The 144,179-nt window shown below is 39.0% G+C and overlaps 1 long non-coding RNA gene across 1 annotated transcript; it reads right to left on the bottom strand.

Moving 5' to 3' along the window:
* Nucleotides 1-4,048: 4,048 nt before the first annotated feature.
* LOC309810096 lies at nt 4,049-119,717 on the bottom strand. Its single transcript, XR_014294938.1, has 3 exons — nt 119,587-119,717; nt 101,371-101,418; nt 4,049-4,170 (listed from the first exon to the last, which is right to left on the bottom strand). It is a non-coding gene; the product is annotated as an uncharacterized lncRNA (long non-coding RNA).
* Nucleotides 119,718-144,179: the final 24,462 nt, after the last annotated feature.

A 144,179-nucleotide genomic window follows, 5' to 3' on the forward strand; every position in this document is an offset into this window, starting at 1 on the left:
TCATATCCCAGCTGGAGCCATAATGAGTTTTCAATAGGCCATTCCATTGTTCTATGAAGCCAACTTTTTCTGGGTTACAGGGTAAATTATAACTAGAGGATTCTGTGGCCCACAGGCTCACTTCTGCCGTGAAATGATTTCCTTCGTCAGATATGCTCTTGTGTGGGATCATTTTAGGCTGAGTAAGTCATCCATGAGTCTACCAATGGTGTACTGTCAGAAGCTTTATTCACAGAGAAGCTGGGTGAAGTGTATGAGGAACTCTCTGTACTATTTTTGCAAGTTTTTGTAAGTCTGAAATTAATTCAGAATTAAAAGTTTTAAAAAGAGAGAAGGCTACGTAGGAGAGGAGGAGTTGTTCCTGCCGACGAGGAGACACAGAAGGAAACTGAGGGTTCAATGTTTCGCAGAGACAGGGAGAAACGTGTTATTTTAATCAAAATCACATCTCTTCCTTATGTTCAAAATAAGTAATTGTTAAACGCACTGATGTGATATAGCACTGATGTGATATTTTAACTTATTTGAAAATGTCATGAATTACAGAGGGTTTTTTCCCAATTAGGCTTTTTCAAAATATGTTTAAAATGTTTACATTTTTTTCTGTTATTTCCAGGGCAACAAAGTATTTCCATCTTTTCTATAGATTTTGTTCTACGTGCAGGTTTTTCTTAAATTTCTGAGAAGAATTTTTTTTTTTGAGGAGGAAGCATATATTTTCCAAAAAGGGTTTAAAATGTAAATACCAAAACAAACCCCCTCATTCTTAAGGATTAGTAATGTCTGAATTCCTTTGGAATTTCAGTTAACTGTGCATCTGGTTGTTCTCTGGGTTGGTGGCCTGCCCTAGCTCTTCAACTTGCAGCCTGAATCTGCTCTGCCCATTGGAAGAGTGCTCAGTGGATAAACCAGTGCAGGGCACCTGTGATGTGCTGCGCTTTTAGTTTCAATCAAGGGTGCAATCTCCTTCAGCAGGATAAGGGGCACTTTTTAATTTTGTCCAGTTATTAAAGGCATTGCACTTAGATACATGAGTTAACTGGTTCCATATTTCTCATTTGTTCCAATCACATTTCAGCATCTTCAAGTGACTGGTACCTGGAACAGCCACCCAAGGGACCTACTCCTTAATCTGGCATTAGCAGAGGGAAGAATATAATTGTGAGACTGAAACAGTCTAGTCTCTGACACCATTTTCTCAGTTTTAAAAAAAATAATACTCAACCTGTGCTCACCTGAGGTTTCTTGGCAATTCAGTTCTTAAGTCATAGACAGACAACTGTGAGAGATGAGGAAGGCGGAAGAGGAAAGCCAAGATGATCAGATGATGAAGGACCTGACAGGCAATGCTAAATGAACTGAGAACTTTAAACTTGAACTTGATGCACTGAGGGGGTTAGGAAATGGTAGCAGGCATGGGAGTGGTTAGAGCAGACTGACATCTTTAAAATCTAATTGGATTAAAAGCTTCATTTTCAATATGTAGATAAACCTGAGAGGTTAAGCCTTTGTCACTCAAAACTTGCTGTGCATTATTTTGATCAGCTCAACACAGGGCAACTGGAGAGGACTGGGTTTTGAGGAGGTGGAGGTGGTCATTGCTCAAAACAGATTGTGTCTAGAGCCTGCTGTCTACAGTATGTCACTCCTGAAAAGTGTCCCCTGTCACCTTCAGCAAATGTTGTAAATTGTATACATCTAAGGGTTTAAGGCCAGTATGCACAATTTTGCCCCAGGATATGGTCCTAAAACAACTATCTAGGCTCCATTTTAAAAAATTGAATCAATTATTTGTGGGATTAGACTAACTGGAATATTAGTGAATCAAAAATTCCTATATGTGGGGTCCTAAACATATAACCTGGCTCAGAACAATACCTAATCTAACCTGCTCACACCACCTCCTCAAAAGAGCAAATCTTTCCCTGATCAAAAACTACTAAATACAATACCAGTGCACTTTTAAAAGCAGGATTTCAAAGAACAAAACCAGGACTTGTCTGTAACCTGAATTGCCTTTTCAGTCTGTTACTTTGCTGAACTTTAAGAATATGTAACTTACGGGCTTCCCTGGTGGCGCAGTGGTTGAGAGTCCGCCTGCCGATGCAAGGGACACGGGTTCGTGCCCCGGTCCGAGAAGATCCCACATGCCGCGGAGCGGCTGGGCCCGTGAGCCATGGCCGCTGAGCCTGCACGTCTGGAGCCTGTACTCTGCAACGGGAGAGGCCATAACAGTGAGAGGCCCACGTACTGCAAAAAAAAAAAAAGAATATGTAACTTACTGTCATACAGAGTAAGTCAGAAAGAGAAAAACAAATATTGTATATTAACACATATATGTAGAACCTAGAAAAATGGTACCGATGAACCGGTTTGCAAGGCAGAAATAGAGACAAAGATGTAGAGAACACATGTATGGACACCAAGGGGGGAAAGCAGTGGGGAGGGGTGGGTGGTGGGATGAACTGGGAGATTGGGATTGATATATATACACTAATATGGATAAAATAGATAACTAATAAGAATGTGCTGTATAAAAATAAATAAAATAAAATTCAAGAAAGAAAATTTTTTTCTTATTTCCTATACATCATTTCCTGAAAAAAGCCAAATGTCTTCGTGATATCTTTATAAGCAACTCAAGTTTGGAAGTGGTAATTTGTGTATACAGATTATGCTCAACAAAGCATGAATCATATAGATCCCATTATGTGATTATGCAAATAAACATTAAATATACAATTACAAGCATACATGGGCAGTGAAATTTAATTAATTATTATGACAGCTCACTTGCCGAATGTAGTTTTATTAACTAACCATCCACAGATGTGTTTCCTCTCGATTCATTTACATTTTAATACCATGTAGAAATGATAAAGTATTGTAACAACAGATGATAAAAACAGATGGAATAAACATAATTGAACCCAAGATAATTTACATAGGTTTGAACTGAACAGTTTGTATATTTAAGCCAGTCTTAAATGCTTTATTCTTGTATTGTGGCTATTTAGGAAGAACTTCACACACACACACACACACAAAGACATTCAAACCAGCCAAGGACATTTACAAATGAATATTTAAAGGCTATTAAGTAGCTTTTTAAATTGATGAGCAATCACTAATTATATCTGAAGGTATAAATATTAAAAAAAGTGATCAAAAAGATCAGACATCGTAACCTAGAGACTATAAAAATTATCAATAAACATTCATGCTAAGTGAAGTGAACATCTGACCAATGACTAGGTATAATTGTTAATCTCAGCCACTTATAGATTACATTCTCCCCTGGAGGGCTGCATTCAAAACTTAAATAATTGATGATCTTTCTAAAGAAAAATCTAAAACCATCAGAATCACTTCATTCCGTTCCAAAAGAGTATTTGTACGTGTGTACGTGTATTTGCATCACCAAGTCTTTTAATGGGCATATATTCGAATTGACATCCAGGACTATTACTCCTATTTGTTCGAAATTCCATCAGATAAGATTGCAATTACATTAAAAAGTCAATATTGGGGACATCAGATTTCTCTCATGTCCAAAAGGTGAAGAAAACTTGTTCCTGTTTGTCAAAAAAGATTACAGGAATAGGATAGGACATGACCTGGTTACCAGAATATAAATGCTCAGCGGTCTTTGGAAAGCCTCCCTCCTCCCTGATTATATCATATGGTGTTCCTGGCAGAATACTCCTTTAGCGGGAAGCAGAGGGTTAGAACTGCGTGGGCTTCAAATCACCTTCGCTCTCCTTCAACAATTATTTTAACCATAATTCATTTCTCGGGTGGTATTTTCGCCGTTCATACTTTACTTCTACTATTATGTGCACGGTGCTAAAAGAAAGCGCCTAAGATTGTGTGAATAGGAAAAGAGCATTTTCTAAAATTGAGTTATTTTATAGTCAAGTAAGCACTTTTTAAAAGAAGTTAGAGTAGGTATTTCTGTGTAGGGCTTCATTCTGTCGTACTGCAGAAAAATGACTTTTCATCCCTGGCTTGCCTTTGGGACTCAGAGATATATGAGAACTGGGCTTACCAGAAAAGGCCAAGTGTATCTGATGGGAGGCAGCAAGGCTGATCAATATAGCAATGCCAGGAGAAATAGTCCGCTTAAGCTGCACCGTCTAGGGCCGAAGGCACTGGCTGGTGACTACTCAGCTGCAAAGATGTAATATAAGATATAATTTAATTAGAAGAAGCAGAACTGAAGTGGGTTTTTGGGGGGTTTTTTGTTTTATTTTTTGTTTTATTTTGAAACTTACAAGAAATTATACAGCTAAGCAGGTACAGTGAAATAGCCTCGCTAGAAAGAGAATGATAGTTAATATTTATACAATAAAATCACATCTTATCCCTGGGCCAGTTATCATTTGTGCTTGAGTTAAGTATAGTGGCTTATTTTTTAATTTCCAATTATATCTTTGAAATAGAAAGATACAGTGGAGTCTGGAAAATGGATCACGTCTCCCCACACCCGCACTACAAGTCCACATTCACTGCCTTTGCAACCCCTTCCTTTACCACTTTTATGCTCATCTCATGTCATCAAGAAGCTTCTTCAATGATTAAAAGTAAAGTAGAATGGTTGGGATGAATCAGATACACAAAATATCTAACTGACCTCATTAACAACTTAAAACTTGGGAATTCTTAAGCTTTATATTTAAAGTTCTTGGAAAATATGCATTGTTGCCTTACCTTTCCTCAAATCACCATAAAAAGGCCTTAAAATCTTGATAAAATTTTCTGGGGATTACAGTACTTTTCTGTATTATATACTATTAAGCCACTGTTATTATCAGCAATAAAAATTTTGCATCCTCATAAATTAAAAAAATATTTTTTGTAACACCAAGTCTGTATTCTCTAAAGTGTGATTTCTAATAACTTTGCTACCCATAATGAACTGAGTAAGTTACATTTGATGGTGACATCACACCACCTTTGTGCCAGTGTTCAAAAACTGGGCAGAAACCTCAAACCAGTGTCCTGTACGACAAGGTTGACAGATTTGAACAGGTTCTTTAGAGTCACATTCTGTCTCCATAGTCACGTATGCCTGCCTTTTCAGTAATAATTGTCATCCCCACTTTACCACCACAAATCAATGTGTTCAAAATGGTTTCAATGTCCTCCATGGAAAACATTACCTTGTAAATTCCTTGTTCATAGGTATATTTCCAAACATTAATAATGAAATAAGTGAATTCTCTCTATCATGGAATCCTATTTTTTTTCTTTCATTCATAGAAATTTAAAACACTGTTGTTATGGCACCTCTACAAATTCTGATTCAAACCTTTGGTTTGCTGTGCCAGGCTCCAGCAATCAGACTACAGACTAAGTGGCATATTCAGCTTCTTTGGGGCTCTAGAGAGTTAATAGATTTGTTCATTTGTTTTGATTTGTTTGTTGTTGTTTTACTTTCTAGTTCTTTAGCATTTTTGTTGATTTCTGTTCAGAGCAAATTGTGTCAGATATCCTAGCTCTACAGCTTCTGTGATTTGATATGCTCGTATCTCTTGGTCATCTGAGTCCTTCAATTTACCAGCATTCCAATTCACACATAGTCAGAGGTTTCTGGACAACCAGATCCCTCTGCTGCGTTCCGTATGAGACATTTCATTCTGAACTACTTGGTCTGTGATACCTTAAAGGAAACTGGGGACATGATTCTATAAACCTATTTTCTATTTCAATTGGATGCATGTCCATTCATGAAGGCTGATCCCTCACCTTCAACTCAGCCATAAACTAACAGTCCTGAGTCTTCAAAGTCAGTGATGTCACTTACGTCTACTGTATGCTAATATGAGATCCCTTCCTGGGTCTGTGCTTAACATGCCTTGTGTCATGATCTGACCATTGCCCGTCCTCAGAATTCACATTTCAGTGTCCTCCTGCTACATTATACTCCAAGCCCCTCTGGCCACCTTCCTTTCCTTTAACAAAGAAAGCTCATTCTTGCTTTAGAGCTTCTACAATTGCTGTTCCTAGAAATCTCTACTCCAAAACCTTCCTAACTTGCACCGTCCTACCACTTAAGTCTTAAATGAAATGTCAGTGGTGCTTTACCCAATTTCTCATTCAGAATTAGTATCCCCATCTCCAGACACCCATCATACACAAATAATGACGTTCCAGAGATGGTAAGGGGTTCCCAATAGCAGGTAAGAAAGACTAGCAGCTTAAGCTGGTAAACATGCCATTAATTTATAAAAACAAAGCTCTGAATGTTAATAAACTTTTTCAGAGTTTCAGACGTGGACATAAGGCTCGAGTCTTAACTTTTTCATAATATAGTTTTGTTTTGTTTTTTAAATTTATTTATTTATTTATTTTTGGCTGTGTTGGGTCTTCATTTCTGTGCGAGGGCTTTCTCTAGTTGCGGCAAGCGGGGGCCACTCTTCATCGTGGTGCACGGGCCTCTCACTGTCGCGGCCTTCTTGTTGCGGAGCACAGGCTCCAGACGCACAGGCTCAGTAGCTGTGGCTCACGGGCCCAGTTGCTCCACGGCATGTGGGATCTTCCCAGACCAGGACTCGAACCCGTGTCCCCTGCATCGGCAGGCAGATTCTCAACCACTGCGCCACCAGGGAAGCCCCATAATATAGTTTTGAAATGCCCTCTGTAACAGAATAATCCATACTATTTTCATGATAAGGTCATTTCATTTCATTTTAATTCTTCGTAAAACAGCATTTTGTGTGAGAACGTTCATGAGATGAAGAATAAATCTGAAATAGTTTGTGAAGGCACCTAGCAGTGTGCCTAAAACATAGCAGATGCTTGATAATGCTTGTTGACCAACTACACAAATAGCATCTTTTAAAATGACAAGTTATATTTTCTAACAGGCCTGGGGTTACACAAGTCAACATTGCAGTATGAATTAAGGGGTGCTGAAATGAGGTACGGCCACAATATCTCTCTCCCGCGCTGATTCTACCAACAGTGTGTTATTCTGAAGTCATTCCTTTCCTTTCCATTAGAGACCTCTTTTTGAAATGCAAGACTTCAGGAAATTGTAGCAAACCCCTGTTGTGTTGTATATTCAGGCTCTCTTCTGCAGGAACCACCCCTCTCTTGACCCCAACCAACAGGGGAACTCCTAGAAGCCAAGTGTCTATTACATCATGTGATTTTGCCCTAACTGGGCCAGTCAGACATTTTCTTCCAGGAAGTTAAAATTCTAATGTAAAAGACACAAAAACTGGAAATTTTGAATCTTGTTCAGATAAACAGCAGAGCTCTAGATCTGTCCAATACAATTGCTACTAGTCACAGGTGGCTCTTTAAAATCAGATTTCAATTTCAATGAATTAGAATTAAAAATTCAGCTCCTCAGTTGCATTAGCCACATTTCAAGTATTTGATATTATACAGCATTTCCATCATCACAAAATATTCTATTAAACAGAGGTGCTTTAAAGCAGGGCTCAACAAACTACAGCCCATAGTCCAAATTATTTTTGACAATCCATGAGATAAGGTTTTTTTCACTTTTAAATAGTTGTAAAAAATAAAAGAAGAAGATTCTAGGATGTGAAAATTATGTGGCATTCAAATTTCAGAGTCCACAAAGTTTTATTGGAACATAGCCATACTCATTTACTTACATATTATAGATGGCGTTGAGTATTTTTGACAAGTCGTATGACCAGCTAAGTCTAAAATATTGACTATCTGGCCCTTTATAGAAAAAGTTTGCTGACCTCTGCTCTAGAGGGTGGTGCTAAGGTCTCCAAACCTGTCTCAGATTCTGAAAGGTTATGAGGAGACCAGATAACACACTGAAATGCCAATAATGTGTCAGATACATCGAATGTCTTTTCATTTCTGTGTTGGAGGTTGGAAAGGAGAAGGACCAGTGCTAAGAGTATGTGTTGATATTGGGGGGATTAAAGGGGAAGAGTGTCTTCTTCCCCAATACCAATGGACAGATGTGAGAGCATCACATTTTACTGTGCTAACCGCAGTGTGCCCAGGTCCACCAGAGCCAAAATGCAGAGGTGAAAAAATGAATGCCCTAGCATTTCTCTAGTCTAAACAAGAGGCTTCTAGATTTCCTCTGTGAGAGTCCTGCTAAACTCCCTTTACACGTGAGCACAGTACCAACACCCTCTGCCGTTGTACAGCTAGACACACAGGCCAGAGCTGATGGGCCTCAAACCAAGTGTAAGCGTCATCCGAGTGGAAAATATGCAACAGCATCCTGGGGGAACTGTGAACTCCTCCCAACACTGAAAGTAGGCACACTTATTGTGTGTGTTTCTTGAAAAGATTTCATTACAGAAGGGTAATTGACACAAGTCAAGAAATGGCCAGGGTCACCCACACTATAGGAGTTACACTTTCCTGGGACTTGCCCACAAATTGACAGAAAAAGGAGATCCCAGGCAGAAGGATACAAAAGATCAAGATAGAATTCCTGAAATGGGTACAGAGATGAAAGTGTCTCGGGGCTCAGAAGAGAGGCTGTGCTTCGTGGAAATTCTGGGTCACTTGCTGTGACAAGAAACTCTCAGCTCAGGACTCGCATGTAGAAAACTCCGGAGTCTTCTCTCTAGTAATAAGTCTGCCAAATCATGTTTCATTTTCTCAGGAGGTGCCAGGTCATCACTTTGTCTCTAGCTCTAATATAATCACTATGGAAAAGTGGGTGAGAGCACCAGCATGACATCAGAGGGCCTGAGTTGGAATCATGTCCCCATCACCTACTAGCTTCCTCATTTTTCTCAACTACAAGATACCTACTTATAAATTTGTCTTGATCAATAATTAAGATATTTCAAATAAAAGTGCTTACCACTGAGACAGGCAAGAACAGTAAAATGGATGCTGATTTAGAAGACATTGCTAACGGCCCGGCCACTGCCCATCTTTGCCCCCCGCTTTCTTTCCAAACAGATTTCTGAGGATGCACAGAGTCAGTGTCTGATTCCAAGCAGTGAATCATGATCTGTTTAGACCTATTCTGACAACCATGTCCCCACTCTCCCAGCCTCCTTTGCAGTTAGAGATTGTGGGGTGCCCCGTTTCTAGCCAATGAGACCTTAGTAGAAAGTTCCTGGATATTAGGTAGGGTGGGGATGGAGGTAGTTCTGGGAAAGCTTTGGTTTTCTCAGGTGGGAGGGGACAGACAGTAAAGTAACAAATATGAAGACAAGGCCACAAGAATTAGTCACAACCATAAAAACCCTCAGCCACTGAGCAATGAATCAATACTCTAGACTTCTCGTGTCATGAGAAAAATAAATCTCCACCTGTTAGGTATTATCTTACTGTCACCCATTCCTAAAAATGGATTAGGTAGAATAAAGGTACCCAAATTGTACTAATAAAAAATGTGTAATTTCCCTAGAAATATGCTAGCCATCAATATAAAAATGGGAAAAGAAAGAAGCAAACTATGTCAACTAAAGTTTCCTTCCCTCACAGTTCCCTCCAGGGAAGTGTCTTTAAGCCCTGCTTCTCTCCTTCCCTGTTAGAATCTATAATGCTATGGAGAGGTAGCCATGGCTGCCACAAGAAGCCACGTCTTTCTCTGTTTGGGAACCATCTTAATGCTACAGGGAGACAGACACAAGGACAATAAAAACATTTTCCAAGTGCTTACTATATGCCAGGGACTGTTCTAAGAGTGTTACACATATCGACCTATTTAGTACAATTATATGCTGATACTGGTACTATTTTTTAAAATTAATTTATTATTTATTTATTTTTGGCTGCGTTGGTTCTTCGTTGCTGCACACGGGCCATGGGCTTTCTCTAGTTGCAGCGAGCGGGGGCTACTCTTTGTTGTGGTGTGGTGGCTTCTCTTGTTGCAGAGCACGGGCTCTAGGCACACAGGCTTCAGTAGTTGTGGCATGTGGGCTCAGTAGTTGTGGCTTCCAGGCTCTAGAGCAAGGCTCAGTAGTTGTGGCACACGGGCTCAGTTGCTTTGTGGTGTGTGGGATCCTCCCGGGACAGGGATCGAACCCATGTCCCCTGCATTAGTGGGCAGATTCTCAATCACTGCACCACCAGGGAAGTCCCCAATTATTATTATTATTTTTTAACATCTTTATTGGAGTATAATTGCTTTACAATGGTGTGTTAGTTTCTGCTTTATAACAAAGTGAATCAGTTATGTTCCCATATCTCCTCCCTCTTGCGTCTCCCTCCCTCCCACCCTCCCTATCCCACCCCTCTAGGTGGTCACAAAGCACCGAGCTGATCTCCCTGTGCTATGCGGCTGCTTCCCACTAGCTATCTATTTTACGTTTGGTAGTGTATATATGTCCATGCCACTCTCTCACTTTGTCACAGCTTACCCTTCCCCTTCCCCATATCCTCAAGTCCATTCTCTAGTAGGTCTGTGTCTTTATTCCCGTCTTTCCCCTAGGTTCCTCATGACCATTTTTTTTCTTAGATTCCATATATGTGTTAGCGTACGGTATTTGTTTTTCTCTTTCTGATTTACTTCACTCTGTATGACAGACTCTAGGTCCATCCACCTCACTACAAATAACTCAGTTTCATTTCTTTTTATGGCTGAGTAATATTCCATTGTATATATGTGCCCCATCTTCTTTATCCATTCATCTGTCAGTGGACACTTAGGTTGCTTCCATGTCCTGGCTATTGTAAATAGAGCTGCAATGAACATTGTGGTACATGACTCTTTTTGAATTATGGTTTTCTCAGGGTATATGCTTAGTAGTGGGATTCCTGGGTCATATGGTAGTTCTATTTTTAGTTTTTTAAGGAACCTCCATACTGTTCTCCATAGTGGCTGTATCAACTTACAGTCCCACCAACAGTGCAAGAGATTTTTTTTGTAGATTTTTTGATGATGGTCATTCTAACTGGTGTGAGATGATATCTCACTGTAGTTTTGATTTGCATTTCTCTAATGATTAATGATGTTGAGCATCCTTTCATGTGTTTGTTGGCAATCTGTATATCTTCTTTGGAGAAATGTCTATTTAGGTCTTCTGTCCATTTTTGGATTGGGTTGTTTGTTTTTTTGATATTGAGCTATTTTTTTTTAACTTTTTATTTTACATTGGAGTATAGCTGATTAACAATATTGTCCTAGTTTCAGGTGCACAGCAAAGGGACTCAGCCATACATATACACGTATCCATTCTCCCCCAAACTCCCCTCCTATACAGGCTGCCACATAACATTGAGCAGAGTTCCCTGTGCTATACAGTAGGTCCTTGTTGGTTATCCATTTTAAATATAGTACTATTAACCCCATTTTACAAATGGAGAAACTGATGCACAGAAGAGTTAAGTAACCTGCCTAAGGTCACACAGCTAGAAAGTGATGGAAGGAGGATCCAAACTCAAGCAAACTGAGTGTGAATTTAAGCAGTACGCGCTAGCACCTCTCCCTCTGCGATGGCAATAAGCATGATGGTCAGCAAGATAAGCAGTTGAAATTGACCTGATAAATTGACCTGGCAGGGACCTTTTAAAAACCCCAAATCTCGTATTTTGCCAAGCCATCTATTTATCAAGCTCTTCGAGGTATCCAGCTAATAAGGGAATAGGTCAGTCAGTTTAGAAAGTTAGACAATCTAAACATCTACCAACTACTAGAAAAGAATGGAAGGTGTTTAGCTTTGAAAACAATGATGAAGGGACCCATCAAAGGGGAGAGAAACTCTCCAGAAGAGAGATATGAAGGGAGCAAGGCAGAATTTAGAAGGTCGGGTAACATTTATCCCCATCTACATCAGCTCTCTTGGCTGTCAGATGTGGCTCTTACTCTCCTATTTTCCCCCCAAGATACTGAGTTGAAATCTGCCTACCATCAGTATTCTCATCTAACCTGGGTAACTGCTCCTCTGTATCCTTAAGCAACAGTCTAGAAGTAGAACAAGCTCGAGCCTATTGTTGGGGAACAGAGTCACTACATTAGTTTGGGCAAAGTTGTCCTGTTTGGGATGGATAACTCAGTTGAACAAGGTAACTGTAAAATTCTCTTTCGTATTGTACCTGAAGTAAATTATGTACAATTTCATTTCAAGAGAAAGGAATGGTTTAAGTGACCAGTAAGAGCACCTTTTGTTTCTATTGGTTCTTGGTAACCATATTAGCTTTTCTAATGGAGTCCAAATTCATCTTTGCTTGCATACTCATTCATTCAAGATACAAACTATTGCATCCCAGCAATGTGACAGGCATGGTGTAAAATCATATTAACAGAACAAGAGATGTGCCCCATATCCCTTCTATTTCTTTCTAGAGGTTTTAGGAGTGGAAACTAAATTTTATGCTGGTATATTAATGTATCTTATATTTACTGGTGCTCATGAAACAGAAACTTGAATTCTCTGATAAGCATGATAGTGGCAGAGTACAGATAGGCAGCTCTTCTGGAAAGGGTCTGTTTGGAAAGTAATTAGCAGTGGCATTGAGAAATGACTGATGACTGAGGACAATAAAGTGTTTAAGGCAGGGGTTCCAAAAAGGGAAGCCTGACCTAGAAAGCGTTTGATAAATGCCTGAAGGATTTCACCCCAGCAACCCACTGTTTCTTACTCTGAAACAGCTATTCCTTCCTTGAGTCCATGCCATCCCCCAGACTGTCTACTGCAGTCAGGGACACACACACCCCCCTCAACAAGGACTATCACCACCCACCTAACCCCTCCCCCCAAAACACAGATTTAGGGAATTAAAAACTGCTTTCTCCTTGCAAACACACACACAAAACAAGGCTGCTAGATTAATGTCATCCCTAAATTGTCTGTTCCGATGGGTGACCACTGTTCTGAAGGAATCTGTCTGCTTGTATTTTATTGATCATCTTTAAGAAACCCGGCAACCTCAGTACTTTTTAAAGAGCAGAAACAGGTTCTGCTACCTCAAAGCATAAGAAGCCACACTGGGGCTATTTTTAAGGGGAAAAAAACCTGCCTACTTAAAAAGAGAGAGAGAGAGAGAGAGGCCATCCAAATTTCTGTCAATAAACTAGATAAAAGCTGACAGAATAAATTCAGATCCCAACCCTTCCTTTTTTGACACCAAGAAAAAGAAAGGAGTCTAGGGCCATGAAGAGAAGGACTGCTGCTCCATTCTGGAAGAATGACACTGAATGAGATGTGAGGAGACAAGGTGGCAGGTCGGAACACAAGTTTATCTTCAACGTGGGATGTATGTTAATGCTTCCTTCATTGTGCCTCTGTGGCCATCACCTGGTCGAAAAGCCTTATGATCAGTAGAAGTCTCCACCATTCATGGAAATGAAAGGGGTGATTCAGGAAGAAAACTCCAGGTGGTGACATGGTCCACCTCTCCTCCACATTTGCAACAATTGCCCTGTTCAGGTTCTCACCGCCTTTGGCAGCACCACTTGCCAGAAACCTTAATAGAGATGAAGAAAAGCAAAACTGTCAGCTTCAATAGCAGCCCACAACAGATGAATATATTTCCAAATTAATCGAGTAAGAACATTTGGCCATGTCTGCCAGATTTATTTTATTGTATGATTTGCAGGCTAATAATGAAGACTGAGTTCTTAATTATAAGATTTGCATTTCTCCACTCCATCATAAAAGCTCATACAAAAGCTGGTTTTTTCCTTCACTGAAATAAGAGTTTAAATGCATGATGGAGAAAGGACAGATTAGCAAATCAAATGCCTTCCCAACTAGTATTTCTTAAGGACTAAAGGTCCTTCTCAAGTTACCAAAAGGTGTAAGTTATAAAATTCAGCTCCTGGTCTCACAATTTTGGAAGTTCCATTTCTTGTACTACAGGCAGGAAGAAAGGGTGGTGTACTTGTTCATACATGAAGAAGCCCATGTTAACTCCCCATCATCTGAGATGTGCACTGTGAGTCATTTTACAGGGTAGATTTTAGTTTTGAGTGAAACCCCAAGGGTAAATGATTTGGCGGGTGTGAGGAGAGAGACAGAGAACAGGGATACCGCCCCAAACTCCTGAAAAAGTGGGTGTAACAGGTTCAAAACTAAAGAAGACCCAGAGTGCTAACCTCAAAAGCCCTTTGATGCCACATGTTGAGCAACTGCGTGAAACCTCCACTTACTAGCACTGACTCACTGGAGGGCAAAGCTCTAGCTTTAGACAAGCTGTGTGGTGGACCAGTTGTGGGAGACCAAAGCACAGGACTGGCTGTTGTATTTTAGAACAATCCAAGAGAAGAGAAGCTTGTTCCTGGGAAGGGGGTTTCTTTGGGACGGAGAACTAGAGGGACCACCAGACAAGAAGGTTCTTGAGGGTGGAAGAAATTGGAGTCTGTGAAGGGTCTTGATTTCAGACTTAAGCTACTGGTCAAAGACAAAGGTTGAACAGAAAGCAAGAATTTTTTAAAGCACATTTTTTAAAGTGGCTGAAAAAGAAGAAGATGGAAATATACATTTCAGTGGCCCTTGAACATCAGCATGTATCAGAATCCCCCAGAGTGTTTGTTAAAGTACAGCTGCTGGACCCACTCTGAATAGGAGGCCCAAGGTGAGGCTTTGAGAGTGTACGTGTCTGACAAGTTCCCAGCTGATGCTGATACTGCTGGTCTGGGGACCACATTCTGAGAACCACTGATCCACATCAGGGTTTCTCACTCTCAGCATGATTGACATTTGGGGCCAGATAATTCTTGTTGTGAGGAACTGTACTGTGCATTATAGGATGTTTAGCAGTATCCCTGGCCTTTACCCACTAGATGCCAGTAGCAACCCACACACACGTGACAACCAAAAATGCCTCCAGACATTGTCAAATATCCCACAGAGGGGACTATTGCCCATTAAAAACTACTGATACACACACACACACACACACACACACACACACAAACACAACACACACACACATATATACCTTTTCAGATTCTTTTCCCTTATAGGTTATTACAAAATATTGAGTATAGTTCCCTGTGCTATACAGTAGATCCTTGTTGGTTATCTATTTTATATATAGTAGTGTGTATATCCAGCACCATTTTTACTTTGGAAACTAAGAATAATGATAGTGCATGCAGCATTCAGTAAATGTTAGCTCACATCCTCTTCTTTTGTCCACATAGGATTTCATCTCTGGCCTTATCCTGATACTCTTGGGAGTATAAGATTAGTGCTGACGAAAGTGAGAATTTTGTCTGTATAAGGTTTTCTGGATTGGACCCAGAGGTTTTGAACTGCTGTAGTGAATTACTTGTTCCTTAAAGCCTGGGGTATCACGCCAAAATTGTTTAATTGAGTTGAAAAAGGTTATTTACAGTATTTTCCACATAACTGACTTTTTCAGCCAACTGATTTGCCTACAGTAGAACATCGCCAATTTATGCTAGTGACTGAGAGAACACTGGATATTACAAATTTAAGAATTAGCAAGTACAGTAAGGGAAAGCATGAAATTAAAAGCAATTAGGGGGCTTCCCGGGTGGCGCAGTGGTTGAGAGTCCGCCTGCCGATGCAGGGGACACGGGTTCGTGCCCTGGTCCGGGAGGATCCCACATGCCGTGAAGCGGCTGGGCCCGTGAGCCATGGCCGCTGACCGTGTGCATCTGGAGCCTGTGCTCCGCAACGGGAGAGACCACAGCAGTGAGAGGCCAGAGTATGGAAAAAAAAAAAAAAAGCAATTAGGGCCGTCTCATCACAAAACGGACTTGATTAGTCCATGCTTATTATTTATGGTAGTGATTTATAACACGTCATCATCTATTTTGTAACAAAACCTTCATGATGTGACATTTTACTCTCATCCTACAAGAAAGATGGACAAAGCTGCCAGAGAATTGGTAAAGCTCATCAGCTTTCCTGATCAAGCCATTCATTCACTCAGCATTTACTGTTCTATGCCCCTGGCCCTGTGCAAAGTACATCTAAGGACAATTTTAATGGCTTTTTTCTACTACTATCAGACTCATAGATTTTCACTGGAACACAGAAAGCACTGAAAATACAAAGAAGAAAACAGAAGAACACCAGTAATCTCATCACCTAAAGATGACCACTGCTAACATTTGCCATGTCTACTTCCAATATTTTTCTATTGCATACATACATAAGAAAATGTGAAGTATATAAATATCTTTGCATAATTAAGATCATGTTTTATTTTCAATTTTGTGTTCTGGTTTTTCACCTAGCTGTTGATGAGGACATACCAAATTATATATGTAACTTAGTTATTGCTGCACATTTAAAATGTATCTTATAGCTAGTGGGAAGCAGCCACACAGCACAGGGAGATCAGCTCGGTGCTCTGTGACCACCTAGAGGGGTGGGATAGGGAGGGTGAGAGGGAGACACAAGAGGGAGGGGATATGGGGATATATGTATATGTATAGCTGATTCACTTTGTTATACAGCAGAAACTAACACACCATTGTAAAGCAATAAAGATGTTAAAAAATATTTTTAATTAAAAAAATAAAGTGTGTCTTAAAGTCATCGCTTATGTCAACCTAGTTAATACTTAGAAAGCAGCAGTTGTTTAGTTGCAATTATTTGAAAATAAATTAAAATTGTTCCAATAGTCCAAACTGGTTTTGCATCATTAGAAGTATGACATTTGTATATTTTTCTGAATGGCTGAAAATAACTCAGTATGGAAGACTAGACAAATTCAATTCAAAGCTGGTATTACTCGCACTGGCTACCAAAGTCTTATCTTCCTGGTGTAAGCAGCAACAACTTCAGGGAAACAGGAACAAGCACTGGTTCAATCTATACTTAGCCTTCTAATGAAACTGAGCTTCCTCAGTCATTACATTGCGTTATAATTTCCATAGCCATTTTCAGCCCACTTCAATTTTGGAGAACTTCGATTAGAAGTTCCAGAAAAATAATTCTTGTTTGCACTGTTACTATTTCTATTTCACAGGTGAATTAATTTTAGCACTAAATGGGTAGGTGATTTTTAGAGGACTACACAGGAATTGAATTTCTTACCATTCCTAAGGATTTTTTTTAAAATCCTTGATCTCCTACACACTCTCTCAAATGAAGACTAAAGTTGTGCCTGAAGGAGACAGATGCGGTGGAGTCATTTTCAATTGAAACTATGGCCACCACACGAGAATAATTGGCTTTAATTAATGTGTTTAACAGCTTTAAGCTGACTATGCATTTGCACAACTCCCCTAAAAGCTTCCTAACAGCATCCTCTAAAGTGTGCCTAACAATCTCTGAAAAAGTCCCTTAGAAGCACTTCAGTAGTCTTGATAGAAATATTTCACCCAGTGCTGTTAAAGCACATTAACATCTCTTCTATGTTCGGTTCTACAAGACACTTAATACTGCTCACAGTAGGTTCTCAATAAATGTTCACAATCACATATTCTTAGTGGAAATTTAAATGGCTACTGAGTTCTTTTATCTCCAGAATTGATGATTTGCAGTTTCTTCTTTGATATTCCCTGGAAAACTGCTGTAGTCTTGTAATTTCTATTGTAAATCTGAGGCATTTCAGAGTTAATAAAAGAGAAGCAAGAAGTCCTTTGCTCTGTTTCTTCCAGTTCATAAATTAATCTCTTTGGTGTATGTTCATATATTGAGGCAAGGTAAATTCCTTTGTGATGCCCAGAAAATAATATAACAGTAGTTAATGTAGAGAGTTCTTTTCCAGGGAAAGAAAATTCACCCTTAGTGGTCCTGCTCCATGCCTGCCCTGAGCTGGCAACATTACACCATCTCATTTGAACCTTGCTATGACTTTATAGTAAAGAAAAAGAGGTTTGGAGCGTTAAGTCTAGGATCTGACCTGATCCTACATCTGTCTGACTTCAAGCTTGCACTGTTTCCACCTCAGCATGAACTATTTAACAATCATTGCATAGTCCAATAGATTTCCAATGCTGCAGTATATGCCAAGTGGCCACGAGGTCGAAGGAGCTGGCCACAAAGGAGACCCAGCTGGTTCCCTGCTCTCCAGGAAGTATGTTCTAGAACTCATATTATTTTACAAGAATGCGAAGTCTAGATAAAGTCTGGAGCTTTTTTCCTTCATTTGCTAATGTACCAGACAATGTGCTAAACATGTGGAATACTTTTGTAAAATCTTAGGAAAAAAGAATTTTGGAGTCCTCCAAGTGAAATCCATACTGGGTCAGGGTTCCACAATAGTGCCCCACAGAATATCCTGACTCTTTCCAACAAAGAATAAAGTCAGCCCAGGAATAGAAAACCACGAACCTCAAAATATTACAATGCCAACCCTGTCTATAACTGCATGCCTAGGACAGCAGGGTTCCTAAAATCATTTATTCATTCAGCAAATGTGTTTCGAGCATCCACTTTTTGCCTGATACAACTTACTCGGGATATATCAGTGAAAAAAGCAGGAGATTCTAGCCCTTGGGGAGCTTGAATTCTGGCAGGATAAAGACAAGAAACAATAGAGATAATAAATAAGCAAATCATACAACAGATATCAGGAGGTGACTAGGACTATAGAAAAATATCCAGTATTGCAAAGGGACTCAGGAATGTGCAGATGGTATGCGTTGCAATTTTAAACCGGACAGTCAGGTTAGACTCCATGGAGAAGCTGATATTTGAGCAAAGGATTAAATGAAGTTAAGTGGTTAGCCATGTACACATCTGGGGAAGAAGGTTCCTGAGAGGTGTGCAAAAGTCCTAGTGGTTAGCCATGTGCACATCTGGGGAAGAGGTTCCTAAGAGATGTACAAAAGTCCTAGGGCAGAAGCATGCTTGACAAATTTGAAGAAGCAAGGAGGGCTGTGCTGCCCGGGTGGAGTGGACATGCCGCGCAGTAATAGGATGGAGAGGGGCATGGGGTCTGACTATGGAAGGCTTTTTACAACAGTGTAAGGACTGGGTTTTATCCCAAGTGGCATCTACTGCTAGATTTTAAGTAGAAAAGTGACATAATATGACTAACACATTAAAAAGGCTCACTCTGGATGCTATATTTTGAGTAAACAGTAAAGCAGTGGGGGGTGGGCAGAGGGATATGGGCAGAAGCAGGAGGCCCATGTGACAAGGCTATCAAGTAAGAGGGGAGGTGACAGAGCCCTGGACCAGTGGGAGTAGTCAAGGTGGTGAGAAGGGGCCAAATTCTGGCATATCTGGAGATACACTGCAGAAAGAACTAACAATATTTTCTGATAAACTGGATGTGGGGTATGAGAGAAAGAAGAGTGAAAGATGACTTCTCTGGTCTGGGCCTGAGCAGTTGGAAAGATGGATTTGCTGTCATCCAAAGATGGATTCAGAAGCTCAGTTTTAGAGACATTAAATTTGAAATACCTATTAGACATCTAAGCAGAAAATAATAAAAAATATCACTTTGGAGGCAGTAAGAGAGATCTGATGGGATGATGTAAATTTGGGAGTTATTTTTTATTTGTTTGTTCATTGAAGCCACAAGATTGTATGAGATCACAGACAGAGCATCCAAGGACTCTGCCCTGGGCGCGCCAATGTTAAGAGGTCTGGGAGATGAGAAGGAACGCGCAAAGGCACCTGAGCAGGAGGAGCCAATGGTGTAGAAAGAAAACAGAGGGCATGGTATCCTAGAAGCCAGTGGAAGAAAGTCTATTAAAGAGAAGACAGAGCAGTGTGCCCATTGCTGCAGAACTAAGATGGGCACTGAGAAATGGCCACTATATTTTGCGATAAGGAAGACATCAGTGACCCAGACAAGAGTAGTTTGAGGACAGTAGGGGGATAAAAGCCAAATTGAAAAGAGATGGGAGGAGAGAAATTGGAAACTGAGTTTACACCACTCCGCTTCAAAGAGTTTTGCTGCAAAGAAACTGGGCAACAAGAGCTGGAAGAAATGAAGTCAAAGAAGAGTTGTTTTCTTGCTTGTTTTGGGTTTTGTTTTGTTTTTTTGTTTTTAGTAAGATAAAAACAGCCACATGTTTGAATGCTGATGGTAATGACCCAGTAGACCAGTAAAACAAACAAACAAACAAAACCCTAATGACATCAGAGAGGGAGGGGAGAATTTCTGGATGAATGTCCTTGAGTAGCTGAGAGAAGATGAGACCCGGGGGCTGAGATAGGGGTACAGACACCCACCCATGGTCACAGCTAGGACAGCAGAGTATGTGGGTGCAGACCCTAGAGGGCTTTGAAAGTAAATGTCATGAGAAGCTGTGGAAATGCTCTTCCAATGCCCGAATTTTCTCCGTGAAAATGAAGGTAATGAAAGTGTTGAAGCTTGGGGAGGAGGAAAGAGTAAACTAGCTATCGAGCAGAGCAGAATAGGGAAAGTTTGGAATGGTTGTGGGTGGGAACTCAGGGCCCAGATGAGGCTCAAGGTCAAGAATTTAAGGAGACTAGTCAGCCTCATTACGTATTTTTCTTAAGTCATATGGGTGCTGGCCTGGAGAAATTAGAGAGTTGGATTTAACCAGAGTTGTGGTTTGGAGAGTACAAGTGAGTACAATAAAGGGAATGGGACAAAAGAAGGATTACAGCCACCAAGCATGGAGGTTATGCTGGACATAGGTCAGTGAAAGTGGCAGGTCACTGGTTGATTAATCCCTCCTATTTGAACAGATTCTGTGAAGGAGACCCAAGGTGGCATGTGTTACACTCCTGAATAGTTACTGGTGACCTTGTACATTCAGGCTCCTGGACCGAAACAGTGAAGGCCTGGACAGAGCCAGCACTAGTCTCTGCTCCTCATCCATTGTGTGACTTTGCTCCCATCACATTATCTCTATGCATCTTTTTTTCTCCCATCCACAATTTAGAGATAATACCTTCCTCATGGGATTCTGAAAACTTACTGAAAACGTGGGTAAAGACTTCAAAATCCTTGAGTAAAAGCATAAGCATTTTGATAAATTAACTTAAAAATTAAATTTAAAATGCTTTTACATTTGAATTCTTTGCAGAAGTGTGTTCTCCACATGGTTTATACAAAAATACATCTATCCTTATTACTTGTGTAAATAAATCTTATGACATCAATTGCTTCCACTCCCTTTCTTTTAAATTTCCTTCACTTTTGCCAATTTAACATCTGATGTTGAGATGTCAAGAACTGAATGCAGAATTTAGAATAGAGATACTAGTCTCCTGGCAGATTTATTATATTAAAAAAAAAGGGAACTACTATGTAACAGACAGTACACATTTAGTATTCAATTTAATCTTCAAAACAATGTAATAGGTTTGCTACGATTATCAGCCTTATTTTACAATGAAAAAACTGAGCTCAGAGAGATAATGGAATTTGTTCAAAGATACATAGATTGTAACTGGTGAGCCCAGATTTGAGCACTGTTATACATGAATCCAAATTACATACCCTTACTTGCCGTTCTATTCCAGTAAAACTCTAAATGTATGAAATGGATTAAAGCCAGTGTGGTTCCACTTTAGAAAAGACGTTTCCAAAATGGAGAAACTGAGAATTACAGAGAACCCGTGCTACACTACTCAAGGAAGCTTAAACTGTTCATTTCCCACACAGAATGAACTGACAGCTTCTTTCCCTACTGCCCTCCCCCCGGTACCACCCATGCACCCATGTTCCCACCATGGAGGAAGAGGGTCACCTACAGATGGGAGAAAAAGGAAGTACTTACAAAATAAATTCAAAAAAATTCTCACAACCAGTAGTATGGAAAACAATAGGATCATTTGGTGGGAGGGTCACACTCAGGGGAGGAAATACAGATTTTGGTAAAGGTCTGCATTCATGCCAGTGCTTAGCACTGAGTGCTTAGTAAAGCTCTGTTCAATGACAAGAGGGACCCATCACATTGGTGAAAAGATAAGTGGAAACATGGATTCAACCTGTACGAGTGAGTTGGAAGGCTTTCATAAACTGAATTCCATTTTGATTTTGTTTTCATCGTTGTTTCTAAAAGATGCTTTAGGGCCCTTAAATTTAAGGGCTCTGCATCAGAGACAAAATAGTAAATAAGGAGAATATAATGTCACACTCAGGGCCGGCAAGTTTCTCAAACAACTGTAGCCAAATTGCGAAGTGTTTTGAGTTGCTGAAAAGCTGGCTGAATGAAGCTAGACTGGTGAGAGGGTAGCTAGCCAAGTGTAATATTTCACTGTAATTTACAGGTATTTTAATAGTGTGTCTAATTCTTGAAAACCAAAACTCCTTTCCTGAAGTAACAAACTTCCCCTAGTGGAAGGATTCATGTATCTTTCATGTGCCTGTCAATTCCTAAACAATGTGCCCTAGAAATAACAGCATCGTATGTTCATAATAAAGGGCACTGAAAGTGGATTCTATTTGAATGAAGCAGAAAACCTGACATAAAATGGAACCTGTTCATTCAAGCTCTTTGAATGCCTTTTATGGGAGATTAAGGTAAGAGAAAAATTAGAAGAGTTTTGTACTGCCAGGTTGTTCATTTGATAAAACCAGAATTTCCTTAGGAAAAGTAGTATATAAAATCATCATGTTACTATAGGCCCTGCCCAGGCCGAGAGAATATGTTTTCTTTTATGATAGGAGTTACTTTAGAGCAAATTATCCCACAATTCTCTGCAAGAGGGAGGGGACGGGGCAAGTGGGTGTTTAAAGTACATTACTGCTTATCTACCCCTACACATAGCCAATTATCTGCCATCCCACAGGCCAGACACAGTGCCCACCTCTCCTGAAATATCATGTGGACCAACCATGTCAGCTAATTCACACTTGTAATGCTCACATCAACCAAGAGACCATTTTACCCAGTCAGCCTGGGAAGAGAGAGGCCTACTTTCAGCCTGACCACAACAATTGTAATTATCAAATCTTGAGATAATTTATTCCAGTGGGGAATAAATGCTCTTGGGTCAAAGAGTCATCTCCCCATTCTTATGGACTGCAAGAGTGCTTCTCTCTGTAAGCTGTACTCCAAGCAGAGAAATGTCTTTTCAGCATATCCTTGAGTTAAATCAGCACATCTGTGCAAGAAGCCCAGGGAGACATGAGGTACCGCTTTGCCATCCTCGTCACATTCTCTCGCAAATATATCCCTAGTGAGGCCTGAGAGCCCCACAAAACTGCTCTTGCAATCAGCGTGCAGTGCCAATGGAATCTCTGTCATTAGAAAGAAGGACTTTCTCATTTCTAACCAGTTCTGCATCCGAGGCCCCATTCTAGGTGGCATGTCTTTTGTCTTGAGGGAAAATGGTATTAACTTAGGAACACCAAAGGCAGATTTCTGGGTCTGCTGGCAAATCTCAGTTTATGCTAAGTCTGGCCACAAAATTGGCTCACATGCTCTGGGCAAAGCATCCCTGAGGCTTATGTGTTTCCTTTGTAACTTATATGTGTTTTTATCCATACAACAACACAAGGGTATGGTTTACTCTTAGAATCTGCAGCCAAATGTGCAGTTGGGTATGTGAGGTCTGGGAATGCAACAAAACTCCGGCCTCCCCTCATTATCCACTCGCTCATGAACTGGAGGTTTCCCGTGGTGCCTTGTTGATTGGTGTGTGATGCTGTTTATTTTCTAAGAAGGCATAGTGCTGTTGTCTTTTACCTAGTGAAAAGATGATATAATCTTATATCACTGTCAAGAGACTGAAATAATTTAAAAGAATTTTCTTCATAGCCAAACAGTAGTTCACATACAAGATAGAAACAGTCTACCAAAGACTATAAAAGGCAAAAAAACAGGGCTTCCCTGGTGGCGCAGTGGTTGAGAGTACACCTGCCGATGCAGGGGACATGGGTTCGTGCCCCAGTCTGGGAAGATCCCACATGCCACGGAGCAGCTGGGCCCGTGAGCTGTGGCCGCTGAGCCTGCACATCCGGAGCCTGTGCTCCGCAACGGGAGAGGCCACAACAGTGAGAGGCTCGCATACCGCAAAAAAAAAAAAAAAAAAAAGGCAAAAAACAGTATTTCCAAAGGCTTGGATAACTTCTAGTATGAATACCTACGGGGCTGGGGGCAGGGGAAAAATGCTGAGATAGAAAGAAGAGAAAGAACAGTGAAGAAAGTCAACTGTTGGATGAAATCCAGTTCCTCAATCCCTAGACTCAATGAAAAGAAAGAAAGAAAGCCCCCCTATATCACTCTGAAATGACTGACCCAGCCAATAAGGATGTGGAACTCATAGACTTGGAATAAAATCAAATTGTCTTCTGGAAAGATTGGATTATGGCAAAGAAATCTTCTGAAGGGAATGATTAGCTGGAATAGGATAGTGATTCTCCAGAACAAAAGAAAAACTTGCCTGACTTCTCAAAAGAAAAAAGCCAATAAGCACACAATGGATGTGCAGCTAGCGAATGGCTGTCTACAAAATGCCCAGAACTGCATGCCCAATTATTTCACCAATATTTTGTGGCTTTCTTGTAACCCACTGTTCTGAGGGCAGCAAACACAGGGCAAAGCATTTTACAGATAGATGATAATGGCTTTCAGTGTTTCTCAAGTTGACTCAAAGCCCATACTGTGTAAACTGCTAAATAAAAGCCCATATGTAATTCTGAACCTCTTGCAGGCCCTGAGACTCTGTGTGCTGGTAATAATTACAGACTGGATAATTAACTTCTGACATAAAAAGGAATGAAGGTGAGAAAAGAAAATGCAGACCTTATCAACTTTTACTTAAGGCAAGGGCACAAATTGACATAAACCCTGAGGCATTCATTTGGGAAAAAAGCACTACAGCCTTTCTCTCCAATGCTTCCCTATAAGAAAGGGAAGAAATTTCTCCACGTTCACACTACTATTCTTTTTTTTTTTTTTTTTTTTGTGCAGTACGCGGGCTTCTCACTACTGTGGCCTCTCCCGTTGCGGAGCACAGGCTCCGGATGCGCAGGCTCAGCGGCCATGGGTCACGGGCCCAGCCGCTCCACGGCACGTGGGATCTTCCCGGACCGGGGCACGAACCCGTGTCCCCCGCATCGGCAGGTGGACTCTCAACCACTGTGCCACCAGGGAAGCCCCACACTACTATTCTTTTCCAATATTTCCCAGTGTTACATTCTTATTCATTTAAATTTGTTTTGACAGTCTTTCCTTATCAGTCCTAAGATTCTTTAAAGAAGACATAGGCCCATGGCACATGAAAGCATGGAGTGTTACCACTCCCTCTGGAAGAGAAGATTGGCTTGGCCTCTGCCTGCAGTAAGCAGAAAGGCTGAAATGGAGCCCTCTGCAAAATACAGAGTGTTGAAGAGCTGTTGCTTTCATTGAAAACAAAAAAAAAAAACAAAAACTGAAAAGCCTGGGGAAAAAGCACTAAAGTTTGCCATATGTCCAGGGCTCTAAGGGGGGATCAAAGTAAACTCATGAGACATCAAACCCCAGGCAGGCAGGGTCTCAATCTACACTAATTACACAGTAAGGCATCCCAATGACAAGAAATTAAGATACAGACCTCTCCACAACCAGTGAAAATGTTAAGGCTCTGGAGCAAGCAGCCACAAAAGTACTCTAGGAATATTTTCACATCCAAGATCTCAAGGGACTCCTGTGGGGAAAAGTCGGTCAGCTTAAGAGGAACTCAGAGCAAAAATTTTAAATCTCCTAAGAAAAGGTAGTGCCATGAGGGACAAAACAGATTCCCCTGAGAAGTTGGCCCCTGAGAGCTGAAAAAGACCATAAAATAAACTATTTAGAATTATTAAGAAACTAAAACAATAACTAGAAACTATGAAAAAAGTTCCAGCTGAGCTTTAATAACTAAATAGAAATTCTGTGAATATAAAAATTGTTATTATAATTTAAAATTCAATAGATAACTATAATCTTCACAGCAAATAAGGAAATATATATTTTCATAAGTGAAAATAACAACCAGGTAGAAAACAAAATGCAGTAAGTGACTCCATATGGAAGAGCGTTGAAAAAGATAAAATACCAATGAATAAATGTAAGAAATGAACAAGACCATTATGAAAAAAACCTTAAAATGCTACAAAAAGACACAAAAGAAGACAGGAACAAATGGAAAAATATACCATGTTCTCTCCTTAAAGAAATGTATAAATTTAACAATCCCTAAAAGTTTTTTTAACTAGATAGGTACATCTTTTAAGTTCATATAGAAAAATAATCAAATACAATAGTCAGGAAAAAACTGAAAAAAAAAGATCAAAGGGGGGATTAGAATTATCAGATATTAAAACATTTTATTAAATACCAATAATCAAATCAGTATTGTAGTGAGACATTAATAGACCAGTGATATAGAAAAGGAAATCCAGAATAGACCCAAATACCTATGGTAATTCACTATATGATAAAGATTGAGTCTCATGCCAGTGGAGAAAATAGATTAATCAATAAAGTGTTGGGACAATTCAGTAGCCATGTGGAAAAATAAAGTTAAATATGTAATTCCTACCTCACACTAGGGTAAATTACACATGGAACAAAGAATTAAATATTTTTTCAATGAAGTGATAAGTAGCAAGAGAAGACATGGGAGAATTATGTTGTAAGGTCATTTTATCTGTGACTCAAAATCCAGAATCTACATGCGATAAGGTAGATTTTCATGTACATTTTGGATTTTGAGTCATAGATAAATTTAATTAGTCAAAAATTTTTTTAAATATTTTTGGAGATAAAAATTATAAGTAAAGCCAAAAGACAAGTGAAAAATCAGAAAAGTGATTTTCAAGTCATATTAGAGACAGAGAACAACCTCCCTAATACATAAAAGAGTCTTAGAATTGATAAGGAAAAGAACAACTCAATATAATAATTGCCAAAAGATATGAACAGAGTTCACATAAAAATAATGGCTCTCAAACATATAAAAAAATATTCTCAGTTCACTTAAAATAATAGAAAATTAGGATAGAAATACACTTAGAAAACTTTTTCACTTGTCAGATTGGCAAAATTTCAAAAGTTTGATCACACTTCAGTAAGACTGTGAAGAAATAGGAACTCCATGCATTTCTTGAGTGAAGTAAATTGGTACAACACCTAAGGAGGACAATAAGACAATATCTATCAAATTACAAATGAATATACCCTTTGACTTGACAAATTCACTGCCACACATTATTACACATGTAAAATCCATGTGTAATAGGAAAAGTAAGGAAACAGTCCAAATATCTACCAATAAGGGTTGGTTAAATAAAGTATGGTACAGGTGTATAATGGAATAGTATGCAGCAGGAAAAAATAAATGAGACTTTTCTGTATACCATTGTAGAAACATCTACAAGCTATACTGTTATGTGGGAAAAAAATCAATATACAGAACAGTGAATAAATATGCTAACTTTGGTGTGTCAAGGGGAAAAAGGGATGGAAGTCTAGTGAAATATCCATGTTATATTCAAATATGCATACAGAAAATCTGGAAGCAGACATATTTACCAAAAATAATAGTTACTTTTGAGGGGATTGGCTATTGAGGATGGAAGAGAGACTTTTCACTATATACCTGTTAATACTTTCTGGGTTTTGAAAAATGTGAATGTATTACTATATTCAAAAAAACTAAATTTAAAAATGTACATAAATGTGTAAACTCAATAATAATAATAAAAATTAAAATTCAAACAATAATATACTACCTACACCTATCAAATTAGGAATTATTGTTAATGACAAACCCCCAGTTTGGCAATGGCCTAACAGAAAAGAGCAACCATATATATATATATATATATATATATATATATATATATATATATATATATATATATATATATATATATATATATATATATATATATATATATATATATATAAAAAACAGCAATCATACAAACTGGTACATTCTTTCTTTGGAGCAATTTTGTCAAGATCTTAAATCTTTGTATGTCTGGCTCATCAGTTAGATTTCTGGAAATGTAGCCTAAGGAAGAATAATATACACATGGATTAAGATTTATTTACAAGAACATGACGGGGGGAATGGAAATTGAAGAGGTTAGGATCCAAAGGATGCTTCAATTTTATCTATAATATTTTATTAAAAGTAAAAGAAATATGAATTAAATACAGTAACATGGCAACACTTGTTAAATCCAGGTACGAGGTATCTAGGTATTTGTTATGTAAGTCTCCCTACTTTCCTGTATGGGTTTGGGTTTGTTTTTAACCTACTACACAAAATTACCCCTGTAAGTGAACAATATGACTTTCTTAGTATCTATAAAAAGAAATTTTGCTCCAGTATGACAACACCTATGACATATGCATAATTATACCTTACTTAATATTGCATGAATATCTCTGAAATATCAAATATAATACGTAACACACAGAAGTTTTGACTTTAAGCGAAGAGAAACTACATAACTTTAAATTTATGGAGAAGATTAGAGGTGACCTAATGATATACATCTCAAACACTGGCAAACATCATCAAGAGTTTCTCTGAATTCCCAGGTCCAATATCTGATCCATAAAATCTGGTTCTCCAGGAAGATGGCTAGGCAATAAATTTAAAATTAAACTCTATTCCAAAGTCTGAGGTTCACTGGTTGAAGGCATAAAATAATGCTTCCTAAAGCATGGAACAGCAGCCTGCCTCCAGTGCTTTAGAACATTACAGATTCCTCAATGCTACCCAAGATTCTTTTAATCTATCCCTCTGATGTTGGTGCCCTGGGAATATGCATTTTAGCAAGCAACTTGGGTTATTCTGATACAAAGTTTTAGAAACACTGGTATAGATCATTGATGTGTTTTTCTTTGTCACTTAGAAAGAACTGTGTTCAAGATACAGCTGGAGGGATGAAGGCTAAGTAGAAGGCAAGAACTGATTAAGTGCCCAAAGGTGTTTCCAAAGGAGGTTATAAAATCCACTACTGTGGAAATGCTGCAAAATGCAGTCTTGCTTAGTAGCAGAAGGCTAAACTAATGACCTCTGGAAAGCTTGCATAGCTCTATACAGTTTTAGATAAATTAAACGCCCAAAGGTAAAGGAGAATAAGAAATTGAATAGGTTTTTGGATGATGAGTTAATAATATAATAATGGGCTAGGCAGGGACAATTTTGGTGTTCCTTTGAAGCTTCGCAATGAGTTTTCAAAAACTTTAGGACTGAAGGAGTGTGTGAGAGCAAATGTGGTATCTTAACCTCTTTAGTGGCCCCTAAGGGATAGTAGGTGAGCAGAATACATGCTTTTCTTTATTTCAGCTGTACAATCTCCCCGGCCTGAGCTGATTTTGCCATTGTCATCTTGCCTTCCCCTGAGCATTACCTCAGGTTCCAGGCAAACAGAGTATACACAGCCAGATGTAACACACACACACACACACACACATTCAGAGCTTTCTCATGAACACAATTTCTACCCAAATAAATCTAAATGGCCTGAAATTGAGAGAAGGAAGATGTTAACTTTCATTAAGCTCAGAGTCAAATTTTTTGCAGCCCTCCTGTGAATGTATAAAAGAGTTATCAATTTCAAGCACCCCCTTCACCCCTTCAAACCTCACAGCATCCCACATGTCCGCATGCACACACACATGCACACATATTCATACACCAAGAAGCATGTTTTTTTAAAAAAAGAAAAGCACTGCACTGTACTGAAATAACCAACTATACATCCCTTCCCACCCAACTACTTTTAGTTTCGGAGTCCGAAAGCAAGAGTAAATTGTGTCATAAAGGAGAGAAGGCTGGACTTCGAATTGCAGCTCTGAGTTTAAATTCGGATTCTAACCTTTACTAGATATATATCACTTATACCTTATGGTGTGTGTGTAGCAGCTTTAAAATGCATTCAATACACGGTTATTTTCAAGAATAAGTAAAGTGGAGCAAAAATAAAATAAAAGTAGGAAACGAAATAAAATTCACAGTCAGATCAGCATGCAAATAATGTGTCACTATTGCCTTAATCTTTTGTTATTATGGGCCACAAATTTGGTTCCAAACCTTCTGGCAAGCAAGACAAGTGAAAAAGCATGCTCAGTTACATAACTTACAGGGTCCATAAGACTTAAACACAGTTATTCATGAGAAGTGCAACTATTACTAACACTGAGTCCAGTGAGAAATTTTTCCCATTGGGCTTTCATAACAAGGACCAATGCAGTAAATAATGTCCTCCAAATAGCCTTAGAATAAATGCAAGAATGCGTTTCTTATCATGGACCTCAGGTACCTCAACATAAGCCGAAAGTACAATATCCCCAAAGCAAAATGCTGTAAAACCAATTCTACAAAAAAGAATAAATGACGTGTTATGACCAGTCCCATGATGGGGGCTTAAAGTTTCTGGAGAGGAAGTCACACATGGGCAGAAAATAGGCCACATCCAGCCCATAAATGTATTTTATTTGGGGTTGTATTATTATTGTTGTTGTTGTTGTTATTGTTATTATTACTGTTTCCCACATTTAAATTGGGAGTTTCAAATAAGATCCAATTCCAGTGTGTGTCTGATTTGATTTATTAGGTCTTGACCCACTGGCAGCCCATTTCAACTTGAGGAGGTCACTGGAAGCTGAAGAGCAGCTATCCTGTTACCCATTGTCCCCTCTCTGCCACCTCAGTCATCAGCTCTGCCTGCTTCGTCCCTGTAACTCACACTAGTTTGAAACTCCTCACCTGGAGGAATAGAGGATATTTTCCTCAGACAGTACAGCATCAATATTTCTCTCAAAAAGCTTCCACTAAGTACTGAGCAGCAACAAAATTCACTGTGGAGCCTTGAGCAAGTGATTTAATCATCTCTGACCCTCCATTTACTCCTCTTAAGAAAGGAATTAAAACTACACACCTCTCAGAGTTTTAAGGATTAAATGAGGCGAGTTCCGGGAAAGATGGCGGAAGAGTAAGGTAAGACGCGGAGATCACCTTCCTCCCCACAGCTACACCAGAAATACAGCTACATGTGGAACAACTCCTATAGAACACCTACTGAACGCTGGCAGAAGACCTCAGATCTCCCAAAAGGCAAGAAACTCCCCACATACCTGGGTAGGGCAAAACGGAGAGATTCCCCCACAGAGGATCGGTGTCGACCAGCACTCACCAGCCCGAGAGGCTTGTCTCCTCGCCCGCTGGGGCGGGAGGGGCTGGGAGCTGAGGCTCGGGCTTCGGTCGGAGCGCAGGGAGAGGACTGGGGTTGGCGGCGTGAAAACAGCCTGAAAAGGCTAATGCGCCACAGCTAGCCGGGAGGGACTCCGGGAAAAAGTCTGGACCTGCCAAAGAGGCAAGAGACTTTTTCTTCCCTCTTTGTTTCCTGGTGTGCGAGGAGAGGGGATTAAGAACGCTGCTTAAAGGAGCTCCAGAGACGGGCGCTGAAAGCGCGGACCCCAGACAGGGGCGTGGGACGCTGGGGCTGCTGCTGCCGCCGCCAAGAGGCCTGTGTGCCAGCGCAGGTCACTGTCCACGCCCCCCTTCCAGAGAGCCTGTGCAGCCCGTCACTGCCGGGGTCCCAGGATCCAGCGACGCCGGGAGAGCGCACGGCGCGCCTCAGGCTGGTGCAACGTCACGCCGGCCTCTGCCACCGCAGGCTCGCCCCGCCTCGGTACGCCTCCCTCCCCCCGGCCGGAGTGAGCCAGAGTCCCCGAAGCAGCTGCTCCTTTAACCCTGTCCTGTCTGAGCGAAGAACAGACGCCCTCCGGCGACCTACAGGCAGAGGCGGGGCCAAATCCAAAGCTGAGACCCGGGAGCTGTGAGAACAAAGAAGAGAAAGGGAAATCTCTCCCAGCAGCCTCAGAAGCAGCAGATTAAAGCTCCACAATCAACTTGATGTACCCTGCATCTGTGGAATGCATGAATAGACAACGAATCATCCCAAATAGAGGAGGTTCTTGGTGCTGCAGCCAGGAGTCAGTGCTGCGCCTCTCAGGTGGGAGACCATCTTCAGGACACTGGTCCACAAGAGACCTCCCAGCTCCACATGATATCAAACGGCGAAAAACTTCCAGATATCTCCATCTCAACACCAGCACCCAGCTTCACTCAACGACCAGCAAGCTACAGTGCTGGACACCCTATGCCAAACAACTAGCAAGACAGGAACACAACCCCACCCATTAGCAGAGAGGCTGCCTAAAAATCATAAAAACTCCACAGACACCCCAAAACACACCACCAGACGTGGACCTGCCCACCAGAAAGACAAGATCCAGCCTCATCCACCAGAACACAGGCACTAGTCCCCTCCACCAGGAAGCCTACACAACCCACTGAACCAACTTTAGCCACTGGGGACAGACACCAAAAACAACGGGAACTATGAACCTGCAGGCTGCAAAAAGGAGACCCCAAACACAGTAAGATAAGCAAAATGAGAAGACACAAAACCACACAGCAGATGAATGAGCAAGATAAAAACCCACCAGACCTAACAAATGAACAGGAAATAGGCAGTCTACCTGAAAAAGAATTCAGAATAATGATAGTAAAGATGATCCAAAATCTTGGAAATAGAATAGACAAAATGCAAGAAACAGTTAACAAGGACCTAGAAGAACTAAAGACGAATCAAGCAATGACTAGAAACACAATAAATGAAATTAAAAATACTCTAGATGGGATCAATAGCAGAATAACTGAGGCAGAAGAACGGGTAAGTGACGTGGAAGATAAAATAGTGGAAATAACTACTGCAGAGCAGAAGAAAGAAAAAAGAATGAAAAGAACTGAGGACAGTCTCAGAGACCTCTGGGACAACAGTACGCATCAACATTTGAATTATAGGGGTTCCAGAAGAAGAAGAGAAAAAGAAAGGGACTGAGAAAATATTTGAAGAGATTATAGTTGAAAACTTCCCTAATATGGGAAAGAAAATAGTTAATCAAGTCCAGGAGGCACAGAGAGTACCATACAGAATAAACCCAAGGAGAAATACGCCAAGACACATATTAATCAAACTGTCAAAAATTAAATACAAAGAAAACATATTAAAAGCAGCAAGGGAAAAACAACAAATAACAAACAAGGGAATCCCCATAAGGTTAACAGCTGATCTTTCAGCAGAAACTCTGCAAGCCAAAAGGGACTGGCAGAACATATTTAAAGTGATGAAGGAGAAAAACCTGCAACCAAGATTACTCTACCCAGCAAGGACCTCATTCAGATTCAATAGAGAAATTAAAACCTTTACAGACAAGCAAAAGCTGAGAGTTCAGCACCACCAAACCAGCTTTACAACAAATGCTAAAGGAACTTCTCTAGGCAAGAAACACAACAAAAGGAAAAGACCTACAATAACAAACCCAAAACAATTAAGAAAATGGGAATAGGAACATGCATATTGATGATTACCTTAAATGTAAATGGACTAAATGCTCCCACCAAAAGACACAGATTGGCTCAAGGGATACAAAAACAAGACCCATATATATGCTGTCTACAAGAGAGCCACTTCAGACCTAGAGACACATACAGACTGAAAGTTAGGGGATGGAAAAAAATATTCTATGCAAATGGAAATCAAAAGAAAGCTGGAGTAGCAATTCTCATATCAGACAAAATAGACTTTAAAATAAAGACGATTGGAAGAGACAAAGAAGGACACTACATAATGATCAAGGGATCAATCCAAGAAGAAGATATAACAATTGTAAATATTTATGCACCCAACATAGGAGCACCTCAATACATAAGGCAAATACTAACAGCCATAAAAGGGGAAATCGACAGTAACACATTCATAGTCGGGGACTTTAACACCCCACTTTCACCAATGGACAGATCATTGAAAATGAAAATAAATAAGGAAACACAAACTTTAAATGACACATTAAACAAGATGGACTTAACTGATATTTATAGGATATTCCATCCAAAAACAACAGAATACACATTTTTCTCAAGTGCTCATGGAACATTCTCCAGGATAGATCACATCTTGGGTCACAAATCAAGCCTTGGTAAATTTAAGAAAATTGAAATTGTATCAAGTATCTTTTCCGACCACAACGCTATGAGACTAGATATCAATTACAGGAAAAGAGCTGTAAAAAATACAAACACATGGAGGCTAAACAATACACTACTGAATAACGAAGTGATCACTGAAGAAATCAAAGAGGAAATTAAAAAATACCTAGAAACAAATGACAATGGAGACACGACGACCCAAAACCTATGGGATGCAGCAAAAGCAGTTCTAAGAGGAAAGTTTATACCAATACAATCCCACCTTAAGAAACAGGAAACATCTCGAATTCACAACCTAACCTTGCACCTAAAGCAATTAGAGAAAGAAGAAAAAAAACACCCCAAAGTTAGCAGAAGGAAAGAAATCATAAAAATCAGATCAGAAATAAATGAAAAAAGCAGTGAAGGAAACGATAGCAAAGATCAATAAAACTAAAAGCTGGTTATTTGAGAAGATAAACAAAATTGATAAACCATTAGCCAGACTCATCAAGAAAAAAAGGGAGAAGACTCAAATCAATAGAATTAGAAATGAAAAAGGAGGAGTAACAACTGACACTACAGAAATACAAAAGATCATGAGAGATTACTACAAGCAACTCTATGCCAATAAAATGGACAACCTGGAAGAAATGGACAAATTCTTAGAAATGCACAACCTGCCAAGACTGAATCAGGAAGAAATAGAAAATATGAACAGACCAATCACAAGCACTGAAATTGAAACTGTGATAAAAAAAATCTTCCAACAAACAAAAGCCCAGGACCAGATGGCTTCACAGGTGACTTCTATCAAACATTTAGGAAAGAGTTCACACCTATCCTTCTCAAACTCTTCCAAAATATAGCAGAGGGAGGAACACTCCCAAACTCATTCTACGAGGCCACCATCACCTTGATACCAAAACCAGACAAGGATGTCACAAAGAAAGAAAACTACAGGCCAATATCACTGATGAACATAGATGCAAAAATCCTCAACAAAATACTAGCAAACAGAATCCAACAGCACATTAGAAGGATAATACACCATGATCAGGTGGGGTTTATTCCAGGAATGCAAGGATTCTTCAGTATATGCAAATCAATCAACGTGATACACCATATTAACAAATTGAAGGAGAAAAACCATATGATCATCTCAATAGATGCAGAGAAAGCTTTTGACAAAATTCAACACCCATTTATGATAAAAACCCTGCAGAAAGTAGGCATAGAGGGAACTTTCCTCAACATAATAAAGGCCATATATGACAAACCCCCAGCCAAACTGTCCTCAATAAGTGAAAAACTGAAACCATTTCCACTAAGATCAGGAACAAGACAAGGTTGCCCACTCTCACCACTCTTATTCCACATAGTTTTGGAATTTTTAGCCACATCAATCAGAAAAGTAAAGGAAATAAAAGGAATCCATATTGGAAAGAAGAAGTAAAGCTGTCACTGTTTGCAGATGACATGATACTATACATAGAGAATCCTAAAGATGCTACCAGAAAACTACTAGAGCTAATCAATGAATTTGGTAAAGTAGCAGGATACAAAATTAATGCACAGAAATCCCTGGCATTCCTATATACTAATGATGAAAAATCTGATAGTGAAATCAAGAAAACACTCCCATTTACCACTGCAACAAAAAGAATAAAATATCTAGGAATAAACCTACCTAAGGAGACAAAAGACTTGTATGCAGAAAATTATAAGACACTGATGAAAGAAATTAAAGGATTAAAACTGGACAGGGACATGTAAAAGTACGAGATTAGATCACTCCCTAACACCATACACAAAAATAAGCTCAAAATGGATTAAAGACCTAAATGTAAGGCCAGAAACTATCAAACTCTTAGAGGAAAACATAGGCAGAACACTCTGACATAAATCACAGCAAGATCCTTTTTGACCCACCTCCTAGAGAAATGGAAATAAGAACAAATATAAACAAATGGGACCTAATGAAACTTCAAAGCTTTTGCACAGCAAAGGAAACCATAAACAAGACCAAAAGACAACCCTCAGAATGGGAGAAAATATTTGCAAATGAAGCAACTGACAAAGGATTAATCTCCAAAATTTATAAGCAGCTCATGCAGCTCAATAACAAAAAAACAAACAACCCAATCCAAAAATGGGCAGAAAACCTAAATAGACATTTCTCCAAAGAAGATATACAGACTGCCAACAAACACATGAAAGAATGCTCAACATCATTATTCATTAGAGAAATGCAAATCAAACTATAATGAGATATCATCTCACACCAGTCAGAATGGCCATCATCAAAAAATCTAGAAACAATAAATGCTGGAGAGGGTGTGGAGAAAAGGGAACACTCTTGCATTGCTGGTGGGAAAGTGAATTGGTACAGCCACTATGGAGAACAGTATGGAGGTTCCTTAAAAAACTACAAATAGAAGTACCATATGACCCAGCAATCCCACTACTGGGCATATACCCTGAGAAAAACATAATTCAAAAACTGTCATGTACCAAAATGTTCATTGCAGCTCTATTTACAATAGCCAGGACATGGAAGCAACCTAAGTGTCCATCTTTGGATGAATGGATAAAGAAGACGTGGCACATATATACAATGGAATATTACTCAGCCATAAAAAGAAACGAAATTGAGTTATTTGTAGTGAGGTGGATGGACCTAGAGTCTGTCATACAGAGTGAAGTAAGTCAGAAAGAGAAAGACAAATACCGTATGCTAACACATATATATGGAATTTAAGAAGAAAAAAATGTCATGAAGAACCTAGGGGTAAGACAGGAATAAAGACACAGACCTACCAGAGAATGGACTTGAGGATATGGGGAGGGGGATGGGTAAGCTGTGACAAAGCAAAAGAGAGGCATGGACATATATACACTACCAAACGTAAGGTAGATAGCTAGTGGGAAGCAGCCGCATAGCACAGGGAGATCAACTCGATGCTTTGTGACCGCCTGGAAGTGTGGGATAGGGAGTGGGGGGGGGAGACGCAAGAGGGAGGGCATATGGGAACACATGTATATGTATAACTGATTCATTTTGTTATAAAGCAGAAACTAACACACCACTGTTAAGCAATTATACTTCAATAAAGATGTAAAAAAAAAGGATTAAATGAGATGTTTTCAAAAACAATGAACTGCTAATTACTATTCAAATGAACAATATTATTACCAGAAATTACCCACAATACTAGTTTACCTCATCTTAATCATCAGGGATCTTTAGGAATATTTTCTTCACCCTGTGACTGTTGGCTTTTCCATAAATCTTTAGTATTTCTGTTACCTATTAGAATAGACCTCACTTGTGCACCACTTCAGATCCTCTTGGTCCACCTCTTACTCCAGCCCCTCCTGCAATAATGAGTTCAATGGAGGTTCAACAAGCTGAATGCAGGTACCACCTGACAGCTCTTCACCTGGTGTCTGTGGGGTATACCTGTATTGCTTCCTACCCCATGGCTTCTCCAATGCAGCATGTGATGCCATCAGAAACCAGCCTGACACACATCATGCACATCTCAGAAGTTAATGCCCTAGGGATCACCCTTGACAAATGGGTGAATGGGAACTGATAGGTAAATACTCCCCTCTTTGTCCCACAGATGAACAGCTTGGAAACATATTTTATAAAGCTCCTCAGAAAATCCCAGCAAGGATCAAGTACCTCTTTGTCCCACAGATGAACAGCTTGGAAACATATTTTATAAAGCTCCTCAGAAAATCCCAGCAAGGATCAAGTACCAGTCACTCATACCATTTAGTCAATATCAGAGTGACAAAGAACACACAGAAAGGTTGACCAAAAATTCATCCACATGGATTTCACTGTGCATCACTCTGAATATCTTATACCTTGGATTCTACTTTGAATCTCATTCCTGGCGGCAATGAAACAAGTGCTCAGCCTTCCTGGAAAATGATATTTTTCTGCATTTCAGTGTAACAGTAGACATTTCTGGCATTTACCCTAGTCAGATCTAAATCTTCTGAAATTCTGTTGATGAGTATTCTTAGCCTTAGACTGAAAGAAATTTATACCACAAAATTATTGTCATGGTAGCAAAAACAAAGGACGTATTGCCTACAACCTTAGCTCTTGATGAAAAGAGTAGCTGTATTTTTTCAACACTTTGAGAATTTCTCAATTTTAATACCAGGAAACATTTTCCCTACAGTGATCTCACATATCCAATGAGTTGAAATGAGCTGACTTCACTGCCCAGTGTCAGCATGTGAGCCTGATCCAGAAAAGACGGTTCAAGAATTATGATAAGTTTCATTGGTAGACATTGGTTATTTCTACTATTATCCCTAGTTCCATATTTCCTTTCATTCAGGGCCTAGGCCAGACCTGCTGGGACACTAGAAGAGAGAAGAAACAAAATTTGTTTATCATAATCTTCTTTCAAGCTAGTCATGGAGTTATCACAATTTTACCTCAGAAATAGCCTGACTTAACTTCAGGAAAGAGGTCCATCCTTCACTTCGTCTTTTGAAATCTCAGTCACAGAGGATTTGGAAATACAGATTTTTAGCTTTTCAGTTTCTTCAAACTTAAAAAAATGAACTTTAAAAAAATTCACCCCATCAGGAAAAAGAATACCTCACCCCATATATATATATATATTTATATATAAAATTATACATTACTTTACTCATACTATGTATACTATAAACAGATACAAAAATAGAAATTATAAATGAAAAATTAATATGAATAAACAATATTTTTGAGAGGATTACTGTGTTTATTAACAGTACTAAACTATTTTCCTCACATTAAAAATAATAATAATGCCTTAGCGAAGTAAAATAGGGGTGATGCAATCATCCCATAATGTAGTCAAAGAGTGACCTCAAATCATAGAACACGGTAAGTGTCATTTTCTTGGTGTTCATCTGTGTTAGCATTATCTTCAATCTATAGTTTCTTTCCTGAAATATTATTCAGTCATTTAGCCATCTTGTGAGGGTTAGTTTAGTTAAAACTAGAGAATATGATTTGTAACTCTTCTTACTTAGTGCAAGTAAAATGCTGAATGTTGCAATATGCTAAAAAGAAACCAAGAATGGAGACTGTGACCACCAATCCTTCCAAGTTGTAGAATTTCCCTTGGGCTACATGATTATCCAACATCCAGACAAAGTCAAGATACTACAGTCAATTCATTAATTAAATGTGAGTAACCCTTAACTTCTTTACTATTACATTATTGTTAGATTTTTTAAACAGAAATGCTCTAATATTTTCCTCCTATATCCCAATGTACCTTGCACATATTGCAGTATATAGTTACTCCTTTTGGAAAGCATGTCTTTAGAGGTCAGTCTAGCTACAAAGTGACAACTCTTTGGTTATATGTCAAATCCTTGGAATCAAATATACATATGTCATTAGAAATGGGTTTTGTTGCATGTTACAGAATGCACAAAATAGAGTGGCTTAAACAAGACAGGGTTTGTTTCTTTTTCACATAAACAAATTTTTGGAGATAAGCATCCAAGAGCTAACTTGGCGTTCCAGGATATCAGGCTCCTTCTGTCTTACTCCTCTGCCATCCACACACAGGCTTCCCCTTCATCATCCAAGATGAATTCTTGGGCTCCAGACATCATATCTATATCCCAATCAGCAATAAAGAGAGATGGATAAAGAAAGACACTTTCTGTAAATTTAACACAACACTCTGATAACATCCCATTGGAGAGAAATTACTCAAAAGTCTACACCTAGCTGCAAGAAAGAATCAGTGGTTCTATTATAAAAGAGAACAGCCAAGACACTCAGTCATAATGCATAAAGATGTATTGATAAATATATAGAGAAACAGAGGAGTTCTACCCTTTTAGTGTCATCTTCTTACTCTACATTTGTGGTCTATCTGGAATAAAAATTTCAAAGACTATCTAGCCAAAATGGTCTATGGACCAGCATGTCTCTCAAAAATATAACAACTCATTTGAAATAATCAAATTCCACAAAATACATTTCTAGTTCTCCTGATTGAAGTCTAGTTTGAGAATTACTGGATTATATTGTAACAAAATACTTTTTTTTTCCCCTTAAAGCAACTTTATCTGTCTTCTAAGGAGAGAACAGAGCTTTGTTTTAATAGGCCCCTTTCTGAGCTTGTGTGTACAACTTTCCATGTGGGAGTCAGGTCAGAACTGAATTGCTCCATATAACAGAAGGCAAAAGGTAAGGTGAAGGAGGGCAGAGATTAGAATCCAGCAGGAAAGAAGAGGTTGCATAAAAGTGGAGCACTTACTGGGAAATGGTCAAAGAGAGGCTTCCCATGGCAGAACCACTAAGAAAGGACTTTGTTTAAAATGGATATTAAGTTGTTTTCTGTGAGGTGCAAGATATAAATCCCCTCTTTCTTCTTGTCTCCTTCAGTAAAATCTACTATGCTTATTCATGCTTTCTTATGACTGAGAGAAACTTGAAGAGGTTCTGAATTCTGTGTCCAGGTGACTTTGGGCTCTAATAGAGACAGAAATTAGAGGACAAGGAAAGATCAACATGAGAATGACAATGATAATGTGAAAATAGAGACCCCTGCATTCTCATTAAAGCCAAATTTATATATGATCAGGTAAACTGATACAGGATTTTCTTACTGTCAATCTTCCCTCTAATAGAACCAGAAATTAAACATAGATCTATTTACATGCCTTGAAGTATTTTTAAATGAAATTTAAAATTTGCATTGAATATTTTGCTTAAGGTTGGAAAACTTTACCACACTGTAAAATTTTTAGAGTTCATTTAAATGAATGAATGCATTATAGTTTAAAGCACTGAATAAGAAACTTCCTATAAATAGAGTCTGACTGAACAAAGCAGAGACAGGAGAATATGGATAGAGAGAAAATGAGGCTGATTCAGGGCAGAAGGGAAGTCCACCTACAGAAGGAAGAAGGCCAGACAGCTCTACACAATTGAACTAGAAGTCTGAAAAGCTCACTAGTCTGTGTGAGACTAGACTCAGACTGGATCTTGGTCAGGAGAGAGATCACATCCAAGAGAGCTGAAATAAAAGGTCAGCACAGACAGGCCAAGGGCTAGGACAAATGTCCCAATAACTCAGGCACAACATCTGTGCTGACACTATGGGTTGACTAACCCAGCTTTCATCCACAGCACACCTGTCCCATCCAGGGATTGGGCAAGTGGGGATCATGTGACCTACGGCAAGCCAATAAGCTATAAGCAGAAGTTGCTGAGTAGGGATTTCAGGAAAGCTTTCTCAAAGGTAAAAAAGCAAGTGGCCTGTATTTGTCTTTCCCCTTCTCCCTAAAAGGTTAAAGGCACAGCAGCCAACTCACAACCACAAGAGTGAAAAACACACATTAAGGATGGGAAGTCCAGAAGACTGAAGGAGCCTGGAATGCTGAGGATGTCTTTGAGCAACTGCACTATCAATATCCAGACACATTATGTGAAAACAGAAAACAAAAAAACCCTTACCTGCTAAAACCACCCTTAATTTTGTTTTCTGTTACTAACAGGTAAAGAAATTAATAACTGATTCAGATAGAATTTGGAGCCCAAAAGCAGGGTACTGCAAGCAACAGAACCTAAAACACAGAGTTGCCTGAAAGATGGCGATAACAACCGAATATCAAATACCCAGGCATTCCAGGCTGCAATGTAGAGACATTTGTCACATGGAGGCAGAACATTTGTGACCCATTCTGGAACACAAACCAGGAGTTCAACATAGTATGTGGTCTTAAACTGGGACTTTTCAGAATGTGGGAAATGATGGTTAGTTCTTGCAATTTTCAGCCAGTTCCTACAAAAACAACAACAGCAAAAAGGATAAACTCAGACTAGAGAAAGCCGTTCTGCTTGCACAAGTGGAAAGTAAAACAACATTACTGAGATACACTCTGCCTTCAGCAAGCAATCTAGATTGACTGAGAGTCCCCAGTAAGGATTCTTTCAGGGTAAAAAAGCCAATTACCTCTGTACCTCATATTGAAACTCTTACAAGTTGTAAAGTAGCAACCTTGACAAAAAATGAAGTTGGTAACCCTGGGCTTTCTTAAGCACATTCCATTAAAATTTCTTTGGCAGGAAAAAAAAGAGCTAAGCTCATAGTAAGTTCAGTCATTCTACCCAAGAGGTTATTTCAGATGTCTGCAAAGCAGCAGCCATTAAGCTAATGAGGGTGTTCAAAACACTGAAGCCAAAAGCCAGAAGTTCTAAAGCTTCAAACTTAAACAGATTTGTTGTAGTTCCTCACATTTAAATCTACTGGAAGCAACTAGACTAGAAGCCTACTAGGTTTCTGAGGGAACCAAACTGCCAAAGAAAACCCAAGTCTCACAGGCAATGGCCAGTAACTGTATTACTCCTAGATAATCAATCCCCAGGACTATAAATGAGAACAGGATGCCATACACATAGAAAAATTTGGTGAATAACAAAAGAGAAAAAGGTTTACATTTAAAATGTAATAACATGTTTTTTAAAAAGCTCATTAGAAGAATTGGAAGATAAATTTGAAGAATTCAACTGGAAGAGATTTAAAAAAACATAGGGATAGAAAATGAGAAACAGAAAAATAAGAAAATGATAAAGTTCACAGAGTCCAACAATCGAATAATAGGAGAACCAAAAAACAAAGAACAGAGAAGGGAAAAACTATTAAAGAAACTGTTCAGAGTACTCAGAACTGAAGAATGTGTGTCCAAATTAAAAGGACCCATCAAGTTTTCAGCACTGCCTGAAAACAGATTTTCACCAAGGCATATCATTGTAAAATTTCAAAACACTGGACACTAAAAGGAGATCTCCCAAGTGTCCAGAGAGGAAAAGCAGATCACAGTCAAATGATCAGGAAAGAAAATAGCTTCAGATTTGAAAATGGAAGCAATGCTTCAAAATTCTTGAAGAAAAGTTATTTACAGCCTAGAATTCTCTATCCAGCCCAAAATCCAGTCGAGTGTGTATGTAGAAATAAAGACATTATCAGACTTTAAAATCTAAAAATTTAACCCCATGAACCTGTAAGGTACAAAGAATGAGAGGGAATCAACACAAAAAGAGGAACGTCTGAGGTATAGGACACAGGAAATGCAATACCAAAGAAACAGGAAAGAAATCATATAGCTGAGAATAAAGGGAGATCCCAGGACACCATCTGTGTTCCAGGTATAGAAGACCACCAGTCCATACCAGAGGAGTTACAACTCTGGCAAAGAAAGGAGGGTGAATTTGACAGAAAATCTAATAGAAATGAGATTAGGAACTTGGAAGACAATTTGAAGTTCAGCTATTGAAACTAAGCAAACAAAGAAAAAAGACAAGTTGGTTTAAAAAAAAAAAAAGATTTTAACCCAGGAGAAACAAAAAATTGTTCCAGAAAGGAAATTAATCATAGTTTAACATGGCTTATCTCTATAAAAATACATACTCATAATAATACAAACAATGAATACTGAGTTAACCAAAATGATGGTGTAAATATAGTATGAGAATGGAGAGATGAGCACATGCATGCTGGGGAAATAATGGGGAAAAAGAGCTGCATGTTCATATTCCATAGTGGAAGATCAATTAGCTAGAGTGTTTTAGAGATATAGAGATAAATGCCCGAAGAATCAACTCAAAGTATGGAAAGGGGTTGCCTCTGGGGAAGAGGAAATGAATGGAGGGCAGGAGAAATGGGACTACTGTCTCTTTTATTTTATTATTATTATTTTTGGCTGTGAAGCCTGCAGGATAGACCAGGGATTGAACCTGGGCTATGGCAGTGAAAGCTCCAAGCCCAACCATTGGACCATCAGAGAATTCCCAGGACTACTGTCTTCTTAAACTATGCACTTAGTGACTCCTTAAACTATGTGCATATGTAACTTTGATTAAAAATAAATACATTAAAATTCAATAATAAGAAGCCAAACACTCTAGTAGAAATCAGGCAAAGGGCATTGAGACATTTCACAAAATGAGAAATAGCATATAAATAACAATTAACATTTTAAAATATTCTCAGTCTCACTAGCAATTAAAGAAATACTATGAGATACTTTTCAAACTTGTATTGAGAAAGATCAACATTAACAATGAGAACCTTTTTGGGTAGGATATGTAGAAACACTATTAAACTATTGATGTAAGGAGAAATTGATACAGCTCTCGATAGGGTTCTTTAGTAATATTTACAAAACTCTTAGAATGTTCATATTCTTTCACCCAGTAATTCCAGGCACTGCAATTTATCCTAAAAATATAATAAGAAATGTGGCAAAGATTTATCTACAAGGATGGTCATCACCACTTTGTTCATGATAGCGAAAAACTGGAAATAACTTCATATGTCCAACAATAGCAGTATATATAAATACAGTATAAAATGCAAAATTTCACTTCTATTAAAAATGATGGTGTGGATTATATTGGCCTAGAGAAATGTTCACACGTATTCTACATGAAAAACTAGATTACAAAATAACACACATAATGGGATCTCTTTTCTGTTAAAAATAATTATGCAGTATTGTATAAGAAAAATCAAAGGATGTACAACAAAATTCTTTGTGCCTCTGTACACAGTATTTCAGGGTTTTTTTAGTTAATACATGCACAACACCTAAAATAGTACCCAACATATAATATGCACTACCCATAAATGTTGGTAATTACTAGCTATCATTACCTGTAGAAAAATTTGAAATTTTTTCTACAATGACTACTTTTTACTTAGGTGTTTAAAACTATAAATGAAAATTTTTTAAATGGCAAGGATCCCAGTAAGGGTATAATTGTCATTGCAACCTCACAAATTTTATGATATCCAGACAGAACCCAGGGAGTCCTATGAAGACCATGACAGTCCACAGAATAAATGATGACTTTGACTTTGAGAATCATAAGTGTCTCAAACATGAAGTCAAGGACTGCCCTGATGATTGCACTGGAAAAGGTAGAGAAACAGAAAAAAGTAGAGGAGAATAAGAAAATAGATGCCTCTACTAGTCAGACCTCTGGTAGGTAACAGATGACACTCTCAAATGGAGTCATGAAGGGCAGTTCATTGAAGCAGCCATTTACAAAAGTGTGGGCAAGGCTTAGGGGAACCAGCAAGGAAAGGTGCAGTGTCCCAAGCCAGAAACAGCAGGCTGCTGATATTACACTTCAACCAGAGAAATGACAGGAGGGAGGAGTTCCAGCACTCTGAGAAAAGGTCTGTCTGGAGAGGGTCTCTGTCAGGAGCTGTGACTTTGGGCAGAGGGTTACAGCCAACCCACAGAAACTTTGCCGGGGTAGAGCCAGACCAAGGACAGCTGTTTCATTCTCCTTTCATCCTCGATCATCTGAAGGGGCCTCCCATTGCCCAAACTTAATTAAAAGCCAAAGATCAAGGCAACTCATAGAGGTCATATTCCCTGCAAAGAGAGTAGCATAGAGAAGGATACAGAGTGCTTCTGGAAGAGCAAATGTAAAGTACTCAACAAACTATCCCATATCAAGGCATGGGTTGTATTAGAAAGGAATGCACTTGTCCCTTCCTCAGCGGTGGTTTTAGCTGCCACCCAATTCTAGCAGGATACTGCAGATCCTGTAAAAAGAAATCTTCTGCCACAGGCCTATTGTTTCTTAAATGCCTGACCTTGTTAGCATCCTAAGAGTCACTCCATTTGTCTCCCTGTCTTTGCAGTGAAGATCATTGATACTATTTCAGTATCAAAAAACACACCAAAATCTAGTGGCTTTAAAGCAACAAGGTTTATTAATTGCCCACTCTATCATATATAAGCCAGGCATCTCTACTCAACACTATCACTCAGGAACCCAGCTAATGGAAGACTGTTATCTCAACACATCATTTCCATGACCTCAGAGTTAGGGAAAAAACATGGTGAATTATACAACGGCTCTTAAAGCTTCTTCATGGAAGTTACACACATCAATCACTTCAGCTCACATTTTACTGTCCAAATGAAGTCACATGGCCAAGGCTAAGTTCAAACTGGCAGAGAAAAACAATCCTACTATATCCCAGAGTGAGAGAAATTTCGTTTTTGAGCAGACCCTAATGACTAACATGTATGCTCTATTTGTTCCACCTTATTCTTAGGGGACTGTAACATTGAAAAAGATAAAATAAAACCACACTGTGAGGTCCAAAAATTGTCCTTAAAGTAGCAAAGGTTATAATAATTTATTATAGGCGTCAGCAACCATTTGAAACTAGTGGACCAAACTGAGAGATTTGTTAGAAGCTAGACAGGGTCAAAAGACCTTCACAAACTAGTTCCTCCCTTCAGATTTCTCTTGAATGCAATAAATATTAACACTGTCAGTCATCCTAAGATGCAGCAAATCATGGGCAGAAAATGTGACCTTAAAGGGTAAGCCTTTAGAATAGAAACAGAGGGGTCATATTATTCTCTCTGACTTGACAGGGAGTGGGAAGTGTGGACTCTGCCCCCAGGCAGCAAAGGGACTTTCTTACTCTCTCCAGTTGAAATGTCATTTGGTTAGAGATACCTAACCTGCACACTTTCTACTTAATAGCATCCCTCTCCACCCCCACCTGGAGCTTTCCCTTCTGCTTAATATGCTTTATCTTCATAATACTTATCACCATCTTATATGCCTCATATTTATCTCTTTCTTCCTACCCACTAAAATAGAAACTTTTAGGACAGGGGTTTTTATATATCCCCAGTGCCCAGAAGAGCGCTTAGCACATAGGAGGTACTTAATAAAGATTTGTTTATTAAATAAATGACTACATGAGAGTTCTACCAGGTGTTTGGAGGGAAGGCTAGCCTTTACCTGCAGGAGGGACTCAGCCACATGATGGGCCTTGGGCTCAGAGACTATGAAAGAATCCATATTGAGGCTCCCATTGTAAGAATTTCCCATGTAAGTCCTCTACGCTGATAACCCCTGCCTTCACTAGGGCCTTGCTAGACATTTTAACCTGGTCTCAATTATTCCACATATTTCATTCAATGGAGAATAATGAGACTGTAATATGTGCTTCTATTACTCCGTAGGAGACAGCTCTGGACTGCGGCTGGGTCTGCAGCCAATGGCTCCCTTTGCACTGTGGCCATGCTCCCACAACCTCTCTAAACCTGCAGATCCTTCAAGGACCAGGTGAGTCACTGATTCAAGAAGTATTCCCTGACCCCAAAACTAGGCAGAGCACCATGACTAATGCCCTTCTGGTACCATGTAAACTTCCTCCATTGCACATTTCATACTCAGAACTCTAAGAAGTCAGGAACCAGCTTGTTTGGCTGCCTCTGTATACCTACTGCTTTATACAGTGCTTAGCATGTAGTGCGTGATCTGTCAATACATTTTAAATGAAAAGTTAATGTGATGAATGAATAAACAAATGAATGAATGAATGAATGAATGAAGTGGTATTCTGGCAATCTAAAAAAATCCATGTGCACATCAGGTAATGTCTATATACTGAAGAAATAGTTCCCGTACATATATGTACTACTATCATTCACATGTGTGGAGATGCTTTTGACATTCATGACATATACATGTATTTAAAAGGGTTACTGAATTAAAAGTAACTTTTTGAAATTGTATATTTTCTCAATTAGTAAATGCTAAAAACACTATTACTATCGTATGGAAATTCCAATAATGTTTTGATTTTTTTTAAAAAGTTATTCTCATACTTGAAGAAATTGGAAAATAGTGAGCTAGAATAAGATGATGAAATTAAATTCACATACAAAAAGGTGTAATACAGGCTGCAAATATACTGTCTCTATTAAGTAAGCATATGAAGTTTACAGAAAATTAATTCAGTCATGATTTTGACTGCCTCAACATAAATGAAGAAGCAGACTCATGTTAATTCCTCTGACAGACTACAGATTTCCATTTCCTTTAGACAGGAGGCTCTCAGATGCAACACAATTATATTTTTCCCAATGAATATGACAACCTCCTTCTCACCTCCAACATAGACATACAAACACACAGCAGCAGACTCTCAGGCAATCTCACATATATTATGACCAAACAAAAACTCTGAAATCTTTTCCTCTATAAAACGAGAGGATCTAGCCAGATAATCTTTAAGGTCTTCTTTTTAGGTTTAAATTTTGCAACTTCCCAAGAAACCTAGCTGAGAAGTTATTTTTACTTTACTTGAGAGAATATATTGATTAAATCAACTATAATATGGTCAATCTAAAGTTATTATAGAGCCTGTAAAAATAACCACACAGATTATTCATGTCCATTATTGCCTTCAGAATAACAGACCGCAGTCTGTTATTCCACAGACAGGTGAGAATATTTCTGCATCAGCAAGCTACTAACAAACTTTAAACTACTATGGTCTGTAGCAGTAAAGCAGTTATGAGCACAAGTCTGGAACCATGCAGATCAAGACTGAAACCTACTTGTCTGTCACTTATAAGCTACTGGTTATTGGACAAATCACTTCAGACCTCTAGGATTATTTCCTTCACTATAAAACGGAGGTCACGATACCTACTTCACAGAATATAACAAAGTGCCTATCACGTGGAAAAAACTAACTAAATGGCACATCCATACATACCCACCAGATATATTTTGACCTCATCTAGAGAGGATATAATTGGAACATCTTACCTGGTCAATTCCTCCATTTCTTAGCTATAGACTGTGTTGCTACTTTTGGACCTTGAATTGACTTATAGTCATTTTTAAGTTCCTTTTCAATTATAAGGGCTTGGTTCGAATCTTGTTGATTACAGGATCCTCTTCTAAACACTCAGATGAAAAATGCACTGTGTGCTCTGCATGATCAGCCCTTGCATTTACATCCAGAAGATTCTAAAAGGAAGAGATTCCTTCCCTGGTAGTCTGATACCTTGTAATTAAGAAAAGGAGAAAACGTACTATGGAAGTTCTTAACATAGAAGCCTGATATTTGAATGCATGATCTTAGCGAGGAGACAGTAACTGTGCTCATATTTTGCTAACTTTAAGAAAACATATTTGAAGTCACACACACAAAGGTATGGTATAGGCTGCAAATGAACTTTGTCTCTAATGAGTAAATATATGGAGTTTATAGCAGTTGTATTAGTCATGATTTTGATCACTGACTCAGTGTAAACAGAGATGCGGACACATGTGGAATTAAATGCCAAGTACTTATATTTTCATAGGTGATTATTTACTGATCTCTCTCTCTCTCTCCGTCTCTCTCCCACACACAGACACACTTTTCATTTCAAGAATTTTCCATAATAGCCCATAAATCTCTATGTTCAGGGGGTTGAAAAATAAAATACTCTAATAGACAATTGTACATCCCAGGGATGTTTCTGCAATTGCTCCACTGAGGTCCTAAATTTTGAAGCCACCACTAGAGACCCAAAGTTACATAAAGGAATCAGGTAAGCGAAATCCTTTTTTTTTTTTTTTTTTTTGCGGTACGCGGGCCTCTCACTGCTGTGGCCTCTCCCGTTGCGGAGCACAGGCTCCGGACACGCAGGCTCAGCGGCCATGGCTCACGGGCCCAGTCGCTCCGCGGCATGTGGGATCTTCCCGGACCGGGGCACGAACCCGTATTCCCTGCATCGGCAGGTGGACTCTCAACCACTACGCCACCAGGGAAGCCCGTGAAATTCTTTTTTGCAGAAGGCTCTAGCCAGACTACACTCATGGGAGAATCCATCTGAATTCTAACCCCAAGGCTAGAAATGGAAAATAATAGAGCAATTTTTCCCTGAAGGAGAAAGCTTTTGATCCTAGCACCTATAAAATGCTATTGCCTCTGTTCTTTGCAGATTTTGATTTATCCGAGCTCTGAAAGGTCATGATGCTCCTCTTATCTGCACTACCCGCAGTCCAATGGGCTTTCTTTAATGGGCAAAAGTACTGAAGTGAGTTAAGAATAGATCCCAAGTTTATTTTGAGACCAGTGCCTCTTAGTTTGCTCCCTTTCTAACACATGTATCATTCTACCACTGCATTCTGTTGAACTTTCTAACATTCATACACATTTAATTCCTACACTGGGACCTTGAGCAAGAAAATGTGTGTGTGTGAGTGTGTGTGTGTGCTATATTAATTAAATATATTCTAAAGGAATAATCTAGGGTTTCAAATGCAAATATCTCATTCTGAAAAGATCCTCATACTTGGAGAAATTCCATACGAAGAATAGATTGCTGAAGACACTTCATAAATAGCAAAGAAAATGCTGAGGAAAATCAGAGAATTTAAAGATAGGGAAATGAGCAAGTCTGAATTGTTATATTCTGCCTTAAAGAGAAGCTGGTCATTTTAACAGAATGAGAATGTGACAATGGCAGCTAAGTAAAGGGAACTTGTAATAGCACATGGTGAGAAGAAAGGGTAACACTACTAGACAAAAGGAGTATTTTGGAAGAAAATAAAATATTTTGAAGCCACTGATCAATTATCTCAGTCTGCTTAATAGTTGTGCAATTGATCATCAGATCTATCCCACTGGTTAATACAGCTGGATTTTTAAAAAATATTAAAATTTCAAATACTAAATATCCTTAAATATACTAGCTAGATAGAAAATGAAAACAAACTACCACTTTCAGGCTGATTTCAGTGAGAGATAGCATAATAGAAAGGTTGTTTCATTTTAAACATTAATGAATGCATACCATGTTTCACAAGACTCCTACCTGGTTATTTTCTGGTCTAAATGTAGTATTTATGTCCTATACAATGTATTAGTTGGCTGTATTGTCAATTGATTGGTACATAAGGTACCATATAATTGCATAATGACATATTGACATATTCAGTTACAGTGAGTTATTTCTTACACATCATCTGCAATTTGTGTTACCTAATTGTTCAATTTAAAAACACAGCCATATTTCCATAAATGTATGGTTCTCATCACACAATTTCAAAATAAGATACTACGTTCCAACTGTGTACAACACTACTGGAAATATATGTAATGTCTATTTCTATACTGAAATAAATAATGTATGCATATTAAAATGGGTATATCAAATCTACACACCTGAAACTCCATAATGACAGGTCAACCTAAATTGGACAGAGAACTGATTTGGCATGAAACAAATGGGCCATATCTACATACTCAGTATGTGTACATATAGAACCAGAGCTTTCCACCAAGGTCACTGACCAGAGTCTGCTACATGGAAGCTCTATTAGAACAAAGATTCACAGAACAGACAGAATATGTCATCAATTTCTACACAATATTGTGTATTCAATAATGATCCTATTATAGTTGAAGGTATCTAAAGAATTGTAGTACAATTGCTTTCTTCACATTAGGTTGTCAGTGTAAGTAACATCCCTGAAATGTAGACTTGTACTTACTGACAAATTTTAGCAATAAATCATGAAGCAAATATTCATATTTTATGTACTTCATGGCAATGGACAGCAGGACACTCTGATTGACCACTCTTTGAAAACTCCAACATTTACCTTCCTTGAAAATAAAGTGAACTCTTCTATAAGTGGGGTGTGCATATGGGGAGACAATAGATGAACATACTTATTGTTTATTCTCTCTGGCAAATCGTCCATTCAGAAAAGAAAGAAAAAAAAACTTCTCTCATGGTAGCATTCCTCTATGACAGAAGTTTAGGAATTTAAAATGTAACTTCAGCCTCTCTGGTACCTGCTTTCTACTCTTACCTAGTCTGGTCTTATATCTAGTTTAGGCTCCCCAGCTCCTCCACATCACCCTCACCTCTGCCACTGCCCACCCTCCTGCATGTCTGGACTGTTTCCTATGGTGTGAGTTATTTTGGAGCCATTATTTTTTTCATTTATCATTATTCAGAAGGAAACACACTTGTTCCTTTGTAATTCTCACCACTCACTCATTCAACATATATGTATTTCATGACTGTTACGTGTCAGATACTTTTCTTGTCACTAGGAACACCTATGTAAACAAGAAATGTCTGACTTGTTCTAATGACACTTACAAACGTCACCATTCTACCAGGTGTCACGGCAGTGGGGCTAGGTAGGAAGGGAAGAAGACAGGGGAAGTGATGAGTGGAACCAGAACCCCAGGCTCAAAGCTAAGGTGCTGGGGAAAATCAGGCAGTGGTAGAACACATGAAGCAGCCTCCACCCTTTGGATCCACTGAGTTGCCAGGCCAGATCTCTAGCACTCAGTGAAAATGAACTTCAGCAGTACCTTTACCCACCCTGGATTTCCAATGTCAAACATAATGCTTAATAGTAGATGTCAAACATCTCTTATTTTTAATTTTATCTTTAAACCACAGCCCAAGAAGGAACTGAGTCTTCAACTTCTTTTATAACTTTCCAAGCTACTCCATTCAGTTCCCCAGGCACAATGGGATATGACACACTTAACTAATTACATTTTTTTATTGGGCTTAGTTGAGAAAAGGCTTGAACTCATCTAGTTTTACATTTATTTCAAGATCCTGAAGTTCTACCTGAAACAGAAATGTCTACTGAGTGCCTGGGTTTTGATAGTTTTTATACCAGGTCACATTTTATGCCTCATGGTTACTTGAATTGAGCTGACGGTTTTATATGTAACAGGAGATACATCCTATACCTAATTTGTGGACCTCCTTTGTTTTGGAATGGTCTGCACTCAACCTGCCATTAAGAACACATTGGTACTCAGAGAGATGAATGGCTTGAGAGCCACATTTTTTTCCCTTATTACAACAAACAACATTAGAAGTTGAGACACGTGAAAAAACATTTGAAAATGTGTGTATACCCATCTCTCCTGCAGGCAAAATGACTAGAAGTGCCTTTAAAATGTCACGAGTAGGCCACTACTTACATTCCCCAAATCATGGGTGTTTTTAAGCCTATGATAAACTATATTTTGAGAAAGTTTTAGAAGCCACTATATTCAAAATTTATCGACAATTCAAACTTAGAATTTACATGTATGAAGTTTTCTAATTTGGGAGCATGATTAAACCTATTGTTACTGTATTTCTAACATTTTATGCTATTATACCAATAACTTACAATATATAGGGCAATAGTACTTCAGAACATTAAATATTTGAGCTTCACACAATATCATTTAGCCAGAACATCCACGTCAAAAGGGGCACAAAAGATCTTTTCTGTTTTTTTCCTTAGATTAACTTTATTAAGGTATAACTTACATTCAATAACATGCATCTATTTTATGTGTACGGGTTCTATAAGTTTTGATAAATGTGTACAACCATGTGATCAACTAATCAACACCCCAACCCGGATATGGAACATTTCCATCCCACCAAAAGTTCCCTCATACTTCTTTGCATTCAATCCCCCAAATCCCCAGCCCCCAACTATGACTAATCCACTATTGCTGTAGATTAGTTTCCCGTGTTCTAGAATTTCATACACAGTAGTTCCTCCTTATCCAAAGTTTCACTTTCTGTAGTTTCAGTTATCGGTGGTCAACTGGAGGTCCAAAAAATAATAAATGGAAAATTCCAGAAATACACAACTCATAAATTTTAAATTGTGCACCATCCTGAGTAGTGATGAAATCTCACGCCATCCTGCTCTTTCTCGCCCAGGACATGAATCAACCCTTTGTGTAGCATACCCACGCTGTATATGCTATAATACAGGGGTCCCCAACCCCTGGGCCGCGGACCACTACCGCGGTTAGAAACCAGGCCTCATAGCAGAAGGCGAGTGGCAAGCGAGCGAAGCTTCATCTGCCGCTCGCCATCGCCGCACGACCACGTGAACCATCCCCCCCCCACCCATCCGTGGAAAAACTGTCTTCCACGAAACTGGTCTCTGGTGCCAAAAAGGTTGGGGACCACTGCTATAATACATGCCAACTAATATAGGGAAAAACATAGAATATATGGGGTTCAGAACTATCCACAGTTTCAGGCATCCACTGGGGGTCTTGGAATGCATCCCCCACGGATAACAGGACTACTATAAAAGGACTCAGGTAGCACATATGCTTAAGCATGGTTACTTTTACTCAACATAATATTGTTGAGATTCATCCATGTTTTTGTCCATAGTTTGTATCCATAGTTTACTCCTTTTTGTTGCCTAGTGGTATTCCATTATATGCTATGCCACAATTTGTTTATCCATTCACCTGTTGACAGACATTGCAGAAAGATATTTTTAGTGGCATTCTGTCATTGTTCTCACCACGGCTGTGTGCAAATGCATGCATGTGTGTTGTAATGGTGTGTGTGCGTGTGTGTGTTGTAATGGTGTGTGTGTGGGGAGGTGTTTTTTTGTGTGGAGTCTGACATGCGGTGTCTTTGGTCATGTATAAGCTAGAGGGAGAGTGCAGGAGAGGAAGGACTATTTCCAATTACTCTAACTTTGGAGTTTCTCCCCCAAATTAGGCTTCTTGGGAAATTCTCCAAACACTGATTTGCTTATATAAACTAAGAAGCCTTTTTTACTAATGGTGGTTCAGGAGAGCAGCAGTGGATCACTGTGGGCCAGAAGCAAAGCTTGATATGCACCAAGTTCTAACACGGTGGTCCCTGGATAATCACCCCTGACTCCCTTCTGACATGGTCACTGGAAAGCATGGCTTATTGCAAAGACCACAGAGCTTCTCCACTACACAAAAGAAGATATAGTATATATGAGCCATAAAAAGAAGGAAATTCCATCATTTACAACAACACAGATGGACCTGGAGGGTATGATGCTAAGTGAAACAGTCAGACAGAGAAAGACAAATACTCTGTTATCATTTATAAGTGGAATCTAAAAAAATAAAACAAACGAATAAATATAACGAAACAGAAACAGACTACTAGATATAGAGAACAAACTACTGGTTACCTGTGGGGAGAGGGAAGGAGGGAGGGGCAAGATAGGGGTAGGAGATTAGGAGGTACAAACTACTATGTATAAAATAAATAAACTACAAGGATATGTTGTACAGCACATGGAATATAGCTAATATTGTATAATAACTTTAAAGGGAGCATAATCTATAACAATTTTGAATCACTGTATTGTTCACCTGAAACTAATATAATATTGTAAATCGACTACACCTCAATTAAAAAAAAAATTAAGTGGACCAAGGGAACATGACAGGGTCACCAGAGGCATCTGCTACACTTACCTTAACAGACATTGACCATATTATCTCTGCCTTTGCACTTAATCCACATACTGTGGTTAGTAATACTTGCGAAATACTCAAAACTAAGCACAAAGACAACACCTACAATTGACCATGAGCGACTACAGAGACCCAGAGCAGCTACAAAGATAGTTAGTGAACAACTGCCATCACCATCTGTTGGTAGAAATCAAATTGCTGTGCCTTTACTCTGCAGAGTAGCTCCATTTGGATTAGGAAAACTTCATAAATGGAAGTTTGTAAGCAGAGGAACTTCTGTAATTCTTATTGCACAGGCTTTTTTGTGAGGCATAAATAACCTAATTCATGGGAAAGTACTTTGTCTCTTATAAGACATTATATAAATGTTAGTTTTATACAAATTTTAGGGAGGGTTTAAAGCCTCATCTCTCTTCCTAGCCCAGATTCAAAGGCCCACTGTAGCCAGATACCCAGCAGGTGTCCTAGAGTTTACAGAATGCTGTTCTTATTTTTTGCCTCTCCTTGAAACATCCATTCTGTGATTTCCACCTGCTGGGAGTCAAAGTCCCGCGGAGATGTCACCCAAGAAAACAGATTGTTTCCTTCCCTGTGTGCCCTGTGCATCATCACTAAGACAGCACTTACCACATTCTGCTGTGCTTCATTTTAAACATTTCTCTGGCCTCATTCAACAGTGAACTTCTTGGAAGCAAGGACTGTATCTGATTCCTCTTTGTATGCCTAGCATGTAGCATTATATTTGGCATATAGTATGCATTCGATAAATGTTTGTTGAAATTGTTGAATTAATTTGCCATCAAATAACAACAGCCTCCTTCCTATTTAGCTGTGTCTCACAGCAAGCAGCCAGGCCCAGCAGGGTGGAATAGATGAAGGGAATTCATGTAAAATCAATTTCTTTGAGAAGAAAATGTACTGTATTCAATGAAATTATTGTTTCAGCTTTTTTGTACATAGCTTCAGAGCTGTACATGATCATAATTTTATGTCAAATATCAAGTCCCTTAAGTCATGTGGAGATATATTACTTTTTGGACACAGTACATCACTGTAAATACAATACTATCAATCCTGCAGGAACTAAATCCTGGAGTCATAGAAAGTGAAATACTAACAATTCACCTGGTAATGGCTGGGTCTTATACAATTAACAACAAAACTACAACAAAAACAGAAACTCCTACAAACTTGTAGATACTTAGATAATGCACATACTCATAAAATGATCAATTTTAAGATAATGAAAGACATCTCTTCCCAAAAAAGAGAAAACCATATGGCTCGTCTGGAAATCAGTAGGCTCCATTCCAATTTAAAAGATCGCAGACCAGAAGACCACTTGGGATGTCTTCAGTGAGAGCCTTTCCTATTTTTCTGAAACTAAAGAGGAACACTCAGGATCAAGCCATGGATCAGAAAAATATGTAATCTTGACGGTGTGATAACACCTCTAAACTGGAGAAAGGCCTTGTTGAAATGAAGCAGCCTAATTGACTTAGAATGCCATCCAAGTGTAGCTAGTTTAATGTAGCCAGGCTATAGATTATGCTTTCTTCCCAGGAGATGAAAACAACTGCCAAGTAGAATTTAGAAAACTTAAAAAAAAATGTCCTTTTGAAGTTCAGCGATGGTCTGCTCTGCACAAATATCTAGGATTTGGCTAGCTCATGCAATATCGTTTAAATACAAGCAAAGTCAAGGGCTACGGAGCAAAGAGTTGTCCCGCCTGACACAGAGTTGGGACCCCACCTCCCCACCTTCATCAGCTGCTCAGAATCCAAGGTCCTCTGCTGAGGTGGGGTCAATGGGAAGCTACTGCTCCCTGCTCACTTCACTCCATCTTCCAAACCTCCCTACACAATCTGCCGACCTTGCTCACACCCGGGTCCCTTCCAACGCTCAGCCACTGGGCACGCTAGTCTCCAGCTGGCATTTACTAATGCGCTACTGCCTCAAAGATAACATTTATGTTTAACAGAGGTTTTTCTGGAGACCAGGAGGAGTCATTCCAATGGTCGAAACTGACAGCTCCATGTCCAGCCTGTGAGGAAGTTATTTTCCGACAGTCCTTTTAGCACCTCCTGGGTCACACCATAAACAGTCCGTCCCTCTCCCTTCTCCCAGGGGAGGACCTATGGATCAGCCAACAGCAGGATGAAGGTTCCCAGGTCTTGATGACTTTCCAGGAGCACTTTGGGGGCTCCTGTAATACTGATCCCATTTCCTTCTCCCGAGTCTCCTTATTACTTTCCTCCCATGCTCCTTGTAAACCATTCATGAGGGAAGAGTGAAATAGCTCCTGAAAACTTGTTCACAAGTTACTGTCATGAATCTGCCAGTAAAACTGACATGTAATAGTTTGTTGTTGTTGTTGCTGTTATTTTCCTAAAGCAGCATCAGGAATGATTTGGGGACAAGGGATACAGACTCCCTCATTTTCCCAGAGGGAAAAAAAGGAATTTATTTCCTTGAAAATAGAACTATTTAGAAAATGTTATCCAAAAAACAGAAAGAAATTTGGGAGGAGGGATTATCCCTTTTTGCGGGGGGAGGAGGGATTATCCCTTTTTTTCTCCCTGAAATCCCTGAAATCCTATAACTGAAAAGTTGTAGCTCACTCACCACTCTGGTCCTGTTCTTTGCATCTATTTAAAATCTATCTTTTCTCTTTCTCTCCAACTGCATCTGCTTTCTCCATGTCATCTTTTAGAATTTCCTGAAAAGGTCAGATGGGAAATGGAGTTCTGGGACCAGGAGGAACAAGCGTACCCTTTACAGAATGTTTGCTCAGGCCCAAGGCCCCAACACATGTGCCCCTTCCACAAAACAGGTGGGCCCTGCTTTGCCTGTGGTTAGAAGAATGCTGAAAAGAATGTCCGTAAATGTGTAATTAAAGAGATTAGAAACACCCCAAACTCAAACACAGAGAAACAGTTAACCCCCTCAGGGAAAAAGAACTCTGTGATTACTTTTTGCTGAACTGAAACTAACCAACTGCATTCTAACCTTTCAGGAAAAAGACTAAATAGAAGACAGATAGTCAACACAAACGTGGAAGGAAAAATGAGACTTGAAGAAACTCGAAGACCCCAAGCGGACACCATTTCCCAGCACTTTCCAGGTGAGGAATACTCTGCATGTGACCAAGAGGTGCATATCCAGCTAGCTGGGTGGTGGGAATTGATTTATCAAGCCTTACACTGGCCTGGAATAAATACTTCCCTTTTTCTCTGAAGCCATGACCTCAAGTATTCATTTGATAATAAAACTGAATTTTCTAGGTCCCTCAATACCAGGAAAGTAGATGATCTGGATAAGAGACAGGCCTTCTATCATTGGAAAAAGTTACCATTCCTTGAATACTAGTAAGTTAGCCATAGGGTTTATACATCTTCCCATGCAAGCTGGGTTGATTTACATCTATCACCATGATACTGTGACTGTGTTCACATAGTTCACAGCCAAGCACCACACACCTATAACTTCCCCAACAAATAAAAATAGCTATCATTTAACTCATTCTTACCATATGCCAGACATTCTCTAAGCAATTTATATACATCAATATATTTTACCCTCACAACAGCCCTATACAGTAGGAATTATTATTAGCCCCATTTTACAGATGAGGAAAATGAGGAACTTGCTTATGATTACACAGCTGGTGAGTGGCAGAGTCTGGCTCCCAATCCTGTGTCTTTAAGCCCTATATGATGCTCCCTTTTAAAGTGGTCTGTGCCCCAGTAGCCCTTGTCTGGGCCTCTAGCCAGTCTACCCAGGTGATGCCTCATTAAGTTAGGCAGCAGAATTTTTAAATAAAGTGCAATTTATTAAGTTTTGAATGAATAGTGTAACTGATATGTAGCAAATAAAACATTTTCACATGTTTCACTTGGTAATATTTGATACTTATTCAAGAATATATGTAGCATTGTAAGTTATAAGCATAATCATCAAATGAGTATCTGTGAATTCCCACACCAACTTAACTACACCATAACCTTCACCATTGCATCCACCTGCTTGCTACATCTAGATCCTATCCTCAAATCCATAGTGAAGAAATCACTATGCTAAATTTTATGCTTATGGTTCCTATCTTTCTTATTATGGTTTTACCATATATATGTATATGTATTTATCAAACTTATGTACATCTACATGTTTTTGAGCTCCATGAAAACAGTATTGCATCACATGTACTTCTTATTTTTCCAAACTTATTTCCAAGTTTCATCCATGTTGTTACACGTATTTGTAATACATTCAGTTCACTGATTTCCCATAACTGTTCCCCAGTCTAAAAGTTAAGTTACAGGAGATTTAAAAACAAGTTTACTCCTTTATAGAGATTCTACAATGGAGCTATAACTTGAGCTGATTCTTAAAGGTAGTTGGCTTGCTGGAATGGAAAGGAGGAAGGTGAACACTTGAGGAAAAGAAGAGGACCATGAGAAAAGTACAAAGGCAGGAACATTCAAGACGTGTTCAGGTGAAAACACATGTTTTGCTTACAACAATATATTGAGGCCAATGAAAGATTGCTATCCAAGGAGACTGAGAAGGTACAGAGAGATGGGAGGAAAACAGGGAATGTGTGATGTTTTAGGAGCAAAGAGAGGTATGGCTCAAAAAATAAAGGAGATGACCAACTGAGCTGAAAACTGCTGAGGAGAGAAAACTTCCCCTTGGATTTTTTAACACCATCATCAAGCCATCTATTTAACATTCAATTCATCTAATGCCTCCTGTTCTAATTCCATGGTCACCCAATCACTGTCTGATTAAGAACTGATTTTCCATGTAACTCTGCTGGTAGAGGGAGAATTCATCAAGAACAGGACTTCAAGTATTTCTAGCCCTTCTGTTAAGATATCTTATGATAAATTAATAAAGCAGTTTCTGAATACGAGTTTGCATCCCATATGTGACTACAGGGGTGTATTAGTCTGCTTAGGTTGCTATAACAAAATATCATAGTCTGGTTGGCTTAAGCAACAGACATTTATTTCTCACAGTTCTGGAGGCTGGAAAGCCCCAGATCAAGGTACCAACCAATTCAGTTCCTGACAAGAGCTCTCTTGCTGGCTTCCAGCCTTTTCTCTGTGTCCTCCCATGTTGGAGAGAAAGCAATCTCTCTCTTCCTCTTTTTTTAAAGCCCCTAATCCCATCATGAGGGCTTCACCCTTTGTGACCTCATCTAATGCTAATTACTTCCCTAATGTCCCTTCTCCAATACCATCATATTGGGGGTTAGGGCTTCCACATATGAATTTTAGGAGAATACATATCAATCCCCAACAGGGAGAAATGTGGGTGTTCCCATGTGGCTATGACAGTTTCTTGTAATAAAAATAACACTGCTTACTGGTAAGAAAATCACAGATTACAAAATTTCAGTTTCCTTTTCTTGACTCTAATAATGCTTTCTTTTAAAACTAAAAATCAACTGTAAGATCTAACTATTTACTTCCTAAATGAAATGTATTCTTCTTGGTTTCAACAATCGGTGAGCAAACTTTACTTCAAAATAAACAATCTAGTTTTCAGAATATGTGCTCCCATAATCACACATCACTATGCTCGTTCTAATTCTTAACTTTGTTAAAAGGATGTAATATCACCCATGTCTTGGTTTCCAAATAACTTCTCCCACTAAAAAGAACGATGAGTCCTTGGAAAAATGGCTGAATCCCAAGGCTGGAATCCAAAATGCATCTGGAACACCTTCTTATGCCAGAAAAAAGAAAGTACTCAAAAAATTATGATATTTACCAGAAGTTACAGCCAGCTTGATGGGACTCTGCTCAAATCTAGGATAATTTTATCATCAAAATAAATACAACAAAAACCTGCACACAGATGTTTATAGCAGCTTTATTCATAACTGCCAAAACTTGGAAGCAACCAAGATGTCCTTCAGTAAGTAAATGGATAAATAAACTGTAGAACACCCAGAAAATGTAATACTACTCAGGACTAAGAAGAAATAAGCATGTTGATAAATTGTCTATATTACCCAAAAGCTATTTACAGATTAAATGCAATCCCTATCAAAATTCCAAAGATATTTACAACAGAAATAAAACAATCATAACATTTGTACAGAATGACAAAAGACCCCAAATAGCCAAAGCAATCTTGAGAGTGAAGAACAAAGGTGGAGGCATCTCACTCCCTGACTTCAAAGCTATAGTAATCAGAATAGTATGGTACTGGCATAAAAACAGACACATAGGTCAATGGAGCAAAACAGAGAGCCCAGAAATCAACCACACATATATGGTCAATTAAATTATGACAAAGGAGCCAAGAATATGCAATGGCGAAAGGACAGTCTCTTCAATAAATGGTGCTGGGAAATTGGACAGCCACATGCAAAAGAATAAAACTAGACCACTATCTTACACCATACACAAAAATCCACTTAAACTGGATTAAAAACTTGAATGTAAGACCTGAAAACATAAAACTCCTAGAAGAAAACTTACGGGATAAGCTCCTAGACATTGGGGTTTGTGATAATTTTTTAGATTTGACACCAAAAGCAAAGGCAACAAAAGCAAAAATAAAACAGTGGGACACATCAAACTAAAAAGCTTCTGTACAGCAAAGGAAACCATCAACAAAATAAAAAGGCAACCTACCAAACTGGAGAAAATATTTATAAACCATATATCATATAAGGGATTAATATCCAAAATATATAAAGAACTCATACAAATTGATAGCAAAAAACAAATAATCCAACTTAAAAATGGGCAGAAGATTTGAATAGACATATTTCCAAAGAAGATATACAGACGGCTAATAGGCATATGAAAAGATGCTCAACATCACCAATCATCAGGAAGATGCAAATCAAATGACAATATCTCACCTCACACCTGTCAGAATAGCTATTATCAAAAACACAAGAAATAACAAGTGTTGTTGAGAATGTGGAGAAAAGGGAATCTTCATGCACTGCTGATGGCAATATAAATTGGTGCTGCCACTATGGAAAACAATATGGAGGAGCCTCAAAAAATTAAAAATACTACCATATGATCCATCAATCCCACTTCTGGGTATATACTGAAAAAAATGGAATCAATATCTTGAAAAGATATCTGCACCCTCATGTGCATTGCAGCATTATCCACAATAGCCAAGACATGGATACAATGGATGAATTGCACCAGGTGTCCACCAGTGGATGAATGGATAAAGATATATATGCGTCGGGCTTCCCTGAGGGCAGAGTGGTTAAGAATCCGCCTGCCGGGCTTCCCTGGTGGCGCAGTGGTTGAGAGTCTGCCTGCTGATGCAGGGGACACGGGTGCGTGCCCCGGTCCGGGAAGATCCCACATGCTACGGAGCAGCTAGGCCCATGAGCCATGGCCACTGAGCCTGCGCGTCCAGAGCCTGCGCTCACAACGGGAGAGGCCACAACAGTGAGAGGCCTGCATACCGCAAAAAAAAAAAAAAAAAAAAAAAGAATCCACCTGCCAATGCAGGTCTGGGAAGATCCACATGCCGCGGAGCAACTAAGCCCGTGTGCCACAGCTACTGAGCCTGTGCTCTAGAGCTCGTGAGCCACAACTACTGAGCCCACAGGCCACAACTACTGAAGCGTGCGTGCCTAGAGCCCATGCTCCGCGACGAGAAGCCACCGCAATGAGAAGCCTGCACACCGCAACGAAGAGTAGCCCCCACTCGCCACAACTAGAGAAAGCCCACGCACAGCAACAAAGACCCAACGCTGCCCAAAATAAATAAATAAATAAATTCATAATGAAAAAAAGATATATGTATGTATATACACAATGGAATATTATTCAGCCATAAAAAGAAGGAAATCCTGCCTTTTGCAACAACATGGATGGAGCTTGAGGGCATTATGCTAAGTGAAGTAAGTCAGAGAAGGACAAATACTGTATGTTCTCACTTATAAAAGTGGAATCTAAAAAAAGCCAAACTCATAGGAATAGAGAGTAGAACAGTGGTTGGCAGAGACTGGGTGGTGGGAAAAATGGGAGATGTTGGTTAAAGTGCACAAACTTCCAGCTGTAAGATTAATATCAATAAGTTCTAACGAGCTAATATACAGCATGGTGACTATAATTAACAATACTGTACTATATACATGAAAGTTGTTAAGAGGGTTAGTCTTAAATGTGAGTACCACAAAAAAGAAAAAATGGTAATGATGTGACGGGATGAAGATGTCAGTAAACTTCATTGTTGTAATCATTTCACAGTAATATACATATGTCAAATCATCAGGTTGTACACCTTAAACTTACCTATGTTACATATCAATAATATCTCAATAATCCTGGGGAAAATCTATAATTTTAAAAAAGTTAAAAAAAATAAAATTGTCAAAAAAACATACTTTCAAATAGTTCAGAAAAAATATCAAGATACATAGAGAGAGGAAACAATAAAGCAAATGTGGCAAAGTGTTAAAAGTTGTTAAATGTAGACAAAGAGTATAATTGAGTTCTATCACCTTTCTGTAAGATTTAAATTATTTCCAAACAAAAATTAGAAAAAGAGAAGGAAAGTTCCCAATCCCAGAACTATAGAATCAGTAAACCTAGAAGTTCTTACTTAATTGACTTGGGGTGAAACCTGGATTTAGGATTTTTTAAAACTCTTCCAGTGATTCAAAAGTACAACCAGACTTGAAAATCATGAAACTAAAGGAACTTACTTTCACCTGTAAAATGTTTCCACGATGTGGTACATTGAGTATAAGCCTTAAATCGTCCCCCCAGCTTTTTTAATGAGATCAAATTTCATCAGTATAATCAATAATAAATATTGATATAGTATACCAATAAGGCATATATCACAAAAGGCATTTCTGAGGTTCACTTTATACATGAAATCCAGGGTCTATGCCCACCTGGCATCTGTGAGCCTTCCCACGCCTTCTGTGGGGTCACACATACAAGCTAAACACTGAAGTCAAATGCTCTGTGTACTGAATTTCATTCCCCGGGGAAGAAAACTGTCCTTCCTTGAAGCTGTGTAACAAGACTCCTTCTTCCTAAGCATGATAGATAATCCCGAAACAACCAACTGCAGACAACCTAGTGAGTAATGAACTTGAGCAGGGCAGTAGAGGACTGCATGATTTACATTCATTAAAACTAATTAAAACCACAAGCAGAAACTAAAAGCTAGTGACTTTTATAATCAACAATTATTGGACTACACCACAAACTATTTCTAACAGCTCTTTTAAAAACTTTCCTATCTAAACAGTTAACTCTTTCTATCCCACACTCTAGACTGGAGTTTAGTGTTGGATTTTGCATTCTGCCAGGGAGGTTATTTTATTGTTCTGGAATAGAGACTCCAAGGATCATGACATTTATCTCCAGTATAAAATGTAAACAGTCTAAGCAGATATTTATGACTTTATCTGATCCAAGGGAGATATGGTGTCCTCATACATCTCTTCCTTCTTTCCACAAATACTTGTCAAAAACCTACTCTGAAAAATACAATACAGGTATTTCTGTAATCTGAGAACCATGGTATTTAAAAATTACACAGATTAAAAGTTCGACCTCCAAGGTGAAGCCATCTGTGAGTACAGTTAGATCTATTTTTTACTCAGTGCTTCAAAGTAAAGCTCTGATGTAATCTCTAACTCAACAGTATAATCAATCCTCAAGAGAGGTTCTTTGACTAGACAATAAACAGCACTTCCATCCAACTCCAAGATCTTTAATAAATGTTGCAACATTTATAAAGTCAAATGGTGCATTCCAGCAAAAAAAAAATGGGTGACACCATGGATCAGTTTTTAATTCAGTATTCAGTGATTATAATTCTGTATCTTTTAAATAGATATTCAGAGAGTGGTACAAGTGGTACACTGCAATACTCATAAGAAATAAAGTAGAAAGACAGTTAAAGAAGAGAACCAAGTTCTTGGAGTTTATCAGAAGTGTTGAACAAACTATGTTATAATTTACCACAAGCTGGACCACACACAGTTACCTAATTGCAGTATGAACTGTCATAACTCTATGCCTTGACACATCATATTTCTCAACTAGGAAAACCTTTTCCTTCCTCCTCCTGAAAAAAAAAAAATCCATCCTAAATGATGTGAAACCTTTTTATTTAAGTTGCACTTCAATCTAGTAACTCGCATTATATTTAGTGTTTTTAGTTTGTGATTTTAATTTGATTATTTGGTTTTGTTTTTTAGGAGTCCATGTCACCCATGTATTATTAATTCCTTCAGGGCTGGACTGAGTTATATTAATTTTTATAGCCCCAACTACCTAGCAAAGTGCTCGGCACAGTGTATGGCCCCAAAATATATTAACCAAATTTGAACAAAACCGAAAGGAATACTATCATTCTGAATTACTATGATATACAACCCACTGCTTTTATTAATTAACTAGTTTAAATTTATTAATTTTTAGTAAACAAATACTATTGTATTGAAGTATAAATGAACTACAACACTATGTCATTTCCAGGTGCATAACATAGTGATTCAGTATTTCTGTACGCTACAAAATGATCATCACAATCAGTCTAGATAACACCTGTTACCATACAAAGTTATTACAATATTATTGACGATATTCTCCATGCTGTACATTTCATCCCTAAGACTCATTTTTTCCGTAACTAAAAGTTTGTACCTCTTGATCTGCCTCACCTATTTCACTGATCACAGATATAGAGAACAAACAGATGGTTGCCAGAGGGAAGGGGTTTATTTTTGCTTTTGTTTCCCCCTTGCCTGAGAGGACAGATCCAAAAGAAATATCTGCTAAAACTAATGTCAAAAAGTATACATCCTATGTTTTCTTCTATGAGTTTTGTGGTTTGAGGTCTTACATTTGAGTTTTTAATCCATTTTTACTTTATTTTTGTGTATAGTGTGAGAAAGTGGTCCAGGTTAATTTTTTGTATGCAGCTTTTCAGTTTTCCCAACACTATTTTTTTTTTTTTTTTTTTTTTTGCGGTACGCGGGCCTCTCACTGTTGTGGCCTCTCCCATTGCGGAGCACAGGCTCCGGACGCGCAGGCTCAGCGGCCATGGCTCACGGGCCCAGCCGCTCCGCGGCATATGGGATCCTCCCAGACTGGGGCACGAACCCGTATCCCCTGCATCGGCAGGCGGACTCTCAACCACTGCGCCACCAGGGAGGCCCCTCAACACTATTTTTTTAACTTTTTATTTTATATTGGAGTACAGTTGATTCATAATGTTGTGTTGATTTCAGGTGTACAGCAAAGTGATTCAGTTATACATATACATGTATCTATTCTTTTTCAAATTCTTTTCCCATTTAGGTTGTTACATAATATTGAGCAGAGTTCTCTGTGCTATATAGTAGGTCCTTGTTGGTTATCCATTTTAAATATAGCAGTATGTACAAGTCAATCCCAAACTCCCTAACTATCCCTCTCCCCCACTCTTCACCCTGGTAACCATGAATTTGTTCTCTAAGTCTGTGAGTCTGTTTCTCTTTTGTAATTAAGTTCATTTGTATCATTTTTTTTAGATTCCCCATTTTGTTCATTGTTTTCTGGTTGGTTTTGTAGTTCTTGTTTGTTAGCTTCTTCTTTTGCTCTCTTCCCTTGTGATATGATAACTATCTTTAGTATTATGTTTGAATTCCATTTTCCTTTTTTGTGTGTGTCTATTATTGACTTCTGGTTTATAGTTACCAGGAAGTTTATATATAATTGCTAGATAGATAGATAGATAGATAGATAAATAGATATAGATAGATGATTATTTTAAGTTGATGACATCTTAAGTTCAAATGCATTCTAGCAACTCTGAATTTTTACTCCCCCCACCCATGTTTAATATCTTTGACTTCATATTTTACCTCTTCTGGTTTTGTGTATTACCTACTTATTGTGGATGTAGATGATTTTACTACTTTTGTCTTTTAATCTTCCTACTAGCTTTATAAGTGGTTGACCTTTACTGTATGTTTGCATTTACCAATGAGATTTTTCCTTTTATAATTTTCATATTTCTAGTGTGGTCTTTTCTTTTCCACTTAGGTCCCTTTAACATTTTTTGTAAAGCCAGTTTAGTGGTGCAGAACTCTTTTAGCTTTTGCTCCTCTGCTACACTGTTTATCTGTCCTTCAAATCTGAATGACAGACTTGCTGGCTAGATGATTCTTGGTTATAGGTTTTTCCTTTCATCACTTTAAATATATCATGCCACTCCCTTCTGGCCTGAAAAGTTTCTGATGAAAGTTAGCTCATAATCTATGGGAGTTCCTTCATAAGTAACCTCTTGCTTGTCCCTTGGTGAGTTTAAGATTCCATCTTTTTTTTTTTTTTTTTTTTGCTGTACACGGGCCTCTCACTGTTGCGCCTTCTTTATCTTTAATTTTTGCCATGTGTCTTCATGTGGATCTCTTTGAGTTCATCTTGTTTGGGACTCTCTGTGCTTCCTGGACCTGATGTCTATTTTCCAGGTGAGGGAAGTTTTTGGCTATTATCGCTTCAAATAAGTTATCTGCTTCTTTTTTCTCTTTTCTCCTTCTGGGAGAAATATTAGTATGCTTGATATTGTCCCAGAGGTCTCTTAAGCTATCTTCATTTAAAATATATATTTTTTAATTTTTCTGTTCAGCTTGGGTAATTTGCACTACTCTGTCTTCAAGTTCCTCTGTATCATATAATCTACTCTTGAGTCCTTCTAGTGTATTTTTTATTTCAGTTACTGTATTCTTCAGCTCAATTTGGTTCTTCTTTATATTTTCTAACTCCTTGTTAAACTTCTCACTGTATTCACCCATTCTTCTCCCAAGTTTATTAAGCATCTTTATAAATATCACCTTGAATTCTTTGGCAGGTAGATTGCTTATCTCCACTTCACTTAGTTCTTCTAGGATTTTGAAACTCCAGTTCACTTAGTTCTTCTTCTTGTTCCTTCAGCTGGAACACATTCCTCTGTCTCCTCATTTTGCCTATTTCTGTTTTTATTTCTGTGTATTAGCTATATCAGTTATGTTTCCCAATCTTGGAGAAGCGGCCTTAGGTAGGAGATGTCCTACAGGCCCAGCAGCATACTCTGCTCTGGTCACCAGTGCTATATGATCTAGGGGTGCCCCCATGTGGGCTGTGTGGGCCCTTTTGTTATGGCAGGACCAGCTACTGTCAGTGCACCAGTAGGCATGCTGGCCCCCAGCCCAGTTGGCTGCCAGGCCCTGCCTCAAATGGTTGCTTAGGTGTGCTCGTAGGTAGGGCAGCATCCAGCATGGCTAGTGGTGATGCCTGGTGTTAGGCAAATTGTGTGCCCACTGGTTGGTGAGACCGGGTCCCAGCACAGGTGGCTGTGAGTCCCAGGTGGTCCCAAGGCTGGTACCACCTCTCTGGTGGGTGAGACCACATTCTAGGGTGGCTGGCTGCATCACCTGAGGGACCTTGGGATTGGTACTGACCAGATGGTCGGTAGCTAAGACCCTGGCACTAATTCACTAGAGGAGGACTCCATGATGATGCTTGCCAGCACCAGTGTCTTCCTGGTAGAACAAGCTCCCCAAAATGGCTGCTACCAGCATCTAGGTCCCCAGGAGAATCCCACTCGCCTCCTGCCTCTCTAGGAGGCTCTCCAGATGGGTCTAAACTAAGCTACTTCCAAATTATTTCCTCTGCACTTGGTCTCAGAGCATGTGAGATTTTGTGTGAGCCCTTAAGAGTGGAGTCTGTTTTCTATAGCCCTCCAGCTCTCCCACACACAAGTTCTGCTAGTCTTAAAAGCCAGACATTCTGGGGGCATGTCTTCCTGTGGCAGGACCCCACACTGAGGTTCTTGAACTCCTCGCTCAGTGGGGAGAACCTCTATAATTGTGATTATCCTCCCATTTGTGGGTTACCTTCCTGGGGGCGTGGGTCTTAACTATCCTGCATCTCCACCCCCTCCTACCTATTTCATTGTGATTCCTCCTTTATATATCTTTATTGGCAGAAAGTCTTTTCTGCTAGTCTTCAGGTCTTTCTCATGGACAGTTGCTCTGTAAATAGCTGTAATTTTGGTGTGCCCATGAAAGGAGGTAAGCTCAGGGTCTTCCTACTCCACCATCTCAGAAACCACACCCACTGCTTTCAGAGACTCCTTAAGGAATTATACAACTCATTTTCCCAAGGAGATGTAGCATACAGTTTTTAATGACAGTCACATTGTGCTCTAAGGCAAACATAGCATTATATACTGTAGCAGGCCACATCTCTTCAGCTTAAGGCTGCAGATTCAAATAAAGAAAATCAGTTTCATGTTTCCTCTGGGAATTCAAACCAAGACAACATTATTAATAACCCTTTGGTCCTGGAATGTTTACCAATGTGCCACTTCCCTTTAGTCAACAATGAGTATTTAGCTAGTCCCATAAAAATGACAGAGAGTCCATACAGTTCTGTCAAAGGTCAGAATGGTCAAACATAAAAGCCATCCTTTGTTTCTTTGGGTTTTTCTTTTTTTTAACACATTATGATTCTAGCTTGCATACTCTATGAATAAAATCACTGTATCTTTAGCCAAAATTAAAGGTGCTAGGCCAAACCCACTTCTATAAACATTCTTTAACCTTTCCAAAAAGTAACTCTTTAAGAATATTCTAAAAAGACACTTTTTAACTTTTCAGAAAAAGATTACATCTAAACACTCATCTTTATGCTGTTATGTTTCAAGGCCATCTACATAGCCAATTCAATGGCCTGCATTATTTGGAAACTAACAGTTTTATAGGAAAGCATTTTCATACATTTTTGAAGCCCTAGTCTTTGAACTCCAGGTGAGGATATTGTGTTCACTTAAAAGGTAAAAGTCCAGTTTCTACAGTTTTACCTGTAGAATATTAGAATATTTAGAATTAATATGTTAGGTTAGAATATTTGTATTTAGAGTATCAAATGAAAATAGAGTATCAAATGAAAATAATTCAGAAATGAATAAAAATAATTCAGACTCTCAAAGACCTAGTATCACCCGATAGTACTTAAAAATTATTTATGGGGCTTCCCTGGTAGCACAGTGGTTGAGAGTCCGCCTGCCGATGCAGGGGACACGGGTTCGTGCCCCGGTCCGGGAAGATCCCACATGCCGCGGAGCGGCTGGGCCCGTGAGCCATGGCCGATGGGCCTGCGCGTCCGGAGCCTGTGCTCCGCAACGGGAGAGGCCACAACAGTGAGAGGCCCGCGTACCGCAAAAAAAAAAAAAAAAAAAAATTATTTATTTATAAATTTACCTATGTCGTTATAATTTGATAGAAAACAAACTTTTTGGCAATTAAAACTATTTTTAACCTGAAAGCATGAGCAGTATAGTCAATAAATGGCTTAAATGCTATTAGAAGAAAGCCCTATTCTTTATCAATTTCATGCTAAACAGTGTATGTCACAAATGAGAATTTATTACTGCATTGCAAATGGAGCAATATTAAATTTCCTTCTTCTGCTCAATTATCTTAATTACCTAAATTGATTATAATTCTTTTTTCCATCCATTTCCTTTCTGCAAATCAATATCAGATCATGTGAAAGAAAGGCCTAGTCAGAGTGAGATATTGAAATTTATATTTCTTAAATGTATTTTTGTGTTCTTCCAGTTATTCTCTCTTCAACTAGAAATTCAGACCACACGACAAAACTCAGTAATGAGAAAATTATATTTTATCCCATTGACCTTAAACAAATAGACTGCCAGATACTTCTGCTGCAAAAATGGTTTACTCAGGATCAGCAAAAAATTGCAGTTTGGGGTCTGCAACCATGTCGAGTCACATTCAAATCCCCATGCCACAAGGAGAAGAGAACTCTTTAAAGAGGGGAAAGGAATTTGGATGGCTGTTGTAAACAAAGTGTCCACTGGAGGAACTGAGAGTTTGAAGTACAGTGGCCTGTTTTTGTTTTGTTTTTTTTTTTTTTGGCTGAGTTGTGACAGTCTCTCATTGGCTGAGCTCTTACTAGACAATAAGAGGAAGTCTTTCTTCTTCCTGTTGGGCTCTGCTATCATCAAAGAGTATGAGAGCTCCCCCTCTGGCATTCTAACTTTATTTTAATTGAGGTTTCTATTAATTACTTTCCACAATTCATAAAATTTTTATACAGATTTTTACTTCAAATGTAAAACTGGAAAATGACCATTGCAGGATTCGCTTCAATTAGAAACTGGTTGAAGGGAGAGGAGAGAAAAAAAATTAACTAGAAATTTATGTGATTTTAACTAAGGGTCACTGTCAGTTAATTAGAAGTTAAATACTAGGAGAAAATATTCCAGTCCCAGAAGAGCCATCTTAGCTCATAATTTGTTTAAAATATTTGGCTAGATAAAACAGAAGCAATATTGTAACAAATTCAATAAAGACTTTAATTTTTTAAAATAAAAAATAAAATATTTGGCTAGATAGTATTTAATCCAGCATGATAATAGTATTAGCTAACCATTCTAAATGCCTCACAACAACTGAAAAAGGCAGGTACTACCATTACTCTTGCTTTCCAGGTAAGGAAACTGAAGTTCAGAGAGGGTAAATAACTCACCAAAGGTTCTATGGGGGAGTTAGGACCCAAGGTCAGGGCATCTGACTCCAGGACCTCCACTCTTTACAGTCTTCTAAATTATGTCCAAACAGCACACGTTCTCAGATCTAGACCCACATCTCAATACCAAGGTCCCAGAAAGTAGGAAAGTACGTAGTAGGAAGAGTGCCCTCAGTAGAAAAAAAGGAACAAGTCATCTATTTCGTTTGGCTATGACAATTCTAACTTTAGCTGATGGGAATGAAAAATAATAGATTCACTTAATTTTTCTACCCACTCTAATACTTGGTATCTCTGTGTCTTTCTGAAACTCAATATTTCACAGGCATGCTTCATTTTATTGCCCTTTGCTTTTTTGCACTTCAGTATTGTGTTTTTTACAAATTGAAGGTTTATGGCAACCTTGTGTTGATCAAGTCTATTGCCATTATTTTTCTAATAGCATTTGCTCACTTTGTGTCTCTGTGTCACATTTTGGTAATTCTCACAATGTTTCAAACCTTTTCATTATTATTATATTTGTTATTGTGATCTGTGATCAGATGTTACTATTATGACCACTGAAAACTCAGAGGATGGTTAGCATTTTTTAGCAATAAAGTTTTTTTGTTTTGTTTTGGGTTTTTTGCAGTACGCGGGCCTCTCACTGTTGTGGCCTCTCCAATTGCGGAGCACAGGCTCCAGACGCGCAGGCTCAGGGGCCATGGCTCATGGGCCCAGCCACTCCACGGCATGTGGGATCTTCCAGGACCAGGGCACGAACCCGTGTCCCCTGCATTGGCAGGTGGACTCTCAACCACTGTGCCACCAGGGAAGCCCCTGAAGTATTTTTTAATTGAAGTATGTACATTGGTTTTTTTTAGACATAATGGTATTGCACACTTAATAGGCTACAGTATAGTGTAAACATAACTTTCATATGCAGTAGAAAATGAAAAAAAATTCATGTGACTCAGTTTATTTTGATATTTGCTTTACTGCGGTGCTCCAGAAGCAAACCTGCAATATCTCTGAGGTATGCCTGTGTGCAGTTTTATAGTTGGTGGAAAAGGAGCCCCTTTATTCATAAGAAATACTGTATTACAATAGCTTTGATTTATTGATCTAAATCAGCATGTGGGCAACACGACAAGAACTCACCATTCGGGGGGAATTCAAATGATCAAACTGGGGCCTCCCTGGTGGCGCAGTGGTTGAGAGTCCGCCTGCCGATGCAGGGGATACGGGTTCGTGCCCCGGTCTGGGAGGATCCCATATGCCGCGGAGCGGCTGGGCCCGTGAGCCATGGCCGCTGGGCCTGCGCGTCCGGAGCCTGTGCTCCGCAACGGGAGAGGCCACAACAGTGAGAGGCCCGCATACCGCAAAAAGAAAAAAAAAAAAAAAAAAAAAAAAATGATCAAATTGTTGCCAAATAGAAGAAATCTTTTTTTTTAAGTGATAAATGAGAATAGTAGAAGGATGGGATTTCCACAGTTTTCAGGGCAGGAATGAGGAACAAGAACAAGAAACAGATTTATGCTGATTGGGGTTATGAATGAAGTGACCAGAAAGGATGTGTTGGAATCTAGAGGTACTTTTTTTTTTTTTTTTTTTTTTTTTTTTTTTTTTTTGCTGTACGCGGGCCTCTCACTGTTGTGGCCTCTCCCGTTGCGGAGCACAGGCTCCGGACGCACAGGCTCAGCGGCCATGGCTCACGGGCCCAGCCGCTCCGCGGCATATGGGATCCTCCCAGACCGGGGCACGAACCCGTATCCCCTGCATCGGCAGGCGGACTCTCAACCACTGCGCCACCAGGGAGGCCCTAGAGGTACTTTTATTGTCATGCTGCTGCAGTAAATGGTATGAGACGTGTGAAAAAGTACAGTAGCACAGAGGAAGTAAATGATCCTGATGCCCATAAAGCTGTGTCAAGCATTTAATTCAATCCACCGGCTGACTATATCTCTTTGAATAGACAAAAGAGTAGAAGAGATGGTATTTTTAACACAGGAAAGAGAAAAACCGTCTGATCATTTCCTGACTCCAGTACTGTTGGTTGTTGCTAAATTAACAGAACATTTCATACGTGAGCAAATTATTAAATCTTTAAATACAACTATGGTACATTTTAAAATATCAGTTCTAATTATATTTTCTTTTGACAAAGTAATTATACTTCAAGAAACAGTGATTGGAACAATTTTTTGCTGCCAAATCTGAGAACAGAAGGTGGAAAAGGTGCATTTAGATTATCTTACCAAAAGCTGGCTAAACTTTATATAACCTTCTTCCCTAGCCTTATAAAAGAAAGGCTTAAAAATAGACTAACAAACACAAATTTTGATCTTCTTTCAAGTCACTCATTGATTTGTAATTTAATGTTCTTTAGTACAATGGTGGTCACATACTGTAGCCTGCTTTTCCCTCCTTGGATATGTTTTGTTCATATTTAAAATCACTGGGTAGAGCCAGAAGCTTTTTTTTGTTGTTATTAGTCCAAAACAAATGAATTGAACCCCGAGAACTCTTTTTCCCCAGAGGAAGCAATACAATGCCCTCAGCTAGTGCTTTAGACTTCAAAATTTCCAACAATATCTCTTCCCAGGAGTCTATAACTATTTCTTTCCTTCAGAGGTCGGTAGCCCCTTATACCTCCTCTCCCTTTGACTTATGTCTTAAAGAATAAGCATTTCTCTGTTCACCTGAATGGGATTCGTTTTGCCTCTCTCTGTCCTGAAATTGCTCCCTCAGGAAACTGTCTCACTTGTCTGCAAAATCCTTGGCACAAAGGTTTAGGGGCAGCCTCCAGCTACAAGTCCTAATATTCCTCAGCATTATCCTTCTGTTGGTAGCTCTTCTTCCCCATGAGGTAAAGAGGTCCATAAAATGCAAATGCACAATGAATGAACCACAAAGTACAGATGTACTGAATTGGTTGGCACAAGTTTTTTCTCTCCCTAGTCAGTGTAATTTTGAATTAAATTCACCAGGAAGTTAACAGTAAATATTAAGAATGATCTCTATCTTCTGAATTAAGGAGAGGTTATGGAGAAGGGTAGGACAAGCAAAGGCCACACTGATAGGTTGAAGGAGGAAGGTAAGGAAAAAGAAACATAAGACAAAAATCTCTGCCCCCAGGAGCCTGGCAGTTTGGAAGGGCACATTTATATGCATGAAACACTTTGAGAAGGACATAAGAGAGCACATAAAGTGCCAACTTATGTAATACTTTGGCTTTTTTAGGTGGGTCTAGACATTTTAATAAGTCGCTTCAAGGTTTCAGGTGTTCTCTGCTACAGATAGGAAGAATTAAAGCTGACACAAACCTGAAAGTGGAAAGAGAGGAGGGGTGATGCCAAGATTTCAATTCTAGGAAATTTCATTCTCAGCTGAGAGCAAACCATTGATCAGCATACCAATGATTTACAAGTAATCCAGAGATCTTGAATTAAATAATTTCCATATCTACCCTGTTGGAGACCATAAATGAAAATGTATTTTGCATATGGGCTAAAAATAAACATCTTAGAGATTAAATTATATGGAAAATGTATAGCAAATGATAAACTTTTTATTCCTATCTGACTGCTTCTAATCATCATGGTAACTGAGTCCATTTCATGTTTTTAAAACCTCTAAGTATCATTATCTTTTCCTGCTCTCTATAAATATTTAGAGATGTTTTGTACATCAGAATACAACACTATGCCAATTTTATGGAACTGTCAATAAGTAGTTTGATCTGTCCTATCTTGAAAAGTCATATACTTTAAAAGATGATATTAAAATTTGAATGTCATACTTGTTTTTCTCCTCTTCCAAAATTTGTATAAAATTTGTGTTCATCACAAAATATAATGATCTCCAGTGATTCATTTGTTAAAAATCAAGGGGAGGAAAGAGAAGAAAGAAGAACTACAATCCGGAAGCCTGTGGAACAGAAAACACATTCAGAGAAAGAAGGACAAGAAGAAAAGGCAGATGGCTATGTACCAGATGAAAGGAGAAGATAGAACCCCAGAAAAACAACTAAATGAAGTGGAGATAGGCAACCTTCCAGAAAAAGAATTCAGAATAATAATAGTGAAGATGATCCAGGACCTTGGAAAAAGAATAAAGGCAAAAATCGAGAATGTGCAAGAAATGTTTAACAAAGGCCTAGAAAAATTAAAGAAAAAAAAAAGAGACAAACAATACAATAACTAAAGTGAAAACTACACTACAAGGAATCAATAGCAGAATAACTGAGGCAGAAGAATGGATAAGAGACCTGGAAGACAAAATGGTGGAATTCATTGCTGCAGAATAGAATAAAGAGAAAGGAATGAAAAGAAATGAAGACAGCCTAAGAGACCTCTGGGACAACATTAAATGCAACAACACCTGCATTATAGGGGTCCCAGAAGGAGGACAGAGAGAGAAAGGACCAGAGAAAATATTTGAACAGATTATAGTTGAAAACTTCCCTAAGATGGGAAAGGAAATAGCCACCCAAGTCCAGGAAGCACAGCGAGTCCCATACAGGATAAACCAAAGGAGAAACACACTGAGACACATAGTAATCAAATGGGCAAAAATTAAAGACAAAGAAAAATTATTGAAAGTAGCAAGGGAAAAATGACAAATAACATAAAGGGAATTCCCATAAGGTTAATAGCTGATTTCTCAGCAGAAACTCTACAAGCCAGAAGGGAGTGGCATGATATACTTAAAGTGATGAAAGAGAAGAATCTACAACCAAGATTACTCTACCTGGCAAGGATCTCATTCAGATTCGATGGAGAAATCAAAAGCTTTACAGACAAGCAAAAGCTAAGAGAATTCAGCACCACCAAACCAGCTCTACAACAAATGCTAAAGGAACTTCTCTAAGTCGGAAACAAAAAAGGAAAGGACCTACAAAAACAAAGCCAAAACAATTAAGAACATGGCCATAGGAACATACATATCAATAATTACCTTGAACGTGAATGGATTAAATGCTCCAACCAAAAGACACAGACTGGCTGAATGGATACAAAAACAAGACCCATATATATGCTGTCTACAAGAGACCCACTTCAGACCTAGGGACACATACAGACTGAAAGTGAGGGGATGGAAAAAGATATTCCATGCAAATGGAAATCAAAAGAAAGCTGGAGTAGCAATACTCATATCAGATAAAATAGACTTTAAAATAAAGAATGTTACAAGAGAAAAGGAAGGGCACTACATAATGATCAAGGGGTCAATCCGAGAAGAAGATATAACAATTATAAATACATATGCACCTAACACAGGAGCACCTCAATACATAAGGCAAGTGCTAACAGCTATAAAAGAGGAAATCGACAGTAACACAATAATAGTGGGGAACTTTAACACCTCACTTACACGAATGGACAGATCATCCAAAATGAAAATAAATAGGAAACACAAGCTTTAAATGACACAATAGACCAGATAGATTTAATTGATATTTATTGGACGTTCCATCCAAAAACAGCAGATTACACTTTCTTCTCAAGTGCACACAGAATATTCTCCAGGATAGATCACCTCTTGGGTCACAAATCAAGCCTCAGTAAATTTAAGAAAATTGAAATCATATCAAGCATCTTTTCTGACCAAAACGCTAGGAGATTAGAAATGAATTACAGGAAAAATAACGTAAAAAACACAAACACAGGCTTCCCTGGTGGCGCAGTGGTTGAGGGTCTGCCTGCCGATGCAGGGGACACGGGCTCGTGCCCCGGTCCGGGAAGATCCCACATGCCGCGGAGCAGCTGGGCCCGTGAGCCATGGCCGCTGAGCCTGCGTGTCCGGAGCCTGTACTCCACAACGGGAGAGGCCACAACAGTGAGAGGCCCGCGTACCGCAAAAAAAAAAAAAAAAAAAAAAAAAAAAAACACCAACACGTGTAGGCTAAACAAAACGTTACTAGATAACCAAGAGATCACTGAAGAAATCAAAGAGGAAATTAAAAAATACCTAGAGAAAAATGACAATGAAAACACGATGATCCAAAACCTATGGGATGCAGCAAAAGCAGTCCTAAGAGAGAAGTTTATAGCTATACAAGCCTACCCCAAGAAACAAGAAAAATCTCAAATAAACAATGTAACCTCATACCTAAAGGAACTAGAGAAAGAAGAACAAACAAAATCCAAAGTTAGCAGAAGGAAAGAAATCATAAAGTTCAGAGCAGAAATAAATGAAATAGAAGCAAAGAAAGCAATAGGAAAGATCAATAAAACTAAAAGCTGGTTCTTTGAGAAGATAAACAAAATTGATAAACCATTAGCCAGACTCATCAAGAAAAAGAGGGAGAGGACTCAAATCAATAAAATTAGAAACGAAAAAGGAGAAGAAACAACAGACACTGCAGAAATACAAAGCATCCTAAGAGACTACTATAAGCAACTCTTTGCCAATAAAATGGACAACCTGGAAGAAATGTACAAATTCTTAGAAAGGTATAACCTTCCAAGACTGAACCAGGAAGAAATAGAAAATATGAACAGACTGATCACAAGTAATGAAATTGAAACTGTGATGAAAAATCTTCCAACAAACAAAAGTCCAGGACCAGATGGCTTCACAGGTGAATTCTATCAAACATTTAGAAAAGAGCTAACACCCATCCTTCTCAAACTCTTCCAAAACATTGCAGAGGAAGGAACACTCCCAAACTCATTCTATGAGGCCACCATCACCCTGATACCAAAACCAGACAAAGGTACTACAAAAAAAGAAAATTACAGACCAATATCACTGATGAATATAGATGCAAAAATCCTCAACAAAATACTAGCAAACAGAATCCAACAAAACATTAAAAGGCTCATACACCATGATCAAGTGGGATTTATCCCAGGGATGCAAGGATTGTTCAATATATGCAAATTAGTCAATAGGATACACCACATTAACAAATTGAAGAAGAAAAACCATATGATCATCTCAATAGATACAGAAAAAGCTCCTGACAAAATTCAACACTCATTTATAACAAAAACTCTCCAGAAAGTGGGCATAGAGGGAACATACCTCAACATCATAAAGGCCATATACGACAAACCCACAGGAAACATCATTCTCAATGGTGAAAAACTGAAAGCATTTCCTCTAAGATCAGGAACAAGACAAGGATGTCTGCTCTCACCACTGTTATTCAACATAGTTTTGGAAGTCCTAGCCATGGCAATCAGAGAAGAAAAAGAAATAAAATGAATAAAGTTGGAAAAGAAGGAGTGAAATTGTCACTGTTTGCAGATGACATGATACTATACATAGAGAATCCTAAAGATGCCACCAGAAAGCAATGGTGGCATCTTACCAAATGATTTGGTGGCATCTTACCAAATCAATGAATTTGGTAAAGTTGTAGGATACAAAATTAATGCACAGAAATCTCTTGCATTCCTATACACTAATGATGAAAAATCTGAAAGAGAAATTAAGGAAACACTCCCATTTACCACTGCAACAAAAGGAATAAAATATCTAGCAATAATCCTACCCAGGCAGACAAAAGACCTGTATGCAGAAAACTATAAGACACTGATGAAAGAAGTTAAAGATGATACAAACAGTTGGAGAGATATACCACGTTCTTGGATTGGAAGAATCAATATTGTAAAAATGACCTTACTACCCAATGCAATCTACAGATTCAATGCAATCCTTATCAAATTACCAATGGCATTTTTTACGGAATTAGAACAAATCATCTTAAAATTTGTATGGTAACACAAAAGACCCCGAATAGCCAAAGCAGTCTTGAAGGAAAAAAACGGAGCTGGAGGAATCAGACTCCCTGACTTCAGACTATACTACAAAGCTACAGTAATCAAGACAATATGGTACTGGCACAAAAACAGAAACATAGATCAATGGAACAAGATAGAAAGCCCAGAGATAAACCCACGCACCTATGGTCAACTAATCTATGACAAAGGAGGCAAAGATATACAATGGAGAAAAGACAGTCTCTTCAGTAAGTGGTGCTAGGAAAACTGGACAGCTACATGTAAAAGAATGAAATTAGAACACTCCCTAACACCATACACAAAAATAAACTCAAAATGGATTAGAGATCTAAATGTTAAGACCGGACACTGTAAAACTCTTAGAGGAAAACATAGGAAGAACACTCTATGACATAAATCACAGCAAGATCTTTTTTAATCCACATCCTAGAGTTATGGAAATAAAAACCAAAAAAAAAAAACAAATGGGACCTAATGAAACTTCAAAGCTTTTGCACAGCAAAGGAAACCATAAACAAGACGAAAAGACAACTCTCAGAATGGGAGAAAATATTTGCAAATGAATCAACAAAGGATTAATCTCCAAAATATATAAATAGCTCATGCAGCTCAATATTAAAAAAACAAACAACCCAATAAAAAAATGGGCAGAAGACCTAAATAGACATCTCTCCAAAGAAGACATACAGGTGGCCAATATGCACATGAAAAGCTACTCAACATCACTAATTATTAGAGAAATGCAAATCAAAACTATAATGAGGTATCACCTCACACCAGTTAGAATGGGCTTCATCAGAAAATGTACAAACAACAAACGTTGGAGAGGGTGGGGAGAAAAGGGAACCCTCTTGCACTGTTGGTGGGAATGTAAACTGATACAGCCACTATGGAGAACAGTATGGAGGTTCCTTAAAAAAACTAAAAATAGAATTACCATACAATCCAGCAATCCCACTACTGGGCATATACCCAGAGAAAACCATAATTCAAAAAGACACATTCACCCCAATGTTCATTGCAGCACTATTTACAATAGCCAGGCCATGGAAGCAACCTAAATGCCCATCGACAGACAGATGGATAAAGAAGATGTGGCACATATATACAATGGAATATTACTCAGCCATAAAATGGAACAAAATTGGGTCATTTGTTGAGACGTGGATGGATCTAAAGACTGTCATACAGGGTGAAGTAAGTCAGAAAGAGAAAAACAAATATTGTATATTAACGCATATATGTGGAACCTAGAAAAATGGTACCGATGAACCAGTCTGCAGGGCGGAAATTGAGACACAGATGTAGAGAACAAACGTATGGACACCAAGGGGGGAAAGCGGCAGGGGATGGAGGTGTGTGTGATGAACTGGGCAATTGGGATTGACATGTATACACTGATGTGTAAAAAATGGATGACTAATAACAACCTGCTGTATAAAAAAATAAATAAAATAGAATTCAAAAATGAAAAAGAAAAAAAAGTGCCTATTATAGCATCGGGCACAAAGAAGATATTTAATAGATTGATAGATGTTGTTTTTTGGGGAAAAAAAAGACACATTCTTACATCCCACTTTTCCACTAGTTATCAACCTTTCCCTGCTCCCCTTCCAGCAATTTCCCATGCCATGGTGTATCTTCACTGTTTTCAGTTTTTCTCTTATTTTTCTCTTAAACCCAAAGCAATTATGTAAAAGAAAAAAAAATCTAGGGGAGGAGACCCTTGCTTAACCTTATTTGTATTCACTCTTCAATGCAAAGCACTGCCGTACATATCTCCTTGATTTACTGCATTATTTTATTATGTTTTGTGAGTTGATCTCTTATCCAGTAGCTAAATGACTAGGCCTTGTAATTTCTCTCCCAGATAGTAGGAATTAGAAAAAACAATCTCTTTTTGGTGGGAATCATGAATATTGGGTGTGTAGGAAAATTTTAGTAGTTTCTTGGCTAAATTTCAGTATTTTTTTTTCTACAGATTCTGAAAAATCTGGCACAAAGCCCTGAAAAATACGATTAACATTTTTTTGTCTTTAACTTTACCCACAAAAAAACTTACTGACAATGCTAGGCAGATCAATTATGGAATCAGAAAGCATTTAATGATCAGCCATCCAGAGAAGCATCATGGAATCAAAGTATCTAGGGGACTGTACAGCAAATGGAAACATCAGTATACTAACTAAAGGCCAGACTAGCCTTCTTGACAAGCCTAAACACACACTTTCTTTTCTAAACCATTTCCTAACATGTGTTTAACGCTGAGCAGGGTACCTGGCATAGCTTCCTTGCTTAAAACTCTTCTTTCCCTGGAAGTCTTCCCCAAGAAGTCTTCCCAGGCCTGATCACCTATGCTTTCTCTTAATTTGAATTCCTACCACACCTAGGAATTCATCCTGCTCTTTACTATCATATGCTTGCCTTGGAATCTTTCTCAAACTATTCCATGATTTCTGTCTTGGGCTTCTTAACTAGAACTTCACTGGCAGAAAGAAATCATGACACCTTTTGTATTCCTCATGGATCCTACCATAATCTGGGTCCAGCAGTCATCACTCAATAAATGTTTCTAAAGTAATGAATGAGTAAACAGAACAAAAGGACCTATTCATTACTCTGAAGCACCAGTATTCCAGTAACCAGAAGGGAAAATAATTGCTTCTATTCATGCCAAAGGTACAAATGAAAAAGTCTGCTTTATAACATATTTTGATTTGTTTGACTTTTTGTGTATTTCACACTATCAACCTGGGTGGTGACAGACAGTGGTTTCTGTTTGATTTTATCACATTGCTTTGCTGCTCCCCATTAGCATTTATATACTTAGGAGGATTCCTACTAAAGAAAGATACACAGTTGGCCTTGGTATTGGTTTAAACAGTGAGATAATATCAGTAATCCCATGTGGCTCAACCTAAGAACTTCTTTTTGAAGATTTCATCAATGTCAGCCCATCACATCATCAACTGTGATATGTGTGTTTGTGTTTGGGTACTGGAGAGCAGGAGATTGGATAAGGAAATCTGAAAATTGGCAGAGAGAGAAACTCAGAGGGAGAAATGAAGTAATCTGCTGAAACACTATGTTGCCTGTTTCTAAAACTAAAAAAAACAAAATCAAAAACGGATGAGCTTCTATTCTGATCTGAGTTTTGTGAGTTTCATTTTTGTTGCTTGTTTGTGTATGTTGTTTTCCTCCCCCAAAGGATTTCCATATTCAATCTTTTCCCTTAGAATGCAAGTCAAAACCTCCTGGAGGAGAACTCATGAAAGAGGAGGTTTAGGGGTCCAGAACTCCAACGGGGAGGAAGCCTAGGGAAGACTTGGAAGCTGTAGGAAAGAAAGGCACCGACTCACTAAAGCCAGGCAGGGTAGACGTGTTCTAATGCTGGGCTGTCTCTGCTGAACCCACAATTTAAAGTTGCTTAGTAGTTATGTGAGTGCTGTGGCTGTGAAGTTGTTATTAATAGGTCGGGAAACCTGTTTATGTTACTATCAGACTAAGAGGTTTTTTAATTCACAGTGTCTGTAGGCTCCTGAAGAAGAAACCTATTCAATGATGATTTGATAAAGATAATTTTTGCTTTAAGATTTCTTGAAGTAAATAAAAATGGGTTTAATTTAGCTTTGTTTCCTAAAGGACTCATTAATTATCTTATTATGCTCTTCTTCTAGCTATATTGTCATAAAATTAGAGTGAATATATTTATGGATAAGCAAAAATGTTATTTGATCTCAAGGGGTTTTTTAATCATTTAAGCCAACTGTATTATGATTACTTTAATGATCTTTAAATTCATTCTATGTTCTATTCCAAGAAGAGTATTTATTAGAATTGTGAAACTTCACTCTTCTACTGTGTCTGGTTACTGTCTATATAAAATTCAGAATAGTAGTCCAGGAAAACAGAGAAAAATAGAAATTCCTATTTAGTAAAAGGGAAAATAATTTACCAATTATCCTATTAAAACAAAGAGAAAAGATGAACTGATTATTTTTAAAGAAAAGCACATCACCTGAAAATAATCAAGCAAATGTAAATCAAAATAATTTTAAGGTGTCATGACACAATTATTAAACTAGCAAAAAAAAGGAAATAAATTTAAAAACTAACATTAGAAAGATTGGAGGGAATGAGAAAGGTTAGGGGTTCTGCAAATTGCTCACTCTTTCTGGAGAGCAATCAGGCATCTGTGACAAGACCTGTAAAATTAGGAGCAGAAACAATATCGTTGTTATCTTTTAATAATCACCATCATATGCTCAGCAGCAGGCACAAGTTCTGGTATATATTGGGAAATGAATACATACTTAATGAAGGAATGAGTGAATGAAATGCTTCCTGCCCATTAACTTGTTAATTCCACCTGGGGAATATGGACAGAAAAATTAACCTAAAAGAAAAATTAAGACTTTTTACAACTATTCACAGTAGTGAAAAACTGGACACATTTCACATGCCCAACAAAAGGGGAGTATACAAGCTTGATTACATGTTACCTGTAGCATGATATATAGATCATGTTTAAACAACAACAAAATGTGTGCATGAGTTAATATTAGGTCTCTTTGTGGGGACTGAGGGAGCAAACTGGACAGAGCAAAGGCGGGAGCCTGATGGGTTCTGTTCCGGTGTCCTGATAAGCAGTGTCAATTACCCAATGAAAAAAAATTGAAACTGACCAAAACCATTCCAGGAAGTCTAGGACAGACAGTATAGAAACGTTGATGTAAGAAATAGAAAAGTCCTGGCCATTGAGGACAGAATGGAAGGAAGACGCAGAGCACCCCCATGGCTCACAGTACTCCGCAGATTATAAAGACTTCCTTACCTTTGATTACCTACCTCTATAGACGAAGCCGTTTTAGAGATATGAAAAGGAAATTTCCAACTGAAAACTAAAATTGAACTGCTCAGAAGCTCTGACCCATAATCAACTCATTACTGAAAAACTCTTTTAAGACAACTTGACTTTGAGTCTGTATAAAGCTATGTCTTAGGTGCTACAAGGCAGGCATTTATAGAGAAAACACAATAAGGCTGCAAATGCTCATTGCTAAATGTTAACAGTGACATATTTAAAGGGACGCTGACTTTTTTCAATCAATGGATGTGTTGAAGTATAACAATGGAGCTGAAGGCCAATTTTCAATTGATTTAATGTCATTATAATTGCCAATACATAAGTAAATTTAGATAGAATTTTTGATACTAAGATAATAAAAATGTTTGAGTCTAACAATAATAGGACCCTAAATGTCATCAAAACAATTAGGTCTCTCGTGGTTACCCTGTATATTTTAGTTCTGTCATTTGAACAGTAAAAAAATAAAGGAATAGATTAAAATCATTTTGTATATGACATGTTGGGATTAACAACATAACCATTTCTTTACAATGTTTGACAGGTACTAACCTGTCAATATTCCACAATAGTATGCTAAATAATAATATTTAAAATCACTTCTAGTGTCCAGACAACAATTCCTGAGTCTACTAAAGAACTTAGAAAAATTTACTCTATTTCTTCAGTAAGTTCATGTAGATAACTTAATAATGAATGGAAGTCTTCTGTTTAGCTTTACTAACCTACAGCAAGTCTTATGAAATTAGTTGAGCCCAGCTATAAGTACACAAATCAGAGGTTTAAGGTAAAAAAAATAGGAAAAGTAAAAACATTTATGAAATTAAACTTCAGGGCCTTCAATATCCTGGATTTTTATTCAGCTTAAATTTGTTTCCTAATTAGAGCAGTTTATTCCTATCTTGAGTAGATCCAGAAAGAAAGGGAAATTTCCATTATTTTAGTATATGACTCTTATTTGATTTTTAAAAAAACCCAAAAAACTATTACTCCAAAATTATCCCAAATCTTATAGTTTATAAGGATGGAGAAAAAAATCTAAAAGTCAGAAGTGAGAGAAGTCATCTTAATCAGGACTCAACTGCATAGAACAGAAGCCATTCTAGCACCTTTACATCTAAGAATGGATTTAATGTTGCATATTAGGGCCTTACAACATTTTTAGAAGTGTTTAAGGAGGAGGAGTGACGCCCAAAACACTGCCAAAGAATTGCCCTGCCAAAGAGTCTATTACCACTGATGGAACCAGGAAGCTGTGCCCAGGGTCACAACATAATTAGCCATAATCTGAGAAATAATAAGCTGTCACCAAGGCTGTGGTGTTGCATTTCCAAATTCCAGTCTCCTGCAGGTGCTCCTGATTGGCAGAACCTAAACCACATGGGGACTTCCAGCTGCAAGGGTATCTGGGAAATGAAGTATTTAGCCTACCAGCCTCTGCAGGACAGGAAAGTGCACTGCAGGTAAACCAAAACAGACATTGAGAGAGTCAAGCACCATATCTGCCATAGGTAGGCAGTTCCACTACCATGCTTTAACATTTGATGATTCTTTCTTCCATGTTTAACCATTTACAGGAAAATAAAGATCATACCAGGACATATTGAAAGAACATTATTTTCAAATTCAGTTGGACTTATTTCTAGATATGTATTTTTTCAAATAAATTAGGAAAAATAAGACAACTTATTTGTGAGTTTTGTTTCTTAATAAGGTTAAGTAAAAAAAGAGCAGAATACAAAAGAGAATTGCAGAGTGGTTACAGAAACGTTATAATGTTTGTACATATATTGATAAATAACAAAAGTGAATATAAATGAAAAGCATAGTATTTCTGAGCAGGAAAAGATCACCAAGTCCGCTTCCTTAGCTCGTAGTTGGAGAAAGTATACAAAAGTGGTTGCAAGCTTGGGCATTAGGTCATTGGAAACTCAGCCCCATAACGTATTAGCTTTGTGACCTTGGTAAAGTTATTTCACATCTTTTAGCCTTAGACTCACTTCCTAATCTAATTTTAAAAGGAGAGGATATGGTAATACCATATTATAGGTTTGTTATGATGGTTAAGTAAGACAATGATATATTTTATGCTTGCCATTTATTTAATAATAGGTTGCACATTTTATGATTTCTGAAATCTGGAATTTTTACATTTTTATTATTTAAAAAAACTTGATTGTATCCATGCAGAAGAATAATTGTCACTTCCAGGCACCTACAGTATCTGTTTATCCAATTGTCACTTCAGTTGAGGTTGTTGCTGGTTTTATTTGGGAGGAGGGTAGCGTATGATTGAATTTTTTATGGCATTGCATCTTTTGTTGTTCTTAAAATGCTTTCTAAAAATTACTCTAGTATAAAGCTTTGAGGAAAAAAGGTAATTGTAGAAAAGTTATTCTAAGCTAGGAGTTGTTGGAATGTCTATCTAGTTTATGTGTGGTGAAAGCCTGTCACAAAGCATTAATCATTTATTTAGCAAAAGCTTCCAGTTGACTTTCAAGTGATATTTGATGTCCAAGAAGACATAGTTCCATTAAAAAAGTGAAACCATAAGTTAACTAAATACGAACACCAAGAAATAACAGGTACTTTTTGATATGCTTTATTGTAATCCTAGAAGTGCTTTAAAAAGATCATAATCCCAAATACTGACATCAGAGAGTAGTAGCTTATTGGAGTGCTGGGTATGACTGCAGCTGGCCAAAATGATTTTTTAAATTTTTGTATTTAGATTGATGGTTGTTTACCTGGTCTAGATTCAAATTCTGGTTGTAATACAACACAAGAAGAAATATTAGGTCTATCATTCTAGAGTTTATTTCCTCCTTTTTTCTTATTCCAAAAGTTATTAAATCAATGTCAAATTGAGGCTACTTGAAGGTCATAGTATGGAAGGTGAAAAGTTGCTAGTGGTAAATCCACTTCAGTGTTCCTATATTCCAAAGACTTTCGATTCTTTTCTTTATATTTTGCTAAGGAATTTTGTCCATCAGCTACATTCAGGGTAGGCCACACAGGTTTCCATCAGCGAACAAGCAAACAGGTTAGATCACCCCAAGCTGCTCAAGATAGTACACTTAATTCATAGAAACAAATTCAGTTCAATTTAAATTGTTTCTCCTTTTTCTCTCCAGTATAGACCCTCAGAATTCACATCTAACTATATTCTCAGCTCTCACATATATTTGCAAAAGTTTGTAAGTGACTTTTTCTGTGGTCTTATAATCAAGTTGATTATCAAGGTAATAATTAGAAACCAAGACCCAAAGAAGCAGAACCACTTAACCCAGATCACACAGAGAATTAATGACAAAGCCCAGTAAGGTAGATCTGGGGACACACATGCCGTCATTGCCCCGGCCCAGTGACAGAGATGGCTCTCCCAGCCAATCCTAAAAGGCTTTGTCTCCTGACTTCTAGTCTCCATCAGATAAATGCTTCTTGTATTTCTCCAACTTTTATTTTTATCACTAAATTTTTGCCCTATCAAATCACTGTCAAAACTACTTGTAGTGTCAATTTATGTCTAACTTATTTTCTAAAAAACACCTTGAGCACTCCTTGTGTGTTAGCAACTGTGCTGGGCACAGGTGATAAAGTAACCAACAGGACAGATAAATCTCTACCCACTAAGAGATTTCCATCATGTTACAAACTTTTTTCTAGGCTTCAAAACCCTCTAGGTTCATTTTGTTGTTCATGAGCAGCAGGCTTATCTATTTTTTCAGTTTATAAGGAAAGAAACAAAAATTATGGTTGAGCCTTATGTATAATTTTCATTTCTCCATCCCTCTGTATTTACTTACTAGTTGCTTACGGGTCAGAAAGAATCACAGTCTCAGCTTCCATTAAAAGGGATAATTGGTGAACAAGCATTTCTCAAACTCCTCAAAAAAGGCAAATACAATTGGTTCTCTTTGTTCATGGTAACTATATTCTATCAAGTCACTGAAAACCCTGAAACACTGGATGCTCCCAGGAGGAATAGAGGGTTAGATTCCTGCAAGCTTCTGATCACAGTATTTTCATCAACCAACCAATACAAAACTCTGTTTTATGTATGTTTCAGTTTTAAAGACGCAGTTTTAAATGTATACTGTTGACTCATTAATGTAGAAATCACGGCCAACATACCTGCGTGAATTTTACCCCACATATTCTCTCCATAAGGCACATTAAAGGCTTCTTCTGCACAGAAACACCTGACAGCCATTCAGCACTAAGCTTAGAGTTCATTTTAAATCACCAACAAAAAGTTGGAGAATGCAATAACCATGGCACTAAACAGACCAAGTCAAGGATGTGTGTTTACCTAAGGAGAGGTGAATCAAGAGAGCAAGAGCATCAGCCTTGTTTAACCCCAGCTGGGACTGTGTACATGGGTCAACTCAAATTTTTCACCCACATGTCCATTAATGACCTCAAAACTGCCATGACAGAGGAATGGATAAAGATGTGGTACATATATACAATGGAATATTACTCAGCCATTAAAAAAAGAATGAAATAATGCCATTTGCAGCAGCATGAATGGACCTAGGGATTATCATACCAAGTGAAGTAAGTCAGACAGAGAAAGACAAATAGCATATGATATCACTCATATGTGGAATCTAATTCTAAAAAAAGACATAAATGAACTTATTTAGAAAACAGAAACAAACTCACAGATTTTGAAAATAAACTTATGGTTACCAGAGTGGAAACATGGGGGAGAGTTAAATTAGGAGCTTGGGATTAAAATACACACACTACTATATATTAAAAGATAACCAACAAGGGCCTACTGTATAGCATGGGGAACTCTACTCAATGATTGAATCACTTTGCTGTACACCTGAAACTAACACAACATTATAAATCAATTATACTTCAAAAAAATTTAATAAAAAAATAAAAGTATTAAAAAAAAGATACAGGACAGTTCCATCAGAAAAAAAGAAAAAAACTGCCATAAGCTGATTTTAGGGTTACAGAGAAATTCTAGTGAATAGGAGAAGTCACAAAAATGGAACCCATGAACAATATGGATCAACTGTACCTGTCCTGCATGAAAGGTAAGTGGAACCTCACCCTGATTTTGCAATAAGAGCTCATAAAACCTATATGTAGCTAATAAATTTTTAAGAATTAATCAAGAATACTTAGTGATGGTACATTAAGAAGATCAGAAAAAATACATAATTGTTGAGACAATTTAAGCTCCACTCTCTTTTCTAATGACCTAGCACACAGCAGCAATCACATTTGTTGAATGAATGAACAGAGTTGGGAACATGGCTTGCTTTGCCTATAGAATATGAAGCTAATTACAAGGCTGGGGGACTTGGAATGTACAATGAAATCTCATTATTTGGGCCTCCCCAAACTTTGCAATTCATATCATCAGGAAAAACCACATGGGCAAATTTTACATTCAGACTTTCCTTTAGAAAGGAGTTCACAAAACATCTTTAGTTGTAAAGGAAAAACCTTCAAAAAAAGATCTAATAAATCAGAGAAGAAGCTTTCAGAAAATGTTATATGTACCTGTTTATGTATTTTAAATGCTTATTCAATTAATTCTGATTTAGTTGTCAAAAGGATAACTTTTCTAAATCTTGGTTTGTCTGGTTCCTTTTTCTGTGTGAACTTTGAAAAAATAAGATGCCATTAAAAAAAAATCATGATGAAAACATTCTATGAATTTAGATTCATTTACTAACCTGTGACCTAGAAAATGAATCATATCCTATATGATCTCTATATGCTGACATTTGATGATTCTGTGATTTGTCCATGTCAGTGAGGGCATTTTAAAAATTTTATTTATTGTATTTATTTATTTTGGGCTGCACTGCATCTTTGTTGCTGCACATGGGCTCTCTCTAGTTGCGGCAAGCGGGGCTACTCTTCGTTGTGGTGCGCAGGCTTCTCATTGTGGTGGCCTCTCCTGTTGTGGAGCATGGGCGCGCGGGCTTCAGTAGTTGCAGCATGCGGGCTCAGTAGTTGTGGCTCGTGGGCTCTAGAGGACAGGCTCAGCAGTTGTGGCACACTGGCTTAGTTGCTCTGCGGCATGTGGGATCTTCCCGGACCAGGGATCAAAGCCGTGTCCCTTGCGTTGGCAGGCGGATTCTCAACCACTGTGCCACCAGGGAAGCCCCAGTGAGGGCATTTTTGTACCGACTATACATATCTACAATAAGTCTCCGTCCTCTGCACAGAGATTGCTTTCTCTTTGTTTTTAGCCCATGTTTGAGGTTGCATTTAGAGGTATTTTCTCCTACTCCTCCTCCTACTTTTCTCTCTCCTGTTACTCTTTCTCAATTCCAGATTTGAGATCAGTTCTAAAAATGAATATCCATTTCCAAAATCCTAGCCACATTTCTAGTTTAAAAAAAGAAATCTATAAGTCTCAAATTTGGTAAATCTGTAGTCTATGAGATTAATTCATATTAATAAAAACCACTTTCTTTTATTGGACACATATATTATATGCCATCACAACAATCCAGAAAGGTAGACGGTATTCCTATTACCATAGGTGACAAAAAAGAAATTGGTTTACAAAGGCTAAGCAATTTGCTTTAGGCCTCACAGATAGGAAGTAGAAAATCTGCCATGAGTTACAAAGACATTAGTTTAACCATTATGCTCTCCTGCCTCCGGACAGATACAAGACATGAGCATTAAAAGGATGCCTGATCCCAGGGCTTCATTAACATTCCTCCAACTAAAGGGAACATCATGATTTTATCTTCTCTTAACGTATTACTTACAAGGTTGTTTAAGTCCTTTAAAATATTAAATATTTAATTAGTCCTATTACAGCATCTCCCTGAGGCAAATAGTTAGCCTGTATAATTGTTATGTTGGTTAAAAAGAAGAGCAAAAGGAAGCTTGAGCATAAATTAACAATAATAAAACAGATCATTACATTTCATGCCTGGAGATTAACATGGATAACTTGCTTCAAATAAAATTGTAAGGTGATTATTAAGATCAGTCTTTACAGATGACCTTAGTCATTACACTTTAACTGGGTCTCCACGTACCCAAAATGACCTGTCATTCCATTAAATATAAGGTTACCATTCTCATCCATTATTTCTCAAAGTGTCCACCAAAGACTCCTGCATCTGAATCACCTCGGGGTTTTGTTTAAAATGGAGATTTTGGTACTCACATGAATTATCTTTCTGCACTTTTAGCAAGTATTTCCAATGATTCTGGGGTAAAATATCAACCAGTTTTTTTAGGGCTGTATCCTAATTTGTAATATAAATGTATAAAATATTATTTCTACTTATATAAAGGTTAAGAGAGTTTTATTCCCTTACCAGTTTGAGAACACCTTGAGATTTGAGTCATGCTTTGTTCAATAATTATTCCACTGTTTAGAAAGAAACTGGAACAAAACTGAGCCTCAAGATAGTTTAATGTTGAATGATCCAAACATGGTTGACTGGATTTTTCATTTTAAAAAATATCTGCTTTCAGCAAAATATATAACATCTTACATAACATATCTTATGGACAAACCCAAACAAACTTTTTGATCAACCCAATATATATATTCATGTAGCCATAGTCTTTAATAATCATCCATAACAATTCTGGGAAAGATACTTGAGATTTGCTTCTTTTGTTACAGGGTTGCCGACTAACCTACATGCTCTCAAAAAACTGGTCTCCTCCATTATCTAATCAGAAGAGGTCTGCAACAGTGAGAGTTCCCACAAAGAAAAGAAACATGCTTTTCACAACGGGATGTCAACATTCCCGCCGACATGCCTGGTATTCTAAGCCTCCTTGAGCCAACAGCAGAACGTTTTATTACTTTACACGCTCATCTGAAAACCCAGCACTGACTGCCACAAAAGCCCACTTCAGATATACCTAACGCAAGAGGGAGGCTCAGTCCAAAGGTCATGTTAAATTACACATTTAGATAAAGTTCTCAAGCTCTTGTCACTGTATTCAACTGTTTAATCATCAAGAAGCAATATAGTATCATCATACTGTTTTCATTCCCTCCCCAAAATCACTTCACAAAATCTAAATTTCATGACCTTAGCATTTATTGAAGACTAACATAAGAAAGGTATATTTTTAAAATTCTTTTCATTTTCTTTTTCAAAAAATATGACATTATACATCATGTTACATTATGACCTTTTATGCAAAAAGACACCTAATATATTCCTCTTAGTATTCAGTTGCAGGAAAATGTGTTTCTCTCCAGATGAACATGAATGATTCTATTCATCCTACTTTGAGAGCTCGGCAGCCTCTTACACTCCCCTGTTTGACTTCACTGCCCGAAAGAGGAGAATTAAATTCAGTTTTCGACGGCAGCAACTAATTCATTTCATATTCATTTAATATAAATATGTTTTAGCTTCTTAAACTTGTTTCTATAATTGTTCCTTTTACCTTGCCTGTTTTAAGTAGATTTTATCATTGCAAGTCACTTCTAATGATTTGAACTAGTAGACAAGGAAAAAGTCAACCTTTTTCAAGAATTAAACAAGCAAAGGTAAGTCTGGCGAGGAATGTGACAAGAAGATTACCTGAATACATGGAAAGATCAAGCAGTTAGGACAGAATCAATTTTTCTTGCTTTATAGTCACAAGGTCATTTTAACTAACAATAATAAACTAACAATAATACCACCAAAACAGATCATTAAGAAACCTCACAGAAGCCAGCACGACACATGACCCTTGTCAGACTAGCTCAAAGCCAGATACAGAAGCAAAACAGCTGAAGGATAATGAACTATAATCTAACCTGTAACTAGGTAAAAATCACAAAGGCCCAAAGATGAAAAGTGTCTTAAATAGAATGCTTTCAATGTCTGATAGTTAACTGCCCAGAAGTTATTTTAAGCATACACTCTGGGGCTTCCCTGGTGGCGCAGTGGTTGAGAGTCCGCCTGCTGATGCAGGGGACACGGGTTCAAGCCCCGGTCCGGGAAGATCCCACATGCCGCGGAGCAGCTGGGCCCATGAGCCATGGCCGCTGAGCCTGCGCGTCCAGAGCCTGTGCTCCGCAACGGGGGAGGCCACAACAGTGAGAGGCCCGTGTACCACAAAAAAAAAAAAAGAAAGAAAGAAAGATACACCCCTTCTCAAATTTTCATGTGAATATAGTCACCTGATTATCTTAAAATACAGATTCAGATCCCATGATATTGGGGCCCAGGATTCTGCATTTTATTTTATTTTATTTTTTATAACAAATTTAATCAGTTATACATATACATATGTTTCCATAACCCCTCCCTTTTGCGTCTCCCTCCCACCCTCCCTATCCCACCCCTCCAGGCGGTCACAAAGTACCGAGCTGACCTCCCTGTGCTATGCGGCTGCTTCCCACTAGCTATCTACCTCACGTTTGGTAGTGTATATATGTCCATGCCGCTCTTTCACTTTGTCACAGCTTACCCTTCCCCCTCCCCATATCCTCAAGTCCATTCTCTAGTAGGTCTGTGTCTTTATTCCTGTCTTACCCCTATGTTCTTCATGACATTTTTTTTTTCTTAAATTCCATATATATGTGTTAGCATACAGTATTTGTCTTTCTCTTTCTGACTTACTTCACTCTGTATGACAGACTCTAGGTCTATCCACCTCATTACAAATAGCTCAATTTCATTTCTTTTTATGGCTGAGTAATATTCCATTGTATATATGTGCCACATCTTCTTTATCCATTCATCCGATGATGGACACTTAGGTTGTTTCCATCTCCGGGCTATTGTAAATAGGGCTGCTATGAACATTTTGGTACATGTCTCTTTTTGAATTATGGTTTTCTCAGGGTATATGCCCAGTAGTGGGATTGCTGGGTCATATGGTAGTTCTATTTGTAGTTTTTAAGGAACCTCCATACCGTTCTCCATAGCGGCTGTACCAATTCACATTCCCACCAGCAGTGCAAGAGTGTTCCCTTTTTTCCACACCCTCTCCAGCATTTATTGTTTCTAGATTTTTTGATGATGGCCATTCTGACTGGTGTGAGATGATATCTCATTGTAGTTTTGATTTGCATTTCTCTAATGAGTAAAGATGTTGAGCATCCTTTCATGTGTTTGTTGGCAGTCTGTATATCTTCTGTGGAGAAATGTCTATTTAGGTCTTCTGCCCATTTTTGGATTGGGTTGTTTGTTTTTTTGTTATTGAGCTGCATGAGCTGCTTATAAATTTTGGAGATTAATCCTTTGTCAGTTGCTTCATTTGCAAATATTTTCTCCCATTCTGAGGGTTGTCTTTTGGTCTTGTTTATGGTTTCCTTTGCTGTGCAAAAGCTTTTAAGTTTCATTAGGTCCCATGTGTTTATTTTTGTCTTTATTTCCATTTCTCTAGGAGGTGGGTCAAAAAGGATCTTGCTGTGATTTATGTCATAGAGTGTTCTGCCTATGTGTTCCTCTAAGAGTTTGATAGTGTCTGGCCTTACATTTAGGTCTTTAATCCATTTTGAGCTTATTTTTGTGCATGGTGTTAGGGAGTGATCTAATCTCATACTTTTACATGTCCCTATCCAGTTTTCCCAGCACCACTTATTGAAGAGACTGTCCTTTCTCCACTGTACATTCCTGCCTCCTTTATCAAAGATAAGGTGACCATATGTCCGTGGGTTTAACTCTGGGCTTTCTATCCTGTTCCATTGATCTATCTTTCTGTTTTTGTGCCAGTACCATACTGTCTTGATTACTGTAGCTTTGTAGTATAGTCTGAAGTCAGGGAGCCTGATTCCTCCAGCTCCATTTTTCGTTCTCAAGATTGCTTTGGCTATTCGGGGTCTTTTGTGTTTCCATACAAATTGTGAAATTTTTTGTTCTAGTTCTGTGAAAAATGCCAGTGGTAGTTTGATAGGGATTGCATTGAACCTGTAGATTGCTTTGGGTAGTAGAGTCATTTTCACAATGTTGATTCTTCCAATCCAAGAACATGGTACATCTCTCCATCTATTTGTATCATCTTTAATTTCTTTCATCAGTGTCTTATAATTTTCTGCATACAGGTCTTTTGTGTCCTTAGGTAGGTTTATTCCTAGATATTTTATTCTTTTTGTTGCAATGGTAAATGGGAGTGTTTCCTTGATTTCACTTTCAGATTTTTCATCATCAGTATATAGGAATGCCAGAGATTTCTGTGCATTAATTTTGTATCCTGCAACTTTACCAAATTCATTGATTAACTCTAGTAGTTTTCTGGTAGCATCTTTAGGATTCTCTATGTATAGTATCATGTCATCTGCAAACAGTGACAGCTTTATTTCTTCTTTTCCAATTTGGATTCCTTTTATTTCCTTTTCTTCTCTGATTGCTGTGGCTAAAACTTCCAAAACTAGGTTGAATAAGAGTGGTGAAAGTGGGCAACCTTGTCTAGTTCCTGATCTTAGTGGAAATGGTTTCAGTTTTTCACCATTGAGGACGATGCTGGCTGTGGGTTTGTCATATATGGCCTTTATTATGTTGAGGAAAGTTCCCTCTATGCCTACTTTCTGCAGAGTTTTTATCATAAATGGGTGTTGAATTTTGTCGAAAGCTTTCTCTGCATCTATTGAGATGATCATATGGTTTTTCTCCTTCAATTTGTTAATATGGTGTATCACGTTGATTGATTTGCGTATATTGAAGAATCCTTGCATTCCTGGAATAAACCCCACTTGATCATGGTGTATGATCCTTTTAATGTGCTGTTGGATTCTGTTTGCTAGTATTTTGTTGAGGATTTTTGCATCTATGTTCATCAGTGATATTGGCCTGTAGTTTTCTTTCTTTGTGACATCCTTGCCTGGTTTTGGTATCAAGGTGATGGTGGCCTCGTAGAATGAGTTTGGGAGTGTTCCTCCCTCTGCTATATTTTGGAAGAGTTTCAGAAGGATAGGTGTTAGCTCTTCTCTAAATGCTTGATAGAATTCGCCTGTGAAGCCATCTGGTCCTGGGCTTTTGTTTGTTGGAAGATTTTTTATCACAGTTTCAATTTCAGTGCTTGTGATTGGTCTGTTCATATTTTCTGTTTCTTCCTGATTCAGTCTTGGCAGGTTGTGCATTTCTAAGAATTTGTCCATTTCTTCCAGGTTGTCCATTTTATTGGCATAGAGTTGCTTATAGTAATCTCTCATGATCTTTTGTATTTCTGTAGTGTCAGTTGTTACTTCTCCTTTTTTCATTTCTAATTCTATTGATTTGAGTCTTCTCCCTTTTTTTCTTGATGAGTCTGGCTAATGGTTTATCAATTTTGTTTATCTTCTCAAAGAACCAGCTTTTAGTTTTATTGATCTTTGCTATCGTTTCCTTCATTTCTTTTTCATTTATTTCTGATCTGATTTTTATGATTTCTTTCCTTCTGCTAACTTTGGGATGTTTTTGTTCTTCTTTCTCTAATTGCTTTAGGTGCAAGGTTAGGTTGTTTATTCGAGATGTTTCCTGTTTCTTAAGGTGGGATTGTATTGCTATAAACTTCCCTCTTAGAACTGCTTTTGCTGCATCCCATAGGTTTTGGGTCGTCGTGTCTCCATTGTCATTTGTTTCTAGGTATTTTTTAATTTCCTCTTTGATTTCTTCAGTGATCACTTCGTTATTAAGTAGTGTATTGTTTAGCCTCCATGTGTTTGTATTTTTTACAGCTCTTTTCCTGTAATTGATATCTAGTCTCATAGCATTGTGGTCGGAAAAGATGCTTGATACAATTTCAATTTTCTTAAATTTACCAAGGCTTGATTTGTGACCCAAGATATGATCTATCCTGGAGAATGTTCCATGAGCACTTGAGAAAAATGTGTATTCTGTTGTTTTTGGATGGAATGTCCTATAAATATCAATTAAGTCCATCTTGTTTAATGTATCATTTAAAGCTTGTGTTTCCTTATTTATTTGCATTTTGGATGATCTGTCCATTGGTGAAAGTGGGGTGTTAAAGTCCCCTACTATGATTGTGTTACTGTCGATTTCTCCTTTTATGGCTGTTAGTATTTGCCTTATGTATTGAGGTGCTCCTATGTTGGGTGCATAAATATTTACAATTGTTATATCTTCTTCTTGGATCGATCCCTTGATCATTATGTAGTGTCCTTCTTTGTCTCTTCTAGTAGTCCTTATTTTAAAGTCTATTTTGTCTGATATGAGAATTGCTACTCCAGCTTTCTTTTGGTTCCCATTTGCATGGAATATCTTTTTCCATCCCCTTACTTTCAGTCTGTATGTGTCTCTAGGTCTGAAGTGGGTCTCTTGTAGACAGCATATAGATGGGTCTTGTTTTTGTATCCATTCAGCCACTCTGTGTCTTTTGGTGGGAGCATTTAGTCCATTTACATTTAAGGTAATTATCGATATGTATGTTCCTATTCCCATTTTCTTAATTGTTTTGGGTTCATTATTGTAGGTATATTCCTTCTGTTGTGTTTCTTGCCTAGAGAAGTTCCTTTAGCATTTGTTGTAAAGCTGGTTTGGTGGTGCTGAACTCTCTCAGCTTTTGCTTGTCTGTAAACGTTTTAATTTCTCCATCAAATCTGAATGAGATCCTTGCTGGGTAGAGTAATCTTGGTTGCAGGTTTTTCTCCTTCATCACTTTAAGTATGTCCTGCCACTCCCTTCTGGCTTGTAGAGTTTCTGCTGAGAGATCAGCTGTTATCCTGATGGGGATTCCCTTGTGTGTTATTTGTTGTTTTTGCCTTGCTGCTTTTAATAGGATTTCTTTGTGTTTAATTTTTGACAGTTTGATTAATATGTGTCTTGGCGTATTTCTCCTTGGATTTATTCTGTATGGGACTCTCTGTGCCTCCTGGACTTGATTAACTATTTCCTTTCCCATATTAGGGAAGTTTTCAACTATAATCTCTTCAAATATTTTCTCAGTCCCTTTCTTTTTCTCTTCTTCTTCTGGAACCCCTATAATTCGAATGTTGGTGCGTTTAATGTTGTCCCAGAGGTCTCTGAGACTGTCCTCTGTTCTTTTCATTCTTTTTTCTTTATTTTGCTCTGCAGCAGTTATTTCCACTATTTTATCTTCCACCTCACTTATCCGTTCTTCTGCCTCAGTTATTCTGCTATTGATCCCATCTAGAGTATTTTTTATTTCATGTATTGTGTTTTTAATCGATGCTTGATTCATCTTTAGTTCTTCTAGGTCCTTGTTAACTGTTTCTTGCATTTTGTCTATTCTATTTCCAAGATTTTGGATCTGGGAAATAGAATCTTGGATCATCTTTACCATCATTATTCTGAATTCTTTTTCAGGTAGAGTGCCTATTACCTCTTCATTTGTTAGGTCTGGTGGGTTTTTATCTTGCTCCTTCTCCTGCTGTGTGTTTTTCTGTCTTCTCATTTTGCTTATGTTACTGTGTTTGGGGTCTCCTTTTTGCAGGCTGCAGGTTCGTAGTTCCTGTTGTTTTTGGTGTCTGTCCCCAGTGGCTAAGGTTGGTTTAGTGGGTTGTGTAGGCTTCCTGGTGGAGGGGACTAGTGCCTGTGTTCTGGTGGATGAGGCTGGATCTTGTCTTTCTGGTGGGCAGGTCCACGTCTGGTGGTGTGTTTTGGGGTGTCTGTGGACTTTTTATGATTTTAGGCCACCTCTCTGCTAATGGGTGGCGTTGTGTTCCTGTCTTGCTAGTTGTTTGGCTCAGGGTGTCCAGCACTGTAGACTGCTGGTCGTTGAGTGAAGCTGGGTGCTGGTGTTGAGATGGAGATCTCTGGAAGATTTTCGCCGTTTGATATTATGTGGAGCTGGGAGGTCTCTTGTGGACCAGTGTCCTGAAGTTGGCTCTCCCACCTCAGAGGCACAGCACTGACTCCGGGCTCCTCAATTTGGGATGATGTGTTGTCTATTCATGTATTCCACAGATGCAGGATACATCAAGTTGATTGTGGAGCTTTAATCCGCTGCTTCTGAGGCTGCTGGGAGAGGTTTCCCTTTCTCTTCTTTGTTCTCACAGCTCCTGGGTCTCAGCTTTGGATTTGGCCCCGCCTCTGCGTGTAGGTAGCCGGAGGGCGTCTGCTCTTCGCTCAGATAGGACAGGGTTAAAGGAGCAGCCTCTTCGGGGACTCTGGCTCACTCAGGCCGGGAGGGAGGGAGGGGCACGGAGTGCGGGGCGAGCCTGCAGCGGCAGAGGTCGGCGTGACGTTGCACCAGCCCGAGGCGCGCCGTGCGTTCTGCCAGGGAAGCCGCCCCTGGATCCCGGGACCCCGGCAGTGGCGGGCTGCACAGGCTCCCGGAAGGGCGGTGTGGGCAGTGACCTGCGCTCGCACACAGGCTTCTTGGCAGCGGCAGCAGCAGCCCCAGCGTCCCACGCCCGTCACTGGGCTCCGCGCTTTCAGTCGCGACTCGCGCCCGTCTGTGGAGCCCCTTTAAGCAGCGCTCTTAATCCCCTCTCCTCGCGCACCAGGAAACCAAGAGGGAAGAAAAAGTCTCTTGCCTCTTCGGCAGCTCCAGAGTTTTCACGGACTCCCTCCCGGCTAGCTGTGGCACATTAGCCCCCTTCAGGCTGAGTTCTCGCCGCCAGCCCCAGTCCTCTCCCTGCGCTCTGACCGAAGCCCGAGCCTCAGCTTCCAGCGCTGCGCGCCCTGGCGGGCGAGCAGACAAGCCTCTCGGGCTGGTGAGTGCCGCTCGGCACCGATCCTCTGTGTGCGGATCTCTCCGCTTTGCCCTACCCAGGTATGTGGGGAGTTTCTTGCCTTTTGGGAGGTCTGGGGTCTTCTGCCAGCGTTCAGTAGGTGTTCTGTAGGAGTTGTTCCACGTGTAGCTGTATTTCTGGTGTATCCGTGGGGAGGAAGGTGATCTCCGCTTCTTACTCTTCCGCCATCTTACCCGGAAGTCAGGATTCTGCATTTTAACACACCCCCAGGAGACACTGAGGCAGCTGGTCCAAGGACCACACTGAAATTCTGCCTTCTGAAATTCAATGCTGCCTTTAGAGCTTGCTGTGACTGAATCCATCCCAGCTTTACCACTTAAAAGCTGTGACATTAGCCAAGTCCTTTAACATCTCAGACCTTCAGTTAGCTTATCAGTTGTGTGGGGTAACAATATCTACCTTGTAGAGCCCTTGGGAGGATTTAAAAAGATAACTGCATGGTTTAATAAGGCCCTTGATAAATATTCTTTTAGTGAGAAGGCTGTCTTTATTATGACAGAACACCACCTTAGGACTTGGAATGTTATACTTTGTTTTTAAGTACAAAAGTATGCAAGATGAAAACCTAGATTCTATAAGATAAATTTTACAATTGAAAGGCAGATGTGTGTCTATGTGTGTGTAAGTGAAGTTACACTAACAAAAGTTAAGTTTCACACCCCCATACTGACTACTATGTAACCAAAATCCGGGATACTATGCACATGTTTATCTGATAAGCAAGAATCTCTATATAAGGTGAAATGATCACGGCTTGGAGAGTAGCTGAGCAAGAAGGGCTCCATATTTTAGAGAAAAGATGGGCAGCAAAGGCATGAAATTAAACAGTATTCTAAACCCATTATTTTATATGACTCTTCAAGCCAAGTTCTCATCAGCACAAAATGGGGTTTGTCAACTTACACTCTTTGTGGAGCGAAGCAAGATATAAGCACCAAAAAAATAGAGCTTCTAAAATTACACAGAACTATATTAACGACCTAGGCAGTTAATTAAGAAATGTGTTAGTAATAACCAGAAAACTGTTACCAATAAAAGATTCTAACAGCACTCATGGCCAATTTTTTGCTGGCTTTTCAATTGATTTTTGACTTCAGGTTATATTCAGGGTCCAGGAAAAAACATTTTTTCTGCTTTGAAAAATCAAAACCCTGGCCTGAAATAGAAACCTTGGAGAGTTTCCTTCTAACAAGCAGAAATGGTGGTATTTTGCTTCCCCTTAACCAAGATGAAATCTCTAAAACTGCATAGCCAGAAGCAAAACCCTCAGAAGACTAATAATACTTTAACATCTTCTGTTCACATGTGAATGTTAATTCCACTCTCTGAAGAGAACCACCAAAATGGCATTCGTTAAGATTAAAGCCATATTACTATAGAAATGGGAAATGTATATGTATGCTTCCTATAAAATGCAAATGCTGACAAAGAATGGGTCTCCACTGAGTTCTCTCCACACCTATTTCTTTGCAAAGTTAAACCACACTGGCAAAGCACTTCATAAAAGCAGTATAAAATTCTTAAGTTGCCGGTACTGGCTGCTCTGCTGCCAAGGTAGCCCCGCAGGTTGTTGACAACTGTGTGCCCCCCTGATGAATGCCCACCTATGCTCATGGAACAAGCATACGGCCCTGGTAATGGGGGCAGACAGGAGACATTCCAGACTTTCAGCATCTGGCAAAGTGGAAGAGGCTCCTGCAAAACGCAACTTCTGATTGGTGTTGTCTTGCCCTTGGATCAAGGGCAAGACATCTTACCTGGTTAAGTCCGTTGAAGAATGTGATCTGCAATGGCTTTTTTCATGACTACAAAGAAACAAACAAAAGAAAGGGTTATAGAAAATGCTAGAGCTATATTTTTCCACTGTTTTTTTAACAGGCAGTATTTTTAACAGGTTACTGATAAACTACAATATTCAAATTAATGGTTCATTACTGGGACTGCTTGGTCTAAGGGAATGGAAAGGAGAGATGGGAAAGAATATAGATTTGAGGAGGGAGTAAAGCATGAGGGAAAAAATGTGACAAATAATAGTAGGAGCTAAAAGTTACATAGTGATTTATATATACCAACTCATAGGATCTTCCCAAGAATTCTATAACATCAGTAAATTTTGCATCACCCCAATTTTACATATGAGGAAACTGGGGCATAAGGTGGTTAAAGAGCCTCCATGAAGCCCCACAATGTAATCTGATTCCAGGCTGCCTGGGTCTTATACACTACACTCTACTGCTTCTTATTCGCTGTAGTATTGGATGCCTGTCACATACCAGTGCTCAATAAATATATGTGAAATGAATGAGAGATTTTTCACAACCCCTGCAGCCATTATGTCCTAGACACAATGTCTCTGAGGGTAAGAACTGTCTTAGTCATCTTGTCCTAATCCTCAGCACCTAGCACAATGCCAGTCACACACAGTAGATGCTCCCAAGTTGTCTGATGAAGGAATGAATACAGACTCAAATAGCTATAGGTAGTATGAACCATAAATAGAGAGAATCACATGGTAAAATGAGGAAGAGTGGGTATAGCTCAGTATCTTCCCACAGTTCCATGAGGTGGTCTAGAATAACAAACACAATGGTCGATTTTATTATCCAGTTTCTCCTACCTAACTACTAGTAGGACGCAGAATAGAAATTCTGAATTCCTCTTTGCAAAAGAAAACCTCATGTTCATGATGAATAAAACAATGGGTTCCTGAAGGAGCTCCACTTTCAAAAACATGATATGATCATTTCTACCAAAATGAAGACAACTAAGGAAATATCCAAATCAAAGTTGAACAACAAAGTAGGTGCACAAGCAGTGTTTCTTAACCCTGCCCAGTGAAGTAATCTTTGTTGCAGAGGAAAGGACATACGTTCCTCTGAGACATAGCTATAAGCAACCTGCTTCAGCATAAAATTTCACTGAGGTCTTATATTTTCTCTTAAAAATTCATCTCTTGTTTTGGTATTCTGAGGTGTGTTTGGTTTTGTTTTACCACAAAAATTATGTTGTGATTACTTACCATTATGTAAAATGCAAAGGCCACCATCTGTATCCTTTAGCATTCAACACCCTATGGAATGTGTTAGCCCATTTGAGAAACCAGAAACTGTAGCATCTGGTACAGACTCTCATTTAGAAGAAGCCCAAACATTTAGAAGCAAATTACAAATACATTAAGTGAAATATAAATACAGACCCCAAATGACCGTAATGAAATTAGAATAATTTGGTGTGAGATATGGCATCTGTGCCCTTAGCAAATACCTTCTTAATAACCATCCTGAATAACCACATATAAAGGTAAACAAATAGGAAAGCTAGTTAGGACAGCTCACACTCAGGAATTTCTCCTTCTCCAATGCCACATGGGAGGATTAAACTTCCCCAACTGCCTAAATCTGCCCATGTAATTTGCTGGGTCAAGAAAATGTGACTGGGGCCTCCCTGGTGGCGCAGTGGTTGAGAGTCCGCCTGCCGATGCAGGGGATACGGGTTCGTGCCCCGGTCTGGGAGGATCCCATGTGCCGCGGAGCGGCTGGGCCCGTGAGCCATGGCCGCTGAGCCTGTGCGTCCGGAGCCTGTGCTCCGCAACGGGAGAGGCCACAACAGTGAGAGGCCCGCGTACAGCAAAAAAAAAAAAAGAAAATGTGACTGGAAGTCACCTATGTCCATTCCAGGTGAAAACACTAAAGATTTAACCTGCAATCTCCTATGTTCTATCTTCCCTGCCACATGACTAATAAGGCCATATGTTCCAAGATGATGGCACCTTCCTCAGCCTGGAAGCATGACTTGTCAAACAGGGACAATTGTCGGGGAGATTCATGCAGATGCACAGTGGACTCCAAAGAAGAAATAAACCTTTGTTGGGTTAAGCCACTGAGATGTTGTTAGTGCAGCATAACCTAGCCCGTCCTGGCTGATATGATCCCAGATGTTACACTCAAATTCAAATAGACCAAGCTCCATAAACATTAAAGAGCCCTACCTTATTTCTGTTTTATTAGTCCAGAGCTATAAAACAACAATCTGTAAGCAATATGGTTATTTATATGCAATGCCCAACAGTTTTAGCTAAAGTGTCTCATAAACTGCTCTCTTGAAAAAAATTCTGTCAAATTGGTCATTTAGAAGTGTGTAAACAGTCAGTTGACACTTTTCCTTTCAAACCACTTCAATTGGAAGGGAAAAACCCATACAGTACACTATAAAGTTCTCTACTGACACAGACGATATTGGTGAATATACTACATTAAATACTCATTTCTACTTAATTACCAGCAAATCATACCACAAAGCAAATACAAACTGACAATTAAAAAAAAAAATTACAGGGGACGAGGGGAAGATGGCGGAAGAGTAAGACACGGAGATCACCTTCCTCCCCACAGATACACCAGAAATATATCTACACGTGGAACAACTCCTACAGAACACCTACTGAACGCTGGCAGAAGACCTCAGACCTTCCAAAAGGCAAGAAACTCCCCACGTACCTGGGTAGGGCAAAAGAAAAAAGAATAAACAGAGACAAAAGGATAGGGACGAGACCTGCACCTCTGGGAGGGAGCCGTGAAGGCAGAAAGGTTTCCACACACTAGGAGCCCCTACGCGGGCGGAGACTGCGGATGGCGGAGGGGGGAAGCTTCAGAGCCACGGAGCAGAGCGCAGCAACAGGGGTGAGGAGGGCAAAGCGGAGAGATTCCCGCACAGAGGATCGGTGCCGACCGGCACTCAATAGCCAGAGAGGCTTGTCTGCTCACCTGCCGGGGCGGGCGGGGCTGGGAGCTGAGGCTCGGGCTTCGGTCGGAGCGCAGGGAGAGGACTGGGGTTGGCGGCGTGAACACAGCCTGCAGGGGGTTAGTGTGCCACGGCTAGCCGGGAGGGAGTCCGGGGAAAAGTCTGGACCTGCCGAAGAGGCAGGAGACTTTTTCTTCCCTGTTTGTTTCCTGGTGCGCGAGGAGAGGGGATTAAGAGCGCTGCTTCAAGGAGCTCCACAGACAGGCACGAGCTGCGGCTAAAAGCGAGGACCCCAGAGACGGGCATGAGACGCTAAGGCTGCTGCTGCCGCCACCAAGAAGCCTGTGTGCGAGCACAGGTCACTATCCACACCCCCCTTCCGGGGAGCCTGTACAGCCCGCCACTGCCAGGGTCCCGGGATCCAGGAACAACTTCCCCGGGAGAACGCACGGCGCGCCTCAGGCTGCTGCAACGTCATGGCGGCCTCTGCCGCCGCAGGCTCGCCCCGCCCTCCGTGCCCCTCCCTCCCCCCCCCACCGTGCCCCTCCCCCCCCACCGTGCCCCTCCCCCCCCACCAGGCCTGAGTGAGCCAGAGTCACCGAAGCAGCTGCTCCTTTAACCCCGTCCTGTCTGAGCAAAGAACAGACGCCCTCCAGCGACCTACACGCAGAGGCGGGGCCAAATCCAAAGCTGAGCCCCAGGAGCTGTGAGAACAAAGAAGAGAAAGGGAAATCTCTCCCAGCAGCCTCAGAAGCAGCGGATTAAAGTTCCACAATCAACTTGATGTACCCTGCATCTGTGGAATACGTGAATACACAACGAATCATCCCAAATTGAGGAGGTGGACTTTGAGAGCAAGATTTATGATTTTTTCCTCTTTCCTTTTTGTGAGTGTGTATGTGTATGCTTCTGTGTGAGACTTTGTTTGTATAGCTTCCACCATTTGTCCTAGGGTTCTATCCCTCCGTTTTTTTTGTTTGTTTGTTTGTTTTTCTTAATAATTATTTTTCATTTTAATAACTTTATTTTATCTTACTTTATTTTATTTTACTTTATCTTCTTTCTTTCTTTCTTTATTTCCTTCCTTCCCTCCTTGCTTCCTTCCTCCCTCCTTTCTTTCTTTCTTTCTTTCTTTTTCTACTTCTACTAATTCTTTCTTTCTACTTTTTCTCCCTTTTATTCTGAGCCGTGTGGATGAAAAGCTCTTGGTGCTGCAGCCAGGAGTCAGTGCTGTGCCTCTGAGGTGGGAGAGCCAAGTTCAGGACACTGGTCCAAAAGAGACCTCCCAGCTCCACATAATATCAAACGGCGAAAATCTCCCAGAGATCTCCATCTCAACACCAGCACCCAGCTTCACTCAACAACCAGCAAGCTACAGTGCTGGACACCCTATGCCAAACAACTAGCAAGACAGGAACACAACCCCACTCATTAGCAGAGAGGCTACCTAAAATCATAATAAGTCCAGACACCCCAAAACACACTACCAGACGCGGACCTGCCCACCAGAAAGACAAGATCCAGCCTCATCCACCAGAACACAGGCACTAGTCCCCTCCACCAGGAAGCCTACACAACCCACTAAACCAACCTTAGCCACTGGGGACAGACACCAAAAACATCGGGAACTACGAACCTCCAGCCTGCAAAAAGGAGACCCCAAACACAGTAAGATAAGCAAAATGAGAAGACAGAAAACCACACAGAAGACAGAAAACCACACAAGATAAAAACCCACCAGACCTAACAAATGAAGAGGAAATAGGCAGTCTACCTGAAAAAGAATTCAGAATAATGATACTAAAGATGATACAAAATCTTGGAAATAGAATACACAAAATGCAAGAAACATTTAACAAGGACCTAGAAGAACTAAAGATGAAACAAACAACGATGAACAACACAATAAATGAAGTTAAAATACTCTAGATGGGATCAATAGCAGAATAACTGAGGCAGAAGAACGGATAAGTGACCTGGAAGATAAAATAGTGGAAATAACTACTGCAGAGCAGAAGAAAGAAAAAAGAATGAAAAGAACTGAGGACAGTCTCAGAGACCCCTGGGACAACATTAAATGCACCAACATTCGAATTATAGGGGTTCCAGAAGAAGAAGAGAAAAAGAAAGGGACTGAGAAAATATTTGAAGAGATTATAGTTGAAAACGTCCCCAATATGTGAAAGGAAATAGTTAATCAAGTCCAGGAAGCACAGAGAGTCCCATACAGGATAAATCCAAGGAGAAATACGCCAAGACACATATTAATCAAGCTGTCAAAAATTAAATACAAAGAAAACATATTAAGAGCAGCAAGGGAAAAACAACAAATAACACACAAGAGAATCCCCATAAGGTTAACAGCTGATCTTTTAGCAGAAACTCTGCAAGCCAGACGGGACTGGCAGGACATATATATATATATATATATATTTATATATATATATTTTTTCTGAACCCTTCACCCTCGTGCCTTTGTCCCCACACCCCTTGTTCTGAAGCCCCTCTTTGAGCGGCTTGGAGCTTCCCTTTACATCTGAGCACTTTGTGTATTTGTGTCTGATCCTAGCAGCTCATAATTTCCCAACCACTTTACACCTGGACTTTTTTTTTTTTTTTTTTTTTTTTTTTTGCGGTACACGGGCCTCTCACTGTTGTGGCCTCTCCCGTTGCGGAGCACAGGCTCTGGATGCACAGGCTCAGCAGCCATGGCTCACGGGCCCAGGCGCTCCGCGGCATGTGGGATCTTCCCGGACCAGGGCACAAACTCGTGTCCCCTGCATCGGCAGGCGGACTCTCAACCACTGCTCCACCAGGGAAGCCCCTACACCTAGACTTTCTAAGGGGCGAGGCCGCCTTGCTGAGGGCCAGCTGTCCTGGCTTCTGCCACCTTCCGGCTCTTAACCTTGGGTGCACTACTAACTGTCCACTGGGCATAAAACCATCTCTCAGACAGCGTGGAGGAACAATGAGACAAAATATGGGCACAGCCCTTGACACTATGTCGGCATCCATCCATCCAATCCACCCACCTAGCTAGCTATCGCTTATTAAACTTAACTGCCATAAATTAAAATAATGTTATGGTAAAGGCCCCAGTTTTCTCTATTACCTGCCCATTCTTCTCTTTTTGTTCTTATAGTTACTAATTAACCTTTGAAATCTTTAAAAATTATTTATTGGTCCACATGGAGTGTATTGTGGTTAATACAATCACTTTTACACCTTCAGGAGTTGCCATCAAAAGCCTAGGGGTGTCTTCCTGATACACACGTACACACACACGCAGACACATACATTCATATATATGTTTAGATTCACACACACATACACACACACACAGTTGTGCACACACACAGCAAGCCTTACGTGTGAGTGCTCCTGTGTGGAGTTTGTACTTGCAGAGCTCACAGGTGGACCCTGTGGTTTGGATTCTGTAGAACAGGGAGTGTTCATTTAAGGTTACATTTAATAAGTTTTTAGAAAGCATGTATCACGCCTCACTAGCAATTTTGTTAGGCATCCTGGGGAAACAAAAGAATGAAAGCTCATGAATTATCCATGTCCCCTGGACCTTCTCATTTTGGGGGCTTTCCTCTCATGCACACGAGGTGCTGGGGCAGTGCTGTTACTGGCTCACCTCTGTGGACCCCCCCTACTTTATTGGGTGGACTCCGTGGGTCCTGTAAGTGGAGCTGTGCCCGAGTCAGGGCCTCAGGGGAGGTGTGGGAAACGGTGTTGGGCGTTTACTTCCCTGCCTGGGAGAAGCCCCGTGTTGTACCCGCCCCCACACACCCCTGCAGTTCCACACCCTGCAGGGCTGACTGTACTATGGCCCCACCAGGGGAGGGGGCCAGCCTGATTCTACCCGGCCCATCCCTGGTGGGTCCTCGCTCAGTGCCAGTCTCTGGGGGAGGTTTCAGGTAAGACAGGCCAGTGAGGGAGACAGGCCCACGCGTTGGATTTAAGCCCTGTCAGTTTTGGGGCCACCTGAGTTTTTTGCTGAGTTTCTTCTGGCAGGAAGTACTACTACCCCTAATTAACATTCACACGGGCCTTGGCCAAATGCTTACTGCACGGGTAGCGAGCATCGTTAACCTTGCTTCCAAATGAGGAAACTGAGGCTCGGGTTGCATGCCTGCCCCATTGCCCTGCCCGCCTCCCAAGGAGGGATGCTCAGCAGAGTTCCTGCAGGTGGGATGGGAGCCAGGCTCCCACAGGGGCTGAGGGACCGAGCCCTGACTGCTCTGCCCAGGGTGCGTGGGGCTGGCTGGGAGGAACAGGAAGGGGTCCAGAACCCAGGAGCTGTGGCTATTCCACAGAGTAGTTCTGCCTGGATTACGAGGTAGGTGCCCGCAGTTGTATAAGTAGATGCTCAAGAGTGCATTAAAAATGCATTGTTGAAAATGGGTTCAAGTGTGAACAAAGATGGGCATGAAGGTCGGTCCCTGTATTTTTAGAGGCTAATTAAAGTGCGTAAACAACGATAAATCCAGATAACCCATATCGTCTAAAATCACCGTTAAGCATTCACTAAAGAGCTCACTGCATAGGACACTGTGCTGGTGACCCGCAGAGGGTCCTGAGGTCATGGCCATCATGGCCATCAAGCCATGCGTGCTTTTGCCCATGCTTAGAGCAGACTGTGTCCAGACGGCTGGCCCCAGGGACCTTCGCTTCCCACACTCGTACATCTCTGCAGCCCTGTGCTGGGACAGGTGTGGGCTCTCCCATGGCCGTGTCTGAAGGCAGGACATATTTAAAGTGATGAAGGAGAAAAACCTGCAACCAAGATTACTCTACCCAGCAAGGATCTCATTCAGATTTGATGGAGAAATTAAAACCTTTACAGACAAGCAAAAGCTGAGAGAGTTCAGCACCACCAAACCAGCTTTACAACAAATGCTAAAGGAACTTCTCTAGGAAAGAAACACAACAGAAGGAAAAGACCTACAATAACGAACCCAAAACAATTAAGAAAATGGGAATAGGAACATACATATCGATAATTACCTTAAATGTAAATAGACTAAATGCTCCCACCAAAAGACACAGATTGGCTGAATGGATACAAAAACAAGACCCATATATATGCTGTCTACAAGAGACCCACTTCAGACCTAGAGACACATACAGACTAAATGTAGGGGATGGAAAAAGATATTCCATGCAAATGGAAACCAAAAGAAAGCTGGAGTAGCAGTTCTCATATCAGACAAAACAGACTTTAAAATAAAGACAAAGAAGGACACTACATAATGATCAAGGGATCGATCCAAGAAGAAGATATAACAATTGTAAATATTTATGCACCCAACATAGGAGCACCTCAATACATAAGGCAAATACTAACAGCCATAAGAGGGGAAATCGACAGTAACTCATAGTAGGGGACTTTAACACCCCACTTTCACCAATGGAGAGATCATCGAAAATGAAAATAAATAAGGAAACACAAACGTTAAATGACACATTAAACAAGATGGACTTAATTGATATTTATAGGACATTCCATCCAAAAACAACAGAATACACATTTTTCTCAAGTGCTCATGGAACATTCTCCAGGATAGATCACATCTTCAGTCACAAATCAAGACTTGGTAAATTTAAGAAAATTAAAGGAATTAAAGATGATACAAGTACATGGAGAGATATACCATGTTCTTGGATTGGAAGAATCAACATTGTGAAAATGACTCTACTACCCAAAGCAATCTACAAATTCATTGCAATCCCTATCAAACTACCACTGGCATTTTTCACAGAACTACAACAAAAAATTTCACAGTTTGTATGGAAACACAAAAGACCCCGAATAGCCAAAGCAATCTTGAGAACGAAAAACGGAGCTGGAGGAATCAGGCTCCCTGACTTCAGACTATACTACAAAGGAACAGTAATCAAGACAGTGTGGTACTGGCACAAAAACAGAAAGATAGATCAATGGAACAGGATAGAAAGCCCAGAGATAAACCCACGCACACATGGTCACCTTATCTTTGATAAAGGAGGCAGGAATGTACAGTGGAGAAAGGACAGCCTCTTCAATAAGTGGTGCTGGGAAAACTGGACAGGTACATATAAAAGTATGAGATTAGATCACTCCCTAACACCATACACAAAAATAAGCTCAAAATGGATTAAAGACCTAAACGTAAGGCCAGAAACTATCAAACTCTTAGAGGAAAACATAGGCAGAACACTCTATGACATAAATCACAGAAAGATCCTTTTTGACCCACCTCCTAGAGAAATGCAAATAAAAACAAAAATAAACAAATGGGACCTAATGAAACTTCAAAGCTTTTGCACAGCAAAGGAAACCATAAACAAGACCAAAAGACAACCCTCAGAATGGGAGAAAATATTTGCAAATGAAGCAACTGACAAAGGATTAATCTCCAAAATTTATAAACAGCTCATGCAGCTCAATAACAAAAAACAAACAACCCAATCCAAAAATGGGCAGAAGACCTAAATAGACATTTCTCCACAGAAGATATACAGACTGCCAACAAACACATGAAAGAATACTCAACATCATTAATCATTAGAGAAATGCAAATCAAAACTGCAATGAGATATCATCTCACACCAGTCAGAATGGCCATCATCAAAAAATCTAGAAACAATAAATGCTGGAGAGGGTGTGGAGAAAAGGGAACACTCTTGCACTGCTGGTGGGAATGTGAATTGGTACAGCCACTATGGAGAACGGTATGGAGGTTCCTTAAAAAACTACAAATAGAACTACCATATGACCCAGCAATCCCACTACTGGGCATATACCCTGAGAAAACCATAATTCAAAAAGAGTCATGTACCAAAATGCACCTCTATTTACAATAGCCAGGACGTGGAAGCAACCTAAGTGTCCATTGACAGATGAACAGATAAAGAAGATGTGGCACATATATACAATGGAATATTACTCAGCCATAAAAAGAAACGAAATTGAGCTATTTGTAATGAGGTGGATGGACCTAGAGTCTGTCATACAGAGTGAAGTAAGTCAGAAAGAGAAAGACAAATACCGTATGCTAACACATATATATGGAATTTAAGAAAAAAAAATGTCATGAAGAACCTAGGGGTAAGATAGGAATAAAGACACAGACCTACTAGAGAATGGACTTGAGGATATGGGGAGGGGGAAGGGTAAGCTGTGACAAAGCGAGAGAGAGGCATGGACATATATACACTACCAAACATAAAATAGATAGCTAGTGGGAAGCAGCTGCATAGCACAGGGAGATCAGCTCGGTGCCTTGTGACCACCCTAGAGAGTGGGATAGGGAGGGTGGGAGGGAGGGAGATGCAAGAGTGAAGAGATATGGGAACATATGTATATGTATAACTGATTCACTTTGTTATAAAGCAGAAACTAACGAACCATTGTAAAGCAATTATACTCCAATAAAGATGTAAAAATAAATAAATACATAAATAATAAAATAAAAAAATTACAATCAATTTTATTAATTTTCAAAATTCTGATGTTCTATTACTTAGCAGCTCAGCCAATTTTGAAAGTTATACAAACTCAATTTTTGTAGACGTCTCCATCCATCTACGTGAAGGTTTCTTAAACTTGGCACTATTAACATTTCAGACTGGATGGTTTTCATTAAGGGAAGCAGCTGTCCTGTGCATTGCAGGATGTTGAGGAGCATTCTCGGCCTCTACACACTAGATACCAATAGCACCTTCTCAGTTGAGACAACCAAAAAATGTCTCCAAACATTTCCAAATGTCTCCTAGCAGACAAAATCACCCCCAATTGAGAACCACTAATCAACTTCAAAGTTCCACACACAAAAAAATGCGAATATAAGCAGCTCTTTTCAGGAAGCAACTCTCTGCAGGAGGCCTTTTGTCTTGTCACTTTAGTAAAGCTATATTTTAAGTAATCTTTACACCAGATGCCCCCATGCTTAACTAACCTCCATCCCAAGCACACCTTTCAAATCTTTTGATCACACAATGCCTTGCCTAACCTATTGATTCTTTCTTTAGATTAAAGAAGTAGAAATGAAGAATACATAATTAACAGATGAGTAGATCTTTTGGCCAGCTTCCCCTTTAGTAATCTCATGAGCAGATGGTGTCAACAAGATACCACCTAAAGAAAGATCACAAGGAGTAAACAAGCCTGCACACTGTGGGAGATGACACGAGTCTGACCCCCTTACTCAATGATTAATGAAATACTTCACCTTTTTCCCTTTAAGAACTTTCATGACCAAGCAGAATCTTCAAAGTTGATTCTGGGACATGAGTTTGCCTTCTCCCCAGGTTGCTGGCCTCCTGAATAAAGCAAACTTCCCTTTTCCAATCAACACCTGTCTCTTGAGTATTGGCTTTTGAGTGGCGGGCAGCTGAATCTGAGGTCAATAACATGAATTCCATCCTACAGCCCCTTTGCTGCCTTACTGAAGTGACTAACAATAGCACAATAAAAATGGTATAACAGAATTTTACTTTCTTTTACTATTACATAAAGAAAGCAAATATTAATCGTTAAAAATTAGAAAATAAAAATTTGCAGAACTAACAAAATAATTACTTGTAATCTCATCTCAGTTAGCATGTTTACAGACAGGTATTCCTTGGATTCACTCATTCAACAGTAACCAAGTGACTGCTTTGTGCTGGGCACTGTCCCAAATGTCAGAGATAGAGTGTTGAGGCAGACAGATTCTAGCCTTTCTGGAGCTTACAGCTTCATGGTGCCTTCAATAACAACAGCAAATAATGATAAGAATCATAAGGAAAAGTGCAGGCTCCTATGGTCCTACAGCATTGGCTTGAGGTGTTGTCTCAGGGAAGCCTCTTTGAAGAAACAGCATCTTAGCGGAGAACAGAAGGGTGTGGAATAACAATGGCTAGCACTCCAGTGGTGCTTGCTACCTGCCAGGCATTTTTCTAAGATTCTACGCATAATAACTCATTAGTCCTCTGAACAACCCTGTAAGATAACTGCAATTATTATCCCTGTTGTAAAGATAGAATATGGGTTCAGACATGAAGTACCTTGCCCCAGACCACAAAGCTAGTATGTGGCAGAAACAGAATCTGAACCTGGTCTGTGTCCCTAATGACTAGGACAAGGACAATCTGCCCACCACCACCCCCAAAGTGAGCCAGGCAGAGTGGAGGAAGAGGGATTCTGGCAAAGGAGGCTGTGGTGCACTATTTTCCCAGACAAGGAGGCGTGACCTTCCAGCCACCAAGAGAGAACACAGAGGATACTGAACTCCACCTCATTATATACTTATGGTAGTTCCCTAGTGAAATGCAGCCTCCTTAAATCCTTTCTTGGGAGAAGATGAGGTATAAATTATTTATAAATTAATTAATTATGATGAGAAGTAAGCAACAGAATAGTCTAACACTGAAATTGAAAAGAGAGGTGGCAAGTTCCAAAAGGTTGAATTCATAACAGCAACTCATTCAAATACATATTGTAGATGAGTCAGGAGGTCTGAATTTCTAGGCTAATAAACTCGTATGTTTTGAGCTGAAGTGAATGCTCTCATGATGCTTCTGCAAGTTGTGTGGTTGCAATAAGATAAAGGTAACGCTCCTCACTAAAATGATTTCCAGAAACTTCAATGATCTAAATCACTCCCTAAATCTGGTGATGACACAGTTAATCTTATAAATCTAAGAACATTCACTATGACAATACGGATTTCAATACTACTGAATATGCTCCTTTTATTGCTTTTATTATTTGAGATACTGTTGGTTTAATTTCTATATGACTGCATTATATATAAATTCTAAATATTACAAAAGGGAATCATAAAAGTAAATATTTTGCTTTTTTAATTCACTTCCTATATGAATTATACTTCTTTTCAGAATTTAGAATACATGTAATTATCTGTTGGTTAGAATATTAGGCTAATAAAACTATATTTATGTATTTGATCTATATGTCAAATTGCTCTGTGGATATAGCTGCTTTGGGCATCTCAGCATAATCTACTATCAGATTTAGAAAATAACTCAAAAGCAGTGGGGACCACTAATTTCATTTTCATCTATGAAGCATCTTATAGATACCAAAATCTCAAGGAATGAGTTGCTCTGATTAATTGCATTTTCTGGATAACTGAGACTTATCTAGAAAAGGTTTAGTATCCCATCCCTAGAGTTGAAAATATACTGGTAGATGTTCTTGCCATAGCAAATCATATTTTAATCTTTGTGTGAGGACAGATAATACAAAGGATGATCATATGGAAATTAAAAATAATTTTACAGTATTGCAAATGGAAGTGACAGAACGAGCATGAGATTGTGTTGAATATGTACTCATCTCAGAGCCTAACCATTGCTTTTGAAAAAAACTACTAATGTTGCTTCATTCTATTATCACTTGTCCCATTATGAAAAAGTGAACTGCAAAAGAAAATGGGTTTGATTCTTGTTAGTGTTATTGCACGAGGAATAACTGAGAGGGATAAAAAGAATGTGCTGGATATTTTAGTACACATGATATTTTTATTTCCCCCAACAAGCAAAAATAATCTTCCTTTTCTATTACTATAATTAAATGTAATTCTCAGCTATTTTGAAACTCACACAGCAGTGTCTACTATAATTTGATACTGCTTAAGTTCATTGTTGCTTATTTATCAGCCAATTAAGAGGCAGCAATATACTGGATTAAAAAGCGGTATGAGTATGTGTGCATGCTTTTTTAAACTACCTCCCGTGTGCTGCCTAAACTCAAATCTTGCTGGGAACTTTTGATAAAACTCTCTCTTGCTTTTACTCTTCTGAGTATTTGTTTCTCTCTAGGGAAAAGGTATTAAATAATTTTGTTGAGACTAACAAACTATGTTAGTTCTCTTTTCAAATTGTGTATTGTAACCATTTCCTACCTACATTTTACAGAAGTGACTGTAACTCAAAGAGCAGTGGCATGTTTATAATTACGCCCTTAATTAATGGAGTAGAATGCAGGCACTTTTTTTTTTTTTTTTTTTTTTTCGATACGCAGGCCTCTCCCTTTGTGGAGCACAGGCTCCAGACGCGCAGGCTCAGCGGCCACGGCCCACGGGCCCAGCCGCTCCACGGCATGTGGGATCCTCCAGGACCGGGGCACGAACCCGCGTCCCCTGCATCAGCAGGCGGACTCCCAACCACTGCGCCACCAGGGAAGCCCTGCAGGCACTTTTATACTCTAACGCCCAGCGATTCTCAAAGTCTAGCCCCAGACCAGCAGCATCAGTACCACCTGGGACTTTGTTGGAAATGCACATTCTCAGGCCCCACCCCAAACCTACTAATTCAGAAACTCTGAGGATGGGACCCAGCCATGGTTGACCAAGCCCTCCAGATGATTCTGATGTACATGAAAGTTTGAGAAGCAATGCTTTAGGCTGAAGGGTAAGGGGACTTACCCAAGGTTAGGCACTACTTCAAGACAGGTTCTCCCCATTTTCAACATCCCATTTCTCCAGACTGAGTCATTAATTTAGACTTTTTGAAACATCAGCACTGACCTGTTATCAACGAATGGTCAATCATCTAGTTTTCTCTAAATTCATAAGGAAGGGATACCCAGATACTGTCCAGTATACACTCTTATGATATGAATAGCCCCCAAATAACTGAGAGAATCTGGTCATTCTCCTCACAGCTACATTGGCCCCAACCAGCTCACTGTGGACGCCTCTGCTAGAACCACAAGATGAAGATTAGTGTTGCCGCTGTTGTTGCCGATTAGTGAAACTTGACCAGAGTCCTAGTTTGACCAGATTTTTTAAATATTGCAAAACCAAATGTGGATTGTTCTCCGAAATATTAGTATTTTACACTGCTTCATGCAAATAATAGTCATTATTAGAAGAACAAAGCCTTATCAATAAATCTCAATGTACTTTAATAAATGGAACTGAATTTCCTAACAAAATTGAGAGAGAGCGTAAAGTTCTTTGTATAAACTGATCTGGAAAATGAGTCAGAAAATATTTTCTGACGAGTTACCGTTTCAAAACAGAGTTATAAAGCCAACCAGCTAATCAGTTTCCTTTCTTAACTGCTCCCTTCTTGCTAGTTGGAGGGAAGGGTGGGTTGGAGAGGGAGGGGAAAAGGTGGGGTTCCAGGCACACAGAGAAGGCAAGGCATGAAATCAGCCGGATTCAGGAACTAGAAGGAGATTCGTTAATGGTGTAGGGCAAGTGATGAGGAGAGGAGATCAACTGACGAACGAGGCCAGAAGTAGGCAGGTACTTATCATGAAGGACAAGGTGAGGATTTATTCCTAAAGGTGGCCAGAATTCATTACAAGATTTTAAGTAAGACAGTGTTGTGATCAATCCAGAATTACAGTACAATCACTTTGCCAACAAACGATAGAAGGATGGATTCTAGGGAGAAAATGGTGAAGAGCAACTGCCATCAGGACAAAGGTGGTAAGAACCAAAACTAAAAGCACTATCAGTGGGAACAGAGAGAAGAAAACGGATTCAAGGGATACATAGGAGGTAAACAGACCTTCCACTGGAGAACTCTACTTAGGAAATAACAACCATGAGCCTCTAGCCTTCTCTCAAGAGTCCTTGCACTAAAAAAAAAAATGGCTTACAAACTTTTTAGTTAAATCACTTCTGAATCACACTCACATACAAATATTTGCTGGAGAGGAAAGGGGACACCAACTCTCTGTCAAACACAACCAGATTTTGAAGCCCAGTTTAGACTCAACTAGAGAAACACTCCCTACAGGCACCCATGTGCATGTACACGCACACACACACACACAAACTCACACGTGTGTGCACGTGCACATTCTACCATTAGATGATGGCCTTACAATTGAGTTGGGAAAGGCATCTGTCCAAACTACCTTATCCACACCATGGTCTGGGCGATTCTCTCTCCTCAGCCTCCCCCATTCCCAACCTAGCCAGTTCTTTAGCTGGTCTACTGGAATTGCTTTCTAAATTGCCTGTGCCCACCACACCAAGCATAGATTTTCTGATTACTTCCAGTTAAACTTAAAAAAAAATGTCATGATTACTTAAAGACATGAGCCTTCAGTGGGCACCATTTTTTTAAACCCTTTTCCTTTCACTTGTCTCCACTCAAGGTTACACCCTCCATTTCTCCATCTTTTCATTACCAGCTAGTTGTATGGAGGTTCCACAGGTGAGAACGTGGGCAGTTGTTATTATGTAATTGTTGTTATTATGTAATATTATGTTATTACTGTTTTACTCTCTGGTTTTTGAGTACTCTTTGGGCAGCACTCATGTTTGGTTGCCAAAGCATGGCTACCATGGTAATATCAACAGATAGCAATATTTTAAAAAGAAAACAGCAAATTAAAAGCTTATTTTAAATGAAACAGTGAGCAAAATAGGTACAACTCAGTCAAGAGGCAGATTGCTACTGAGTAATTCTCCTCTCCTGGGCACACAATGTTTTTTTAAAGAGCAGCCATTCTCCAGGGGAACATTAAAGATAAATAGTCTGCTTGTTTGTTTTTTACTTACCTCTCAGAGTATTTCTTTAGTGGAGAAAGTTCCTGGTTTTTCAGTAGTTAGCCTAGGTGAGGAAGCAATCGTGTCTGCTTCCCCAAAATATCATTGCTGACCTCTCTGAGCACTCCATTGAGGTCAGGGTGGTATTTTTCAGTCCTCAAACCTCTCAGAGAAATGTTCAGCCTTTCACTATTTTACGTACTCTCTCAAGAACTCATGTACAGAAATCCCACTACAGTAAAACCTCAACAAGGCAGAATACAAATAATGAACACGTCAGTCCCCTGGCAGCCGCTGCTAATAGCCAGGCTTATGTAAAACTAATTTCTTAAGTTGAAATTGGTTTATTTGTGAGGTATGGCATTATATAATGTAACATTTAGCTGTTCTATTTAATAAAATTGGTCCTATTCTTGGCAAGTAAAAAAGCCCTAATATTAAATTATGCAATTTCCATGCTTTTCAATTTCTTGTGTGCCAATGTTACAGAAAGCCCAATTTGAAATATAAATAGGAGAATGTTACATTTTGTGCAAGTAGAGATTCAATAGTGATCTGAACTCTTTTTTTCCTTTAAAATATGTCTTTTAAATGCACATGTGATAGCTCCTGCATTTTCATAACATCTGAATTCTGAACTTCTAAGCAGCAATCAAAGCTGCAGGAGCTGACCTACTGCAATTTTACTGCCGTGGCAAAATCAGCCCCTTTATTCCATGGTACACATTTTCAAAGACAGTCTCAGCAGTGTGCTTTTTTTATGACTCCAGTTTATGCAACTTTTCCTTAGGACCTTACCTCATCCATATATCTGAGATTCCTAAATGCAGCGAGCTGTCAAGTCATAGCATTATTTTCTTTTTCATCAGTAAAGTATCAGTACAGAACAGAGAATGAGGAATAAGTTGGGGTCACAGACATGCTGGGCATGTATCCTCTATGAAATCCATTCAGAAGTTATGAAAATGTAGGAGCTGACACTTGTACATTTAAAGGTATATATATTCAAAAGAAGGGGGAAAAGAAGAGTTCACATCATTTCAGAACTAGGGTTCTTTGTGAATAAAGGGCAAGTATCCTAATGGATACTGGAGGCCAGAAGCTCACACGGGGCCACAGCTGAAATTAATAGTGAGCAACTTCTAAGCAAGACCTCTAAAGGGAATGATTCAAAAGAGAAAAACCAAACTGCATGCATTCTTTTACTCCCTGCCAGAAAATCGGGGTCTCATAAATTCACTGAGACATCCAATGAGAACACAACTGGGATTTTCCCACTTGCAGAAAAATCAAAGATGGCCATTTGGAAGGGAAGACAAGGGGGGCTTCTGAATCAAGGATTATAGTACTGGACAGGACTATGCAGGTCAGAGACGAAGATTTTTTCCAAAAATATCATCCTTTGAGTAATTATGTATTATCTGTTTTCCTATAGTTCCTAGAGCTATAAAACCAATGCATACCAACGTAATTTCTTTATATTTTATGAGACTTCAGCATTTCTATCTTTGTCCTTAACTAAGCTTTTGGTTGGAAGTGTCAGTTTGAGTAGAACCCCAGGAGTGAGCATAACCCCTCTACATGGGTCTAAAGAACAGAGAAGTGTACGGATGAACTTCCTTTAGCCCCTAACACCAAAGAGCTTCTCACCTCCCACAAGTAGAACTCTCTTGTATTTTGTGATTCTGAGGATACCAAGGAGAGTTTCAAGGAAAAGGAGTTACTCACCCAACAGACAAGATAAAGATCCATTCAACTCAGTAGTGTGTGAGCCGAGCTTCCACTAAAGCAAGGAACTCAACATGTCATAATTTTCAAGGCAGCTTATAAAATCCAATTTCATCTCTCAGCAACGTGTAGCTGATAATGCTTGTCACCTGGATGGCCTGCAGATGTGTTTTAAGGATAAAAAAGACACTGAATTTAATTTACAACTTTCTCTAAAAAGAAGAGAGCTTTTCTGAAGTTAATAGAAAACATAACATTGAAAATTAGTACGCTTTTTCAGATACAGATAAATGTTAATCATATTAGCAAACCAAAGGAATTATTTATCTATTTCAGTTAAAATATCTGTCTTGGCTTCAATTATGTAGCACATATGTAACTAGTTAGAATTTTTGAGAGAGTAACTCAAATAACTGCTTTAGTTCCCTACTATCTTTTATTGTTCATTTGCCCTGAAGACTGAGAAAAACTTTAAAAATAATATAGCTACCTTTTAATTATTGATGGAAAAAAGGTTAACAATGTGAGAATCTGTTTTACTTTCATTGCCATGATTAAATAAATAAATTATTACAATCATTTGCCAATTACTCTTCTGCTGTATTTGTATTCTTTTGCTTATTGTTTGAAACTAAAATATTTTATCACCATCCTACCTGGTGAAAGGGATAAAAGAGTTTTCCTTACTCTGGTGATTTTTATTTCTCTAAGAAATGACAGTATCAAATTTCCACAGGGATTGAGAAAACCCAGCTGAGTTAGTTTTAGGTTATATGACTAGATCATTGAATATAAAGTTTTGAATTCTCATACATTTCAATAAAACCACTGATAATTAAACTTCTAACCACACAGTAAGATGCTAAAACAAATATTTGCAGATTAGCTATGCAAAATCTACTTCCCCTAAAGGAAGATAATCCAAAATTAACTTTAAATAACTATGTATTAATTGAGCATATACTCTGCATGATCATATAATAAATGCTAAAATTTATTTCTAATTCAAAAACCATCCTGGAGGAGGGAAATCATTGACCAGTAGCCTCTGCACATATATATAGCTGAATAGACTATGCTTATATTAGTCCCATTACCTTTCTGCAACTAGATTTTTCTGCATTTCATAAAACTATCTCACCTTACTTAAATAGTGTGATGCTTTGATAAATCAAATGCAAAGGCTATACACAAACAATGCTGTTTTTTAACATAACAAAATTAAGATTTTTATTCCATATTTGCAGTAGCAGGTATGTATATGTTTGCATCCTAGAACAAAAATGGAGCTGAATAAACAAATTTTCAGAATTGACAAATTAAGCAATACATCTGTCCACACATGGAAACAAATTGTTGAAAACGGTGTTATTTACTAGTCTGTGCTCAGGGAGGAAAGGGAAGAAGGGATGTATTAATTATACATGACGAATGACTTGACACTTCCTGGGTGTTAAGATGAAGTTTTGAAAGGTTTTCCTGGGGGATTGCTTCATGTCTCAGATGAATATGTTTCTTCATATTTTTACATTTTAAAGACTTTTAATAAAGATGGCAGAAATACATTATAAATTTTGGAATACACAAACACACACATACACGTACACACATATTAATCATATTCAATTGCTCTCAATATCCAAAGAGTCAACCTCTGGGTTTCTGTAAGAAAGACAGATGGTCCCCATTTATTCATGTGCCTATGGTAACCAAATGATTCCAGTTCTCGCTTATGTTCTAGATGGTAGCTTGCATCTTGTTAGTGTTACTATTTCATTCAAAGAAACCTGAATGACACAGTGCAGTAGTGATGTGTACAGTAAAATTATGATTGCCTATGACAAAAGGAATGGCAAAAAAAAACCTCACATTTGAAAATGACCTTACACCAAAAGCCTACTTCCAAACATTGTACCAATATTGGCTTTTATCTTAAGATTGTGCCATTAAAAGACAATTAAACCATCACTTTGCTGTACACCTGAAACTAACACAACATTGTAAATCAACTAGTATATAAAATAAAAATTAAATTAAAAAAATAAAAGACAATTAAACCTATTTATATATGTTATTTCCAAGGCTGTCAATTCGAGTTATCCCAGAGTTTGTTCCATAATCTCATACACTAGGTACTCATACAAGAAATCAAGAGACCTAACATCTCCAAATCCTAACCAATTCCCCTCTTCCTCCTTTCAGTTGAATAAAAAAATTATAATTTTATCTCTTTCCTTACGGCCTTGTCTCAGGTTTCAGGAAGCTCACTGTGCATAGAGTGATGGGTGTTTCCAACAGAGAGAGACACCGTTTGGCAAAGAAAAAAAATCATCATTCTGAGTCATCGTGAATACTACAGATTGCCCCTACATCTCTGAAAGTAATTCCCTAATAAAGTAGTTTATAATATACGGGGCCCAACTCGCCACATTCTGTGATGGAACGGTTGCTCTGTGATATGTAATGCTGAGATTATCCTGACATAATGTGTAAGGTCGAGACCTCTTCCTTTTTCTGCCCTCACACCAGCTCCCCACCTGCACAATTAATTCATCGCCAACCACCCCAGTTCCCAAAGACAACGACTCCAGAAAAGCAGTAGGCTAATCACATACCAGGTGTGCCGGCAGTGTAACGCCTTCTTTGTCTTTCCCTGCTTGTTTCTCCCATTAACACCTGAGAGCAGGGACCACATCCTACTCTATTATGTGTCTGTACAGCATATAGCACAGGACCTGGCATGTAATAGGCACAAAATAAGTGCAAGTGGAAAGAACACATTTAAACCATGGTTAGAGCAGAATCTATGGAAGCCTATGTAGTTAGGTTTTATGTAGTAAAACCTAAGTACACAGGGATTGTTTCCATTATGTGTAACCTTCCAAAGAGCACTGAGAAGACCTCATTGGCCTAGGCAAGAATTGGAACTTCTGCTTTGCAAGGAGGGGCCCCTGCTTCAGGTCCACAGAGCCACTGACATCCCTGCTTCAGGTCCACTGACCTCGGGAGGTGAGGAGGGAAAGGGCAGGGTAGAGGCCACTTTAGCAGAGCAGTGCAGACAGGAGCAGGACTGGCCTGCGGCCATACACCGCTGCCCAGGGATGCGGGCTCTGGGAGGCCTGCAGAACACATTTCCCTGTTCCGTGATTCTCTGGGGCACGGAGAAGAGGGTGTAAGTTAAATACTGGCATTTAGATCTGCTGTTGTTTCTGCATACAAACCAGAAGTGCCTATTTTTTCCATTTATTTTTAGGTAATTGGATCTGTGGGTACCTAGGAAAGTATTTAAAGCTCTACCTCCTTTAACTTCTGGCATCACTATTTACGTGTTTCCCAGGTAATTTACAGCTGAAAGTTCATTGAGAATGAAAAGATTAGGCCAAAATATAAAAAGATGAGGACAGGGCTTCCCTGGTGACGCAGTGGTTGAGAGTCCGCCTGCCGATGTAGGGGACACGGGTTCGTGCCCCGGTCCTGGAAGATCCCACATGTCGCGGAGTGGCTGGGCCCGTGAGCCATGGCCGCTGAGCCTGCGCGTCCGGAGACTGTGCTCCGCAACGGGAGAGGCCGCAACAGTGAGAGGCACGCGCACCGCAAAAAAAAAAAAAAAAGATGAGGACAATGGGATTTAAAAAAAGATTGCTTCTCACCCCTTGCTGCAATTTTACTTGTTTAACGTGTCATATTTTTCCCTAACCTCCTACATTTACATAGTTGTAATACACTGTCTTTCAACTGTTACAGGAAAACCATTCAAAATATCACTTTCTGTGACTTCTCTATGATTCCTTTGGTAGATGCTTCTTGAGGGCACCAACTTTAACCAGAATCTGGTAGCATAAGGCTCTGGGTTCCAGGCATCAGGGAAAACATACTTCCTCTTCCCTCTCCTTTCTGAAAATCAGCTGTTGACAAGATTGTTTACGCTGATTTTTAAGAAGCACCAGAATTCTACTGAAAAGTTACATCGGGGTGGTGTGCTTAAGCGCACCCTGAGCTTCCTGTCAGAACTTTGCGGCCACCCCTCCTCCCTCCAAGACATTCTGTCAGCCAGAAATAGAGAAGTCGTCACATTCTTTCATTTAAATAGCAAGGTATAAAAAGCTGATAGGATGCCTGATCACTGCTTCAGATTCTAGTGATGTCTCACTTGTCCACGATGCGGATTGTTCAACTTGAATAAACCAATCCAACCGCTACTAGTACCTCATCAGGCTCCAATTCTGCCATTTATGGGGCACTTACCACGTGCCAAGCTCTGTGCCAAGCTTTTTACTCTTTACAGCCACCTGATGCTGTAGGTGCCCTTGTTATCTCCAGACTACAAACCAAAGCTCAGAGAGAGTCCATACCTTAGACAAGTACACACAGCAAGAGGAATCAAACCCACACCCACCGTGTGGAGTTCTCGGTCTGGACCATAAGCACTCTGCTCTCAGGCGGCTCTCTGAGGGTCTCGCACTTCCCCTCCAAAAACGTCATTGCTTCTAAAACAATGAAAGGCCAACCTCCTAAAAACGCTTCCTTTTAGAAAAAAGATGTGTTGCTGTATCACACATCGTGCGCTCTTATATTTCAGCAATTTTTTTTTAAGGCAGAGGTATACAGTGGCCTGAAGATATGAATTCGGCCTTTATGTTGAGAGCATAATTAATAACTTGGTGAATTGGTACTGCTATCCTGACCGGTCAGCATGCGGGCTGTTAAATCACCGGGCTCTGAGCTCTATCACCGCTGGGCGGTGCAAAGCCAACGCCGACTCCGCGGTGTTCCTTCGCCATCTAGAGGCTCCACTCTGCAGTGGTGCTGTGTCCCTGGAAGGCCAGGCTGAGTTCTGAAATGCATCCTTGTGCCCCTGTTTGGATCACTCCTTTATGGCATTTCAGTCTTCTTTTCTCCTCTAAAAACAGAATTGCTTTCTTCGTTAAGTCTCCAAACTTAAGAAAGGCCAATTGCATTAAATAAAATATGATGTTGATATTTTCATGATAATGAATTTGAGAACAGCAATCATGAGAAAAATAGCTCATTAAAGAGCTCTATTGCTGGCATTTTAGGAATAAACACACTACTTTCTATACACAGTGATCAATTACCAGTTATGTGAGCAGTGATTCATCTCTCTTTGAATATGTCCAATATTTGAATGTTCATCATGTAAGTTGCTAGATGTTTTCAAATAGCAATAAGAAATAAATTTTTCTCAAATACCAATAAGAAATAAAAACAGCAAGACCTAATTTCCTAATCTTTGCCTTATATGAAAAATTTAGAGGAAAAATTGCTAGCGGATATGTAATCTGATAAGCCGTAATAATGCTGATAATGATAATGATAAAACAACATTTACTGAGTCCTACTGTGTTTAGATAGTTTTGTATGTTTATGTATTATTTCTAAGCTCATAATAATTTGAAAGTTATTAGCATCATCATCTGAGGAAAAAAAATCTTAAGTTCATATAAATTATAAAGCTGGTAAATTACAACCAGTAATTGATGAAACTGGCATTTAAAACAAGACTCCAAAAATCCATTGTTTTTCCACTAAATCATGTTAACTTGAAGATAATAGAGATACTAATTGTTTATCCAAAGTGACCAGTGATAAGTTAATATCATTAAGTATTTTGCATTAAAGATAAATAATGAAATTCTTTCACTTGTTTAAAATTGGATTGAAAATCATTGAAATAGGATACATTTTAAAACTGAGTGTACAGTTTAACCTGCTGCCATGTCAGATGAAATCGTTTAACCTGAGGAATACCCCAGGGTGAATATAAGAGAGAACAAAGATGGGTATGGAAAAAGCAGAGGTAAGGGTGACTTGATGAAATGATATTGTGGGATGTTTTCAAGCATCTTTCAAAAATGAATCCACTGCTTCCAGGTTCATAGGCAGGTAGCCTGGTTCTAGATGAAGAGTTAGACTACAATATCTTCTGCTCCAGTGGAGCCAGATCCTTCCAGAGTGAGGAGTGAGATGGTCCTACAGGGCACAGGCCAACATCACAATGTCTGTTTCTGACATCCATGTTCTGAGTACTTCTGGCTTCTCCAGAGTCTGTCTATTGTTAAAGATTTTTGCTGAGATTTATATTTTGTGACATTTTATTCACTCAGAAACACTTCAACAAAAAATGTCATAAATGTTGAATAGTTAATGTCCTGAGAGATTTTTTAATGCAAATGTTTACATACAAGCTCTAATATATTCCTGTGGAAAATATATGTCCTGCTACCTCCAGATGGAAAAGGAATAATTATGAATACTTGGAGGTGTATCCACAAATGGGAGGGGGCACAATTATTCTTCTTAGTATATAAATGTGGATTCTTTGGTATTTTTTAAATTGTAAAAGTAGCATATGGGCAATATGATCTTAGAATGTTAAAACTAGAAGGGACGTAAATATCATCTATTCTAGTCAACATTACATTTTGCACAGATGAGAAATCTGGGGCCCATAGAGACGAAAGAACTTGCCCAATACTCACAGGAAGATAAGGGCAAATCCAAGAATAGAACTTGGTGTCCCGATTGCTAGTCTTGATATTTTGATAGAGAGTGCAATATGTGCTGTCCATGCATAGTCCTTCCTACTCACACACAATGCAGTAAGCTTGATGAATACACAATGTCTGTCTTTGCTGGGCTGTAACAGATCTTAGTAAGTGCCTCTAACAGTGCCTGGCATATAGTAGATACTCAATAAATACTGGCTGAATGTTGACTGCCTATATGAATGCATTCACCTGGTGGCATCTTCTACATCCACCTGTATAGAAGAGAATGCGATGGAAAAAGATGATACCCAGAGGACAACTTTTGAAAAGAAACCCCTCCATTATTTTGTCCTTCATGTGATGGAAATGGAGGGAGAACGTCAGATTTGCCATAATGAAAAATCATTATCCTTTTGTCATAATTCCAGAGCACTTACACAGGAAATAGACAGTGTTTGTCATCACAGATAAAGACAAGTGATTTAATAAAACTGCTAGTCTTAGAATATATAAACTATCAGAAGAAAATACGAATTAGTAGTTATGAAATTTAGTAATTTGACAGATAAATAATGGGCTCATTCTAAGAGAAATACTGAAACACACTTAAGCACATTCTCTGAGCTGTGTCAACCTTGACATCCAGGCACGGAGCTGGAGGGTCCTACCTTCTGAGCAGCCCCCATATGACTTCAATATTGCATAAAATTATGAGAGTTCAAGGGGCACAGTCCAACAGGAATTCAAAAGGTCCACCCAATCAAGACTGCGCCATAGATCTCAGCCTCATTCATAAAAACAGAAATGTGAATTTAAACTATCCCAATTTTATCTGTCACATTGTTAGAATTTAAAATTGTGTTAATACTCTGTTGCCCAGGCTGTGAGGAAATAGGCACTCTCATATGTTGCTGCTAAGATTATCCCTATGGAAGACTGTTTCCCAATATCTATCAAAATAAGAACTGCACATACCCCTGGAGCCTGCAGTTTCACTTGTGAATGTATCCTACATATATACTTGCACTTGTGCAAAAAATAATGGTTAAATGTTCTTAACTACCAATGTGATAGTGAAAGAATGGAACCAATGCAAGTGTCCATCTATAAGGGAATAATTAAATAAATTATCGGACATTCATATAATGAATAATATTTGCAGCTAAAGCAAATAGTAAAGGACTTCCTTGGTGATCCAGGAGTAAAGAATCCGCCCTCCAATGCAGGGGACAAGCCGACGTGCCACAACTACTGAGCTCGCGCAGTTCAACTAGAGAGCCCGCATGCCGCAAACTACAGAGCCTATGTGCTCTGGAGCCTGCGCGCCACCACTAGAGAAGAGAAAACCCGCACACCACAACAAGCGAGTAGCCCGTACACCACAACGAAAGATTCCACATGCTGCGATGAAGATCCTGTGTGCCACAACTAAGACCCGAGGCAGTCAAATAAATAAATAATTAATTTAAATTTTTTTGAATTTTACCTATTTACTTTTTATCCAGCAGGTTCTTATTACTTATCTATTATATACGTATTAGTATATATATGTCAATCGCAATCTCGCAATTCATCCCACCACCACCACCCTCCCTCCACTTCCCCCCTTCGGTGTCCATACGTTTGTTCTCTACATCTATGCCTCTATTTCAGCCTTGAAAACTGATTCATCTGTACCATTTTCCTAGATTCCACATATATGCATTAATATATGATACTTGCTTTTCTCTTTCTAACTTACTTCACTCTGTATGACAGTCTCTAGGTCCATCCATGTCTCTACAAATGACCCAATTTCATTACTTCTTATGGCTGAGTAATACTCCATTGTATATATGAGCCACATCTTCTTTATCCATTTGTCTGTTGATGGGCATTTAGGCGGCTTCCATGACCTGGCTATTGTAAATACTGCTGCAATGAACATTGGGGTGAATGTGTCTTTTTGAATTATGGTTTTCTCTGGGTATATGCCCAGTAGTGGGATTGCTGGGTCATATGGTAATTCTATTTTTAGTTTTTTAAGGAACCTCCATACTGTTCTCCATAGTGACTGTATCAATTTACATTCCCACCAACAGTGCAAGAGGGTGCCCTTTTCTCCACACCCTCTCCAGCATTTGTTGTTTGTAGTTTTCTGATGAAGCCCATTCTAACTGGTGTGAGGTGATACCTCATTGTAGTTTTGATTTGCATTTCTTTAATAATTAGTGATGTGGAGCAGCTTTTCATGTGCCTCTTGGTCATCTGTACATCTTCTTTGGAGAAATGTCTATTTAGGTCTTCTGCCCATTTTTTGATTGGGTTGTTTGTTTTTAATATTGAGCTGCATGAGCTATTTATATATTTTGGAGATTAATCCTTTGTCCATTGCTTCGTTTGAAAATATTTTCTCCCATACTGAGGGTTGTCTTTTTATCTTGTCTATAGTTTCCTTTTCTGTGCAAAAGCCTTTAAGTTTCATTAGGTCCCATTGGGTTTTTTTGTTTTTATTTCCATTTCTCTAGGAGGTGGGCCAAAAAGGATCTTGCTGTGATTTATGTTTTAGAGTGTCCAGGCTTATGTTTAGGTCTTTAATCCATTTTGAGTTTATTTTTGTGTATGGTGTTAGGGAGTGTTCTAATTTCATTCTTTTACATGTAGTTGTCCAGTTTTCCCAGCTCCACTTATTGAAGAGACTGTCTTTTCTCCACTGTATATCCTTGCCTCCTTTGTCATTGATTAGTTGACCATAGATGCATGGGTTTATATCTGGGCTTTCTATCCTGTTACATTGGTCTATATTTCTGTTTTTGTGCCAGTACCATATTGTCTTGATTACTGAAGCTTTGTAGTAAAGTCTGAAGTCAGAGAGTCTGATTCCTCCAGCTCCATTTTTTTCCCTCAAGATTGCTTTGGCTATTCAGCATCTTTTGTGTCTCCATGTAAATTTTAAGATTTTTTTGTCCTAGTTCTGTAAAAAATGCCATTGGTAACTTGATAGAGATTGCATTGAATCTGTAGATTGTTTTGGGTAGTATAGTCATTTTCACAATATTGATTCTTCCAATCCAAGAACATGGTATATCTCTCCAACTGTTTGTGTCACCTTTGATTTCTTTCATCAGTGTCTGAAAGTTTTCTGGGTATAGGTATTTTACCTCCTTAGGTAGGTTTATTCCTAGATATTTTATTCTTTTGGTTGCAATGCTGAAAGGGACTGTTTCCTTAATTTCGCTTTCTGATCTTTCGTTGTTAGTGTAAACAAATGCAAGAGATTTCTGTGCATTAATTTTGTATCCTACAACTTTACCAAATTCATTGATTAGCTCTAGAAGTTTTCTGGTGGCATCTTTAGGTTTCTCTATGTATAGTATCATGTCATCTTCAAACAGTGACAGTTTTCACATCTTCTTTTTCAATTTGTATTCCTTTTATTTCTTTTTTGTCCCTGATTCCCATGGCTAGGACTTCCAAAACATGTTGAATAATAGTGGTGATAGTGGACATCCTTGTCTTGTTCCTGATCTTAGAGGAAATACTTTAAGTTTACACCACTGAGAATGATGTTTGCTGTGGGTTTGTCAAATATGGCCTTTATGATGTTGAGTTAGGTTCTCTCTATGCCCACTTTCTGGAGAGTTTTTATCATAAATGGGTGTTGAATTTTGTCAAAAGCTTTTTCTGCATCTATTGAGATGATCATATGGTTTTTATTCTTCAGTTTATTAATATGGTGCATCACATTGATTGATTTTTGTATATTGAAGAATCCTTGAATCCCTGGGATAAATCCCACTTGATCATGGTGTATGATCCTTTTAAGGTGTTGTTGGACACTGTTTGCCAGTAGTTTGTTGAGGACTTTTGCATCTATATTCATCAGTGATATTGGTCTGTAATTTTCTTGGTTTTTTTTTTTTTTTTTTTTTTTTTGCAGTATGCAGGCCTCTCACTGCTGTGGCCTCTCCCATTGCAGAGCACAGGCTCCAGACACGCAGGCTCAGTGGCCATGGCTCATGGGCCCAGCCGCTCTGCGGCATGTGGGATCCTCCCAGACCGGGGCACAAACCTGTGTCTCCTGCATCGGCAGGCAGACTCTCAACCACTGCACCACCAGGGAAGCCCTGCAATTTTCTTTTTATATAGTATCTCTGCCTAGGTCTGGTATCAGGGTGATGGTGGCCTCGTAGAATGAGTTTGAGAGTGTTCCTTTCTCTGCAATTTTTTGGAATAGCTTGAGAAGGATGGGTGTTAGCTCTTCTCTAAATGTTTGATAGAATTTACCTGTGGGGCTTCCCTGGTGGTGCAGTGGTTGAGAGTCTGCCTGCCGATGCAGGGGACACGGGTTTGTGCCCCGGTACGGGAAGATCCCACATGCTGCGGAGCGGCTAGGCCCATGAACAATGGCTGCTGAGCCTGCACGTCCAGAGCCTGTGCTCCGCAACGGGAGAGGCCACAACAGTGAGAGGCCCGCGTACCACAAAAAAAAAAAAAAAAAAGAATTCACCTGTGAAGCCATCTGGTCCTGGACTTTTGCTTGTTGGAAGATTTTTAATCACAGTTTCAATTTCATTACTTGTGATCAGTCTGTTCATATTTTCTATTTCTTCCTGGTTCAGTCTTGGAAGGTTATATCTTTCTAAGAATTTGTCCATTTCTTCCAGGTTGTCCATTTTATTGGCAAAGAGGTGCTTTTAGTAGTCTCTTATGATGCTTTGTATTTCTGTGGTGTCAGTTGTTACTTCTCCTTTTTCATTTCTAATTTTATTGATCTGAGTCCTCTCACTCTTTTTCTTGATGAGGCTGGCTAATGGTTTATCAATTTTGTTTATCTTCTCAAAGAACCAGCTTTTAGTTTTATTGATCTTTGCTACTGTTTTCTTTGTTTCTGTTTCATTTATTTCTGCTCTGATCTTTATGATTTCTTTCCTTCTACTAACTTTGGATTTTGTTTGTTCTTCTTTCTCTAGTTCCTTTAGGTGTAAGGTTAGGTTGTTTATTTGAGATTTTTCTTGTTTCTTGGGGTAGGCTTGTATTGCTATAAACTTCCCTCTTAGAACTGCGTTTGTTGCATGCCATAGGTTTTGGATCATCGTGTTTTCATTGTCATTTTTCTCTAGGTATTTTTGGATTTCCTCTTTGATTTTTTCTGTGATCTCTTGCTTTTTACTAATGTATTGTTTAGCCTCCATGTGTTTGTGTTTTTTTTCGTGTTTTTCCCTGTAATTGATTCCTAATCTCATAGCATTGTGGTCAGAAAAGTTGCCTGATACGATTTGAATTTTCTTAAATTTACCAAGGCTTGCTTTGTGACCCAATATGTGATCTATCCTGGAGAATGTTCTGTGTGCACTTGAGAAGAAAGTGTAATCTGCTGTTTTCAGATGGAATGTCCTATAATTATCAATTAAATCCACCTGATCTATTGTGTCAATTAAAGCTTGTGTTTCCTTATTAATTTTCTTTCTGGATGATCTGTCCATTGGTGTAAGTGTTGTGTTCAAGCCCCCCACTATTACTGTGTTACTGTCGATTTCCTCTTTTATAGCTGTTAGCATTTGCCTTATGTATTGAGGTGTTCCTATGTTGGGTGCATATACATTTATAATTGTTATATCTTCTTCTTGGATTGATCCCTTGATCATTATGTAGTGTCCTTCCTTGTCTCTTGTAACACTGTTTATTTTCAAGTCTATTTTATCTGATATGAGAATCACTACTCCGGCTTTCTTTTGATTTCCTTTTGCATGGAATATCTTTTTCGATCCCCTCACTTTCAGTCTGTATGTGTCCCTAGATCTGAAGTGGGTCTCTTGTAGACAGCACATATATGGGTCTTGTTTTTGTATCCATTTAGCCAGTCTGTGTCTTTTGGTTGGAGCATTTAATCCATTCATATTTAAGTTAATTATTGATATGTACGTTCCTATTACTATTTTCTTAGTTGTTTCGGGTTTGTTTTTTCTTCTCTTGCATTTTCCACTTAGAGAAATTCCTTTAGCATTTGTTGTAAAGCTGGTTTGGAGGTGCTGTATTCTCTTAGCTTTTGCTTGTCTGTAAAGGTTTTAATTTCTCCGTCAAATCTGAATGAGATCCTAGACGGCTAGAGTGATCTTGGTTGTAGGTTCTTCCCATTCATCACTTTAAATATATCATGCCATTCCCTTCTGGCTTGTAGAGTTTCTGCTGATAAATCAGCTGTTAACCTTATGGGAGTTCCCTTGTATGTTATTTGTTATTTTTCCCTTGTTGTTTTCAGTCATTTTTCTTTGTCTTTTATATTTGTGAATTTGATTACTATGTGTCTTGGCATGTTTCTCCTTGGGTTTATCCTGCCTGGGATTCTCTGAATTTCCTGGACTTGGGTGGCTATTGCCTTTCCCATGTTAGGGAAGTTTTTGACTATAATCTCTTCAAAGATGTTCTCGGGTCCTTTCTCTCTCTCTTCTCCTTCTGGGACCCAAATAATGCAAATGTTGGTGCATTTAATGTTGTTCCAGAGTTCTCTTAATCTGTCTTCATTTCTTTTCATTCTTTTTTCTTCATTCTGCTCCATGGTAATGACTTCCACCATTCTGTCTTCCAGGTCACTTATCCATTCTTTTGCCTCACTTATTCTGCTATTGATTCCTTCTAGTGTATTTTTCATTTCAGTTATTGTATTGTTCATCTCTGTTTGTTCAATTCATCTACATGTCTGTTCTTTAATTCTTCTAAATTTTTGTTAAACATTTCTTGCATCTTCTCAATCTTTGACTCCATTCTTTTTCCGAGGTCCTGGATCATCACTATCATTATTCTGAATTCTTTTTTCTGGAAGGTTGCCTATCTCCACTTCATTTAGTTGTTTTTCTTGGGGTTTATCTTCTTCCTTCATCTGGTATATAGTCCTCTACCTTTTCATTTTGTCTTTCTTTCTGTGAATGTGGTTTTCGTTCCACAGGCTGCAGAATTATCGTTCTTCTTGTTTCTGCTGTCTGCCCTCTGGTGGATGAGGCTGTCTAAGAGGCTTGTGCAAGCTTCCTGATGGAAGGGACTGGTGCTGGGTAGAGCTGGGCATTGCTCTGGTGGCCAGAGCTCAGTAAAACTTTAATCTCAGTAAACTTTAATGTATGGCATCTTCTCTTTTGTGTAAGACAGAGAAGAAAAGATGATACTGGTATGTGCTTGAATAAAATTGTTTTGTTTTTATTAATTCTGGAAGGACACATAAGAAACTGACAACAGTGGTTACCTGTGGCTGGAGGAAGATAGGAAATGGGCAGATGAGGGACAAGAGTCAAATGTAAGATTTACACTGTTTCCTTTAAGCTTTGAAAAATTTGAATTGTCTTCAACTTTAAGAAAGGGGGTGGTGGTGTTGAAAGTGATGGGAGAAAATAAACTGCACAGCCTAACATACTTAGTAGAGAATTTGTCAGGGTCTCAGGCTTGCTATGGGGCAGCCCTACAGGGAGTCTTGGGCAGGCAAGCAGCTGTGGCACCAAATGGGCACCCTGAAGGGCCAGAGCAGTCAGTCCCGGAAAAGCCAGACCACTGCATGCACATCTTACCTGAGATTGACAGGAGAGAGGAGGATGACTGAGCTTTTGTAATTTGGGGGTATTCTGACTTCTACAATGCATTTTGATGCAGAATCTGTATCTGGCTGAGTTTAAACTGAATGATCTTGAGAATACCTTTTCCTATGGACAACATACCTGCTGTAGGTAGAAGACATGGTGAAGGAGAGGCTTATAAATGGACATAAAAAGGCAGGCAAAATGGGGGTCCTCCTGAGAACCCATGTATACACACTCTCATATATGCATAAAAGTCTAATGGTAAGGCCAATTGTTATAAATCCTAAAGCCAATGCATTGTCAATCAATTTTTATTTAACTCTGTAGAAATATAAATAAGCTTAACAAAAACATAAAAGGAAAAAAAAACACATAAAAGGAAAAACAAAAGAGTGTACAGGAAGAGTTGTTGACAGGAGAATATTAACAATACTGGTACTCTCAATCCTACATGTGCATATTATAAACTAGAAAATCATGTGGACAGAAGGATGAAAACATGATTCTCCATGGCAACATCACTGAGAAAAAGCCTAATTTTATTCCCATGGACTTTGGCATAGTTAGACCTACCTAGAGATTTCCCAAAGCCGTTGACAGCTTGCTTCTCTCTAAATCTAAATGTTATTTTCTTTTTTGAAATGAAGTCAATATGAGAATTACACAATTTACACTTCAGTTACTTTAACCATAATTTTAAAAACATGCCATTGAATTCTGTGGGCTTGAAAACAGAAATGCCTTGAAATCCCTACTCCTCTAAATGTCTGACTAAATTACAGCACTGGAAGGTTCACAAGAAGACATTTTACTGGCCAATATCTGCCAGATGTATGATATAGTTCCTTTTTTTAATCTTCCTAGAAAAGACTATGGATTTGTCAAGTATTTTACATAGGTAAAATTTGCTTTAAATTGTAATACCAAACCTAACCATGATACCCAGGAAAGTCTTTAGTGTATGGGTTCTCCACTAGGGTAACTTGCCCCTTCCCCCACCCCTGGGACATTTGGCTATTTCTGGAAACATTTTTGGTTGTCATAGCGGGGGAAGCGGGTAGGTTGGTGGCACTATCAACATCTACTGGGTAGAGGCCAAGGATGCTACTAAACATCCTACAATGTACAAGACAGCCCCCACAACAAAGAACCTCCGGCCCCAAATGTCAATAGTGCTGAGGTTGAGATAACCTTGATCCTCTGTTATAAGAGGGATAACTGTATTTACATTTCTCAGATTAAATTAGGAATTCTGGCTAGAGCACACACAGGAAGGATGCTGCTATTATCATATCCATTCCTAAGGTTAATTGTTGTTTTAAGTATATCTTGACTCCAATATTTTAGAAAGTGAAAATGTGACTGCATTTGTTAATGGGCTTGAGTTTAATGGGCTTAGCATTGTACACTAGGAGGCACTTTCATTTCTTCACAATTCTGAGTCAGAAGACAATAATAGGAATCAAAATTGAAAAAGAAGAAGTAAAACTGTCATTGTTTGCAGATGACATGATACTATAAGTAGAAAATCCTAAAGATGTCACCAGGAAACTACTGGAGCTCATCAATGAATTTGATAATGTTGCAGGATAAAAAATTAACACACAGAGATCTCTTGAATTCCTATACACTAGCAAAAAAAGATCAGAAAGAGAAATTAAGGAAACAAACTCTTTCACCATTGCAACAAAAAAGAATAAAATACCTAGGAATAAACCTACCTAAGGAGGCAAAAGACCTGTACTCAGAAAACTATAAGACACTGATGAAAGAAATAAAAGATGACACAAACAGTTGGAGAGATATACCATGTTCTTGGACTGGAAAAATCAATATTGTAAAAATGACTAAACTACCCAAAGCAGTCTACAGATTCAGTGCAATCCCTATTACATTGCCATGGGCATTTTTCACAGAACTGGAAGAAAAAAATTGTTACAATTTATATGGAAACACAAAAGACCCCAAATAGCCAAAGCAATCTTGAGAAAGAAAAATGAAGCTGGTGGAATCAGGCTCCCTGACTCCAGACTATATTACAAAGTTACAAAGTAATCAAAACAGTGTGGTACTGGCACAAAAATAGAAATATAAATCAGTGGAACAGGATAGAAAGCCCAGAGATAAATCCATGTACCTATGGTCATCTAACCTATGACAAAGGAGGCAAGAACATACAATGGAGAAAAGACAGTCTCTTCAATAAGTGATGCTGGGAAAACTGGACAGCTACATGTAAAAGAATGAAATTAGAACACACCCTAACACCATACACAAAAAACAAACTCAAAATGGATTAAAGACCTAAACATAAGGCCAGACACTATAAAACTCTTAGAGGAAAACATAGGCAAAACACTCTTTGGCATGAATTGCAACAAGATCTTTTTTGATCCCCCTCCTAAATTAATGAAAAAAAACAAAAATAAACAAATGGGATTTACTTAAATTTAAAAGTTTTTGCACAGCAAAGGAAACCACAAACAAAACAATGGGAAGAAATATTTGCAAATATTTCTCAGAATGGGAGAAAATATTTGCAAACATAACAACAGTCAAGGGATTAATCTCCAAAATATACAAACAACGTATACAACTCAATATCAATAAAACCAAATAACCCAATCAAAAAAATGGGTGGAAGATCTAGATATTTCTCCAAAGAAAACATACAGATGGTTAAAAAGCAAATGAAAAGATGCTCAAGATCTCTAATTATTAGAGAAATGCAAATCAAAACTACAGTGAGATATCACCTCACGCCAGTCAGAAAGTCCACTATCAAAAAATCTACAAACAATAAGTGCTGGAGAGGGTGTGGAGAAAAGGGAACCCTCTTGCACTGTTGGTGGGAATGTAAATTGATACAGCCACTATGGAGAACAGTATGGAGGTTCCTTAAAAAACTAAAACTAGAACTACCATATGACCCAGCAATCCCACTTCTGGTCATATACCCAGAGAAAACCATAATTCAAAAAGACACATGTACCCCAATGTTCATTGCAGCACTATTTACAATATGCAGGACATGGAAACAACCTAAATGTCCATCAACAGAGGAATGGATAAAGAAGATGTGGTACATATATACAATGGAATATTACTCAGCCATAAAAAAGAATAAAATAATGTCATTTGCAGCAACATGGATGGACCTAGAGATTGTCATACTGAATGAAATAAGTCAGACACAGAAAGACAAATGTCATATGATAACACATATACGGAATATAAGAAAAAAGGGTACAAATGAACTTATTTACAAAACAGAAGTAGAGTCACAGATGTAGAAAGCAAACTTATGGTTTGCAGGGGAGAAGGGGGGAGGGATAAACTGGGAAATTGGGACTGACATATACAAACTACTATATATAAAATAGATAAGTAATAAGAACATGCTGTGTAGCACAAGGAACTCTACTCAACACACTGTAATGGCCTATACAGGAAAAGAATCAAAAAAAAAAAAGAGTGGATGTATGTATAAGTGATTCACTTTGCTGTAAACCTGAAATTAACACAACATTGTAAATCAACTATAATCCAATAAAAAAAATTTTTTAAGTCAATAGTGGGGGGGCCAACTCAAGATGGCATACTAGGAGAATGCAGAATTCGCGTCTCCTCACAACTAGGGCACCTAACCAGGCTCATTGCGGGACCAAAGACACCTAAGGGGATGGGAGGAAACACCAGCAACCAGGTAGGACGTGGGGTGTGGGGGAAGTGAAGGAGGAAGAGAAGTGGAGGTGGGACGGGACTGGTGCCCCTGAGGGGCAGCTGGGGGAGGGGAAGGGATCCCATGTCCAAAGGGGGAAATTGTGAACCAATGGGAGGGCAGAGGATCAAAAGGGAGCATGGCCAGGTTTCCCCTGCACAATTGGGCCCCCAGGAACCTGCTGAGATCCCAGGCCTGATCCTCTGCCCAGCAAGGCCCCCTCCACTGCGTGGGTCCTGAGGGAGTGGGAGGAAGGGAAGGGGGGAGCAAAAGTAAAGGCCAGACATCTGGGAGGGCACCGCTGAGGGGTGGCTGGAAAAGGGAAGGAATTCCTACACCCAGTGGGACCCATGCACAGTTAGGGGTCCAGCGGGAATGGAGGAGACCCTGGGGGAGAAGGGGGTAGGGACACGAAAGAATGGAAGGGAATGCAGCCAGTGCTTTCCCTGTCCACTTAGGCACCGGGGAGCCTGTTGGGCTCCCAGGCCTAATCCTCTGCCCTCGGAGCCTCCTTCCTGCTGTGCAGAGCCCAAGCCCTACCCCTACACCCCCACCAGGGTCCCACCTCTACACTCAGAGACACCCTCCAACAAGCTGGGCCTAAATCCCGCCCACATACCCTCACTCAGGGCCCTAGCTCCAAACTCCAGAACCCCACACTCCAGTGGCCCACCTTTCCAAGTGCTGCCTCTCCCCTTCTGCACAGGTCCTAAGCACAGGCCCTGCCCTATGCTCAAACGTCACTCCCTCACCTGCCTAGGTCCCAGCCCACCCTAAACCCCACCCCGCCTAAGTTCCACTCCCTGCCTAAACTCTGCCCCCATCGCCAAGGCTTTTTTATATCCTTTTTTTTTTTTCCTCTTTTAGATTGGGGCTCTGTTTTACCTTATTGATTCATTGTTGTTGACTCTTTTATATTTTTATTTTTCTTAGTAAATCTTTTATTTTTCTAATTTTATTTTATTCTTTGTACTTTATTATTATTGTTCTCTCCTTTTGGCTTCTTCTCCTGCCCATTTTTTCTGTTTTTTTTGTTTCTTCTGTTTTTTTATTTTATCTTGTTGCAGTTGTTTCAATTATAGTTTTATTTTTCCTAATATATATATATATATATATATATATATATTTTTTTTTTTTTTTTTTTTTTTGCTGTACGTGGGCCTCTCACTGCTGTGGCCTCTCCCGTTGCTGAGCACAGGCTCTGGACACGCAGGCCCAGAGGCCATGGCTCACGGGCCCAGCCACTCCCCAGCATGTGGGATCTTCCCAGACTGGGGCACGAACCCGTGTCCCCTGAATCAGCAGGCAGACTCTCAACCACTGTGCCACCAGGGAAGCTCCCTAATATATTTTTAAGCTTTCTGATTTTATTTTGTTTTTTTTCTTTGATATTGTACTGTTCCTTTTTTTTCTTTCTTTCTTTCTTTTTTTTTTTTGAAGCCATGCCACGAAGCTTGCAGGATCTTGGTACCCAGGCTGGAGGTCAGGCCCAAACTCCTGTTGTGGGAGCTCTGAGTCCAAACTACTGGACTAACAGAGAACCTCAGATGCCAGGGAATATCAATCAGAGTGAGGCCTCCCGGAAGTCCTCATCTCAGCACCAAGACCAGGCTCTATTCAACTGCCTGCAAACTCCAGTGCTGGATATCTCAAGCCAAACAACCAGTAAAACAGGAATACAGCACCACCCATCCAAAAAAAAAAAAGAAAGAAAAAAAATGAAATGACAAAAATATTTGTCAGAGATGAAGGAGCAAGGTAAAAACCTACAAGACCAAATAAATGAAGACAAAATAGGCAATCTACCTGAAAAAGAAGAGTAATGATAATAAAGATGATCCAAAATCTTGGAAGAAGAAAGGAGAAAATACAAGAAACATTTAACAAGGATCTGGAAGAACTAAAGAGCAAACAACCAGTGATGAACATCACAATTACTGAAATTAAAAATACTCTAGAAGGAATCAATAGCAGAATAACTGAGGCAGAAGAACGGATAAGTGAGCTGGAAGATAAAATGTTGGCAATAACTGCCAGGGAGCAGAAAAAAGAAAAAAGGGGGCTTCCCTGGTGGTGCAGTGGTTGAGAGTCCGCCTGCCAATGCAGGGGACACGGGTTCGTGCCCCGGTCCGGGAAGATTCCACATGCCGCGGAGAGGCTGGGTCCGTGAGCCATGGCCGCTGAGCCTGCGCGTGCGGAGCCTGTGCTCCGCAAAGGGAGAGGCCACAACAGTGAGAGGCCCGCGTACAGCAAAAAAAAAAAAAAAAAAAGAAAAAAGGAATGAAAAGGATTGAGGACAGTCTCAGAGACATCTGGACAACATTAAATGCACCAACATTCAAATTATAGGGGCCCTAGAAGAAGAAGAGAAAAAGAAAGGGTCTGAGAAATTATGAGAAGAGATTATAGTCAAAAACTTCACTAACATGGGAAGGGAAATAGTCAATCAAGTCCAGGAAGCACACAGAGTACTATACAGGATAAACCCAAAAGAGAAACACACCGAGACACATATTAATCAAACTATCAAAAATTAAATACTAAGAAAAAATATTAAAAGCAACAAATAGCATACAAGGGAATCCCCATAAGGTTAACAGCTGATCTTTCAGCAGAAACTCTGCAAGCCAGAATGGAGAGCCGAGGCAGGACATATTTAAAGTGATGAAAGGAAAAAACCTACACCAAGATTAGTACTCTATCCAGCAAGGATCTCATTCAGATTTGATGGAGAAACTAAAACATTTACAAATAAGCAAAACTTAAGAGAATTCAGCACTACCAAACCAGCTTTACAACAAATGCTAAAGGAACTTCTCTAGGCAAGAAACACAAGAGAAGGAAAAGACCTACAAAAACAAACCCAAAACAATTTAGAAAATGGTAATAGGAACGTACATATCAATAATTACATTAAACGTAAATGGATTAAATGCTCCAAAAAAAAGACATAGACTGGCAAAACGGATACAAAAACAAGACCCATACATATGTTGTCTACAAGAGACCCACTTCAGACCTAGGGACACATACAGACTGAAAGTGAGGGGATGGAAAAAGATATTCCATGCAAATGGAAATCGAAAGAAAGCTGTAGAAGCAATTCTCATATCAGACAAAACATACTTTAAAGTAAAGACTATTACAAGAGACAAAGAAGGACACTACATATTGATCAAGAGATCAATCCAATTAGATATAACACTTGTAAATATTTATGCACCCAACATAGGAGCACCTCAATACATAAAGCAAATGCTAACAACCATAAAAGCAGAAATCGACAGTAACACAATCATAGTAGGGGGCTTTAACACCCCACTTTCACCAATGGACAGTTCATCCAAAATGAAAACATATAAGGAAACACAAGCTTTAAATGACACAATAGACAAGATGGACTTAATTGATATTTATAGGACATTCCATGCAAAAACAACAGAATACACTTTCTTCTCAAGTGTCCATGAAACATTCTCCAGGATAGACCATATCTTGGGTCAAAAATCAAGCCATTCTAAATTTAAGAAGATTGAAATAGTATGAAGTATCTTTTCCGACCACAACGTTATGAGACTAGATATCTACTACAGGAAACAAACTATAAAAAATTCAAACACATGGATGCTAAACTGTACACTACTAAATAACCAAAAGATCACTGAAGAACTCAAACAGGAAATCAAAAACTACCTGGAAATAAATGACAATGAAAACACGACACCCCAAAACCTATGGGATGCCGCAAAAGCAGTTCTAAGAGAGAAGTTTATAACAATAAAATCCTACCTCAAGAAACAAGAAAAATCTCAAATAAACAACCTAAACTTACACCTAAAGCAATTTAAGAAAGAAGAACAAAAAAACCACAAAGTTAGCAGAAGGAAAGAAATCATAAAGATGAGATCAGAAATAAATGAAAAAGAAATGAAGGAAACAATAGCAAAGATCAGTAAAACTAAAAGCTGGTTCTTTGGGAAGATAAACAAAATTGATAAACCACTAGCCAGACTCATCAAGAAAAAAAGGGAGAAGACTCAAATCAACAGAATTAGAAATGAAAGAGGAGAAGTAACAACTGACATTGCAGAAATACAAAGAATCATGATGGATTACTATAAGCACCTATATGCCAATAAAATGGGCAACCTGGAAGAAATAGACAAATTCTTAGAAAAGCACAACCTTCTGAGACTGAACCAGGAAGAAATAGGAAATATAAACAGACCAATCACAAGCACTGAAATTGAAACTGTGATTAAAAATCTACCAACAAAAAAAGTCCAGGACCAGATGGCTTCACAGGTGAAGTCTATCAAACATTTAGAGAAGACCTAACATCTAACCTTCTCAAACTCTTCCAAACTAAAGCAGAGGGAGGAACACTCCCAAACTCATCCCACAAGGCCATCATCACCCTGATACCAAAACCACACAAAGATGTCACAAAAAAGAAAACTACAGGCCAACATCTCTGATGAACATAGATGCAAAAATCCTCAACAAAATACTAGCAAACAGAATCCAATAGCACATTAAAACGATCATACTCCATGATCAAGTGGGAGTTATCCCAGGAATGCAATATACACAAATCAATCAATGTGATGCACCATATTAACAAACTGAAGGATAAAAACCATATGATCAGCTCAATAGATGCAGAAAAAGCTTTTGACAAAATTCAACACCCATTTATGATAAAAACTCTGCAGAAAGTAGGCATAGAAGGAACCTACCTCTACATAATAAAGGCCATATATGACAAACCCACAGCCAAAATCGTTCTCAATGGTGAAAAACTGAAACCATTTCCTCTAAAATCAGGAAGAAGACAAGGAAGCCCACTCTCACCACTATTATTCAACACAGTTTTGGAAGTTTTAGCCACAGCAAACAGAGAAGAAAAACAAATAAAAGGAATCCAAACCAGAAGAGAAGAAATAAAACTGTCACTGTTTGCAGATTACATGATGCTATACAAAAAGAATCCTAAAGATGCTACCAGAAAACTACTAGAGCTAATCAATGAATTTGGTAAAGTAACAGGATACAAAATTAATGCACAGAAATCTCTTGAATTCCTATCCACTAATGAAGAAAAATCTGAAAGATAAATTAAGGAAACACTCCCATTTACCACTGCAACAAAAAGAATAAAATACCTAGGAATAAACCTATCTAAGGAGATAAAAGACCTGTATGCAGAAAACTATGAGACACTGATGAAAGAAATTAAAACGATACAATCAGATGGAGAGATATACCATGTTCTTGGATTGGAAGAATCAACATTGTGAAAATGACTATACTGCCCAAAGCAATCTACAGATTCAGTACAATCCCTGGCACACTACCAATGTCATTTTTCACAGAACTGGAACAAAAACTTTTACAATTTGGATGGAAACACAGAAAACCCCAAAGTGCCAAAGCAATCTTTAGAAAGAAAAACGGAGCTGGAGGAATCAGGCTCCCTGACTTCAGACTATACTACAAAGCTATAGTAATTAGGACAGTATGGTACTGGCACAAAAACAGAAATATAGATCAATGGAAGAGGATATAAAGCCCAGAGATAAACCCACACAGATATGGTCACCTTATCTTTGATAAAGGAGGCAAGAATATACAATGGAGAAAAGACAGCCTCTTTAATAAGTGGTGCTGGGAAAACTGGACAGCTACATGTAAAAGAATAAAATTAGAACAATTCCTAACAGCATACACAAAAATAAAGTCAAAATGGACTAAAGACCTAAATGTAAGGCCAGACACTATAAAACTCTTAGAGGAAAACAAAGACAGAACACTCTATGACATAAACCACAGCAAGATCCTTTTTGACCCACCTCCTAGAGAAATGGAAATAAAAACAAAAATAAACAAATGGAACCTAATGAAACTTAAAAGCTTTTGCACAGCAAAGGAAACCATAAACAAGAGGAAAAGACAACTCTTAGAATGGCAGAAAACATTTGCAAACGAAGCAACTGACAAATGATTCATCTCCAAAATATACAAGCAGTTCATGCAGCTCAATATCAAAAAAACAAACAACCCAATCCAAATATGGGCAGAAAACCTAACTAGACACTTCTCCAAAGTAGATATACAGATTGCCAACAAACACATGAAAGGATGCTCAACATCACTAATCATTACAGAAATGAAAATCAAAACTACAATGAGGTGGGGCTTCCCTGGTGGCGCAGTGGTTGAGAGTCCGCCTGCCAATGCAGGGGACACGGGTTCGTGCCCCGGTCTGGGAAGATCCCACGTGCCGCGGAGAGGCTAGGCCCATGAGCCATGGCTGCTGAGCCTGCGCGTCCGGAGCCTGTACTCTGCAACGGGAGAGGCCACAACAGTGAGAGGCCCGCGTACCGCAAAAAAAAAAAAAAAAAAAGAAAAAAGAAACTACAATGAGGTGTCACCTCACACCAGTCAGAGTGGACATCATCAAAAGATCTACAAACAATAAATGCTGGAGAGGGTGTGGAGAAAATGGAACCCTCTTGCACTGTTGGTAGGAATGTAAATTGATACAGCCACTATAGAGAACAGTATGGAGGTTCCTTAAAAAACTAAAAATAGAAGTACCATACAACCCAGCAATCCCACTACTGGGCATATACCCTGAGAAAACCATAATTCAAAGAGTCATGTACCACAATGTTCATTGCAGCTCTATTTTTAATAGCCAGGACATGGAAGCAACCTAAGTGTCCACTGACAAATGAATGGATAAACAAGATGTGGCACATATATACAATGGAATATTACTCAACCATAAAAAGAAACAAAATTGAGTTATTTGTA

Source organism: Mesoplodon mirus (assembly GCF_964341445.2).
Source record: "Mesoplodon mirus genome assembly, chromosome: 9".
In the NCBI taxonomy this organism is placed as follows: Eukaryota; Metazoa; Chordata; class Mammalia; order Artiodactyla; family Ziphiidae; genus Mesoplodon; species Mesoplodon mirus.